Source organism: Bombina bombina, chromosome 7 (genome assembly GCF_027579735.1).
Source record: "Bombina bombina isolate aBomBom1 chromosome 7, aBomBom1.pri, whole genome shotgun sequence".
NCBI lineage: Eukaryota > Metazoa > Chordata > Amphibia > Anura > Bombinatoridae > Bombina > Bombina bombina.
The window spans coordinates 58,320,141-58,464,319 of record NC_069505.1 but is presented as its reverse complement, the minus strand read 5'-3'; the positions used below and the strand labels follow the sequence as shown (position 1 = coordinate 58,464,319).

General features: G+C 41.3%; 1 long non-coding RNA gene across 1 annotated transcript; it reads right to left on the bottom strand.

The window, feature by feature from the left end:
- Positions 1-36,019: 36,019 nt before the first annotated feature.
- On the bottom strand, positions 36,020-116,249 carry LOC128635751 (uncharacterized). Its single transcript, XR_008398576.1, has 2 exons — positions 116,189-116,249; positions 36,020-36,665 (listed from the first exon to the last, which is right to left on the bottom strand). It is a non-coding gene; the product is annotated as an uncharacterized LOC128635751 (long non-coding RNA).
- Positions 116,250-144,179: the final 27,930 nt, after the last annotated feature.

Below are 144,179 nucleotides of genomic sequence, written 5' to 3'. Positions count from 1 at the left end.
GCTGTAGAAAGAACACAATTAAGAAACACCACTTTGACTGCTTGGTTTAAATTAAACCAAGAAGATTTGTCAGCTCTTGCATATCTTTACACTGATATTCAGAGTAGGAGGAAGGTATATCCCAGCGCCAACCAAACCTTATATGCCTGAGACAGTGGTACCTAGCTACCACTAGGTGAAGACAGAAATGTGAAAGGTGTACTCAGGCGCCAACAATACTGAGGCTAAGGTTAAAAATGAGGATTTATTACATATAATCACAAAATATACATATACATATACATATAAAGCTGCATGGATCCACGCTAAAATGGTCTAAAAAATTATTATTATAAAACAATCTAAAAACAATCTAAAAACAATCTATCATAGATGTGAGGAACAGACTGTTAAGTGTGTCCCAATGCGGTACAATTGGTCCCTAAAAGTTACTGAGGGACTAAATTAAACTGGTGGTAGTTACATAGTGGATGTAAGTGACCTTGTGATGAATGTTAAATTGCAACAATTAAAACATAGCAAATCCTGGAGAATGTGGAAATAATAAAATAAAAAATATTGTGACAGTGTGTACGGTGCCCCTAAAAAGGGGGGGTGGGGTGCTGAAAACCTGAAAAGTTCAAAAAATGTTCCAAACAAATTCCAATGTGATTCCAAAAAAATATAAATACAAAACAATTCTGTGCTGTGTCTTAAATGTGTCCTAAATGGTTTACAGAGGTCCTGTTAATGTCCAAAAAATATAAAGTCCAAAAAATTAAAGTAGAAGTCAATTTTCTCTGTGCTTATCCGGTGTGGTATATCATTCAGTGCACACAAAAAAAATTATAATAAAATATAAAAATCCAACAGAAAAATAGCAAAAATTAGCAAAAGATAGCAATAAATAAAAATAATAATAACAGAAAAAAACCTGCGAAGAGAAGATGAGACACAATGTGTGAAACCTTTTCAGAAATATCCTCCTAATGAAATAGAGCTTACCAGGTCTACGCGTTTCGGCCTCTCTTAGGCCTTTATCAAGACTGAGTCTTGATAAAGGCCTAAGAGAGGCCGAAACGCGTAGACCTGGTAAGCTCTATTTCATTAGGAGGATATTTCTGAAAAGGTTTCACACATTGTGTCTCATCTTCTCTTCGCAGGTTTTTTTCTGTTATTATTATTTTTATTTATTGCTATCTTTTGCTAATTTTTGCTATTTTTCTGTTGGATTTTTATATTTTATTATAATTTTTTTTGTGTGCACTGAATGATATACCACACCGGATAAGCACAGAGAAAATTGACTTCTACTTTAATTTTTTGGACTTTATATTTTTTGGACATTAACAGGACCTCTGTAAACCATTTAGGACACATTTAAGACACAGCACAGAATTGTTTTGTATTTATATTTTTTTGGAATCACATTGGAATTTGTTTGGAACATTTTTTGAACTTTTCAGGTTTTCAGCACCCCACCCCCCCTTTTTAGGGGCACCGTACACACTGTCACAATATTTTTTATTTTATTATTTCCACATTCTCCAGGATTTGCTATGTTTTAATTGTTGCAATTTAACATTCATCACAAGGTCACTTACATCCACTATGTAACTACCACCAGTTTAATTTAGTCCCTCAGTAACTTTTAGGGACCAATTGTACCGCATTGGGACACACTTAACAGTCTGTTCCTCACATCTATGATAGATTGTTTTTAGATTGTTTTTAGATTGTTTTATAATAATAATTTTTTAGACCATTTTAGCGTGGATCCATGCAGCTTTATATGTATATGTATATGTATATTTTGTGATTATATGTAATAAATCCTCATTTTTAACCTTAGCCTCAGTATTGTTGGCGCCTGAGTACACCTTTCACATTTCTTTACACTGATATTCCTCAGCATTTTGTTTTTCATCACAAGACAACAAAATGGAAAAAAGAGTACAAGATCGAGCAAATAACCCCATTAGTCGCATGTACTCTGTAAGTTTAACTTCAGATGTTGAAAGATTTTGTTTACTATTATTTTTACTCAATATTAAAGGACGAACTTCTTTTGAAGATATCCGAACAGTTGATGGAGTTCAATTTTACACATTTAAAGAAGCAGCTCAAAAATGCAGTCTTTTTGAAGATGATTAATCATGGGACTTAACTCTGCATGAAGCTGCAAGTGAAATGATGCCTCGACTGTTTAGAGAGCTTTTTGCTCATATTTGTACTTTAGCATCTGCACCAAATGCTAAAGAGCTTTTTGAAAAGTACAAAGAAAAACTTTTTGAAGACTTTACAAGATACCCTGGTCACACACCAGAGTATCAAAATTGTTTAAATTAGGCACTTAGAGATATTCAGGATATCTTGATTTTTAATGGCAAAAAATGTCAGGATTTTGGTTTACCAAATAATCCAAAGAATTTACCAGAAAATCCCAGAGACCTCTATGATGCTGCTTTTGAAAGTTATACTGGAGTCCAAATGAAGGCATCTTTTAATGATCTTTAAAGACAAAGTTTTAAAGAAATCATTACTGCATCAGAAAATGATCCTTTACCACAAAGGTATTATTTCCTTGATGGTCCTGGTGCTAGTGGTAAAACCTACCTATACAAGACTTTGTTGAGGATATTTAGAGGAAACAGTGAGGTAGCATTGCCAGTTTCTTCAACAGGTATTGCGAAAAATTTACTTGAAGGTGGACGAACATACCACTCGCAGTTTAAGTTGCCAGTTCCTTTGTTGGATACTTAAACCTTTTCCATGAGGCAAACCTCTAATGATGCGCAAATGATTCGTACAGCAAAAATCTGCTATGTCTTCCAGTGATGCACTCAGATGCGTCAACAAACTGCTTCAAGAGCTGATGAATAACAACAAACCTTTTGGAGGAAAAACAATTCTGCCCGTAGGTGATTTCAGACAAACTCTTCCTGTTGTTGCACATGGAAGTAGATCAGCTATAGTTGAAGCCAGCATAAAATTCAATCCACTCTGGCATAAATTTAAGCTTTGGAAGCTGACAAATAATGTAAGATCTGTTGATTCTGAGTTTAGCTCTTGGCTTCTAAAGCTTGGAGATAATACTGACAAACGAGCATGGTTTTCATGAAGATATCTTTGAAATTCCATCTCAAATTATCTGCAAAGACTCCATTGTAAAGGAGATTTTTGGTGAACACTTAAAAGTAGACATGTGCGGTTCGTTTCGGATTTATTCTGAAATTCGGAAAATTCTGTAAATTCGGAGATTCGGATCGATTCAGATTTCCGAATTAAAATACTTCCGAATCTACCGAATGAATCCGAAATAGCTGCCGTATCTCCGAATAAATCCGAATTAGCTCGGTAAAATTCGGCATTTCCCCATAGGAAACAATGGGAGTTTCGGCTGAAAAAAAACCTAACACCGCAGCTCGATTGTTTCCTATGGGGAAACACTAAGTCTGCACCTAACACCCTAACATGTACCCCGAGTCTCTAAACACCCCTAATCTGACACTTATTAACCCCTAATCTGCCGCCCCCGCTATCGCTGACACCTGCATTATTTTATTAACCCCTAATCTGCCGACCGAATATCGCCGCCACCTACATTATAACTATTAACCCCTAATCTGCTGTCCCTAACACCGCCGACCCCTACATTATAGTTATTAACCTCTAATCTGCCCCCCCAACGTCGCCGCAATCTAACTACAAGTATTAACCCCTAATCTGCCAACCCGATATCGCCGCCGCCTACATTATAGCTATTAACCCCTAATCTGCTGTCCCTAACACCGCCGACCCCTACATTATAGTTATTAACCCCTAATCTGCCCCCCAACGTCGCCGCAATCTAACTACAAGTATTAACCCCTAATCTGCCGACCCAATATCGCCGCCGCCTACATTATAGCTATTAACCCCTAATCTGCTGTCCCTAACACCGCCGACCCCTACATTATAGTTATTAACCCCTAATCTGCCCCCCCAACGTCGCCGCAATCTAACTACAAGTATTAACCCCTAATCTGCCGACCGCAAATCGCCGCCACTATAATAAACGTATTAACCCCCAAACCGCCGCACTCCCGCCTCGCAAACAGTATAATACATTTTATTAACCCCTAATCTGCCCTCCCTAACATCGCCGCCACCTACCTACAATTATTAACCCCTAATCTCCTGCCCACAACGTCGCTGCTACTATAATAAGGTTATTAACCCCTAAACCTAAGTCTAACCCTAACACTAACACCCCATAACTTAAATATAATTTAAATAAAACTAAATAAATTTACTATAGTTAAATAAATGAATCCTATTTAAAACTAAATACTTACCTGTAAAATAAACCCTAAGATAGCTGCAATATAACTAATAGTTACATTGTAGCTATTTTAGCATTTATATTTATTTTACAGGCAACTTTGTATTTATTTTAACTAGGTACAATAGCTATTAAATAGTTATTGACTAATTAATAGCAACCTAGTTAAAATAATTACAAAATTACCTGTAAAATAAATCCTAACCTAAGTTACAATTAAACCTAACACTACACTATCATTAAATAAATTAACTACAAGTACCTACAATTATCTACAATTAAATAAACTAAAGTACAAAAAAACCCCCACTAAATTACAAAAAAAACCAAACACTAAATTACAAAAAATAAAAAAATATTACAAGAATTTTAAACTAATTACACCTAATCTAAGCCCCCTAATAAAATAACAAAGCCCCCCAAAATAAAAAAAAATGCCCTACCCTATACTAAATTACAAAAGTTAACTGCTCTATTACCTTACCATAAATAAACTAAACTAAAGTAAACTAAAGTACAAAAAAAACCCCACTAAATTACAAAAAATAAAAAAATATTACAAGAATTTTAAACTAATTACACCTAATCTAAGCCCCCTAATAAAATAACAAAGCCCCCCAAAATAAAAAAATGCCCTACCCTATACTAAATTACAAAAGTTAACAGCTCTATTACCTTACCAGCCCTTAAAAGGGCCTTTTGCGGGGCATTCCCCAAAGAAAACAGCTCTTTTGCCTGTAAAAAAAAACACAATACCCCCCCCCACATTACAACCCACCACCCACATACCCCTACTCTAACCCAAACCCCCCTTAAATAAACCTAACACTACCCCCGTGAAGATCTCCCTACCTTGAGTTGTGTTCACCCAGCCGGGCCGAAGTCTTCATCCGATGGGGCAGAAGAGGACATCCAGACCGGCAGAAGTCTTCATCCAAGCGGGGCAAGAATGTCTTCCATCCATCAGAAAAGTACCAAAAAACAAACAAACACTAAATTACCAAAAATAATAAAAAATTACAATAATTTTAAACTAATTACACCTAATCTAAGCCCCCTGCTAGCTATTAATATAGCTACAATATAACTAATAGTTACATTGTAGCTATTTTAGGATTTATATTTATTTTACAGGCAACTTTGTATTTATTTTAACTAGGTACAATAGTTATTAAATAGTTAATAACTATTTAATAACTACCTAGCTAAAATAAATACAAATTTACCTGTAAAATAAATCCTAACCTAAGTTACAATTACACCTAACACTACACTATCATTAAATTAATTAAATAAATGAATCCTATTTAAAACTAAATACTTACCTGTAAAATAAACCCTAATATAGCTACAATATAACTAATAGTTACATTGTAGCTATTTTAGGATTTATATTTATTTTACAGGCAACTTTGTATTTATTTTAACTAGGTACAATAGCTATTAAATAGATATGTACTGTTTAATAGCTACCTAGTTAAAATAATTACAAAATTACCTGTAAAATAAATCCTAACCTAAGTTACAATTAAACCTAACACTACACTATCATGAAATACATTAAATAAATTAACTACAAGTACCTACAATTAAATACAATGAAATAAACTAAACTAAAGTACAAAAAAACATGTGGGTGGTGGGTTGTAATGTGGCGGGGGGGTATTGTGTTTTTTTTACAGGCAAAAGAGCTGTTTTCTTTGGGGCATGCCCCCGCAAAAGGCCCTTTTAAGGGCTGGTAAGGTAATAGAGCTGTTAACTTTTGTAATTTAGTATAGGGTAGGGCATTTTTTTATTTTGGGGGGCTTTGTTATTTTATTAGGGGGCTTAGATTAGGTGTAATTAGTTTAAAATTCTTGTAATTTTTTTTATTTTATGTAATTTAGTGGGGGGGGGGTTTGTACTTTAGTTTAGTTTATTTAATTGTATTTAATTGTAGGTACTTGTAGTTAATTTATTTATTGATAGTGTAGTGTTAGGTTTAATTGTAACTTAGGTTAGGATTTATTTTACAGGTAATTTTGTAATTATTTTAACTAGGTAGCTATTAAATAGTCAATATCTATTTAATAGCTATTGAACCTAGTTAAAATAAATACAAAGTTGCCTGTAAACTAAATATAAATGCTAAAATAGCTACAATGTAACTATTAGTTATATTGCAGCTATATTAGGGTTTATTTTACAGGTAAGTCTTTAGTTTTATATAGGATTCATTTATTTAATTAATTTAATGATAGTGTAGTGTTAGGTGTAATTGTAACTTAGGTTATGATTTATTTTACAGGTAAATTTGTATTTATTTTAGCTAGGTAGTTATTAAATAGTTATTAACTATTTAATAACTATTGTACCTAGTTAAAATAAATACAAAGTTGCCTGTAAAATAAATATAAATCCTAAAATAGCTACAATGTAACTATTAGTTATATTGTAGCTATATTAATAGCTAGTAGGGGGCTTAGATTAGGTGTAATTAGCTTAAAATTATTGTAATATTTTATTATTTTTGGTAATTTAGTGTTTGTTTGTATTTTGGTACTTGTATGATGGATGGAAGACTTCTTCTTGCCCCGTTTGGATGAAGACTTCTGACGGTCTGGATGTACTCTTCTGCCCCATTGGATGAAGACTTCGGCCCGGCTGGGTGAACACGACTCAAGGTAGGGAGATCTTCAGGGGGGTAGTGTTAGGTTTATTTAAGGGGGGTTTGGGTTAGAGTAGGGGTATGTGGGTGGTGGGTTGTAATGTGGGGGGGTATTGTGTTTTTTTTTACAGGCAAAAGAGCTGTTTTCTTTGGGGCATGCCCCGCAAAAGGCCCTTTTAAGGGTTGGTAAGGTAATAGAGCTGTTAACTTTTGTAATTTAGTATAGGGTAGGGCATTTTTTTTTATTTTGGCGGGCTTTGTTATTTTATTAGGGGGCTTAGATTAGGTGTAATTAGTTTAAAATTCTTGTAATATTTTTTTATTTTTTGTAATTTAGTGTTTTTTTTTTTTTTGTAATTTAGTGGGTTTTTTTTTGTACTTTAGTTTATTTAATTGTAGATAATTGTAGGTACTTGTAGTTAATTTATTTAATGATAGTGTAGTGTTAGGTTTAATTGTAACTTAGGTTAGGATTTATTTTACAGGTAATTTTGTAATTATTTTAACTAGGTAGCTATTAATTAGTCAATAACTATTTAATAGCTATTGTACCTAGTTAAAATAAATACAAAGTTGCCTGTAAAATAAATATAAATGCTAAAATAGCTACAATGTAACTATTAGTTATATTGCAGCTATATTAGGGTTTATTTTACAGGTAAGTATTTAGTTTTAAATAGGATTCATTTATTTAATGATAGTGTAGTGTTAGGTGTAATTGTAACTTAGGTTAGGATTTATTTTACAGGTAAATTTGTATTTATTTTAGCTAGGTAGTTATTAAATAGTTTGCATAAATAAAAAGAGAGAAGCGCTCAACCTGGGAACGAACAATAGCATAATAGCTTGTTCTATGGCTAGTTACCACCCTAGAAGCAGCCTCTTTTTGCTCAATATGTGCCTTTCACAGAAAAGAACTTTCCTGTAGCATATCAGTCTGATCCTGACTTCACAGTACAGTCCAGCCCCGAAATACCAGGCAATCCCTCTCTGAACAAGAGAAACAGCAAAACCCCAGACGTACGTTTCGGCCTATTGTGGGCCTCGTCAGTGAGGTGCAGCCATATCCCTCTAGGCACACTGAGCAACGGGTCCACGTCTGGATTCCCGCATCACACTTAGGGAGACTTCCCTAAGTGTCATAATTTGCATAAATAAAAAGAGAGAAGCGCTCAACCTGGGAACGAACAATAGCATAATAGCTTGTTCTATGGCTAGTTACCACCCTAGAAGCAGCCTCTTTTTGCTCAATATGTGCCTTTCACAGAAAAGAACTTTCCTGTAGCATATCAGTCTGATCCTGACTTCACAGTACAGTCCAGCCCCGAAATACCAGGCAATCCCTCTCTGAACAAGAGAAACAGCAAAACCCCAGACGTACGTTTCGGCCTATTGTGGGCCTCGTCAGTGAGGTGCAGCCATATCCCTCTAGGCACACTGAGCAACGGGTCCACGTCTGGATTCCCGCATCACACTTAGGGAGACTTCCCTAAGTGTCATAATTTGCATAAATAAAAAGAGAGAAGCGCTCAACCTGGGAACGAACAATAGCATAATAGCTTGTTCTATGGCTAGTTACCACCCTAGAAGCAGCCTCTTTTTGCTCAATATGTGCCTTTCACAGAAAAGAACTTTCCTGTAGCATATCAGTCTGATCCTGACTTCACAGTACAGTCCAGCCCCGAAATACCAGGCAATCCCTCTCTGAACAAGAGAAACAGCAAAACCCCAGACGTACGTTTCGGCCTATTGTGGGCCTCGTCAGTGAGGTGCAGCCATATCCCTCTAGGCACACTGAGCAACGGGTCCACGTCTGGATTCCCGCATCACACTTAGGGAGACTTCCCTAAGTGTCATAATTTGCATAAATAAAAAGAGAGAAGCGCTCAACCTGGGAACGAACAATAGCATAATAGCTTGTTCTATGGCTAGTTACCACCCTAGAAGCAGCCTCTTTTTGCTCAATATGTGCCTTTCACAGAAAAGAACTTTCCTGTAGCATATCAGTCTGATCCTGACTTCACAGTACAGTCCAGCCCCGAAATACCAGGCAATCCCTCTCTGAACAAGAGAAACAGCAAAACCCCAGACGTACGTTTCGGCCTATTGTGGGCCTCGTCAGTGAGGTGCAGCCATATCCCTCTAGGCACACTGAGCAACGGGTCCACGTCTGGATTCCCGCATCACACTTAGGGAGACTTCCCTAAGTGTCATAATTTGCATAAATAAAAAGAGAGAAGCGCTCAACCTGGGAACGAACAATAGCATAATAGCTTGTTCTATGGCTAGTTACCACCCTAGAAGCAGCCTCTTTTTGCTCAATATGTGCCTTTCACAGAAAAGAACTTTCCTGTAGCATATCAGTCTGATCCTGACTTCACAGTACAGTCCAGCCCCGAAATACCAGGCAATCCCTCTCTGAACAAGAGAAACAGCAAAACCCCAGACGTACGTTTCGGCCTATTGTGGGCCTCGTCAGTGAGGTGCAGCCCATATCCCTATAGGCACACTGAGCAAACGGGTCCACGTCGTGGATTCCCGCCTCACACTTAGGGAGACTTCCACTAAGTGTCATATATTTGCATAAATAAAAAGAGAGAAGCGCTCAACCTGCGGGAACGAACAATAGCATAATAGCTTGTTCTATGGCTAGTTAACACCCCTAGAAGCAGCCCTCCTTTTTGCTCAATATGTGCCCTTTCACAGAAAAGAACTTTCCTGTAGCATATCAGTCTGATCCTGACTTTCACAGTACAGTCCAAGCCCCCGAAAATACCAGGCAAATCCCTCTCTGAACAAGGAGAAACAGCAAAACCCCAGACGTACGTTTCGGCCTATTGTGGGCCCTCGTCAGTGAGGTGCAGACATATCCCTCCTAGGCACACTGAGCAACGGGTCCACGTTCTGGATTCCCGCATCACACTTAGGGAGACTTCCCTAAGTGTCATAATTTGCATAAATAAAAAGAGGAGAAGCGCTCAACCTGGGAACGAACGAACAATAGCATAATAGCTTGTTCTATGGCTAGTTACCACCCTAGAAGCAGCCCTCTTTTTGCTCAATATGTGCACCTTTCACAGAAAAGAAACTTTCCTGTAGCATATCAGTCTGATCCTGACTTCACAGTTACAGTCCCAGCCCCGAAAATACCAGGCAATCCCTCTCTGAACAAGAGAAACAGCAAAACCCCAGACGTACGTTTCGGCCTATTGTGGGCCTCGTCAGTGAGGTGCAGCCATATCCCTCTAGGCCACACTGAGCAACGGGTCCACGTCTGGATTCCCGCATCACATTTAGGGAGACTTCCCTAAGTGTCATAATTTGCATAAATAAAAGAGAGAAGCGCTCAACCTGGGAACGAACAATAGCATAATAGCTTGTTCTATAGGCTAGTTACCACCCTAGAAGCAGCCTCTTTTTGCTCAATATGTGCCTTTCACAGAAAAGAACTTTCCTGTAGCATATCAGTCTGATCCTGACTTCACAGTACAGTCCAGCCCCGAAATACCAGGCAATCCCTCTCTGAACAAGAGAAACAGCAAAACCCCAGACGTACGTTTCGGCCTATTGTGGGCCTCGTCAGTGAGGTGCAGCCATATCCCTCTAGGCACACTGAGCAACGGGTCCACGTCTGGATTCCCGCATCACCACTTAGGGAGACTTCCCTAAGTGTCATATTTTGCCATAAATAAAAAGAGAGAAGCGCTCAACCTGGGAACGAAACAATAGCATAATAGCTTGTTCTATGGCTAGTTACCACCCTAGAAGCAGCCCTCTTTTTGCTCAATATGTGCCTTTCACAGAAAAGAACTTTCCTGTAGCATATCAGTCTGATCCTGACTTCACAGTACAGTCCAGCCCCGAAATACCAGGCAATCCCTCTCTGAACAAGAGAAACAGCCAAAACCCCAGACGTACGTTTCGGCCTATTGTGGGCCTCGTCAGTGAGGTGCAGCCATATCCCTCTAGGCACACTGAGGCAACGGGTCCACGTCTGGATTCCCGCATCACACTTAGGGAGACTTCCCCTAAGTGTCATAATTTGCATAAATAAAAAGAGAGAAGCGCTCAACCTGGGAACGAACAATAGCATAATAGCTTGTTCTATGGCTAGTTACCACCCTAGAAGCAGCCTCTTTTTGCTCAATATGTGCCTTTCACAGAAAAGAACTTTCCTGTAGCATATCAGTCTGATCCTGACTTCACAGTACAGTCCAGCCCCGAAATACCAGGCAATCCCTCTCTGAACAAGAGAAACAGCAAAACCCCAGACGTACGTTTCGGCCTATTGTGGGCCTCGTCAGTGAGGTGCAGCCATATCCCTCTAGGCACACTGAGCAACGGGTCCACGTCTCGGATTCCCGCATCACACTTAGGGAGACTTCCCTAAGTGTCATAATTTGCATAAATAAAAGAGAGAAGCGCTCAACCTGGGAACGAACAATAGCATAATAGCTTGTTCTATGGCTAGTTACCACCCTAGAAGCAGGCCTCTTTTTGCTCAATATGTGCCTTTCACAGAAAAGAACTTTCCTGTAGCATATCAGTCTGATCCTGACTTCACAGTACAGTCCAGCCCCCGAAATACCAGGCCAATCCCTCTCTGAACAAGAGAAACAGCAAAAACCCAGACGTACGTTTCGGCCTATTGTGGGCCTCGTCAGTGAGGTGCAGCCATATCCCTCTAGGCACACTGAGCAACGGGTCCACGTCTGGATTCCCCGCATCACACTTAGGGAGACTTCCCTAAGTGTCATAATTTGCATAAATAAAAGAGAGAAGCGCTCAACCTGGGAACGAACAATAGCATAATAGCTTGTTCTATGGCTAGTTACCACCCTAGAAGCAGCCTCTTTTTGCTCAATATGTGCCTTTCACAGAAAAGAACTTTCCTGTAGCATATCAGTCTGATCCTGACTTCACAGTACAGTCCAGCCCCGAAATACAGGCAATCCCTTTCTGAACAAGAGAAACAGCAAAACCCCAGACGCTACGTTTCGGCCTATGTGGGCCTCGTCAGTGAGGTGCAGCCATATCCCTCTAGGCACACTGAGCAACGGGTCCACGTCTGGATTCCCGCATCACACTTAGGGAGACTTCCTAAGTGTCATAATTTGCATAAAATAAAAAGAGAGAAGCGCTCAACCTGGGAACGAACAATAGCATAATAGCTTGTTCCTATGGCTAGTTACCACCTAGAAGCAGCTCTTTTTTGCTCAATATGTGCCTTTTCACAGAAAAGAACTTTCCTGTAGCATATCAGTCTGATCCTGACTTCACAGTACAGTCCAGCCCCCGAATACCAGGCCAATCCCTTCTGAAACAAGAGAAACAGCAAAACCCCCAGACGTACGTTTCGGCTATTGTGGGCCCTCGTCAGTAGAGTGCAGCCATATCCCTCTAGGCACACTGAGCAACGGGTCCACGTCTGGATTCCCGCCATCACACTTAGGGAGACTTCCCTAAGTGTCATAATTTGCATAAATAAAAAGAGAGAAGCGCTCAACCTCTGGGAACGAAACAATAGCATAAATAGCTTGTTCTATGGCTAGTTACCACCTAGAAGCAGCCTCTTTTTGCTCAATATGTGCCTTTCACAGAAAAGAACTTTCCTGTAGCATATCAGTACTGATCCTGACTTCCAGTACAGTCCAGCCCCCGAAATACCAGGCAATCCCTCTCTGAACAAGAGAAACAGCAAAACCACCAGACGTACGTTTCGGCCTATTGTGGGCCTCGTCAGTGAGGTGCAGCCATATCCCTCTAGGCACACTGAGCAACGGGTCCACGTCTGGATTCCCGCATCACACTTAGGGAGACTTCCTAAGTGTCATAATTTGCATAAATAAAAAGAGAGAAGCGCTCAACCTGGGAACGAACAATAGCATAATAGCTTGTTCTATGGCTAGTTACCACCCTAGAAGCAGCCTCTTTTTGCTCAATATGTGCCTTTCACAGAAAGAACTTTCCTGTAGCATATCAGTCTGATCCTGACTTCACAGTACAGTCCAGCCCCGAAATACCAGGCAATCCTCTCTGAACAAGAGAAACAGCAAAAACCCCAGACGTACGTTTCGGCCTATTGTGGGCCTCGTCAGTGAGGTGCAGCCCATATCCCTCTAGGCACACTGAGCAACGGGTCCACGTCTGGATTCCCGCATCACACTTAGGGAGACTTCCCTAAGTGTCATAATTTGCATAAATAAAAAGAGAGAAGCGCTCAAACCTGGGAACGAACAATAGCATATTAGCTTGTTCTATGGCTAGTTACCACCCTAGAAGCAGCCTCTTTTTGCCTCAATATGTGCCTTTCACAGAAAAGAACTTTCCTGTAGCATATCAGTCTGATCCTGACTTCACAGTACAGTCCAGCCCCGAAATACCAGGCAATCCCTCTCTGAACAAGAGAAACAGCAAAACCCCAGACGTACGTTTCGGCCTATTGTGGGCCTCGTCAGTGAGGTGCAGCCATATCCCTCTAGGCACACTGAGCAACGGGTCCACGTCTGGATTCCCGCATCACACTTAGGGAGACTTCCCTAAAGTGTCATAATTTGCATAAATAAAAAGAGAGAAGCGCTCAACCTGGGAACGAACAATAGCATATAGCTTGTTCTATGGCTAGTTACCACCCTAGAAGCAGCCTCTTTTTGCTCAATATGTGCCTTTCACAGAAAAGAACTTTCCTGTAGCATAATCAGTCTGATCCTGACTTCACAGTACAGTCCAGCCCCCGAAATACCAGGCCAATCCCTCTCTGAACAAGAGAAACAGCAAAACCCCAGACGTACGTTTCGGCCTATTGTGGGCCTCGTCAGTGAGGTGCAGCCATATCCCTCTAGGCACACTGAGCAACGGGTCCACGTCTGGATTCCCGCATCACATTTAGGGAGACTTCCCTAAGTGTCATAATTTGCATAAATAAAAAGAGAGAAGCGCTCAACCTGGGAACGAACAATAGCATAATAGCTTGTTCTATGGCTAGTTACCACCCTAGAAGCAGCCTCTTTTTGCTCAATATGTGCCTTTCACAGAAAGAACTTTCCTGTAGGCATATCAGTCTGATCCTGACTTCACAGTACAGTCCAGCCCCGAAATACCAGGCAATCCCTCTCTGAACAAGAGAAACAGCAAAACCCCAAGACGTACGTTTCGGCCATTGTGGGCCTCGTCAGTGAGGTGCAGCCATATCCCTCTAGGCACACTGAGCAACGGGTCCACGTCTGGATTCCCGCATCACACTTAGGGAGACTTCCCTAAGTGTCATAATTTGCATAAATAAAAAGAGAGAAGCGCTCAACCTGGGAACGAACAATAGCATAATAGCTTGTTCTATGGCTAGTTACCACCCTAGAAGCAGCCTCTTTTTGCTCAATATGTGCCTTTCACAGAAAAGAACTTTCCTGTAGCATATCAGTCTGATCCTGACTTCACAGTACAGTCCAGCCCCGAAATACCAGGCAATCCCTCTCTGAACAAGAGAAACAGCAAAACCCCAGACGTACGTTTCGGCCTATTGTGGGCCTCGTCAGTGAGGTGCAGCCATATCCCTCTAGGCACACTGAGCAACGGGTCCACGTCTGGATTCCCGCATCACACTTAGGGAGACTTCCCTAAGTGTCATAATTTGCATAAATAAAAAGAGAGAAGCGCTCAACCTGGGAACGAACAATAGCATAATAGCTTGTTCTATGGCTAGTTACCACCCTAGAAGCAGCCCTCTTTTTGCTCAATATGTGCCTTTCACAGAAAAGAACTTTCCTGTAGCATATCAGTCTGATCCTGACTTCACAGTACAGTCCAGCCCCGAAATACCAGGCAATCCCTCTCTGAACAAGAGAAACAGCAAAAACCCCAGACGTACGTTTCGGCCTATTGTGGGCCTCGTCAGTGAGGTGCAGCCATATCCCTCTAGGCACACTGAGCACCGGGTCCACGTCTGGATTCCCGCATCACACTTAGGGAGACTTCCCTAAGTGTCATAATTTGCATAAATAAAAAGAGAGAAGCGCTCAACCTGGGAACGAACAATAGCATAATAGCTTGTTCTATGGCTAGTTACCACCCTAGAAGCAGCCTCTTTTTGCTCAATATGTGCCTTTCACAGAAAAGAACTTTCCTGTAGCATATCAGTCTGATCCTGACTTCACAGTACAGTCCAGCCCCGAAATACCAGGCAATCCCTCTCTGAACAAGAGAAACAGCAAAACCCCAGACGTACGTTTCGGCCTATTGTGGGCCTCGTCAGTGAGGTGCAGCCATATCCCTCTAGGCACACTGAGCAACGGGTCCACGTCTGGATTCCCGCATCACACTTAGGGAGACTTCCCTAAGTGTCATAATTTGCATAAATAAAAAGAGAGAAGCGCTCAACCTGGGAACGAACAATAGCATAATAGCTTGTTCTATGGCTAGTTACCACCCTAGAAGCAGCCTCTTTTTGCTCAATATGTGCCTTTCACAGAAAAGAACTTTCCTGTAGCATATCAGTCTGATCCTGACTTCACAGTACAGTCCAGCCCCGAAATACCAGGCAATCCCTCTCTGAACAAGAGAAACAGCAAAACCCCAGACGTACGTTTCGGCCTATTGTGGGCCTCGTCAGTGAGGTGCAGCCATATCCCTCTAGGCACACTGAGCAACGGGTCCACGTCTGGATTCCCGCATCACACTTAGGGAGACTTCCCTAAGTGTCATAATTTGCATAAATAAAAAGAGAGAAGCGCTCAACCTGGGAACGAACAATAGCATAATAGCTTGTTCTATGGCTAGTTACCACCCTAGAAGCAGCCTCTTTTTGCTCAATATGTGCCTTTCACAGAAAAGAACTTTCCTGTAGCATATCAGTCTGATCCTGACTTCACAGTACAGTCCAGCCCCGAAATACCAGGCAATCCCTCTCTGAACAAGAGAAACAGCAAAACCCCAGACGTACGTTTCGGCCTATTGTGGGCCTCGTCAGTGAGGTGCAGCCATATCCCTCTAGGCACACTGAGCAACGGGTCCACGTCTGGATTCCCGCATCACACTTAGGGAGACTTCCCTAAGTGTCATAATTTGCATAAATAAAAGAGAGAAGCGCTCAACCTGGGAACGAACAATAGCATAATAGCTTGTTCTATGGCTAGTTACCACCCTAGAAGCAGCCTCTTTTTGCTCAATATGTGCCTTTCACAGAAAAGAACTTTCCTGTAGCATATCAGTCTGATCCTGACTTCACAGTACAGTCCAGCCCCGAAATACCAGGCAATCCCTCTCTGTTCAGAGGAGAATTGCCTGGTATTTCGGGGCTGGACTGACCTTACTTGGCGGGATCAGACTGATATACTTCAGGAAAGTTTTCTTCTGTGAAAAGCACACTGGTCTAAAAGAGGCTGCTTCCGGGTGGTAAATCGCCATAGAACAAGCCACTGAGCTGTTGTTCGTTCCTGGTAGAGCGCTTCTCTCTTTGTATGCAAATTATATGACCCTGGGGAAGTCTCCCTATGGGTGATGGGGGAAACCAGACGTGGACTCCTTGCCCAGTGTGCTTAGAGGAATGTGGCTGCACCTCACTGACGAGGCCCCATAGGAGGCCGAAACGATCGTCTGGGGTTGTCATGTTCCTTGTTCAGAGGAGAATTGCCTGGTATTTCGGGGCTGGACTGACCTTACTTGGCGGGATCAGACTGATATACTTCAGGAAAGTTTTCTTCTGTGAAAGCACACTGGTCTAAAAGAGGCTGCTTCCGGGTGGTAAATCGCCATAGAACAAGCCACTGAGCTGTTGTTCGTTCCTGGTAGAGCGCTTCTCTCTTTGTATGCAAATTATTATGACCCTGGGGAAGTCTCCCTATGGGTGATGGGGGAAACCAGACGTGGACTCCTTGCCCAGTGTGCTTAGAGGAATGTGGCTGCACCTCACTGACGAGGCCCATAGGAGGCCGAAACGATCGTCTGGGGTTGTCATGTTCCTTGTTCAGAGGAGAATTGCCTGGTATTTCGGGGCTGGACTGACCTTACTTGGCGGGATCAGACTGATATACTTCAGGAAAGTTTTCTTCTGTGAAAAGCACACTGGTCTAAAAGAGGCTGCTTCCGGGTGGTAAATCGCCATAGAACAAGCCACTGAGCTGTTGTTCGTTCCTGGTAGAGCGCTTCTCTCTTTGTATGCAAATTATTATGACCCTGGGGAAGTCTCCCTATGGGTGATGGGGGAAACCAGACGTGGACTCCTTGCCCAGTGTGCTTAGAGGAATGTGGCTGCACCTCACTGACGAGGCCCATAGGAGGCCGAAACGATCGTCTGGGGTTGTCATGTTCCTTGTTCAGAGGAGAATTGCCTGGTATTTCGGGGCTGGACTGACCTTACTTGGCGGGATCAGACTGATATACTTCAGGAAAGTTTTCTTCTGTGAAAAGCACACTGGTCTAAAAGAGGCTGCTTCCGGGTGGTAAATCGCCATAGAACAAGCCACTGAGCTGTTGTTCGTTCCTGGTAGAGCGCTTCTCTCTTTGTATGCAAGTTATTAAATAGTTATTAACTATTTAATAACTATTGTACCTAGTTAAAATAAATACAAAGTTGCCTGTAAAATAAATATAAATCCTAAAATAGCTACAATGTAACTATTAGTTATATTGCAGCTATCTTAGGGTTTATTTTACAGGTAAGTCTTTAGTTTTAAATAGGATTCATTTATTTAACTATAGTAAATTTATTTAGTTTTATTTAAATTATATTTAAGTTAGGGGGTGTTAGTGTTAGGGTTAGACTTAGGTTTAGGGGTTAATAACCTTATTATAGTAGCGGCGACGTTGTGGGCAGGAGATTAGGGGTTAATAATTGTAGGTAGGTGGCGGCGATGTTAGGGAGGGCAGATTAGGGGTTAATAAAATGTATTATAGTGTTTGCGAGGCGGGAGTGCGGCGGTTTAGGGGTTAATAGGTTTATTATAGTGGCGGCGATTTGCGGTCGGCAGATTAGGGGTTAATACTTGTAGTTAGATTGCGGCGACGTTGGGGGGGGGCAGATTAGGGGTTAATAACTATAATGTAGGGGTCGGCGGTGTTAGGGACAGCAGATTAGGGGTTAATAGCTATAATGTAGGCGGCGGCGATATCGGGTCGGCAGATTAGGGGTTAATACTTGGAGTTAGATCGCGGCGACGTTGGGGGGGGCAGATTAGGGGTTAATAACTATAATGCAGGGGTCGGCGGTGTTAGGGACAGCAGATTAGGGGTTAATAGCTATAATGTAGGCGGCGGCGATATCGGGTCGGCAGATTAGGGGTTAATACTTGTAGTTAGATTGCAGCGACGTTGGGGGGGGCAGATTAGGGGTTAATAACTATAATGTAGGGGTCGGCGGTGTTAGGGACAGCAGATTAAGGGTTAATAGCTATAATGTAGGCGGCGGCGATATCGGGTCGGCAGATTAGGGGTTAATACTTGTAGTTAGATTGCAGCGACGTTGGGGGGGGCAGATTAGGGGTTAATAACTATAATGTAGGGGTCGGCGGTGTTAGGTACAGCAGATTAAGGGTTAATAGCTATAATGTAGGCGGCAGCGAGATCGGGTCGGCAGATTAGGGGTTAATACTTGTAGTTAGATTGCAGCGACGTTGGGGGGGGGGCAGATTAGGGGTTAATAACTATAATGTAGGGGTTGGCGGGTGTTAGGGACAGCAGATTAGGGGTTAATAGCTATAATGTAGGCGGCGGCGATATCGGGTCGGCAGATTAGGGGTTAATACTTGTAGTTAGATTGCGGCGACGTTGGGGGGGGCAGATTAGGGGTTAATAACTATAATGTAGGGGTCGGCGATGTTAGGGACAGCAGATTAGGGGTTAATAGTTATAATGTAGGTTGCGGCGATATCCGATCGGCAGATTAGGGGTTAAATAATGTTATTATAGGGTTTGCGATGTCGGGGGGCCTCGGTTTAGTGGTTCATAGGTAGTTTATGGGTGTTAGTGACTTAGTGTACTAAAACATACCGAATTTCGGAACCGAATAGAACCGAATTCAGCCGAATCCGAATAAATCCGAAACAAATTTATTCGGATCCGAATAAATCCGAAACAAATTTATTCAAATTTTGCCGAATCCGATTCGACCCAAACCGAAATTCGAAAAGTCCGAATCGTTCCGAACCGAAAACGAACCAAATTTTTTAGCCGTGCACATGTCTACTTAAAAGATTCTGATGCTTTTAAGTTTGCCAAAATGGCAATTTTATGTCCAAAAAATAGTGATGTTGACAAGATCAATGAAGAAGTTCATAGTTTGTTACAATGTGAAACCTCTACTTATTTAAGCACTGATTCTATTTATGATGAATCACATGAAGACAGGAATAATTACCCAGTTGAGTTTTTAAATGAATTGGCTCCTTCTGGAATGCCAGTTCATAAACTCAATCTTAAAATTGGTATTATTATTATGCTTTTGCGTAACCTTAATACTAAGAGAGGTCTCTGTAATGGTTGTGAAAGCTTTGCGGCAACATTTAATTATCGCTCAAGTATTAACAGGTACCGTTGAAGGGCAAAATGTCTTTATTCCTCGAATAGACTTAGCCCCAAGTAATACAGAACTTCCTTTTATATTGCGAAGAAGACAATTTCCAGTTAAATTGGCATTCACTATGACTATTAGCAAGTCTCAAGGTCAAACTTTAGATACAGTTGGCATCTATTTGCCTGAACCTGTTTTCAGCCATGGTCAGCTATATGTAGCTTTCTTTCGAGTAAAAAGCTCTGCTGAAGTAAAAGTTAAAGTCAAAGATGGACGAGAACAAGGCTACTTATTAACAGGAAGTGATGCCTGTTTTACAAAAAATGTGGTCTACAAAGACATATACTCAAAGTAGACATAATTAGAAGAGCAGCAATTTTGGATATATTTAGGACAGCAGTCAGTCCAAATATGGTGTCGCTACACCTGTAGCTTAAATATATATATATATATAAAATAAGTGTGACCAAATAGGGTGTTGCTATACCTGTAGCTTATTATATAAGCTTATTATATATATAAAGTATTTTTGATATATTTAGGGCAGCAGTCCATAAAAATATGGTGTTGCTACTAGCTTAAATATTTATATAAAAGCAGACTTACCAAATAGGATGTTGCTGCATCTGTAGCTTAAAAAAGAAATAGATTGCCCTCTGGACAGGCTTATCGCATATTATATATATATATATATATATATATATATATATATATATATATATATATATATATATATATATATATATATATATATATATATATATATATATATATATATAATCGAGAAAGATACGGAGGGGACGCAAGTGCTATAAGAGCTTAAGCCTAAGCAAGGTAGGCAAAAAACTGTATAATACAGTAAATAGTGGTGCAGACCCTTTAAGAATTTATGTAGTGGAAAATTTAGGAGAAAAACCAGGACTGAAATCTTGGTATGTAAAGACAGGGAATTCAGCACTCTTTTAAATAAAGCTCAAAGAAGTTAAATTCCAAAAATATTGAATTTTTATTGTTCGTGATAAAGCAGTCCTCCACACCGGAAGAACACAGCCCCACATCAAATACTTAGCAACAAAATTCAGTGTGAAAAATACACATTTATAAGCCAAGTGTTAGGGGGATATATGATAGCCTTAAAACCTGACCGGTCAGGGGCACACACCAATTAGGCAAAAGGAACAGGTTATCAAAATTTAAAAGGCATTAGTGTTACTGGAGTTGTCTGAATAATATTAAAGCCAACTACACCCTGCTGCACACAGAGCCTCATATAGTACAATACTGAGGTATCAGGATCAGGAACCAGCCAACTATAGGCAGGAATAATAAAAACTTTTGCCTACGCTGGTGTCAGATTCTTAACAAGTGTTCAATGGACCTGATTCTACTTGTCATTGAGGAATGTACAAACATTTTGGCTACAGTCAGAGAAGAACTAACTATATTTAACAACCAGAAATTGCAAGTACTCATGGATGATCCTGACAATGCATGGATGGAAAAGATCGGCAAACAAGTAAATGAGTACAAGAAAGAACTCATGGCCTTTAAGAATCAGAAGATCACCACTGTGGACAATGACTATAAGGAGAAAAAAGTCTACTATTGGCTACATGGTAGCAATCAACAGAGAAACACACAAAGACCAAGACGACAGCGACAATACCGGTCCAGATTCTTAAACACAGTTGACAGCAGCTCAGGATCAGATAATGAGGCTAACTATGTGGAACAAGGAAATACAGATCAGGTACCATCTACTTCTAACTCACATTTTTTAGGGGTCACAACCAGATCAGCCAACACAAGAGGCCGAGGCCGCACCCGAGGAGGGGGAACTACTGTGGCAAGAAGACCACCCCTACCACCCAGGTAGAGAAACTGGATATTGTCATTAACATCAGTGACAGGACATTGACGGCTGATGAAAATAGCCTTCTCAACAAAGGCCTTACCTTCATCCCCACATTTAAACACAATGACTTTGATACGTACCTTGATATACAAAAATTCCAGAGGAATCTAAAACTTAAAGAACATTTCAAAGATCTAAATGCGGACACAGAGCGCAAGAGATTTAGAGCCAAAAGTAAATTTGAACCTAACACCTGTGGAACTAGTATCAAAACTTTTACTAGGCTAATTTCCAAGGATTCTGGACAATGTAACAATGAATTTCATCGTCCAAACTTAACCAAGACAGAGAGATTGGCAATAAAGACACTCTCCTCTGACCCTGATATTGTCATACGCCCGGCTGACAAGGGTGGGGCCATTGTCATTATGAATTATACGCAGTACCGGACAGAAATACTGAGGCAACTCAATGATGGAGTGACATACAAAAAACTCACCTGGAACCCCACTGAAGAATTCAAAATGGAGATTGATACAACACTGACAGAAGCATTACAACTTAAGTGGATTGATCAGGATGAATTTGACTTCCTCTGCACTATACATCCCATCCATCCGATACTTTATACCCTGCCAAAAATACACAAGGACCAAATAAACCCACCTGGAAGACCGATAGTCTCCGCAAGGGGCTCTCTGCTACAACCATTGGCTCAATATGTTGATGTAGTTCTACAACCTATCGTTAGATCCATGGACTCCTACATCAAAGACTCAGGTGAACTTATTAAGATACTTAACACTGTGGAGGGTATCACCCAGGATGATATCCTGGTAACTATGGATGTGAGAAGTTTGTACACGGTGATCCCTCATGCCGGGGGGTATAAATGCAATTGCAGCAGCATTGGACCAGTACCCATACATAGGACCACCCACAACCTTTATCCTAAATCTTCTTGAGAAATGTCTAAAATTGAACTATTTTCGCTTTGAAGATACTTTCTACCAGCAACTGACAGGGACAGCCATGGGATCTAATATGGCACCGTCGTATGCAAACCTTTACATGCAGCAATTTGAAAGAGACGTCATGGATGTGTTCAATCATGGAATGATAAGACACTATAGAAGGTACATTGATGATGTCTTCTTTGTGTGGCATGGACCAGTGGGACTCCTCACTGAATGGGTAACCGAACTCAATGCACTACCAAACCCAATCAAATTTGAGTTGAAATATGATCCAGAGAAGATAGATTTCCTTGATTTACGGATTTATAAGAAACATGATAGACTTTTCACAACCCTTTTCTCTAAACCTACTGACCGAAACTCATTGCTAGAAGCCACAAGCAATCACCCCCCACATACCCGGAAGGCAATAATTAAATCACAGCTGATACGGGTTGTACGAAACAACACGGAGACCACAAATAGAGATCTCCAACTGGACCAGATGGCTGAGAAATTCCAACAAAGGGGATATAAGGATAACCTGATTAAGAAGGTGAGAGAGGAAATTGAAACAAACATGGCACAAGACACTCCAGCAATCACTAGGAAAGAGACCCCAAGGATGGTCTTTACAACCACCTTTGACAGAGGAAAGAAACCATTGGCAGATTCAATTCGTAACAGGTGGAGATTCTGGGCACAGACCGGACACTACCCTTTGGGCATATGGATCCACCAATCATGGGCTATAGACGGGGTAGAAGTCTAAGGGACATACTTATGCAAACAGATCCTCAACATAGTTACACCAAGAAATGGCTTAGAACTAACAAAATGGGTTGTTACAGATGCAAGGGCTGCACAACTTGCAGCGGTATGATCCCATGCAAAAGTATTCAGACACCCCCATACTACCCAGAAATTCACTATAAAGCACTTCATCACCTGTACAACAAGCCATGTCGTATACCTACTGAGCTGTTGCTGTGGACGTTTTTATGTTGGCAAAACAACAGACAACGCACGCTTAAGAATGGCAAACCATCGCTCGGCGATAAGAACTGCTATCGACAAAGGGACCTCGGATCAACCGGTGGCAAGACATTTCGTGCAAGCAGGCCACAAGGTAACAGATTTACGCTTCATTTTAATTGACCACGTCCCCCCCCTCAGGCGTGGGGGTGACCGGGGCAGGACACTCTTGCAGATGGAGGCTAGATGGATCCATAGACTAGATACCATCTACCCCAGAGGATTAAACATGTCGAATGATTGGCACTGTTTCCTCTGATGCCTTGACTCACCATAGCTGTATATGTCCTTGTGCACAACAATGTATTCGTATTGACAGCATTTAGTGTATTATATATGCTGGTTAGGGTGCACTTGTACTATACATTTTTGATATGGTGACCCGTAGGCGCTGTGCATTTAGCATCTTGATATTGCCTTGATATATATTTTTTGATTTTTTGATATTTTCTGTCTTTTGCTATTCTCTGCAAATTTTGGCTCAACTGAAATGTCTACCTGTAGCGTGCCCTCTTTTGATTGTGTCTCTCTAACTCAACTTGATTGCCATATGTATACAGGGGGTCAATGATATCTGTATTGAGATCCTACTGTACGAGTGACCTTCTCGGGCACAAGTATGTTTTATACATGTTACATTTGGGAGGACCTGTAGGGGTATTAGACCATTGAACTATGGTATACCATTCGTCAAACTGTTACTATGGTGCCTATTCTAAATAGAATTACCCCGTAATAATATCTGTGGTGCATGATCTAACATTCATATAAATTACACCCTAGTGGCTCTTATGAGCATGTAAGACCCATGATGGCAGTACCCAACTACCCCCCTTTTTTCTCTACTTGGCCTGTGATGCAGGCTGGCTATTGATTTAATTTAATTTATTCACTAACGGTTTAATATTAATTTGGTTATTTTTAATTTTTTATATTTTTTATCTTTTAATTTCTAATGATTCACGTTTTAAGCAGTAAATCCGTGTTGCTCTAGGTTCGTCTTATCCTGAATCTGCCTGCCTCCCATTATCACGCACACAGCGGTTTTTTATAGCTCCCACCAAATGCTCTGATGTTTAGGCACACATATGATTATACATACTTATTCACAATAGACCATATTTAAGACCTATGTGACCATTTAATATAAGCCTGATATACTAGCTTTGATTTTCTTGGGGCTCACAAAGAAGCTCAGTTGAGATAGGTATAGTAGCAGCCCGGCATAACTCTAATCACAGGCTCCGCTGTCACTCCGTGACCTAGCTACGCCCATTGACTGACTGACAGGCTATGCTAATTAGCCATGCGGTCGTGCTCCAAGCTCACTCACGCTATACCGGGTTGAGCCGCGCCTGTTTCACTGATGCACTACAGACTCGGTACACAGACTTGCTACATAGGTAAATACACGCACCCATGTTTACATCTATCTTAGCTCCCAACACTAGGGTATAATACACCGGCTAAGACATCCTGCATACAACCCTGACACTGGGAACTACGGGCCTTTTTGTTATATTCAACTCGCATGGGACACAACACATTGCTCTGCGCGCCCAGGGGGCTTGACAATTTTGTATTTTTGTATATTTGTATCTGCCAGAATGTCAGATTAGTACTTATAGCTCACATACTTTTACATAGGATTGGTCATAGCAAGCCTTGGGATAAATATGGGGGACATTGAATTAGCAGTAACAGACCTCATATATATCTATATATATCTGATTGACTTTTTATTATTTGTTTATTTTTCATCTAGTTCAAATGCTAGAAGTTTAAATGCCTAATCTATGTTGCAATGTTTATATGATATGGCTTATGTGTATATTTCCTTAAGATTGAGTCCTGTAACTGGATACAGGGAGGTGGATATGTTTTTAAACAGTGCAACTGATAGATAGATTCCTCTTCTTGCATGATGTTTACTTTGATTATTTGATTATTTGATTAGTGTGTTTTCCATCATTGCTTGTCTAAATATACTTTAAGCTACTTAAACTGGATCAGTAACTAATTACAGTGATTCTATTGTAACTACTGAATATCTACTACTACTGATGATTGTACATATTAGTGTTCAACTATGAGGTTATGCAAAATACTTGCATATGCAGTTTGTTTTATTTTGTATTTTGATTGTGTTTTCTGGTGGTATGGTCATGGGGCCTTGTTTGTGTGTTACCATGGTGATGGATTTTTGGCGCAATTTTGATGTTTGTGATGGGTGGGGCTAGTGCTATATATTGCACACTTTGTTCACTTGCACTGTTGTCTGGTCTGAGGAAGGGGTCTGCGAACCCCGAAACGTTACCACAATAAAGATTTGAAGGTTTCTGAAACTAAATCCAGTGAGTGCAGTCCTTTATTGGATATAGACTATATATATATATATATATATATATATATATATATATATATATAATCGAGAAAGATACGGAGGGGACGCAAGTGCTATAAGAGCTTAAGCCTAAGCAAGGTAGGCAAAAAACTGTATAATACAGTAAATAGTGGTGCAGACCCTTTAAGAATTTATGTAGTGGAAAATTTAGGAGAAAAACCAGGACTGAAATCTTGGTATGTAAAGACAGGGAATTCAGCACTCTTTTAAATAAAGCTCAAAGAAGTTAAATTCCAAAAATATTGAATTTTTATTGTTCGTGATAAAGCAGTCCTCCACACCGGAAGAACACAGCCCCACATCAAATACTTAGCAACAAAATTCAGTGTGAAAAATACACATTTATAAGCCAAGTGTTAGGGGGATATATGATAGCCTTAAAACCTGACCGGTCAGGGGCACACACCAATTAGGCAAAAGGAACAGGTTATCAAAATTTAAAAGGCATTAGTGTTACTGGAGTTGTCTGAATAATATTAAAGCCAACTACACCCTGCTGCACACAGAGCCTCATATAGTACAATACTGAGGTATACCCTGGGCAGGTTAATAGAAGGGATCTAAGAGGCTTTAAATAACCACAGTAAAATAGTTATAGGGAAAAGATCGTAGGTTATCTTTCAAGGTATTATCAAACAGCAACAGATAAATAACATATATACATATGATTCGTATATGCAGAGTGTACACCTATTGTCTAACTACACCCGGCTAATGGATGCAAAAGGTGTGGTCATAAAGGCGGCCGATAAAGGTGGGAATTTGGTCCTGTGGGACGAAAAAATGTACACCCTCGAGGTGAAACGCCAGTTGCTAGATAAAAAGCAATATCAACTTCTCTCCTTTAACCCAACCTCCTCGAATCAGTTTGCACTTTTCAATATCCTTAAAAAGGCCAAGGATAACTGTGTCATAACCACATCTGAGTTTAAGTATCTCTATCCTCAATACCCTGTCATGCCGGTGTTCTATTGTATCCCTAAGATACATAAGAACTCTGCCAATCCACCGGGCCGGCCGATAATAGCAGGTATTGGTAGTCTTACAGAGAACCTCGGCAACTATATTGACCATTTTTTGCGACCTTTCCTCGTCACTATGCCCTCCTTTGTCCTAGACACAGCGGATTTTCTGAGGAAAATTGAAGGTCTGATAGTTCCGAAAGGAGCAATCCTGGTATGCCTTGATGTAGAGGGACTCTATTCATCCATCCCCCACGAAGTTGGCATTTCAGCATGTGAACACTTCCTCATGACGAGAGGTATAGGTATTCAAAAACACACAGACTTTGTGGTTGAACTGCTCACTTTTGTCCTTACGAACAATGTGTTCATGTTCAACAACAAAATCTATAAACAGCTACAAGGCACGGCCATGGGCGCTACATGTGCCCCTACCTATGCCTGCCTACATCTGGGCATATGGGAGATGGAGGAGGTATTTCAGAGCCCCCTGTTTGAGGAGAACATCCACATATGGTTGAGATATGTGGATGATGTCTTCCTCGTATGGGAGGGCTCTGAGAAAGACCTCAAGGAATTTGTTGGTGTTCTTAACGAGAACAGTAGAAACATCTCCCTGACTCTACAATATAGTAGAGAAGAAATTGCCTTTCTTGATGTAAAGGTAAAAGTGGAAAAAGGGACAGTGGTGACAGAGAACTTTCGCAAAAGCACAGCAACCAACAGTCTCTTGCTAGCTTCCAGTCACCACCCAAGCCATCTAAAAATAGGCATACCTAAAGGACAATTCCTTAGACTCCGCAGAAACTGCTCAACAAAAGAAAAATATCTTAAACATGCAGTTGACATGGAAAATAGATTCTTGGACAGGGGATACTCAAAAAGAGCTGTAAGAGGGGCTTTCAAGTATGCTATGCATACAGAAAGAGAAAGTCTATTTGTGCCTAAACAAAAAGACAGCGAATCTAAAATAAGACTGATTGCCGATTATAATTGCCATTGGAATTCATTGCGAGATATACTCGCCAAAAATTGGCATATTCTCACTAGCGACACAAGAGTGGCCCAAGAAGTAGGAGATACTCCTAGTATCACTGCTAGGAGGGCACCCAACTTGAAAGACAAACTTGTAAGGAGTCAATATGTGTCCAAAAATAAACAATCTGATTGGCTTACAAAACATAGGTCATCAGGAAATTACCCCTGTGGAAAATGTGTGGCATGTAGGTATATGCATAAAACAAAAGAGTTTAGTACAAATACGGGAAAAACATATAAACTCAAATATTTTGTAAATTGTGACACAGAAGGTGTCATATACCTACTTTCTTGCAGCTGCCCATGTTTTTACGTGGGAAAAACTAGGCGAGCTATAAAAGACCATATCACAGAACACAGGGACGATGTAAAAACCAAAAACCAAAAGAGCAATGTGGCCAAACATTTTGAACTAGTCCATGAGTGTAATCCTGATTCTCTTAGATTTGTGGGCATAGATAGAGGCATCATGAATGGAAGAGGTGGGGACAATGATAAGGTTCTTCTAAGGAAGGAATGCAGGTGGATCTCAATCCTGGAGACGCAAATCCCTTATGGGCTTAATGATAAGCTGGATATGGCCTGCTTCCTATGAACTACCCCTATGCATCTGTGTCTCTAGAACTGAAATCTATGAGGGGAAAATGATAAAAGTATTATACACATTACTTCTAAATATCTATCCAAGTGAGGATATTAGGCTTTGTTTTTAATTAATTATAGATAAGTTTATGAGCTGCTATATAAAAAAGTATATTCATCTCTACAAGGAGTAACAATAGGTCTTTGGCACTCTGTTATGTCATTCTTTCACCTTCCAGCAGAGGCGTTACCAACTTAGACTATAAAGTAGGACGTAAGAACTACAGCTGAATCACGCCCTGACGAAGCCCGGTCTGAATCCCAGACGAGCGGGTGAAACGCGCGTCGGCATTGGCTGAGCCGACCGAGTCACGTGACGCATGCCAGTTTTGCTATGCTGATGCCGGTTATGGCAAACCGTCTTTGGAGCGGACGTTTCCTGGATTAAATCAGCGAATGGAGCAATGAGCATTTGTGGCAAAACTACAAGTGGAATTTCTTGGCGATTTGGGAAAATTTCATAAAAAATAAGGTCGTATGAAACTTTATGTTGCCTACTCACAAGGAGTGAAGCATCCAGCTATCATACTGGTTTCCCTGTTGAGGGATTGTCTCACTTGTGATGTTTGGAACTTTTTGACAGCATTTGATTTATGTGCATACCGTACTTCACTAACATAAGCTGGCTGAGTAATATTCAGGAGTATATGCTTGGAGCTAACACGGAAAAACTTGCCTACTGCTTATGCTTACTAACTGCATGCTACTTGACCATTGCTTTAAGACTCTGCAAGTTATTTTAGCTTATGAATATGAATCATGCATAATTCCTAAACAACGCTTATCACCACTATTGGTTTTGATGAATCTATATAACATGACTGGCTATGTACATATCCAGGCCGTACACCCATGTCTACTTAGATCCCAATGTTAACCTGCCTAGCACTATACCTCTACTCAAAGAGGTGCTATGCGCAGCCGGGTGTAGTTAGACAATAGGTGTACACTCTGCATATACGAATCATATGTATATATGTTATTTATCTGTTGCTGTTTGATAATACCTTGAAAGATAACCTACGATCTTTTCCCTATAACTATTTTACTGTGGTTATTTAAAGCCTCTTAGATCCCTTCTATTAACCTGCCCAGGGTATACCTCAGTATTGTACTATATGAGGTTCTGTGTGCAGCAGGGTGTAGTTGGCTTTAATATTATTCAGACAACTCCAGTAACACTAATGCCTTTTAAATTTTGATAACCTGTTCCTTTTGCCTAATTGGTGTGTGCCCCTGACCGGTCAGGTTTTAAGGCTATCATATATCCCCCTAACACTTGGCTTATAAATGTGTATTTTTCACACTGAATTTTGTTGCTAAGTATTTGATGTGGGGCTGTGTTCTTCCGGTGTGGAGGACTGCTTTATCACGAACAATAAAAATTCAATATTTTTGGAATTTAACTTCTTTGAGCTTTATTTAAAAGAGTGCTGAATTCCCTGTCTTTACATACCAAGATTTCAGTCCTGGTTTTTCTCCTAAATTTTCCACTACATATATATATATCTATTGATCTGGGGTGTTTGGGTGCACTCTGTCCTTGTACTTTTTGTCGTATAACATTGACAAAGGCACAATGAGTTGCCGAAACGTTTGTTATTTTTTAAACTGATGTAATAAATTCTAGTTTTACTGCAAAGACCAGTGGGCTGCCTGCTTCTTGGAGAATATATATATATATATATATATATATATATATATACAGGTAACCCTCAGTTTACGCCGGGGTTAGGTTCCAGAAGGAATGGTTGTAAATCGAAACTGTTGTAAACTGAAACCCAGTTTATAATGTAAGTCAATGGGAAGTGAGGGAGTTAGGTTCCAGGCCCCTCTCAAAATTGTCATAAGTAACACCTAATACATTATTTTTAAAGCTTTTAAATGAAGACTTTAAATGCTAAACATCATTATAAACCTAATAAAATAGATTGTATCATCATCCAACTAAGTTTAATGAACAAAAACATTTACTAAACAGCACCTAATAAAATTATCACACAAACAGACTGTATCATCATCAATCTAAGTTTAATGAACAAAAACATTTGCTAAACAGCACCTAATAAAATTATCACACAAACAGACTGTATCATCATCAATCTAAGTTTAATGAACAAAAACATTTGCTAACAGCACCTAATAAAATTATCATACAAACACAGACTGTATCATTATCAATCTAAATTTAATGAACAAAAACATTTGCTAACAGCACCTAATAAAATTATCACACAAACACAGACTGTATCATCATCAATCTAAGTTTAAAGGGACAGTCAAGTCCAAAAAAAACTTTCATGATTCAGATAGGGCATGCAATTTTAAACAACTTTCCAATTGACTTTTATCATTAAATTTGCTTTGTTCCCATGGTGTTATTTTTGAAAAGCTAAGCCTAGCTAGGCTCAAACTGATTTCTAAAACGTTGAAAACCGCCCCTTAGCTCTGAGCATTTTGAAAGTTTTTTACAGTTAGACAGTACTAGTTCATGTGTGTGATATAGATAACATGGTGCTCACTCCCGTGGAGTTATTTAGGAGTCTGCACTGACTGACTAAACTGCATGTCTGTCAAAAGCACTGAGATAAGGGGGCAGTCTGCAGTGGCTTAGATGCAAGGTAATCACAGAGATAAAACATATTAATATAACAGTGTTGGTTATGCAAAACTGGGGAATAGGTAATAAAGGGATTATCTATCTTTTTAAACAATAACAATTCTGGTGTATACTGTACCTTTAATGAACCAAAACATTTGCTAAACAGCACCTAATAACATAATTACACAACAGGCTGTATCATCATCAAACTAAGTTTAATGAACAAAAACGTTTTTTTACTTGCCTTTGTCTGCAAACAGTTCTCTGCATTTGAGTCTGCAGCTAAGAGAAGTGGCTGCTAGATCTTGTTCCTTAGAAAGTTGATCCATTGATCACGTCTGGCTTGCTTGGCTTTGCATCTCTTTGCTGCAACACAAGCAGACAGCTCCACCTACTGGCTATTTTAATGAATGCACTGCTTCTTAATGCTTTTCAATAGCAGTCAATGCTTTTCAATAGCAGTCACTTGACAAAAAAAAAGGGCGTTATTCTGAAACGGCGCAAATTGAACCGTTGTAAACCGAGGGCCACCCGTGTGTGTATATATATATATATATATATATATATATATATATATATATATATAAGTAAGCTATCCAAATACCTCAGTGTTTGAAGGTATCCGGAAAGAAGCAGGCAACACAGGGAATTCAATCAAAGGAAAAAAGGCTTTATTCCAATCCTTGGAAAAACAGCAGGGCCTTAACCCATAACGTTTCGGTCTACACCTAGACCTTTATCAAATGTAGCCCATGTGTTTTTCCAAGGATTGGAATAAAGCCTTTTTTTTCCTTTGATTGAATTCCCTGTGTTGCCTGCTTCTTTCCGGATACCTTCAAACACTGAGGCTGAGTGTGTATTTGGATAGCTTACTTACATACAATACTCCTACTTGCAGTGCACCGGGTAGTTGCTACAGTAGTGTGTGCCACTTTTTCTGCATCTGTATATATATATATATATAAATATATAGAGTATATAGTTTTATATATATATATATATATATATATATATATATATATATATATATATATATATGTATATATATATATGTGTGTGTGTGTATATATATATATATATATATACTGTATATATATATATATATATATATATATATATATATATATATATATATATATATATATATATATATATATATATAAAACTATATACTCTATATATTTATATATATATATATACTATACAATCCAAAAGTTGAATTATTTTGGGACACACTACTATAACCCACTTTTAAGCTCCAAAATTCATCTAAATGATCCTCTGCAAAATTGCCAAGGGTTACTGAGAATTTTGAACTTAGTGTTTATCGATATTCTAAATCACGTATAAGTGATGCATCTTATCTGTATAAAGCTGACTAGGAAATATCACATGAACATCTCTTTGTTTAAAAAAAGGAAGATACGCCGCAACCACCGACTAAATTAGCTCCCCTAGAAACCCCCAACACTCCCCTATTTATTCTACTTCTTTCACCCCTCTTCCTACTCTCTCTTAATACCTCCCACCCCCACTTAGGGTTGCCACCTTTTGCCCAGAAGATTCCTGGACACTTTTTAAATGGGGGTGGAGAGGGCGTGGCTTCTCACGGCCTCAAATTCAATATGTAATCAAATTTTTATATATATATACAGTATATGTTATATACCTATATTATATATATAGGAAATTATAGATAGCTAACACATTTACATATATGCTGAACTGCAGATGCATATTTACTTGTAAATAAATGTTACCTCACTGCACACATACTTATGCAAATATATTTGCAAGTGGAGGCGCTTACCTATATTTCCTTCTATGGAAAGCTTCTTTTTTTTTTATTCTATTGGTCACATACTCAGAAGCAGCTGGCTTTTCGCTCCCAGGGTTATATACCTGTTAGATTCTTTGTGGAAAATTAATGGTGTGTGGGTTAAGCAGGAGTAGGAAGGCTGTATACCCTCTGACCTCAGGTAATGATGACCTCTAACCCCTGGTAGTAATGTCTACCCCTGGTGATAATATTAGCATGCCTTCAGTTTTATACGATGAGCAGTGCTAACACCAGGGTAACGAACAGTGGCAGCCTCAGACTGCCAGATAATGTGCTTGTCAACCCCAGGACCCCATACAATGAGTTACAGATACCCATATATGATGTAGTGTGTGTGTCTTTCTGTATCTATAAGTGTGTATGTGTGTGTATCTGCATGTATAAGTGTAAGCTGTTTAGTGTGTGTGTATCTGCATGTGTAAGTGTATACTATGTAGTGTGTGTGTGTGCGTATCTGCATGTATAAGTGTAAGCTATGTAGTGTGTGTATGTGTGTGTGTGTATCTGCATGTATAAGTGTATGCTATGTAGTGTGTGTGTCTGCATGTATAAATGTAAGCTATGAAGTGTGTGTATCTGCATGTATAAGTGTATACTATGTAGTGTGTGTGTATCTGCATGTGTAAGTGTATACTATGTAGTGTGTGTGTGTGCGTATCTGCATGTATAAGTGTAAGCTATGTAGTGTGTGTATGTATTTGCATGTATAAGTGTATGCTATGTAGTGTGTGTGTATCTGCATGTGTAAGTGTATACTATGTAGTGTGTGTGTGCGTATCTGCATGTATAAGTGTAAGCTATGTAGTGTGTGTGTGTGTGTATCTGTATGTATAAGTGTATGCTATGTAGTGTGTGTGTATCTGCATGTATAAGTGTATGCTATGTAGTGTGTGTTTCTGTATGTGTAAGTGTATGCTATGTAGTGTGTGTGTGCGTATTTGCATGTATAAGTGTATGCTATGTAGTTTGTGTGTGTATCTGTATGTATAAGTGTATGCTATGTAGTGTGTGTCTATCTGCCTGTATAAGTGTATGATATTTTGTGTGTGTGTATGTGCATATGTAAGTGTATGCTATGTAGTGTGTGTGTATCTGCATGTATAAGTGTATGCTATGTAGTGTGTGTGTATCTGTATGTGTAAGTGTATGCTATGTAGTATGTGTGTATCTGCATGTATAAGTGCATGCTATGTAGTGTGTGTGTATGTGCATGTATAAGTGTATGATATGTAGTGTGTATGTGTATCAGCATGTATAAGTGTATGCTACGTAGTGTGTGTATCTGCATATGTAAGTATATGCTATTTAGTGTGTGTATGTGCATGTGTAAGTGTATGGTATGTAGTGGATGTGTAAGTGTATGCTATGTAGTGTGCTACTGTGCATTTTTGCTAACTTTAAAGGCCAGAATCTAGAATATTAATGGGGAATGCAGAGAGCAGTTTTAAAGAATCTATTATTAAATGTCCAATTAAGATAAAAATAATTAGCACTGTCTCTGCAAATGTTAATTAAATACAGAGCTCACATAGATATACCAGTGGTTTAAGCTTGTGTTTGATTTGCTGCCTAAGAGTATTAAAAGATATGACTTAGTATTTTATTTATAATATTTTGGTCTTATGATTTTTTTAAGCCCCACCCCTGCTCCTGCCCACCACATTTCAAATTTGTGCTGTGGGGGGTGGGTTCAGTGCGCCTGAATTTATCAAAAAAATAGACATAACTTTGCGCAGGCGAGCTGGGGAGTAATAATGATAAATTTCGCCTGTCAGAAAAAGCATTCACTCCCTATTTACTCCCTATTTATAACAGTACATCCCTATAAATATTTATGCCGTCATGTTTTGATTATTAAAAGAGCGTTTTTTTAGGTAACTATTTAACTTATATATATTATATAACGTTTTTGTGCTGTGTTTTGCCATATGTTGATAATTTAAGATAAAAAAAATAAATATATCGATATATATACATAAAAGTGTTGGTACCCATATGCGCCAGTGGAAGCGCAAATTGCTGGCAATAACAGTCTCTTCTTGGCTCTGATCCTTTGAAAAATGAGTTAAAAGAATAAAAGTACTGCATCACAAGATGTAAAAGCATGTATTATAATGGTGTTCATCTCAGTCTGTATGGCAAAATATACAACACGCAATTGAAGCCGAAATTTCAGTTCCCTATTGCCGCAAAGCAATGATAAATAAGAAACTGGGCGTATTTGTAGGTCGGGCTGTTAAATTTCGCCTGCTACTAATGTATATTGTTGCACTCGGGATCGCGCCCGTGCGCCTAGCCGAATGCAAGCGGAGTGCGAAGAAGTTTCCTTCAGATTTGCGCAATTATAGGCACAGCGTGCTTTGATGCATATGACGATCAGTTCGTATACGCAATTTTGGACGGAATTATAGGAGAATGGCTTTGATACATCTAGCCCTTTATCTATGGGTTAAAATTGTGCTATAAATTGTTTTCAAGTTCAAGGCCAGTTCAACCTCTTCTTAGACAATGTGTGTCCCGGAACTACCCTCAAATGGCCCGGGCTAAGAGCTCCCCTGGCGCAGCAAGCAGCAGCAGTGAGCGCACCCCGGGCTAGCTCTTAGCCCGGGGTTACTAAAACACGGGGCAGGGTCTGGAAGAGAGAGACGGAGGAATGCTCAGTACACACGTATACTCTATGCTAAAAGGGGCGCGAGCAGTTGTGAGAACCATGTGTGTTTGTTTGGGGCTCCGGTTCTTGGAGGCTTGTTTTTTGCATGACATTTGACAAAAGTGTTGGACTATACCGAAACGTTATGTCGTTTTACTGATGACCTGAAATAAAAGTTACTTTTTACGAAGACCAGTGAGTGCCTTTTTGATGGGACTTTATATATATATATATATATATATATATAAATATTTTTTTTATTTTTATTTGTTAATAAAAATGAATTTTCCTTCCTACACTTCTCTGCTCATCACTGTCAAACATTCAGAGATATGGCCGCCAAGCTCCTTGCACACACTTTAGCCATCTTATGTACAAGTTGCAAGCCAATGACATCACATGTAAAGGCACCAGCAAATGGAAATTCAGGATTCAGGATAAGTGGGAGGGATTTAAAGCTCTGGTGTGTTGTGGTGTCTTTTGCCTCCTCCTAGTCATCAGGAGGGGAATTCAAACACATAATCACTTGTGGACTCTCACCATTTGATGAAAGAAAACAAAAGACTAAAAAAAAAACACAAAAAACTTTCACTTTATAGATTTTTTATTTAGTCTTGGAAGAGCAAAAAACAACCAGATGAAATCAACAGCCAAACCAATTGTGTATTTAACTGCTTTGGATGATAGGATTGGTCTTATGTTTTTACAACAGCATGCCACTCTGTGATATAATCACATTTTTCCCTATATTCCCAGATTCTGATCCCATGGCATTTAACTTCATTAACACTTCAAAACCTTCAACAACTTTACCAAAAACAACCTCTTTATTATCTTTCCATTCGTTCATACTAAAGCTGATACAGAATTCTGTACCATATTTGTTTTGTTGTTCCGGAGCCAAAGAGAGGATTCCAGCACCTGTATGTTTTAGGGTGAAATTCTCATTGTGGAAATGGTAAATCGGAAGAGGGTTTTTACCATGAAACTTAAAATGGCCGCCTTCACAGAAAAGACCTGAGATAATTTTCTTAAAACTTGTGCCCTGGTAACTGAAGCCTCTTGCACCATCACACAATTCAAGGAAATGTCCACAAGTTATAGGGACCACATCAACCCTCATCTCAAAGATAATACGGCCCAATTCTTTACCGTCTGCAGTGATGTCAAAGAAAGCCCTTGGGAGAGACATCTTGCCGTGTTAGCCACTTACTCTCCCAACTTGAGAATGCCTTCAAAAGAGTAAGAAGGTTGCAAATTATTTTTCAGAAATTCAGTTAAAGGGACATTAAAGGGACAGTCTAGCCAAAATTAAACTTCCATGATTCCAATAGGGCATGCAATTTTAAACAACTTTCCAATTTACTTTTATCATCAGATATGCTTTGCTCTCTTGGTATTCTTTGTGGAAAGCTAAACCTCGGAAGGGTCATATGCTGATTTATAAGCTGTTGAACTGCCTCTTATCTCAGTGCATTTTGACAGTTTTGGGCAGTTAAACACTGATAGTTCATGTGTGTCATATAGATAACTCACTTCAGTCAGCACTGATTGGCTAAAATGTAAGTCTGTCAAAAGAACTGAGATAAGGGGGCAGTCTGCAGAGGCTTAGATACAGGGTAATCACAGAGGTAAAAAGTATATTAATATAACTGTTGGTTATGCAAAACTGGGGAATGGGTAATAAAGGGATTATCTATCTTTTTAAACAATACATATTCTGGAGTAGACTGTTCCTTTAAACACTAAATAAATGCTAGATATAATTAAGTATTCAAAGAACAGATTAGTCTGAGAATAACATGTAGATTTATGTTTTAAAGTTTCATTAACTATTTAAATATTGACAAAATAGGTGTAAAGTTTAGTGTCTATAAAACAAATGGGAGCTGCCATGTTGTAACTTAGGTTGCCTTCTCTGCTGTGGCCAATTAGGGACAGTTATAAATAGGTCACTAGAGTGAGCAGCCAATGGCTGTGTGGTATATAACAGTGTTCTGCACTTCCATTTCTAACAGGAACTGAAAAGCTCACAATTTCAGAATGGGATTACAGAAAAAGTGGATAAAATAAATAATGAAAGTATATTGCAATTTTTTTTTATATATATATATACGATTTATCATTTTATATTACCATCTCAAAGTGTTTAATGTCCCTTTAATCTTACAGTCAGAAAAAAATTACCTTTTAAATGGACATTGGACACTAAATACATTTCATACACCTCCCTCTAATCATGGGTGCCACCATATTGGAACCTAGGTTACACTGCAGGTATCTGAAGGAGAGTTACTGCACAAGTGCAAACACATCAGCACTGAAATGTAGTGAAAGTTCGAGTTCAACATGGCCGCACCCATGACTAGAGGGAGGCAGGGAATATCCTCAATATTATGCTTCAGTCAACACCAGAATTTTTGTTGTTTTAAAAGATAGATAATCCCTTAATTACCAATTCCCCTGTTTTGCATAACCAAAACAGTTATAATTATACACGTTTTACCTCTGTAATTACCTTGTATCTAAGCCTCAGCAGACTGCCCCCTTATTTCAGTTCTTTTGACAGACTTGCATTTTAGCCAATCAGAGCTGTCCCCATGGTAAATTCACGAGCATAAGCTCAATGTTATCTATATGAAACACATGAACTAATGCCCTCTAGTGGTGAAAAACTATCAAAATATATTTAGATTAGAGGCGGCCTTCAAGGTCTAAGAAATTAGCATATGAACCTCCTAGGTTTAGCTTTCAACTAAGAATACCAAGAGAACAAAGCAACATTGGTGATAAAAGTAAATTGGAAAGTTGTTTAAAATTACATTCTCTATCTGAATCATGAAAGTTTATTTTGGACTAGACTGTCCCTTTAGTGTTTAATGTCCCTTTAAAGATGCATGCTGCATGTTTAAGTATTTTCTGTTTTAGTAATGATTAAAAGGGACATGAAAGCCAAAGAGACTTTTCAATTTACTTATATTAACACATTTGCTTTGTTCTATTGTTATCCTTTGTTGAAATGCATTCATATGTAGGCCCAGGAGCAGTAATGTGCAACTGGAAGCAAGCTGCTGATTGGTGGCTATGCACATGCCTCTTGTCACTGGCTCACCATGTGTACATTTAGGAGAGAGAAAAGTGAGATATCTTTTGACTTGACTAGATTTGTTAAAGGGACATGAAACTCAAAATGTTTATTTCATGATTTAGGTAGAACATACAATTTCATACAACTTTCCAGTTTACTTTCTCATTCTCTTTGTATCATTTGTTGAAGGAGCAGCAATGCACAACTGGTTGCTAACTGAACACATGGGCGAGCCAATGACAATCTGTATATATATATATATATATATATATATATATATATATATGCAGCCACCAATCAGCAGCAAGAACCTAGGTTCTTTGCTGCTCCTGGGCTTTCCTAGATAAAATTTTCAGAAAAGGATAACAAGAGAAGGAAGCAAATTAAATACTAGAAGTAAATTGGAAAGTTGTTTAAAACTATATGTTCTGTCTAAATCACAAATGTCTAATTATGACTTTACTGGCCCTTTAAGGGGCTACACATTGAGAGAGAAAGAGAAAGAAAGAGTGTCTGAAATGTAATGGGTAAAAATGTTATTTTATGTTATATTATTTTATACTTATGCTTATATTCACACACACATACATGTATTTTAGTATAAATATTTGTGGAGCACAAGATACTTTCCTCATTATAAAATCATTTCATATATATTTTTTTAGGATAGTAGAATATAGTCCATATCTTCCTGATACAGAGAATTAATCCTGATCTGTAAATGTAACCAAGCTATGAAACTTTATGTTGTTAGGTAGAATACACAGCACACTGTCTGAGGCCTAGATTTGGAGTTTTGCGTTAGAAGGGGTGCGTTAGCTACGCGTGCTTTTTTTTGGCCGCACCTTTTAAATACCGCTGGTATTTAGAGTTCACAGAATGGCTGGGTGTTCAGTGCGTTAGGCTCCAAAAAGGGAGCGTAGAGCATAATTTACCGCCACTCTCAATACCAGCGGTGCTTACGGACGCGGCCAGCTTCAAAAACGTGCTCGTGCACGATTCCCCCATAGGAAACAATGGGACAGTTTGAGCTGAAAAAAAACCTAACACCTTACACCTGCAAAAAAGCAGCGTTCAGCTCTTAACGCAGCCCCATTGTTTCCTATGGGGAAACACTTCCTAAGTCTGCACCTAACACCCTAACATGAACCCCGAGTCTAAACACCCCTAATCTGCCGCCCCCGCTATCGCTGACCCCTGCATTTTATTATTAACCCCTAATCTGCCCCCCCACAACGTCGCCGCCAGCTCCCTACAATTATTAACCCCTAATCTGCCGACCGGACCTCACCGCTACTATAATAAAGTTATTAACCCCTAATCCGCCTCACTCCCTCCTCAATAACCCTATAAGAAATAGTATTAACCCCTAATCTGCCCTCCCTAACATCGCCGACACCTAACTTCAATTATTAACCCCTAATCTGCCGACCGGACCTCGCCGCTACTCTAATAAATTTATTAACCCCTAAAGCTAAGTCTAACCATAACCCTAACACCCCCCTAAATTAAATATAATTTAAATCTAACGAAATAAATTAACTCTTATTAAATAAATTATTCCTATTTAAAGCTAAATACTTACCTGTAAAATAAATCCTAATATAGCTACAATATAAATTATAATTATATTGTAGCTATTTTAGGATTAATATTTATTTTACAGGCAACTTTGTATTTATTTTAACCAGGTACAATAGCTATTAAATAGTTAATAACTATTTAATAGCTACCTAGTTAAAATAATTACAAAATTACCTGTAAAATAAATCCTAACCTAAGTTACAATTAAACCTAACACTACACTAGCAATAAATTAATTAAATAAAATAACTACAATTTAATACAATTAAACCTAACACTACACTATCAATAAATTAATTAAATACAATACCTACAAATAAATACAATTAAATTAACTAAAGTACAAAAAATAAAAAAGAACTAAGTTACAAAAAATAAAAAAATATTTACAAACATTAGAAAAATATTACAACAATTTTAAATTAATTACACCTACTCTAAGCCCCCTAATAAAATAACAAAGCTCCCCAAAATAAAAAAATGCCCTACCCTATTCTAAAATTAAAATAGAAAAGCTCTTTTACCTTACCAGCCCTTAAAAGGGCCTTTTGCGGGGCATGCCCCAAAGAATTCAGCTCTTTTGCCTGGAAAAAAAACATACAATACCCCCCCCCAACATTACAACCCACCACCCACATACCCCTAATCTAACCCAAACCCCCCTTAAATAAACCTAACACTAAGCCCCTGAAGATCTTCCTACCTTATCTTCACCACACCGGGTATCAGCGATCGGTCCAGGCTCCAATGTCTTGATCCAAGCCCAAGCGGGGGGCTGAAGACATCCATCCTCCGGCTGAAGTCTTGATCCAAGCGGGCAGAAGAGGACATCCGGACCGGCAAACATCTTCATCCAGGCGGCATCTTCTATGTTCTTCCATCCGATGACGAGCGGCTGATCTTCAAGACCTCCAGCGTGGATCCATCCTCTTCTTCCGACGACTAGACGACGAATGAAGGTTCCTTTAAGGGACGTCATCCAAGATGGCGTCCCTCGAATTCCGATTGACTGATAGGATTCTATCAGCCAATCGGAATTAAGGTCGGAACAGCCAATAGAATGCAAGCTCAATCTGATTGGCTGATTGGATCAGCCTATCGGATTGAACTTGATTCTGATTGGCTGATTCCATCAGCCAATCAGAATTTTCCTACCTTAATTCCGATTGGCTGATAGAATCCTATCAGCCAATCGGAATTCGAGGGACGCCATCTTGGATGACGTCATTTAAAGGAACCTTCATTCGGACTTAGGACGTCGCAAGAAGAGGATGGATCCGCGCCGGAGGTCTTCAAGATGGAGCCGGTCATCATCGGATGGAAGAACATAGAAGATGCGGCTTGGATGAAGATGTTTGCCGGTCCGGATCGACTCTTCTGCCCGGATAGGATGAAGACTTCTGCCCGAAGATGGAATTCTTTAGCCGCCGCTTGGATCCAGACTTCAGCCGGAGGATGGACGTCACTCTTCAGCCGCCGCTTGGGCTTGGATGAAGATTTCGGAGGCTCTTCTGAACCGATCGGGACCCGGTGTGGTGAAGACAAGGTAGGGAGATCTTCAGGGGCTTAGTGTTAGGTTTATTTAAAGGGACACTGAACCCAAATTTTTTCTTTTGTGATTCAGATAGAGCATGCAATTTTAAGCAACTTTCTAATTTACTCCTACTAGCAATTTTTCTTTGTTCTCTTGCTATCTTTATTTGAAAAAGAAGGCATCTAAGTTTTTTGTTTGTTTCAGTACTCTGGACAGCACTTTTTTATTGGTGGATGAATTTATCCACCAATCAGCAAGGACAACCCAGGTTGTTCACCAAAAATGGGCCGGCATCTAAACTTACATTCTTGCAGTTCAAATAAAGATACCAAGAGAATGAAGAAAAATTGATAATAGGAGTAAATTAGAAAGTTGCTTAAAATGTCATGCTCTATCTGAATCACAAAAGAAAAAATTTGGGTACAGTGTCCCTTTAAGGGGGGTTTGGGTTAGATTAGGGGTATGTGGGTGGTGGGTTGTAATGTTGGGGGGGGGTATTGTATGTTTTTTTTTTTACAGGCAAAAGAGCTGAATTCTTTGGGACATGCCCCGCAAAGGGCCCTTTTAAGGGCTGGTAAGGTAAAATAGCTTTTTTATTTTAATTTTAGAATAGGGTAGGGCATTTTTTTATTTTGGGGGGCTTTGTTATTTTATTAGGGGGCTTAGAGTAGGTGTAATTAGTTTAAAATTTGTCAGCCGCTCTGGAATCAATCCGGGATGTAACCCAACTGCTAGCGTGAATTGAAAGCACACGCTAGCACACTGAGAAATATCCAGGACGTGACCCACTCAGGAAGCAGATTAGAAGATAACAAAAATGAATATTGTTCCAGAATGCAGGAAAGCCACAAAGGATAAAACGTCCCTTTAAGTAGTACAAAGAACAAAAAGGAAATGCTCTTACTTGAAGCTTCTGAAAAAGGTCCTCTTTAGCAGGTTTGTAAAACAAAGGAAAAGTTCTCTTTTGTAGCTTGTAAAAGTATAATGTCCCTTTAAGCAGGTTTATAACAAACAGAAAGGCAAAGTTCTCTTTTGCAGCTTGTAAAAGTAAATGTCCCTTTTAAGCAGGTGTATAACAAACAAAAAGGCAAAGTTCTCTTTTGCAGCTTGTAAAAGTAAATGTCCCTTTTAAGCAGGTGTATAACAAACAGAAAGGCAAAGTTCTCTTTTGCAGCTTGTAAAAGTAAATGTCCCTTTTAAGCAGGTGTATAACAAACAGAAAGGCAAAGTTCTCTTTTGCAGCTTGTAAAAGTAAAAATGTCCCTTTAAGCAGGTCTTGTTTATCAAAGAATAGTTTTAAAGGTAAAGGCAAAAGCAAGGTCAGGCAGGCAGAAGTCGGCATCCAAATATCAGCAAAAGGTATAGGCAAAAGACAAGGTCAGGCAAGCAGAAGTCGGCATCCAAGTATCAGCAAAAGGGAAAAAGCTACAGGCAAGGTCAGGCAGGCAGAAGTCAATGTCCAAATATCAGCAAGTAGGGATTAGGCAAGAGGCTTGGTCAGGCAGGCAGAAGTCGGTACACAGAAGAACAAAACTGATATGGTACTCACAATCCAGGGAAACAAACAAACGGGCCCAGATTCAGATCTCCCGCCGAGATTTAAAGGGCAGGAGCGTAACCGTCATCAGAGGTGTGTGAGAGAAAGCGTCATGTTGCTAAGCAACATGACGTCAGAGACACAGAGAAGTTCCGGGAGCCGCGGCGACACGGCGATGAACGGAAGCGATCATGACAAAATTGTTGTAATATTTTTCTAATGTTTGTAAATATTTTTTTATTTTTTGTAACTTAGTTCTTTTTTATTTTTTGTACTTTAGTTAGTTTATTTAATTGTATTTATTTGTAGGTATTGTATTTAACTAATGTATTGATAGTGTAGTGTTAGGTTTAATTGTAGATAATTGTAGGTATTTTATTTAAGTAATTTATTGATAGTGTAGTGTTAGGTTTAATTGTAACTTAGGTTAGGATTTATTTTCCAGGTAATTTTGTAATTATTTTAACTAGGTAGCTATTAAATAGTTCTTAACTATTTAATAGCTATTGTACCTGGTTAAAATAATTACAAAGTTGCCTGTAAAATAAATATTAATCCTAAAATACCTACAATATAATTATTCGTTATATTGTAGCTATATTAGGGTTTATTTTACAGGTAAGTATTTAGCTTTAAATAGGAATAATTTATTTAATGAGTTAATTTATTTCGTTAGATTTAAATTATATTTAACTTAGGGGGATCTTAGTGTTAGGGTTAGACTTAGCTTTAGGGGTTAATACATTTATTATAGTAGCGGTGAGGTCCGGTCGGCAGATTAGGGGTTAATACTTGAAGTTAGGTGTCGTGAGGTTAGGGAGGGCAGATTAGGGGTTAATACTCTTTATTATAGGGTTATTGAGGCGGGAGTGAGGCGGATTAGGGGTTAATAACTTTATTATAGTAGCGGCGAGGTCCGGTCGGCAGATTAGGGGTTAATAAGTGTAGGTAGGTGTCGTCGACGTTGATGGGGGCAGATTAGGGGTTAATAAATATAATATAGGGGTCGGCGGTGTTAGGGGCAGCAGATTAGGGGTACATAAGTATAACGTAGATGGCGGCTGTGTGGTCGGCAGATTTGGGGTTAAAAAAATTTAATCGAGTGGCGGCGATGTGGGGGGGCCTCGGTTTAGGGGTACATAGGTAGTTTATGTGTGTTAGTGTACTTTAGAGTACAGTAGTTAAGAGCTTTATGAACCGGCGTTAGCCCAAAAAGCTCTTAACTCCTGCAGGCCCATTTATCAAAGGGCTTGCGGACCTGATCCGACACTGCGGATCAGGTCCGCAAGACCTCGCTAAATGCGGAGAGCAATACGCTCTCCGCATTTAACATTGCACCAGCAGCTCACAAGAGCTGCTGGTGCAACGCCGCCCCCTGCTGACTCGCGGCCAATTGGCCGCCAGCAGGGAGCTGTCAATCAACCCGATCGTATTCGATCGGGTTGATGTCCGGCGATTCCTGTCCGCCTGTTCAGAGCAGGCGGACAGGGTTATGGAGCAGCGGTCTTTAGACCGCTGCTTCATAAGTTGTGTTTCTGGCGAGTCTGAAGACTCGCCAGAAACACGGCCCTTCAAGCTCCATACGGAGCTTGATAAATGGGCCTGCTGGTTTTTTTCTGCGGCTGGAGTTTTGTCGTTAGAGTTCTAAAGCTCACTTCAGTTAAGACTCTAAATACCGGTGTTAGAAAGATCCCATTGAAAAGATAGGATACGCAATTGGCGTAGGGGGATCTGCGGTATGGAAAAGTCGCGGCTGCAAAGTGAGCGTTAGACCCTTTAATAACTGACTCCAAATACCAGCGGGCGGTAAAAACCAGCGTTAGGAGCCTCTAATGCTGGTTTTGACGGCTACCGCCAAACTCTAAATCTAGGCGTGAGAAAATAATTTCCGCTAATCCTAGATGAGCCATATGCTAGTTAGTTACATAAATCCTATTATCGAGTAAGACTGACACCTAGAGGCCTAGTTATCAAGCTGTCAACCTCAAATACGCTGGAATTCCGCAGCGTATTTGTGGCGAGGCTGATTCGCCTTAGTTATCAAAGGCTAGAGACCGGCAAAAGTAGAATTTTGTGACGTAAACTTCGATCCGCCGGACTCAGTCCGACACAGATCGATTCTTACGTCACTCCAGATGTTCCGCACACAAGTGCGGCACAATCTGACTACTTTTGCTAGTTATCAAAAAACTAGCAGGTACGCTCGGCACTTTTATGGCCCAGCGCACCTGGTTTTCAAACCGCCACCCTGGAGGCGGCGGATCCCATAGGAATCAATGGGAGTCTGACCATAGCGAAAGTACAAGTTCGCTGCTGCCAGACATCCCATTGATTCCTATGGGAACTGTCTACACCTAACACCCTAACATGTACCCCGAGTCTAAACACCACTAATCTGTCCCCCCTACACCGCCGCAACTAAATAAAGTTATTACCCCCTAAACCGCCGCTCCCGGAGCCCACCGCAAGCTACTCTATACATATTAACCCCTAAACCGCCGCTCCCGGAGCCCACCGCAACTTATATTAAATTTATTAACCCCTAATCTGCCCCCTACACCGTCGCCACCTATAATACATTTATTAACCACTATCCTGCCCCCCACTACACCGCCGCCACTGTAATAAAATTATTAACCCCTAAACCTAAGTCTAACACTAACCCTAACACCCCCCTAACTTAAATATTAATTAAATAAATCTAAATAATATTTCTATTATGAACTAAATTAATCCTATATAAAACTAAATACTTACCTGTAAAATAAACCCTAAGATAGATACAATATAAATAATAATTATATTGTAGCTATCTTAGGATTTATTTTTATTTTACAGGCATCATTCAATTTATTTTAACTAGGTACAATAGCTATTAAATAGTTATTAACTATTTAATAGCTTACCTAGCTAAAATAAAGAGAAATTTACCTGTAAAATAAAAACTAACCTAAGTTACAATTACACCTAACACTACACTATACTTTAATAAATTATTCCTATTTAAAACTAAATACCTGTAAAATAAACCCTAAGATAGCTACAATGTAATTAATAATTACATTGTAGCTATTTTAGGAATTATATTTATTTTACAGGTAACTTTGTATTTATTTTAGCTAGTTAGAATAGTTATTAAATAGTTAGTAACTATTTAATAACTACCTATCTAAAAGAAATACAAAATCACCTGTAAAATAAATCCTAACCTAAGTTACAATTAAACCTAACACTACACTATCATTAAATAAATTAAATAAATTACCTACAAATAACTACAATTAAATACAATTACATAAACTAACTAAAGTACAAAAAATAAAAAAAGCTAAGTTACAAAAAATAAAAAAAATAGGTTACAAACATTTTAAAAATATTACAACAATTTTAAGCTACTTACACCTAATCTAAGCCCCCTAATAAAATAACAAACCCCCCAAAATAAAAAAATGCCCTACCCTATTCTAAATTAAAAAAGTTCAAAGCTCTTTTACCTTACCAGCCCTTAAAAGGGCCATTTGTGGGGCATGCCCCAAAGAATTCAGCTCTTTTGCCTGTAAAAGAAAAATACAACCCCCCCCAACATTAAAACCCACCACCCACATACCCCTAATCTAATCCAAACCCCCCTTAAAATAACCTAACACTAATCCCCTGAAGATCATCCTACCTTTAGTCGTCTTCACTCAGCCGAGCCACCAATGGAACTGAAGAGGAGATCCGGACCGGCAGAAGTGATCCTCCAAGCGGCGATGAAGAAATCTTCCATCCGATGAAGTGATCCTCCAAGCGGCGCTGAAAAAGTCTTCCATCCGGGCGATGTCATCTTCCAAGAGGCGCTGAAGAAGTCTTCTATCCGGGCGATGTCATCTTCCAAGCCGGGTCTTGAATCTTCATCCCACCGACGCGGAACATCCTTCTTTACCGACGGACTACCGATGAATGAAGGCTCCTTTAAGGGACGTTATCCAAGATGGCGTCCCTTCAATTCCGATTGGCTGATAGGATTCTATCAGCCAATCGGAATTAAGGTAGGAAAAATCTGATTGGCTGATTGAATCAGCCAATCAGATTCAAGTTCAATCCGATTGGCTGATCCAATCAGCCAATCAGATTGAGCTTGCATTCTATTGGCTGTTTCGATCAGCCAATAGAATGCGAGCTCAATCTTATTGGCTGATTGGATCAGCCAATCGGATTGAACTTGAATCTGATTGGCTGATTCAATCAGCCAATCAGATTTTTCCTACCTTAATTCCGATTGGCTGATAGAATCTTATCAGCCAATCGGAATTAAAGGGACGCCATCTTGGATGACGTCCCTTAAAGGAGCCTTCATTCGTCGGTAGTCCGTCGGTAAAGAAGGATGTTCCGCGTCGGCGGGATGAAGATTCAAAACCCGGCTTGGAAGATGACATCGCCCGGATAGAAGACTTCTTCAGCGCCTCTTGGAAGATGACATCGCCCGGATGGAAGACTTCTTCAGCGCCGCTTGGAGGATCACTTCATCGGATGGAAGATTTCTGCATCGCCGCTTGGAGGATCACTTCTGCCGTTCCGGGTCTCCTCTTCAGTTCCATCGGTGGCTCGGCTGAGTGAAGACGACTAAAGGTAGGATGATCTTCAGGGGATTAGTGTTAGGTTATTTTAAGGGGGGTTTGGGTTAGATTAGGGGTATGTGGGTGGTGGGTTTTAATGTTGGGGGGGTTGTATTTTTCTTTTACAGGCAAAAGAGCTGAATTCTTTGGGGCATGCCCCACAAATGGCCCTTTTAAGGGCTGGTAAGGTAAAAGTGCTTTGAACTTTTTAAATGTAGAATAGGGTAGGGCTTTTTTTTTATTTTGGGGGGGTTTGTTATTTTATTAGGGGGCTTAGATTAGGTGTAAGTAGCTTAAAATTGTTGTAATATTTTTAAAATGTTTGTAACCTATTTTTTTTATTTTTTGTAACTTAGCTTTTTTTATTTTTTGTACTTTAGTTAGTTTATGTAATTGTATTTAATTGTAGTTATTTGTAGGTAATTTATTTAATTTATTTAATGATAGTGTAGTGTTAGGTTTAATTGTAACTTAGGTTAGGATTTATTTTACAGGTAATTTTGTATTTATTTTAGCTAGGTAGTTATTAAATAGTTAATAACTATTTAATAACTATTCTAACTAGCTAAAATAAATACAAAGTTACCTGTAAAATAAAAATAAATCCTAAGATAGCTACAATATAATTATTATTTATATTGTAGCTATATTAGGGTTTATTTTAAAGGTAAGTATTTAGTTTTAAATAGGAATAATTTATTAAAGTATAGTGTAGTGTTAGGTGTAATTGTAACTTAGGTTAGTTTTTATTTTACAGGTACATTTCTCTTTATTTTAGCTAGGTAGCTATTAAATAGTTAATAACTATTTAATAGCTATTGTACCTAGTTAAAATAAATTGAAATTTGCCTGTAAAATAAAAATAAATCCTAAGATAGCTACAATATAATTATTATTTATATTGAAGCTATATTAGGGTTTATTTTAAAGGTAAGTATTTAGTTTTAAATAGGATTAATTTAGTTCATAATAGAAATATTATTTAGATTTATTTAATTAATATTTAAGTTAGGGGGGTGTTAGGGTTAGTGTTAGACTTAGGTTTAGGGGTTAATAAATTTATTACAGTGGCGGCGGTGTAGTGGGGGGCAGGATAGGGGTTAATAAATTTATTATAGGTGGCGACGGTGTAGGGGGGGCAGATTAGGGGTTAATAGATATAATGTAGGTGGCAGCGGTGTCCAGGAGCGGCGGTTTAGGGGTTAATACATTTATCAGAGTTGCGGCAGGGTCTAGGAGCGGCGGTTTATGGGTTAATACATTTATCAGAGTTGCGGCAGGGTCTAGGAGCGGCGGTTTAGGGGTTAATAACTTTATTGAGTTGCGGGGGGCTCCGGGGGCGCCGGTATAGGGGGTAGAACAGTGTAGTTAGTGTGAGTGCTTAGTGACAGGCTAGCAATAAAGCTGGGAAAAAGCCGAAGAGCAGCGAGATCGGATGAGTGATAACTCTCACAGTCCGCTGCTCATCGCCCCACGGCTTTTTGACAGCTTTATTTGATAACTTAGGCGAAATTTTTCAGGTCCGCGGCGGCGATGTGAGGCGAGCTTAGGCGGGCGTATTGGGCCGGCGAAGGCAGGAAAGTTGACACGTTGATAACTACCCCCCTAGTGGAAGAATAGTGGTGAAACAACTTTTTTTTTTTTTTTTTTTTTATAATTGTTTTTATTAGAAGATCAATTCAAGGCATACAAATGAGAAGTGTCAGTACAAAGAAAACAGATAATACACAGTAATATAACTTCAATAGTATATAGCACAGATATATTAGAAAGTGTGCACATCACATGCTAATATGACAAGTAGTACATTTTGTCTTTACGTGAGTTGCCTATCTAATTGGATACCTGCAGACTGACTTATGAGGCCACTCTTGGACCTCTCAGCAAAATAAAAATTGTGAAGTTATGTCAGGTATTCCTTAACAGTAAAGGACCACTCATGGGTCCCCAATGTTGAACTTCTTTTGTTTTTGTTTTTATTAAATATATACATGTGGCTCCCCTGGTGTATAATAGGAATATAAATTGGGTGAAACAAGGGAAGGGGAGTTATGGGATAATAGGAATATTACTATTTATACCAAAACTTACATACTGTTTGTAGTCCAATTAAAGATAGAAAATAATCTCCCTGTAGTAAAATGGATCAGTCACTCTTGGGCTGTAGGGATATTAAACAGAGGGATTTAGGGATTCTAAAGAAAACTGGGGATGGCTTACATTAATGTTATTTAGTTAGTAGGCCCAGATAGCCATTATAAGCAGTTAAAAGAGGATGCGAGTATAGAGCACTAAGTACTATCACACGCCGTGAAAAAATATGGTGCACATGGAACGGACACATTTACTATTAGTTGTGGGATTTGTATGTTACAGCTGAGATTTTAATAAACGTGCATAGAGTCATCCACAGATGGGAGATAAGTGGTATGGCCCTTTGCTAGGACACAGACCGCTGAGCTAAGTAACAATGTTGAATGCAGGTGTAGAATAAGTACTCTCACTAGTAGCCAACATGTGCAATCTCTGAGAATATCTAAGTTAAGGGAGGAGGTTTAAAATATTAGGCTATAACCTGGCTAGAACATTACTAAAATTAGGGATGAACAAGTTTATAGCTATGATACATCATACATAATATAAATTGGTAGGTCAGTATACATAAACAGATATAAATATAAATACATTTTATCCTTTGATGAAAGATAGCCTGTGCTGTATAGCTCCTTTCTAACATGGGAAGACTATAACAAACCAACCTAAAGTTATAGGCATATAAGAGACTATAGGCAAACTTGAGGTGAGAAAAACACATAAACTAATCACCTAACATGGAACAAAGAGCGGCCTGAACATGAGGTCTGCTAAAGTTGGAGTCCGTTCTGTCGGCAATCAGCCTCCAGGGCCCCTAGCCGAAGGCCGTTTGCAAATGATGGTGCAGGGGGGAAACCTCCCCGGGTCCCATATGGCTCTCCACATAATTAGAAGAAAGAAGGCTAGTAGCTCAGTCGGCAGAATGGGTCTCGGGTGTCCATGAAAAAGAATGCCTCCAGCTTGAGACAAAGTTCCGGTGGAGAAGGCATTTGCGTTTGAAGCGGGCATCGGATCAAGTGGCCCAGCAATCAGATCCCTGCTCCTATACCAACTTCGGCCATGCGATTCTAGGAAGTGCTGCTCAGTACCGGGGTCGGTCTCTGCAGAGGTGGAGATCGCAATATCCCCGGTTTCCTCAGATCCAGCAGCTGCAATATTACAGAGGCCTCCAGATATTCCGGTCCTGGGTAAGGATGGAGGTGTAACGGACCGCGCTGTCACTTTGAATATCAGGTTCTGCCCCGACTCCTTCCAAGCATACACATGCACTTACACTGTGTGCAGAATTATTAGGCAAATGAGTATTTTTACCACATCATCCTCTTTATGCATGTTGTCTTACTCCAAGCTGTATCGGCTCGAAAGCCTGCTACCAATTAAGCATATTAGGTGATGTGCATCTCTGTAATGAGAAGGGGTGTGGTCTAATGACATCAACACCCTATATCAGGTGTGCATAATTATTAGGCAACTTCCTTTCCTTTGGCAAAATGGGTCAAAAGAAGGACTTGACAGGCTCAGAAAAGTCAAAAATAGTGAGATATCTTGCAGAGGGATGCAGCACTCTTAAAATTGCAAAGCTTCTGAAGCGTGATCATCGAACAATCAAGCGTTTCATTCAAAATAGTCAACAGGGTCGCAAGAAGCGTGTGGAAAAACCAAGGCGCAAAATAACTGCCCATGAACTGAGAAAAGTCAAGCGTGCAGCTGCCAAGATGACACTTGCCACCAGTTTGGCCATATTTCAGAGCTGCAACATCACTGGAGTGCCCAAAAGCACAAGGTGTGCAATACTCAGAGACATGGCCAAGGTAAGAAAGGCTGAAAGACGACCACCACTGAACAAGACACACAAGCTGAAACATCAAGACTGGGCCAAGAAATATCTCAAGACTGATTTTTCTAAGGTTTTATGGACTGATGAAATGAGAGTGAGTCTTGATGGGCCAGATGGATGGGCCCGTGGCTGGATTGGTAAAGGGCAGAGAGCTCCAGTCCGACTCAGACGCCAGCAAGGTGGAGGTGGAGTACTGGTTTGGGCTGGTATCATCAAAGATGAGCTTGTGGGGCCTTTTCGGGTTGAGGATGGAGTCAAGCTCAACTCCCAGTCCTACTGCCAGTTTCTGGAAGACACCTTCTTCAAGCAGTGGTACAGGAAGAAGTCTGCATCCTTCAAGAAAAACATGATTTTCATGCTGGACAATGCTCCATCACACGCGTCCAAGTACTCCACAGCGTGGCTGGCAAGAAAGGGTATAAAAGAAGAAAATTTAATGACATGGCCTCCTTGTTCACCTGATCTGAACCCCATTGAGAACCTGTGGTCCATCATCAAATGTGAGATTTACAAGGAGGGAAAACAGTACACCTCTCTGAACAGTGTCTGGGAGGCTGTGGTTGCTGCTGCACGCAATGTTGATGGTGAACAGATCAAAACACTGACAGAATCCATGGATGGCAGGCTTTTGAGTGTCCTTGCAAAGAAAGGTGGCTATATTGTCACTGATTTGTTTTTGTTTTGTTTTTGAATGTCAGAAATGTATATTTGTGAATGTTGAGATGTTATATTGGTTTCACTGGTAAAAATAAATAATTGAAATGGGTATATATTTGTTTTTTGTTAAGTTGCCTAATAATTATGCACAGTAATAGTCACCTGCACACACAGATATCCCCCTAAAATAGCTATAACTAAAAACAAACTAAAAACTACTTCCAAAACTATTCAGCTTTGATATTAATGAGTTTTTGGGTTCATTGAGAACATGGTTGTTGTTCAATAATAAAATTAATCCTCAAAAATACAACTTGCCTAATAATTCTGCACTCCCTGTATGTTTAAATCGTTTAGCTGCTGTAGCATCTGAGGCTGTTCCAGAATACGTGCACGGTGCTGTGCAGCTTCTATTATCAAACAGAGCTCCTTTTCTAGTGTTATAAAATGATCATCGAGCATTTCTAAAACTTCAGTCTCCCATTTGTCAAGGGATTCCATTTTGCGCTGCCGACAGCAGGGTTTCTGTTCAGATATCAATAGGTATTAGTTTCAAAGATCAGGTTAGTCTGCCGTCTGGGGATTATGAGCTGCAAAAGTTGTCAGTGTCTCTGCACTGCTTTACCCGGCGTACAAGATACCGGGGGGGGGGGGGTGTTGAGTGCCTCTCACGTAGGAGTCTGCCTTAGGCCTCAACGCTCCGGATCGGTCACCAAGGGTGAAAGTCCCAATAATGTGGTATCATTCGGTTCAGCTTGATAAGTGGGTCTTAATTATCAGGTTGAGGAAGATGGATAGTCCTCTTAGACATCAACAACAGGCATATCATTTATGTCTCACTCAGAGCAACCGATATTGCAACCATTGAAGGTGCTGCCCAGAGACACGCCGAAACAACTTTTTTTTATTATGTGAAATAACGCCTAAATCAATCACAGCTATGTGAAGTATGTGGCTGACATTTATTTACCAGTGCTAGACAATGCTCAGATTAATACACTCTATTCATTTATAATCTCTGTGCCTTGGTTAGACTATGGTTTCCATAGTTTAAGCTGCTTCTGATGACTATGCATTCACAGATGGCTCTGAACCTCAGCAATCAGGTGCAGCTAGAATTTAAAAATGATAACGCTTACTATACATATTATTAGATATACCATTTGGCTATCACAGAACTGTGACACATTTTATATAAATTATTTTCCCACCCACAGAACACTCACAACTTCACTTCTGCCTGCCATTTTCCCACCCACAGAACACTCACAACTCCACTTCTGCCTGCCATTTTCCTACTTACAGAACCCTCACAACTTCACTTCTGCCTGCCATTTTCCTACTTACAGAACCCTCACAACTTAACTTCTGCCTGCCATTTTCCTACTTACAGAACCCTCACAACTTCACTTCTGCCTGCCATTTTCCTACTTACAGAACACTCACAACTCCACTTCTGCCTGCCATTTTCCCACCCACAGAACACTCACAACTTCACTTCTGCCTGCCATTTTTCCACCCACAGAACCCTTACAACATCAATCTGCCTGCCATTTTCCCACCCACAGAACACTCACAACGTCACTTCTGCCTGCCATTTCCTACTTACAGAACACTCACAACTTCACTACTGCCTGCCATTTTCCTACTTACAGAACCCGTACAACTTCACTTCTGCCTGCCATTTTCCTACTTACAGAACCCTCACAACTTCACTTCTGCCTGCCATTTTCCTACTTACAAAACACTCACAACTTCACTTCTGCCTTCCATTTTCCCACCCACAGAACACTCACAACGTCACTTCTGCCTGACGTTTTCCTACTTAGAGAACACTCACAACTCCACTACTGTATGCCATTTTCCCACCCACAGAACCCTTACAACATCACTACCACCTGCCATTTTCCCACCCACAGAACACTTACAACTTCAATCTGCCTGCCATTTTCCCACCCACAGAACACTCACAACTTCACTTCTGCCTTCCATTTTCCCACCCACAGAACACTCACAACTTTACTTCTGCCTGCCATTTTCCTACTTACAGAACACTCACAAATGGCATGCATAAGTGAAGTTGTGAGGGTACTGTAAGTAGGAAAATGGCAGGCAGAAGTGAAGTTGTGAGGGTTCTGTAAGTAGGAAAATGGCAGGCATAAGTGAAGTTGTGAGGGTTCTGTAAGTAGGAAAATGGCAGGCAGAAGTGAAGTTGTGAGGGTTCTGTAAGTAGGAAAATGGCAGACAGAAGTGAAGTTGTGAGGGTTCTGTAAGTAGGAAAATGGCAGGCAGAAGTGGAGTTGTGAGGGTTCTGTAAGTAGGAAAATGGCAGGCAGAAGTGAAGTTGTGAGGGTTCTGTAAGTAGGAAAATGGCAGGCAGAAGTGAAGTTGTGAGTGTGCTGTAAGTAGGAAAATGGCAAGCAGAAGTGAAGTTGTGAGTGGGCTCTAAGTAGGAAAATGGCAGGTAGAAGTGAAGTTGTGAGTGTTCTGTAAGTAGGAAAATGGCAGGCAGAAGTGAAGTTGTGAGGGTTCTGTAAGTCGGAAAATGTCAAGGAAAAGTGAAGTTGTGAGTGTTCTGTAAGTAAGAAAATGTCAAGGAAAAGTGAAGTTGTGAGGGTTCTGTAAGTAGGAAAATGGAAGGCAGAAGTGAAGTTGTGAGGGTTCTGTAAGTCGGAAAATGTCAAGGAAAAGTGAAGTTGTGAGTGTTCTGTAAGTAGGAAAATGGCAGGCAGAAGTGAAGTTGTGAGTGTTCTGTGGGTGGGATAATGGAAGGCAGAAGTGAAGTTGTGAGTGTTCTGTGGGTGGGAAAATGGCAGGCGGTAGTGAAGTTGTGAGTGTTCTGTGGGTTGGAAAATGGCAGGCAGAATTAAAGTTATGGGTGTTCTGTAAGTAGGAAAATGGCTGGCAGAAGTGAAGTTGTGAGTGTTCTGTAAGTAGGAAAATGGCTGGCAGAAGTGAAGTTGTGAGTGTTCTGTAAGTAGGAAAATGGCAGGCAGAAGTGAAGTTGTGAGTGTGCTGTAAGTAGGAAAATGGCTGGCAGAAGTGAAGTTGTGAGTGTTCTGTAAGTAGGAAAATGGCAGGCAGAAGTGAAGTTGTGAGTGTGCTGTAAGTAGGAAAATGGCTGGCAGAAGTGAAGTTGTGAGTGTTCTGTAAGTAGGAAAATGGCAGGCAGAAGTGGAGATGTGAGGGTTCTATAAGTAGGAAAATGGCAGGCATAAGTGAAGTTGTGAGTGTGCTATAAGTAGGAAAATGGCAGGCAGAAGTGAAGTTCTGAGTGTTCTGTAAGTAGGAAAATGGCTGGCAGAAGTGAAGTTGTGAGTGTTCTGTAAGTAGGAAAATGGCAGGCAGAAGTGAAGTTGTAAGGGTTCTGTAAGTAGGAAAATGACAGGCAGAAGTGAAGTTGTGAGGGTTCTGTAAGTAGGAAAATGGCAGGCAGAAGTGGAGATGTGAGGGTTCTATAAGTAGGAAAATGGCAGGCATCAGTGAAGTTGTGAGTGTGCTATAAGTAGGAAAATGGCAGGCAGAAGTGAAGTTCTGAGTGTTCTGTAAGTAGGAAAATGGCAGGCAGAAGTGAAGTTGTGAGTGGGCTGTAAGTAGGAAAATGGCAGGCAGAAGTGAAGTTGTGAGTGTGCTGTAAGTAAGAAAATGTCAAGGAAAAGTGAAGTTGTGAGGGTTCTGTAAGTAGGAAAATGGCAGGCAGAAGTGGAGTTGTGAGTGTTCTGTGGGTGGGAAAATGGCAGGCAGAAGTGAATTTGTGAGTGTTCTGTGGGTGGGAAAATGGCAGGCAGAAGTGAAAATGTGAGTGTTCTGTGGGTTGGAAATGGCAGATAGAAGTGAAGTTGTGAGGGTTCTGTAAGTAGGAAAATGGCAGGCAGAAGTTAAGTTGTGAGGGTTCTGTAAGTAGGAAAATGGCAGGCAGAAGTGGAGTTGTGAGTGTTCTGTGGGTGGGAAAATGGCAGGCAGAAGTGAAGTTGTGAGTGTTCTGTGGGTGGGAAAATGGCAGGCGGTAGTGATGTTGTGAGTGTTCTGTGGGTGGGAAAATGGGATGCAGTAGTGGAGTTGTGAGTGTTCTGTAAGTAGGAAAATGGCAGGCAGAAGTAAAGTTGTGAGTGTTCTGTGGGTGGCAAAATGGAAGGCAGAAGTGAAGTTGTGAGTGTTCTGTGGGTGGGAAAATGGCATGTAGAAGTGAAGTTGTGAGTGTTCTGTGGGTGGGAAAATGGCAGGCAGATTGAAGTTGTAAGTGTTCTGTGGGTGGGAAAATGGCAGGTGGTAGTGATGTTGTAAGGGTTCTGTGGGTGGGAAAATGGCATGCAGTAGTGGAGTTGTGAGTGTTCTGTAAGTAGGAAAACGTCAGGCAGAAGTGACGTGAGTGTTCTGTGAGTGGGAAAATGGAAGGCAGAAGTGAAGTTGTGAGTGTTCTGTGGGTGGGAAAATGGCAGGCAGAAGTGAAAATGTGAGTGTTCTGTGGGTTGGAAATGGCAGATAGAAGTGAAGTTGTGAGGGTTCTGTAAGTAGGAAAATGGCAGGCAGAAGTTAAGTTGTGAGGGTTCTGTAAGTAGGAAAATGGCAGGCAGAAGTGGAGTTGTGAGTGTTCTGTGGGTGGGAAAATGGCAGGCAGAAGTGAAGTTGTGAGTGTTCTGTGGGTGGGAAAATGGCAGGCGGTAGTGATGTTGTGAGTGTTCTGTGGGTGGGAAAATGGCATGCAGTAGTGGAGTTGTGAGTGTTGTGTAAGTAGGAAAATGGCAGGCAGAAGTAAAGTTGTGAGTGTTCTGTGGGTGGGAAAATGGAAGGCAGAAGTGAAGTTGTGAGTGTTCTGTGGGTGGGAAAATGGCATGTAGAAGTGAAGTTGTGAGTGTTCTGTGGGTGGGAAAATGGCAGGCAGATTGAAGTTGTAAGTGTTCTGTGGGTGGGAAAATGGCAGGTGGTAGTGATGTTGTAAGGGTTCTGTGGGTGGGAAAATGGCATGCAGTAGTGGAGTTGTGAGTGTTCTGTAAGTAGGAAAACGTCAGGCAGAAGTGACGTGAGTGTTCTGTGAGTGGGAAAATGGAAGGCAGAAGTGAAGTTGTGAGTGTTCTGTGGGTGGGAAAATGGCAGGCGGTAGTGGAGTTGTGAGTGTTTTGTAAGTAGGAAAATGGCAGGCAGAAGTGAAGTTGTGAGTGTTCTGTGGGTGGGAAAATGGAAGGCAGAAGTGAAGTTGTGAGTGTTCTGTGAGTGGGAAAATGGCAGGCAGTAGTGAAGTTGTGAGTGTTCTGTAAGTAGAAAAATGGCAGGCAGAACTGAAGTTGTGAGTGTTCTGTAAGTAGGAAAACATCAGGCAGAAGTGGAGTTTTGAGGGTTCTGTAAGTAGGAAAACGTCAGGCAGAAGTGAAGTTGTAAGGGTTCTGTAAGTAGGAAAATGGCAGGCAGAAGTGGAGTTGTGAGGGTTCTGTAAGTAGGAAAATGGCAGGCAGAAGTGAAGTTGTAAGTGTTCTGTGGGTGGGAAAATGGCAGGCAGTAGTGAAGTTGTGAGTGTTCTGTGGGTTGGAAAATGGCAGTCAGAAGTGGAGTTGTGAGGGTTCTGTAAGTAGGAAAATGGCAGGCAGAATTAAAGTTATGGGTGTTCTGTAAGTAGGAAAACGTCAGGCAGAAGTGAAGTTGTGAGTGTTCTGTGGGTGGGAAAATGGCAGACAGAAGTGAAGTTGTGATTGTTCTGTGGGTGGGAAAATGGAAGGCAGAAGTGAATTTGTGAGTGTTCTGTGGGTGGGAAAATGGCAGGCAGTAGTGAAGTTGTGAGTGTTCTGTGGGTTAGAAAATGGCAGGCAGAATTAAAGTTATGGATATTCTGTAAGTAGGAAAACGTCAGGCAGAAGTGAAGTTGTGAGGGTTCTGTAAGTAGGAAAATGGCAGGGAAAAGTGAAGTTGTAAGGGTTCTGTAAGTAGGAAATGGCAGGCAGAAGTAAAGTTGTGAGTGTTCTGTGGGTGGGAAAATGGCAGGCAGAAGTGAAGTTGTGAGTGTTCTGTGGGTGGGAAAATGGCAGGCAGTAGTGAAGTTGTGAGTGTTCTGTAAGTAGGAAAATGTCAGGCAGAAGTGAAGTTGTGAGTGTTCTGTGGGTGGGAAAATGGAAGGCAGAAGTGAAGTTGTGAGTGTTCTGTGGGTGGGTAAATGGCAGGCGGTAGTGATGTTGTGAGTGTTCTGTGGGTGGAAAAATGGCATGCAGTAGTGGAGTTTTGAGTGTTCTGTAAGTAGGAAAGTGGCAGGCAGAATTAAAGTTATGGGTGTTTTGTAAGTAGGAAAACGTCAGGCAGAAGTGAAATTGTGAGGGTTCTGTAAGTAGGAAATGGCAGGCAGAAGTGAAGTTGTGAGTGTTCTGTGGGTGGGAAAATGGCAGGCAGAAGTGAAGTTGTGAGTGTTCTGTAAGTAGGAAAACATCAGGCAGAAGTGGAGTTGTGAGTGTTCTGTAAGTAGGAAAATGGCAGGCAGAAGTGAAGTTGTGAGGGTTCTGTAAGTAGGAAAATGTCAGGCAGAAGTGGAGTTGTGAGTGTTCTGTAAGTAGGAAAATGTCAGGCAGAAGTGAAGTTTTGAGGGTTCTGTAAGTAGGAAAATGGCAGTCAGAAGTGAAGTTGTGAGGGTCCTGTAAGTAGGAAAATGGCAGACAGAAGTGAAGTTGTAAGGGTTCTGTAAGTAGGAAAATGGCAGGCAGAAATGAAGTTGTGAGTGTTCTGTGGTTTGGAAAATGGCAGGCAGAAGTGAAGTTGTGAGGGTCCTGTAAGTAGGAAACTGCAAGGCAGAAGTGAAGTTGTGAGGGTTCTGTAAGTAGGAAAATGTCAGGCAGAAGTGGAGTTGTGAGTGTTCTGTAAGTAGGAAAATGGCAGGCAGAAGTGAAGTTGTGAGGGTTCTGTAAGTAGGAAAATGGCAGGCAGAAGTGGAGTTGTGAGGGTTCTGTAAGTAGGAAAACGTCAGGCAGAAGTGAAGTTGTGAGGGTTCTGTAAGTAGAAAAGCGTCAGGCAGAAGTGAAATTGTGAGGGTTCTGTAAGTAGGAAAATGGCAGTCAGAAGTGAAGTTGTGAGGGTTCTGTAAGTAGGAAAATGGCAGGCAGAAGTGAAGTTGTGAGGGTTCTGTAAGTAGGAAAATGGCAGGCAGAAGTGAAGTTGTGAGGGTTCTGTAGGTAGGAAAATGGCAGGCAGAAGTGAAGTTGTGAGGGTTCTGTAAGTAGGAAAATGGCAGGCAGAAGTGAAGTTGTGAGGGTTCTGTAAGTAGGAAAATGGCAGGCAGAAGTGAAGCTGTGAGTGTTCTGTGATTTGGAAAATGGCAGGCAGAAGTGAAGTTGTGAGGGTTCTGTAAGTAGGAAAATGGCAGGCAGAAGTGAAGTTGTGAGAATTCTGTAAGTAGGAAAATAGCAGGCAGAAGTGGAGATTTAAGGGTTCTGTAAGTAGGAAAATGGCAAGCAGAAGTGGAGTTGTGAGGGTTTTGTAAGTAGGAAAATGGCAAGCAGAAGTAGAGTTGTGAGGGTTTTGTAAGTAGGAAAATGGCAGGCAAAAATGAAGTTGTGAGTGTTCTGTGGTTTGGAAAATGGCAGGCAGAAGTGAAGTTGTGAAAGTTCTGTAAGTAGGAAAATGGCAAGCAGAAGTGAAGTTGTGAGAATTCTGTAAGTAGGAAGATGGCAGGCAGAAGTGAAGTTGTGAGGGTTCTGTAAGTAGGAAAATGGCAGGCAGAAATGAAGTTGTGAGTGTTCTGTGGTTTGGAAAATGGCAGGCAGAAGTGAAGTTGTGAGGGTTCTGTAAGTAGGAAAATGGCAGGCAGAAGTGAAGTTGTGAGAATTCTGTAAGTAGGAAAATGGCAGGCAGAAGTGGAGTTTTAAGGGTTCTGTAAGTAGAAAAATGGCAAGCAGAAGTGGAGTTGTGAGGGTTCTGTAAGTAGGAAAATGGCAGGCAGAAATGAAGTTGTGAGTGTTCTGTGGTTTGGAAAATGGCAGGCAGAAGTGAAGTTGTGAAAGTTCTGTAAGTAGGAAAATGGCAGGCAGAAGTGAAGTTCTGAGAATTCTGTAAGTAGGAAAATGTCAGGCAGAAGTGGAGTTGTGAGTGTTCTGTAAGTAGGAAAACATCAGGCAGAAGTGGAGTTTTAAGGGTTCTGTAAGTAGGAAAATTGCAAGCAGAAGTGGAGTTGTGAGGGTTCTGTAAGTAGGAAAATGGCAGGCAGAAGTGGAGTTGTGAGGGTTCTATAAGAAGGAAAATGGCAGACAGAAGTGAAGTTGTGAGGGTTCTGTAAGTAGAAAAATGGCAGGCAGAAGTGAACTTGTGAGAGTTCTGTGAGTAGGAAAATGGCAGGCAGACGTGAAGTTGTAAGGGTTCCGTAAGTAGAAAAATGGCAGGCGAAGTGGAGTTGTGAGGGTTCTATAAGTAGGAATATGGCAGGCAGAAGTGAAGTTGTGAGGGTTCTGTACGTAGGAAAATGGCAAGCAGAAGTGAAGTTGTGAGTGTTCTGTACATAGGAAAATGGCAAGCAGAAGTGAAGTTGTGAGTGTTCTGTGGGTGGGAAAATGGCAGGCAGAAGTGAAGTTGTAAGTGTTCTGTGGGTGGGAAAATGGCAGGCAGAAGTGAAGTTGTAAGTGTTCTGTGGGTGGGAAAATGGCAGGCAGAAGTGAAGTTGTGAGTGTGCTGTGGATGGGAAAATGGCAGGCAGTAGTGAAGTTGTGAGTGTTCTGTGGGTTGGAAAATGGCAGGCAGAAGTGTAGTTGTGAGGGTTCTATAATTAGGAAAATGGCAGGCAGAAGTGATGCTGTGAGTGTTTTGTAAGTAGGAAAATGACAGGCAGAAGTGAAGTTGTGAGTGTTCTGTGGGTGGGAAAATGGCAGGCAGAAGTGAAGTTGTGAGGGTTCTATAAGTAGGAAAATGGCAGGCAGAAGTGATGCTGTGAGTGTTTTGTAAGTAGGAAAATGACAGGCAGAAGTGAAGTTGTGAGTGTTCTGTGGGTGGGAAAATGGCAGGCAGAAGTGGAGTTGTGAGTGTTCTTTAGGCGGGAACATGGCAGGCAGAAGTGAAGTTGTGAGTGTTCTGTGGGTGGGAAATGGCAGGCAGTAGTGAAGTTGTGAATGTGCTGTGGGTGGGAAAATGGCAGTCAGAAGTGAAGTTGTGAGTGTTCTGTGGGTGGGAAAATGGCAGGCAGAAGTGAAGTTGTGATTGTTCTGTGGGTGGGAAAATGGCAGGCAGTAGTGAAGTTGTGAGTGTTCTATGGGTGGGAAAATGGCAGGCAGAAGTGGAGTTGTGAGGGTTCTGTAAGTAGGAAAACGTCAGGCAGAAGTGGAGTTGTGAGGGTTCTGTAAGTAGGAAAACGTCAGGCAGAAGTGGAGTTTTGAGGGTTCTGTAAGTAGGAAAATGGCAGGCAGACGTGGAGTTGTGAGGGTTCTATAAGTAGGGAAATGGCAGGCAGAAGTGAAGTTGTAAGGGTTCTGTAAGTAGAAAAATGGCAGGCAGAACTGAAGTTGTGAGGGTTCTGTAAGTAGGAAAACGTCAGGCAGAAGTGGAGTTGTGAGTGTTCTGTAAGTAGGAAAATGGCAGGCAGAAGTGAAGTTGTGAGGGTTTTGTAAGTAGGAAAATGGCAGGCAGAAGTGAAGTTGTGAGGGTTTTGTAAGTAGGAAAATGGCAAGCAGAAGTGTAGTTGTGAGGGTTCTGTAAGTAGGAAAATGGCAGGCAGAAGTGAAGTTGTGAGTGTTCTGTGGGTGGGAAAATGGCAGGCAGAAGTGAAGTTGTGAGTGTTCTGTGGGTGGGAAAATGGCAGGCAGAAGTGAAGTTGTGAGTGTTCTGTGGGTGGGAAAATGGCAGGCAGTAGTGAAGTTGTGAGTGTTCTGTAAGTAGGAAAATGGCAGGCGGATGTGGAGTTGTGAGGGTTCTGTAAGTAGGAAAACGGCAGGCAGACGTGGAGTTGTGAGGGTTCTATAAGTAGGAAAATGGCAGGCAGAAGTAAAGTTGTGAGGGTTCTGTAGGTAGGAAAATGGCAGGCGGATGTGGAGTTGTGAGGGTTCTGTAAGTAGGAAAACGTCAGGCAGAAGTGGAGTTTTGAGGGTTCTGTAAGTAGGAAAATGGCAGTCAGAAGTGAAGTTGTGAGGGTTCTGTAAGTAGGAAAATGGCAGGCAGAAGTGAAGTTTTGAGTGTTCTGTAGGTAGGAAAATGGCAGGCAGAAGTGAAGTTGTGAGGGTTCTGTAAGTAGGAAAATGGCAGGCAGAAGTGAAGTTGTGAAAGTTCTGTAAGTAGGAAAATGGCAGGCAGAAGTGAAGTTGTGAGAATTCTGTAAGTAGGAAGATGGCAGGCAGAAGTGAAGTTGTGAGGGTTCTGTAAGTAGGAAAATGGCAGGCAGAAATGAAGTTGTGAGTGTTCTGTGGTTTGGAAAATGGCAGGCAGAAGTGAAGTTGTGAGGGTTCTGTAAGTAGGAAAATGGCAGGCAGAAGTGAAGTTGTGAGGGTTCTGTAAGTAGGAAAATGGCAGGCAGAAGTGGAGTTTTAAGGGTTCTGTAAGTAGGAAAATGGCAAGCAGAAGTGGAGTTGTGAGGGTTCTGTAAGTAGGAAAATGGCAGGCAGAAATGAAGTTGTGAGTGTTCTGTGGTTTGGAAAATGGCAGGCAGAAGTGAAGTTGTGAAAGTTCTGTAAGTAGGAAAATGGCAGGCAGAAGTGAAGTTCTGAGAATTCTGTAAGTAGGAAAATGGCAGGCAGAAGTGAAGTTGTGAGGGTTCTGTAAGTAGGAAAACATCAGGCAGAAGTGGAGTTTTAAGGGTTCTGTAAGTAGGAAAATTGCAAGCAGAAGTGGAGTTGTGAGGGTTCTGTAAGTAGGAAAATGGCAGGCAGAAGTGGAGTTGTGAGGGTTCTATAAGTAGAAAAATGGCAGGCAGAAGTGAACTTGTGAGAGTTCTGTGAGTAGGAAAATGGCAGGCAGACGTGAAGTTGTAAGGGTTCTGTAAGTAGAAAAATGGCAGGCGAAGTGGAGTTGTGATGGTTCTATAAGTAGGAATATGGCAGGCAGAAGTGAAGTTGTGAGGGTTCTGTACGTAGGAAAATGGCAAGCAGAAGTGAAGTTGTGAGTGTTCTGTACGTAGGAAAATGGCAAGCAGAAGTGAAGTTGTGAGTGTTCTGTGGGTGGGAAAATGGCAGGCAGAAGTGAAGTTGTAAGTGTTCTGTGGGTGGGAAAAAGGCAGGCAGTAGTGAAGTTGTGAGTGTTCTGTGGATGGGAAAATGGCAGGCAGTAGTGAAGTTGTGAGTGTTCTGTGGGTTGGAAAATGGCAGGCGAAGTGGAGTTGTGAGGGTTCTATAAGTAGGAATATGGCAGGCAGAAGTGAAGTTGTGAGGGTTCTGTACGTAGGAAAATGGCAAGCAGAAGTGAAGTTGTGAGTGTTCTGTACGTAGGAAAATGGCAAGCAGAAGTGAAGTTGTGAGTGTTCTGTACGTAGGAAAATGGCAAGCAGAAGTGAAGTTGTGAGTGTTCTGTACGTAGGAAAATGGCAAGCAGAAGTGAAGTCGTGAGTGTTCTGTGGGTGGGAAAATGGCAGGCAGAAGTGAAGTTGTGAGTGTTCTGTGGGTGGGAAAATGGCAGGCAGTAGTGAAGTTGTGAGTGTTCTGTGGATGGGAAAATGGCATGTAGAAGTGAAGTTGTGAGTGTTCTGTGGGTGGGAAAATGGCAGGCAGATTGAAGTTGTAAGTGTTCTGTGGGTGGGAAAATGGCAGGTGGTAGTGATGTTGTAAGGGTTCTGTGGGTGGGAAAATGGCATGCAGTAGTGGAGTTGTGAGTGTTCTGTAAGTAGGAAAACGTCAGGCAGAAGTGACGTGAGTGTTCTGTGAGTGGGAAAATGGAAGGCAGAAGTGAAGTTGTGAGTGTTCTGTGGGTGGGAAAATGGCAGGCGGTAGTGGAGTTGTGAGTGTTTTGTAAGTAGGAAAATGGCAGGCAGAAGTGAAGTTGTGAGTGTTCTGTGGGTGGGAAAATGGAAGGCAGAAGTGAAGTTGTGAGTGTTCTGTGAGTGGGAAAATGGCAGGCAGTAGTGAAGTTGTGAGTGTTCTGTAAGTAGAAAAATGGCAGGCAGAACTGAAGTTGTGAGTGTTCTGTAAGTAGGAAAACATCAGGCAGAAGTGGAGTTTTGAGGGTTCTGTAAGTAGGAAAACGTCAGGCAGAAGTGAAGTTGTGAGGGTTCTGTAAGTAGGAAAATGGCAGGCAGAAGTGGAGTTGTGAGGGTTCTGTAAGTAGGAAAATGGCAGGCAGAAGTGAAGTTGTAAGTGTTCTGTGGGTGGGAAAATGGCAGGCAGTAGTGAAGTTGTGAGTGTTCTGTGGGTTGGAAAATGGCAGTCAGAAGTGGAGTTGTGAGGGTTCTGTAAGTAGGAAAATGGCAGGCAGAATTAAAGTTATGGGTGTTCTGTAAGTAGGAAAACGTCAGGCAGAAGTGAAGTTGTGAGTGTTCTGTGGGTGGGAAAATGGCAGACAGAAGTGAAGTTGTGATTGTTCTGTGGGTGGGAAAATGGAAGGCAGAAGTGAATTTGTGAGTGTTCTGTGGGTGGGAAAATGGCAGGCAGTAGTGAAGTTGTGAGTGTTCTGTGGGTTAGAAAATGGCAGGCAGAATTAAAGTTATGGATATTCTGTAAGTAGGAAAACGTCAGGCAGAAGTGAAGTTGTGAGGGTTCTGTAAGTAGGAAAATGGCAGGGAAAAGTGAAGTTGTAAGGGTTCTGTAAGTAGGAAATGGCAGGCAGAAGTAAAGTTGTGAGTGTTCTGTGGGTGGGAAAATGGCAGGCAGAAGTGAAGTTGTGAGTGTTCTGTGGGTGGGAAAATGGCAGGCAGTAGTGAAGTTGTGAGTGTTCTGTAAGTAGGAAAATGTCAGGCAGAAGTGAAGTTGTGAGTGTTCTGTGGGTGGGAAAATGGAAGGCAGAAGTGAAGTTGTGAGTGTTCTGTGGGTGGGTAAATGGCAGGCGGTAGTGATGTTGTGAGTGTTCTGTGGGTGTAAAAATGGCATGCAGTAGTGGAGTTTTGAGTGTTCTGTAAGTAGGAAAGTGGCAGGCAGAATTAAAGTTATGGGTGTTTTGTAAGTAGGAAAACGTCAGGCAGAAGTGAAATTGTGAGGGTTCTGTAAGTAGGAAATGGCAGGCAGAAGTGAAGTTGTGAGTGTTCTGTGGGTGGGAAAATGGCAGGCAGAAGTGAAGTTGTGAGTGTTCTGTAAGTAGGAAAACATCAGGCAGAAGTGGAGTTGTGAGTGTTCTGTAAGTAGGAAAATGGCAGGCAGAAGTGAAGTTGTGAGGGTTCTGTAAGTAGGAAAATGTCAGGCAGAAGTGGAGTTGTGAGTGTTCTGTAAGTAGGAAAATGTCAGGCAGAAGTGAAGTTTTGAGGGTTCTGTAAGTAGGAAAATGGCAGTCAGAAGTGAAGTTGTGAGGGTCCTGTAAGTAGGAAAATGGCAGACAGAAGTGAAGTTGTAAGGGTTCTGTAAGTAGGAAAATGGCAGGCAGAAATGAAGTTGTGAGTGTTCTGTGGTTTGGAAAATGGCAGGCAGAAGTGAAGTTGTGAGGGTCCTGTAAGTAGGAAACTGCAAGGCAGAAGTGAAGTTGTGAGGGTTCTGTAAGTAGGAAAATGTCAGGCAGAAGTGGAGTTGTGAGTGTTCTGTAAGTAGGAAAATGGCAGGCAGAAGTGAAGTTGTAAGGGTTCTGTAAGTAGGAAAATGGCATGCAGAAGTGGAGTTGTGAGGGTTCTGTAAGTAGGAAAACGTCAGGCAGAAGTGAAGTTGTGAGGGTTCTGTAAGTAGAAAAGCGTCAGGCAGAAGTGAAATTGTGAGGGTTCTGTAAGTAGGAAAATGGCAGGCAGAAGTGAAGTTGTGAGGGTTCTGTAAGTAGGAAAATGGCAGGCAGAAGTGAAGTTGTGAGGGTTCTGTAAGTAGGAAAATGGCAGGCAGAAGTGAAGTTGTGAGGGTTCTGTAAGTAGGAAAATGGCAGGCAGAAGTGAAGTTGTGAGGGTTCTGTAAGTAGGAAAATGGCAGGCAGAAGTGAAGTTGTGAGGGTTCTGTAAGTAGGAAAATGGCAGGCAGAAGTGAAGTTGTGAGTGTTCTGTGAGTAGGAAAATGGCAGGCAGAAGTGAAGTTGTGAGGGTTCTGTAAGTAGGAAAATGGCAGGCAGAAGTGAAGTTGTGAGAATTCTGTAAGTAGGAAAATAGCAGGCAGAAGTGGAGATTTAAGGGTTCTGTAAGTAGGAAAATGGCAAGCAGAAGTAGAGTTGTGAGGGTTTTGTAAGTAGGAAAATGGCAGGCAAAAATGAAGTTGTGAGTGTTCTGTGGTTTGGAAAATGGCAGGCAGAAGTGAAGTTGTGAAAGTTCTGTAAGTAGGAAAATGGCAAGCAGAAGTGAAGTTGTGAGAATTCTGTAAGTAGGAAGATGGCAGGCAGAAGTGAAGTTGTGAGGGTTCTGTAAGTAGGAAAATGGCAGGCAGAAATGAAGTTGTGAGTGTTCTGTGGTTTGGAAAATGGCAGGCAGAAGTGAAGTTGTGAGGGTTCTGTAAGTAGGAAAATGGCAGGCAGAAGTGAAGTTGTGAGAATTCTGTAAGTAGGAAAATGGCAGGCAGAAGTGGAGTTTTAAGGGTTCTGTAAGTAGGAAAATGGCAGGCAGAAGTGGAGTTGTGAGGGTTCTGTAAGTAGGAAAATGGCAGGCAGAAATGAAGTTGTGAGTGTTCTGTGGTTTGGAAAATGGCAGGCAGAAGTGAAGTTGTGAAAGTTCTGTAAGTAGGAAAATGGCAGGCAGAAGTGAAGTTCTGAGAATTCTGTAAGTAGGAAAATGTCAGGCAGAAGTGGAGTTGTGAGTGTTCTGTAAGTAGGAAAACATCAGGCAGAAGTGGAGTTTTAAGGGTTCTGTAAGTAGGAAAATTGCAAGCAGAAGTGGAGTTGTGAGGGTTCTGTAAGTAGGAAAATGGCAGGCAGAAGTGGAGTTGTGAGGGTTCTATAAGTAGGAAAATGGCAGGCAGAAGTGAAGTTGTGAGGGTTCTGTAAGTAGGAAAATGGCAGGCAGAAGTGAACTTGTGAGAGTTCTGTGAGTAGGAAAATGGCAGGCAGACGTGAAGTTGTAAGGGTTCCGTAAGTAGAAAAATGGCAGGCGAAGTGGAGTTGTGAGGGTTCTATAAGTAGGAATATGGCAGGCAGAAGTGAAGTTGTGAGGGTTCTGTACGTAGGAAAATGGCAAGCAGAAATGAAGTTGTGAGTGTTCTGTACATAGGAAAATGGCAAGCAGAAGTGAAGTTGTGAGTGTTCTGTGGGTGGGAAAATGGCAGGCAGAAGTGAAGTTGTAAGTGTTCTGTGGGTGGGAAAATGGCAGGCAGAAGTGAAGTTGTAAGTGTTCTGTGGGTGGGAAAATGGCAGGCAGAAGTGAAGTTGTGAGTGTGCTGTGGATGGGAAAATGGCAGGCAGTAGTGAAGTTGTGAGTGTTCTGTGGGTTGGAAAATGGCAGGCAGAAGTGTAGTTGTGAGGGTTCTATAATTAGGAAAATGGCAGGCAGAAGTGATGCTGTGAGTGTTTTGTAAGTAGGAAAATGACAGGCAGAAGTGAAGTTGTGAGTGTTCTGTGGGTGGGAAAATGGCAGGCAGAAGTGAAGTTGTGAGGGTTCTATAAGTAGGAAAATGGCAGGCAGAAATGAAGTTGTGAGTGTTCTGTGGTTTGGAAAATGGCAGGCAGAAGTGAAGTTGTGAAAGTTCTGTAAGTAGGAAAATGGCAGGCAGAAGTGAAGTTCTGAGAATTCTGTAAGTAGGAAAATGGCAGGCAGAAGTGAAGTTGTGAGGGTTCTGTAAGTAGGAAAACATCAGGCAGAAGTGGAGTTTTAAGGGTTCTGTAAGTAGGAAAATTGCAAGCAGAAGTGGAGTTGTGAGGGTTCTGTAAGTAGGAAAATGGCAGGCAGAAGTGGAGTTGTGAGGGTTCTATAAGTAGAAAAATGGCAGGCAGAAGTGAACTTGTGAGAGTTCTGTGAGTAGGAAAATGGCAGGCAGACGTGAAGTTGTAAGGGTTCTGTAAGTAGAAAAATGGCAGGCGAAGTGGAGTTGTGATGGTTCTATAAGTAGGAATATGGCAGGCAGAAGTGAAGTTGTGAGGGTTCTGTACGTAGGAAAATGGCAAGCAGAAGTGAAGTTGTGAGTGTTCTGTACGTAGGAAAATGGCAAGCAGAAGTGAAGTTGTGAGTGTTCTGTGGGTGGGAAAATGGCAGGCAGAAGTGAAGTTGTAAGTGTTCTGTGGGTGGGAAAAAGGCAGGCAGTAGTGAAGTTGTGAGTGTTCTGTGGATGGGAAAATGGCAGGCAGTAGTGAAGTTGTGAGTGTTCTGTGGGTTGGAAAATGGCAGGCGAAGTGGAGTTGTGAGGGTTCTATAAGTAGGAATATGGCAGGCAGAAGTGAAGTTGTGAGGGTTCTGTACGTAGGAAAATGGCAAGCAGAAGTGAAGTTGTGAGTGTTCTGTACGTAGGAAAATGGCAAGCAGAAGTGAAGTTGTGAGTGTTCTGTACGTAGGAAAATGGCAAGCAGAAGTGAAGTTGTGAGTGTTCTGTACGTAGGAAAATGGCAAGCAGAAGTGAAGTCGTGAGTGTTCTGTGGGTGGGAAAATGGCAGGCAGAAGTGAAGTTGTAAGTGTTCTGTGGGTGGGAAAATGGCAGGCAGTAGTGAAGTTGTGAGTGTTCTGTGGATGGGAAAATGGCATGTAGAAGTGAAGTTGTGAGTGTTCTGTGGGTGGGAAAATGGCAGGCAGATTGAAGTTGTAAGTGTTCTGTGGGTGGGAAAATGGCAGGTGGTAGTGATGTTGTAAGGGTTCTGTGGGTGGGAAAATGGCATGCAGTAGTGGAGTTGTGAGTGTTCTGTAAGTAGGAAAACGTCAGGCAGAAGTGACGTGAGTGTTCTGTGAGTGGGAAAATGGAAGGCAGAAGTGAAGTTGTGAGTGTTCTGTGGGTGGGAAAATGGCAGGCGGTAGTGGAGTTGTGAGTGTTTTGTAAGTAGGAAAATGGCAGGCAGAAGTGAAGTTGTGAGTGTTCTGTGGGTGGGAAAATGGAAGGCAGAAGTGAAGTTGTGAGTGTTCTGTGAGTGGGAAAATGGCAGGCAGTAGTGAAGTTGTGAGTGTTCTGTAAGTAGAAAAATGGCAGGCAGAACTGAAGTTGTGAGTGTTCTGTAAGTAGGAAAACATCAGGCAGAAGTGGAGTTTTGAGGGTTCTGTAAGTAGGAAAACGTCAGGCAGAAGTGAAGTTGTAAGGGTTCTGTAAGTAGGAAAATGGCAGGCAGAAGTGGAGTTGTGAGGGTTCTGTAAGTAGGAAAATGGCAGGCAGAAGTGAAGTTGTGAGTGTTCTGTGGGTGGGAAAATGGCAGGCAGTAGTGAAGTTGTGAGTGTTCTGTGGGTTGGAAAATGGCAGTCAGAAGTGGAGTTGTGAGGGTTCTGTAAGTAGGAAAATGGCAGGCAGAATTAAAGTTATGGGTGTTCTGTAAGTAGGAAAACGTCAGGCAGAAGTGAAGTTGTGAGTGTTCTGTGGGTGGGAAAATGGCAGACAGAAGTGAAGTTGTGATTGTTCTGTGGGTGGGAAAATGGAAGGCAGAAGTGAATTTGTGAGTGTTCTGTGGGTGGGAAAATGGCAGGCAGTAGTGAAGTTGTGAGTGTTCTGTGGGTTAGAAAATGGCAGGCAGAATTAAAGTTATGGATATTCTGTAAGTAGGAAAACGTCAGGCAGAAGTGAAGTTGTGAGGGTTCTGTAAGTAGGAAAATGGCAGGGAAAAGTGAAGTTGTAAGGGTTCTGTAAGTAGGAAATGGCAGGCAGAAGTAAAGTTGTGAGTGTTCTGTGGGTGGGAAAATGGCAGGCAGAAGTGAAGTTGTGAGTGTTCTGTGGGTGGGAAAATGGCAGGCAGTAGTGAAGTTGTGAGTGTTCTGTAAGTAGGAAAATGTCAGGCAGAAGTGAAGTTGTGAGTGTTCTGTGGGTGGGAAAATGGAAGGCAGAAGTGAAGTTGTGAGTGTTCTGTGGGTGGGTAAATGGCAGGCGGTAGTGATGTTGTGAGTGTTCTGTGGGTGGAAAAATGGCATGCAGTAGTGGAGTTTTGAGTGTTCTGTAAGTAGGAAAGTGGCAGGCAGAATTAAAGTTATGGGTGTTTTGTAAGTAGGAAAACGTCAGTCAGAAGTGAAATTGTGAGGGTTCTGTAAGTAGGAAATGGCAGGCAGAAGTGAAGTTGTGAGTGTTCTGTGGGTGGGAAAATGGCAGGCAGAAGTGAAGTTGTGAGTGTTCTGTAAGTAGGAAAACATCAGGCAGAAGTGGAGTTGTGAGTGTTCTGTAAGTAGGAAAATGGCAGGCAGAAGTGAAGTTGTGAGGGTTCTGTAAGTAGGAAAATGTCAGGCAGAAGTGGAGTTGTGAGTGTTCTGTAAGTAGGAAAATGTCAGGCAGAAGTGAAGTTTTGAGGGTTCTGTAAGTAGGAAAATGGCAGTCAGAAGTGAAGTTGTGAGGGTCCTGTAAGTAGGAAAATGGCAGACAGAAGTGAAGTTGTAAGGGTTCTGTAAGTAGGAAAATGGCAGGCAGAAATGAAGTTGTGAGTGTTCTGTGGTTTGGAAAATGGCAGGCAGAAGTGAAGTTGTGAGGGTCCTGTAAGTAGGAAACTGCAAGGCAGAAGTGAAGTTGTGAGGGTTCTGTAAGTAGGAAAATGTCAGGCAGAATTGGAGTTGTGAGTGTTCTGTAAGTAGGAAAATGGCAGGCAGAAGTGAAGTTGTAAGGGTTCTGTAAGTAGGAAAATGGCATGCAGAAGTGGAGTTGTGAGGGTTCTGTAAGTAGGAAAACGTCAGGCAGAAGTGAAGTTGTGAGGGTTCTGTAAGTAGAAAAGCGTCAGGCAGAAGTGAAATTGTGAGGGTTCTGTAAGTAGGAAAATGGCAGTCAGAAGTGAAGTTGTGAGGGTTCTGTAAGTAGGAAAATGGCAGGCAGAAGTGAAGTTGTGAGGGTTCTGTAAGTAGGAAAATGGCAGGCAGAAGTGAAGTTGTGAGGGTTCTGTAAGTAGGAAAATGGCAGGCAGAAGTGAAGTTGTGAGGGTTCTGTAAGTAGGAAAATGGCAGGCAGAAGTGAAGTTGTGAGGGTTCTGTAAGTAGGAAAATGGCAGGCAGAAGTGAAGTTGTGAGTGTTCTGTGATTTGGAAAATGGCAGGCAGAAGTGAAGTTGTGAGGGTTCTGTAAGTAGGAAAATGGCAGGCAGAAGTGAAGTTGTGAGAATTCTGTAAGTAGGAAAATAGCAGGCAGAAGTGGAGATTTAAGGGTTCTGTAAGTAGGAAAATGGCAAGCAGAAGTAGAGTTGTGAGGGTTTTGTAAGTAGGAAAATGGCAGGCAAAAATGAAGTTGTGAGTGTTCTGTGGTTTGGAAAATGGCAGGCAGAAGTGAAGTTGTGAAAGTTCTGTAAGTAGGAAAATGGCAAGCAGAAGTGAAGTTGTGAGAATTCTGTAAGTAGGAAGATGGCAGGCAGAAGTGAAGTTGTGAGGGTTCTGTAAGTAGGAAAATGGCAGGCAGAAATGAAGTTGTGAGTGTTCTGTGGTTTGGAAAATGGCAGGCAGAAGTGAAGTTGTGAGGGTTCTGTAAGTAGGAAAATGGCAGGCAGAAGTGAAGTTGTGAGAATTCTGTAAGTAGGAAAATGGCAGGCAGAAGTGGAGTTTTAAGGGTTCTGTAAGTAGGAAAATGGCAAGCAGAAGTGGAGTTGTGAGGGTTCTGTAAGTAGGAAAATGGCAGGCAGAAATGAAGTTGTGAGTGTTCTGTGGTTTGGAAAATGGCAGGCAGAAGTGAAGTTGTGAAAGTTCTGTAAGTAGGAAAATGGCAGGCAGAAGTGAAGTTCTGAGAATTCTGTAAGTAGGAAAATGTCAGGCAGAAGTGGAGTTGTGAGTGTTCTGTAAGTAGGAAAACATCAGGCAGAAGTGGAGTTTTAAGGGTTCTGTAAGTAGGAAAATTGCAAGCAGAAGTGGAGTTGTGAGGGTTCTGTAAGTAGGAAAATGGCAGGCAGAAGTGGAGTTGTGAGGGTTCTGTAAGTAGGAAAATGGCAGGCAGAAGTGAAGTTGTGAGGGTTCTGTAAGTAGAAAAATGGCAGGCAGAAGTGAACTTGTGAGAGTTCTGTGAGTAGGAAAATGGCAGGCAGACGTGAAGTTGTAAGGGTTCCGTAAGTAGAAAAATGGCAGGCGAAGTGGAGTTGTGAGGGTTCTATAAGTAGGAATATGGCAGGCAGAAGTGAAGTTGTGAGGGTTCTGTACGTAGGAAAATGGCAAGCAGAAATGAAGTTGTGAGTGTTCTGTACATAGGAAAATGGCAAGCAGAAGTGAAGTTGTGAGTGTTCTGTGGGTGGGAAAATGGCAGGCAGAAGTGAAGTTGTAAGTGTTCTGTGGGTGGGAAAATGGCAGGCAGAAGTGAAGTTGTAAGTGTTCTGTGGGTGGGAAAATGGCAGGCAGAAGTGAAGTTGTGAGTGTGCTGTGGATGGGAAAATGGCAGGCAGTAGTGAAGTTGTGAGTGTTCTGTGGGTTGGAAAATGGCAGGCAGAAGTGTAGTTGTGAGGGTTCTATAATTAGGAAAATGGCAGGCAGAAGTGATGCTGTGAGTGTTTTGTAAGTAGGAAAATGACAGGCAGAAGTGAAGTTGTGAGTGTTCTGTGGGTGGGAAAATGGCAGGCAGAAGTGAAGTTGTGAGGGTTCTATAAGTAGGAAAATGGCAGGCAGAAATGAAGTTGTGAGTGTTCTGTGGTTTGGAAAATGGCAGGCAGAAGTGAAGTTGTGAAAGTTCTGTAAGTAGGAAAATGGCAGGCAGAAGTGAAGTTCTGAGAATTCTGTAAGTAGGAAAATGGCAGGCAGAAGTGAAGTTGTGAGGGTTCTGTAAGTAGGAAAACATCAGGCAGAAGTGGAGTTTTAAGGGTTCTGTAAGTAGGAAAATTGCAAGCAGAAGTGGAGTTGTGAGGGTTCTGTAAGTAGGAAAATGGCAGGCAGAAGTGGAGTTGTGAGGGTTCTATAAGTAGAAAAATGGCAGGCAGAAGTGAACTTGTGAGAGTTCTGTGAGTAGGAAAATGGCAGGCAGACGTGAAGTTGTAAGGGTTCTGTAAGTAGAAAAATGGCAGGCGAAGTGGAGTTGTGATGGTTCTATAAGTAGGAATATGGCAGGCAGAAGTGAAGTTGTGAGGGTTCTGTACGTAGGAAAATGGCAAGCAGAAGTGAAGTTGTGAGTGTTCTGTACGTAGGAAAATGGCAAGCAGAAGTGAAGTTGTGAGTGTTCTGTGGGTGGGAAAATGGCAGGCAGAAGTGAAGTTGTAAGTGTTCTGTGGGTGGGAAAAAGGCAGGCAGTAGTGAAGTTGTGAGTGTTCTGTGGATGGGAAAATGGCAGGCAGTAGTGAAGTTGTGAGTGTTCTGTGGGTTGGAAAATGGCAGGCGAAGTGGAGTTGTGAGGGTTCTATAAGTAGGAATATGGCAGGCAGAAGTGAAGTTGTGAGGGTTCTGTACGTAGGAAAATGGCAAGCAGAAGTGAAGTTGTGAGTGTTCTGTACGTAGGAAAATGGCAAGCAGAAGTGAAGTTGTGAGTGTTCTGTACGTAGGAAAATGGCAAGCAGAAGTGAAGTTGTGAGTGTTCTGTACGTAGGAAAATGGCAAGCAGAAGTGAAGTCGTGAGTGTTCTGTGGGTGGGAAAATGGCAGGCAGAAGTGAAGTTGTAAGTGTTCTGTGGGTGGGAAAATGGCAGGCAGTAGTGAAGTTGTGAGTGTTCTGTGGATGGGAAAATGGCATGTAGAAGTGAAGTTGTGAGTGTTCTGTGGGTGGGAAAATGGCAGGCAGATTGAAGTTGTAAGTGTTCTGTGGGTGGGAAAATGGCAGGTGGTAGTGATGTTGTAAGGGTTCTGTGGGTGGGAAAATGGCATGCAGTAGTGGAGTTGTGAGTGTTCTGTAAGTAGGAAAACGTCAGGCAGAAGTGACGTGAGTGTTCTGTGAGTGGGAAAATGGAAGGCAGAAGTGAAGTTGTGAGTGTTCTGTGGGTGGGAAAATGGCAGGCGGTAGTGGAGTTGTGAGTGTTTTGTAAGTAGGAAAATGGCAGGCAGAAGTGAAGTTGTGAGTGTTCTGTGGGTGGGAAAATGGAAGGCAGAAGTGAAGTTGTGAGTGTTCTGTGAGTGGGAAAATGGCAGTCAGTAGTGAAGTTGTGAGTGTTCTGTAAGTAGAAAAATGGCAGGCAGAACTGAAGTTGTGAGTGTTCTGTAAGTAGGAAAACATCAGGCAGAAGTGGAGTTTTGAGGGTTCTGTAAGTAGGAAAACGTCAGGCAGAAGTGAAGTTGTAAGGGTTCTGTAAGTAGGAAAATGGCAGGCAGAAGTGGAGTTGTGAGGGTTCTGTAAGTAGGAAAATGGCAGGCAGAAGTGAAGTTGTAAGTGTTCTGTGGGTGGGAAAATGGCAGGCAGTAGTGAAGTTGTGAGTGTTCTGTGGGTTGGAAAATGGCAGTCAGAAGTGGAGTTGTGAGGGTTCTGTAAGTAGGAAAATGGCAGGCAGAATTAAAGTTATGGGTGTTCTGTAAGTAGGAAAACGTCAGGCAGAAGTGAAGTTGTGAGTGTTCTGTGGGTGGGAAAATGGCAGACAGAAGTGAAGTTGTGATTGTTCTGTGGGTGGGAAAATGGAAGGCAGAAGTGAATTTGTGAGTGTTCTGTGGGTGGGAAAATGGCAGGCAGTAGTGAAGTTGTGAGTGTTCTGTGGGTTAGAAAATGGCAGGCAGAATTAAAGTTATGGATATTCTGTAAGTAGGAAAACGTCAGGCAGAAGTGAAGTTGTGAGGGTTCTGTAAGTAGGAAAATGGCAGGGAAAAGTGAAGTTGTAAGGGTTCTGTAAGTAGGAAATGGCAGGCAGAAGTAAAGTTGTGAGTGTTCTGTGGGTGGGAAAATGGCAGGCAGAAGTGAAGTTGTGAGTGTTCTGTGGGTGGGAAAATGGCAGGCAGTAGTGAAGTTGTGAGTGTTCTGTAAGTAGGAAAATGTCAGGCAGAAGTGAAGTTGTGAGTGTTCTGTGGGTGGGAAAATGGAAGGCAGAAGTGAAGTTGTGAGTGTTCTGTGGGTGGGTAAATGGCAGGCGGTAGTGATGTTGTGAGTGTTCTGTGGGTGGAAAAATGGCATGCAGTAGTGGAGTTTTGAGTGTTCTGTAAGTAGGAAAGTGGCAGGCAGAATTAAAGTTATGGGTGTTTTGTAAGTAGGAAAACGTCAGGCAGAAGTGAAATTGTGAGGGTTCTGTAAGTAGGAAATGGCAGGCAGAAGTGAAGTTGTGAGTGTTCTGTGGGTGGGAAAATGGCAGGCAGAAGTGAAGTTGTGAGTGTTCTGTAAGTAGGAAAACATCAGGCAGAAGTGGAGTTGTGAGTGTTCTGTAAGTAGGAAAATGGCAGGCAGAAGTGAAGTTGTGAGGGTTCTGTAAGTAGGAAAATGTCAGGCAGAAGTGGAGTTGTGAGTGTTCTGTAAGTAGGAAAATGTCAGGCAGAAGTGAAGTTTTGAGGGTTCTGTAAGTAGGAAAATGGCAGTCAGAAGTGAAGTTGTGAGGGTCCTGTAAGTAGGAAAATGGCAGACAGAAGTGAAGTTGTAAGGGTTCTGTAAGTAGGAAAATGGCAGGCAGAAATGAAGTTGTGAGTGTTCTGTGGTTTGGAAAATGGCAGGCAGAAGTGAAGTTGTGAGGGTCCTGTAAGTAGGAAAATGTCAGGCAGAATTGGAGTTGTGAGTGTTCTGTAAGTAGGAAAATGGCAGGCAGAAGTGAAGTTGTAAGGGTTCTGTAAGTAGGAAAATGGCATGCAGAAGTGGAGTTGTGAGGGTTCTGTAAGTAGGAAAACGTCAGGCAGAAGTGAAGTTGTGAGGGTTCTGTAAGTAGAAAAGCGTCAGGCAGAAGTGAAATTGTGAGGGTTCTGTAAGTAGGAAAATGGCAGTCAGAAGTGAAGTTGTGAGGGTTCTGTAAGTAGGAAAATGGCAGGCAGAAGTGAAGTTGTGAGGGTTCTGTAAGTAGGAAAATGGCAGGCAGAAGTGAAGTTGTGAGGGTTCTGTAAGTAGGAAAATGGCAGGCAGAAGTGAAGTTGTGAGGGTTCTGTAAGTAGGAAAATGGCAGGCAGAAGTGAAGTTGTGAGGGTTCTGTAAGTAGGAAAATGGCAGGCAGAAGTGAAGTTGTGAGTGTTCTGTGATTTGGAAAATGGCAGGCAGAAGTGAAGTTGTGAGGGTTCTGTAAGTAGGAAAATGGCAGGCAGAAGTGAAGTTGTGAGAATTCTGTAAGTAGGAAAATAGCAGGCAGAAGTGGAGATTTAAGGGTTCTGTAAGTAGGAAAATGGCAAGCAGAAGTAGAGTTGTGAGGGTTTTGTAAGTAGGAAAATGGCAGGCAAAAATGAAGTTGTGAGTGTTCTGTGGTTTGGAAAATGGCAGGCAGAAGTGAAGTTGTGAAAGTTCTGTAAGTAGGAATATGGCAAGCAGAAGTGAAGTTGTGAGAATTCTGTAAGTAGGAAGATGGCAGGCAGAAGTGAAGTTGTGAGGGTTCTGTAAGTAGGAAAATGGCAGGCAGAAATGAAGTTGTGAGTGTTCTGTGGTTTGGAAAATGGCAGGCAGAAGTGAAGTTGTGAGGGTTCTGTAAGTAGGAAAATGGCAGGCAGAAGTGAAGTTGTGAGAATTCTGTAAGTAGGAAAATGGCAGGCAGAAGTGGAGTTTTAAGGGTTCTGTAAGTAGGAAAATGGCAAGCAGAAGTGGAGTTGTGAGGGTTCTGTAAGTAGGAAAATGGCAGGCAGAAATGAAGTTGTGAGTGTTCTGTGGTTTGGAAAATGGCAGGCAGAAGTGAAGTTGTGAAAGTTCTGTAAGTAGGAAAATGGCAGGCAGAAGTGAAGTTCTGAGAATTCTGTAAGTAGGAAAATGTCAGGCAGAAGTGGAGTTGTGAGTGTTCTGTAAGTAGGAAAACATCAGGCAGAAGTGGAGTTTTAAGGGTTCTGTAAGTAGGAAAATTGCAAGCAGAAGTGGAGTTGTGAGGGTTCTGTAAGTAGGAAAATGGCAGGCAGAAGTGGAGTTGTGAGGGTTCTATAAGAAGGAAAATGGCAGGCAGAAGTGAAGTTGTGAGGGTTCTGTAAGTAGAAAAATGGCAGGCAGAAGTGAACTTGTGAGAGTTCTGTGAGTAGGAAAATGGCAGGCAGACGTGAAGTTGTAAGGGTTCCGTAAGTAGAAAAATGGCAGGCGAAGTGGAGTTGTGAGGGTTCTATAAGTAAGTGTTCTGTGGGTGGGAAAATGGCAGGCAGAAGTGAAGTTGTGAGTGTGCTGTGGATGGGAAAATGGCAGGCAGTAGTGAAGTTGTGAGTGTTCTGTGGGTTGGAAAATGGCAGGCAGAAGTGTAGTTGTGAGGGTTCTATAATTAGGAAAATGGCAGGCAGAAGTGATGCTGTGAGTGTTTTGTAAGTAGGAAAATGACAGGCAGAAGTGAAGTTGTGAGTGTTCTGTGGGTGGGAAAATGGCAGGCAGAAGTGAAGTTGTGAGGGTTCTATAAGTAGGAAAATGGCAGGCAGAAGTGATGCTGTGAGTGTTTTGTAAGTAGGAAAATGACAGGCAGAAGTGAAGTTGTGAGTGTTCTGTGGGTGGGAAAATGGCAGGCAGAAGTGGAGTTGTGAGTGTTCTTTAGGCGGGAACATGGCAGGCAGAAGTGAAGTTGTGAGTGTTCTGTGGGTGGGAAATGGCAGGCAGTAGTGAAGTTGTGAATGTGCTGTGGGTGGGAAAATGGCAGTCAGAAGTGAAGTTGTGAGTGTTCTGTGGGTGGGAAAATGGCAGGCAGAAGTGAAGTTGTGAGTGTTCTGTGGGTGGGAAAATGGCAGGCAGTAGTGAAGTTGTGAGTGTTCTATGGGTGGGAAAATGGCAGGCAGAAGTGGAGTTGTGAGGGTTCTGTAAGTAGGAAAACGTCAGGCAGAAGTGGAGTTGTGAGGGTTCTGTAAGTAGGAAAACGTCAGGCAGAAGTGGAGTTTTGAGGGTTCTGTAAGTAGGAAAATGGCAGGCAGACGTGGAGTTGTGAGGGTTCTATAAGTAGGGAAATGGCAGGCAGAAGTGAAGTTGTAAGGGTTCTGTAAGTAGAAAAATGGCAGGCAGAACTGAAGTTGTGAGGGTTCTGTAAGTAGGAAAACGTCAGGCAGAAGTGGAGTTGTGAGTGTTCTGTAAGTAGGAAAATGGCAGGCAGAAGTGAAGTTGTGAGGGTTTTGTAAGTAGGAAAATGGCAGGCCGAAGTGAAGTTGTGAGGGTTTTGTAAGTAGGAAAATGGCAAGCAGAAGTGTAGTTGTGAGGGTTCTGTAAGTAGGAAAATGGCAGGCAGAAGTGAAGTTGTGAGTGTTCTGTGGGTGGGAAAATGGCAGGCAGAAGTGAAGTTGTGAGTGTTCTGTGGGTGGGAAAATGGCAGGCAGAAGTGAAGTTGTGAGTGTTCTGTGGGTGGGAAAATGGCAGGCAGTAGTGAAGTTGTGAGTGTTCTGTAAGTAGGAAAATGGCAGGCGGATGTGGAGTTGTGAGGGTTCTGTAAGTAGGAAAACGGCAGGCAGACGTGGAGTTGTGAGGGTTCTATAAGTAGGAAAATGGCAGGCAGAAGTAAAGTTGTGAGGGTTCTGTAGGTAGGAAAATGGCAGGCGGATGTGGAGTTGTGAGGGTTCTGTAAGTAGGAAAACGTCAGGCAGAAGTGGAGTTTTGAGGGTTCTGTAAGTAGGAAAATGGCAGTCAGAAGTGAAGTTGTGAGGGTTCTGTAAGTAGGAAAATGGCAGGCAGAAGTGAAGTTGTGAGGGTTCTGTAGGTAGGAAAATGGCAGGCAGAAGTGAAGTTGTGAGGGTTCTGTAAGTAGGAAAATGGCAGGCAGAAGTGAAGTTGTGAAAGTTCTGTAAGTAGGAAAATGGCAGGCAGAAGTGAAGTTGTGAGAATTCTGTAAGTAGGAAGATGGCAGGCAGAAGTGAAGTTGTGAGGGTTCTGTAAGTAGGAAAATGGCAGGCAGAAATGAAGTTGTGAGTGTTCTGTGGTTTGGAAAATGGCAGGCAGAAGTGAAGTTGTGAGGGTTCTGTAAGTAGGAAAATGGCAGGCAGAAGTGAAGTTGTGAGGGTTCTGTAAGTAGGAAAATGGCAGGCAGAAGTGGAGTTTTAAGGGTTCTGTAAGTAGGAAAATGGCAAGCAGAAGTGGAGTTGTGAGGGTTCTGTAAGTAGGAAAATGGCAGGCAGAAATGAAGTTGTGAGTGTTCTGTGGTTTGGAAAATGGCAGGCAGAAGTGAAGTTGTGAAAGTTCTGTAAGTAGGAAAATGGCAGGCAGAAGTGAAGTTCTGAGAATTCTGTAAGTAGGAAAATGGCAGGCAGAAGTGAAGTTGTGAGGGTTCTGTAAGTAGGAAAACATCAGGCAGAAGTGGAGTTTTAAGGGTTCTGTAAGTAGGAAAATTGCAAGCAGAAGTGGAGTTGTGAGGGTTCTGTAAGTAGGAAAATGGCAGGCAGAAGTGGAGTTGTGAGGGTTCTATAAGTAGAAAAATGGCAGGCAGAAGTGAACTTGTGAGAGTTCTGTGAGTAGGAAAATGGCAGGCAGACGTGAAGTTGTAAGGGTTCTGTAAGTAGAAAAATGGCAGGCGAAGTGGAGTTGTGATGGTTCTATAAGTAGGAATATGGCAGGCAGAAGTGAAGTTGTGAGGGTTCTGTACGTAGGAAAATGGCAAGCAGAAGTGAAGTTGTGAGTGTTCTGTACGTAGGAAAATGGCAAGCAGAAGTGAAGTTGTGAGTGTTCTGTGGGTGGGAAAATGGCAGGCAGAAGTGAAGTTGTAAGTGTTCTGTGGGTGGGAAAAAGGCAGGCAGTAGTGAAGTTGTGAGTGTTCTGTGGATGGGAAAATGGCAGGCAGTAGTGAAGTTGTGAGTGTTCTGTGGGTTGGAAAATGGCAGGCGAAGTGGAGTTGTGAGGGTTCTATAAGTAGGAATATGGCAGGCAGAAGTGAAGTTGTGAGGGTTCTGTACGTAGGAAAATGGCAAGCAGAAGTGAAGTTGTGAGTGTTCTGTACGTAGGAAAATGGCAAGCAGAAGTGAAGTTGTGAGTGTTCTGTACGTAGGAAAATGGCAAGCAGAAGTGAAGTTGTGAGTGTTCTGTACGTAGGAAAATGGCAAGCAGAAGTGAAGTCGTGAGTGTTCTGTGGGTGGGAAAATGGCAGGCAGAAGTGAAGTTGTAAGTGTTCTGTGGGTGGGAAAATGGCAGGCAGTAGTGAAGTTGTGAGTGTTCTGTGGATGGGAAAATGGCAGGCAGTAGTGAAGTTGTGAGTGTTCTGTGGGTTGGAAAATGGCAGGCAGAAGTGTAGTTGTGAGGGTTCTATAAGTAGGAAAATGGCAGGCAGAAGTGATGCTGTGAGTGTTTTGTAAGTAGGAAAATGACAGGCAGAAGTGAAGTTGTGAGTGTTCTGTGGGTGGGAACATGGCAGGCAGAAGTGAAGTTGTGAGTGTTCTGTCGTTGGAAATGGCAGGCAGTAGTGAAGTTGTGAATGTGCTGTGGGTGGGAAAATGGCAGTCAGAAGTGAAGTTGTGAGGGTTCTGTAAGTAGGAAAATGGCAGGCAGAAGTGAAGTTGTGAGGGTTCTGTACGTAGGAAAATGGCAAGCAGAAGTGAAGTTGTGAGTGTTCTGTGGGTGGGAACATGGCAGGCAGAAGTGAAGTTGTGAGTGTTCTGTCGTTGGAAATGGCAGGCAGTAGTGAAGTTGTGAATGTGCTGTGGGTGGGAAAATGGCAGTCAGAAGTGAAGTTGTGAGGGTTCTGTAAGTAGGAAAATGGCAGGCAGAAGTGAAGTTGTGAGGGTTCTGTACGTAGGAAAATGGCAAGCAGAAGTGAAGTTGTGAGTGTTCTGTGGGTGGGAAAATGGCAGGCAGAAGTGAAGTTGTGAGTGTTCTGTGGGTGGGAAAATGGCAGGCAGTAGTGAAGTTGTGAGTGTTCTGTGGGTGGGAAAATGGCAGGCAGAAGTGAAGTTGTGAGGGTTCTGTAAGTAGGAAAACGTCAGGCAGAAGTGGAGTTGTGAGGGTTCTGTAAGTAGGAAAACGTCAGGCAGAAGTGGAGTTTTGAGGGTTCTGTAAGTAGGAAAATGGCAGGCAGACGTGGAGTTGTGAGGGTTCTATAAGTAGGGAAATGGCAGGCAGAAGTGAAGTTGTGAGTGTTCTGTAAGTAGGAAAACGTCAGGCAGAACTGAAGTTGTGAGGGTTCTGCAAGTAGGAAAACGTCAGGCAGAAGTGGAGTTGTGAGGGTTCTGTAAGTAGGAAAATGGCAGGCAGAAGTGAAGTTGTGAGGGTTCTGTAAGTAGGAAAATGGCAAGCAGAAGTGTAGTTGTGAGGGTTCTGTAAGTAGGAAAATGGCAGGCAGAAGTGAAGTTGTGAGTGTTCTGTGGGTGGGAAAATGGCAGGCAGAAGTGAAGTTGTGAGTGTTCTGTGGGTGGGAAAATGGCAGGCAGAAGTGAAGTTGTGAGTGTTCTGTGGGTGGGAAAATGGCAGGCAGAAGTGAAGTTGTGAGTGTTCTGTGGGTGGGAAAATGGCAGGCAGTAGTGAAGTTGTGAGTGTTCTGTAAGTAGGAAAATGGCAGGCGGATGTGGAGTTGTGAGGGTTCTGTAAGTAGGAAAATGGCAGGCAGAAGTGGAGTTTTAAGGGTTCTGTAAGTAGGAAAATGGCAAGCAGAAGTGGAGTTGTGAGGTTTCTGTAAGTAGGAAAATGGCAGGCAGAAATGAAGTTGTGAGTGTTCTGTGGTTTGGAAAATGGCAGGCAGAAGTGAAGTTGTGAAAGTTCTGTAAGTAGGAAAATGGCAGGCAGAAGTGAAGTTCTGAGAATTCTGTAAGTAGGAAAATGGCAGGCAGAAGTGAAGTTGTGAGGGTTCTGTAAGTAGGAAAACATCAGGCAGAAGTGGAGTTTTAAGGGTTCTGTAAGTAGGAAAATTGCAAGCAGAAGTGGAGTTGTGAGGGTTCTATAAGTAGGGAAATGGCAGGCAGAAGTGAAGTTGTAAGGGTTCTGTAAGTAGAAAAATGGCAGGCAGAACTGAAGTTGTGAGGGTTCTGTAAGTAGGAAAACGTCAGGCAGAAGTGGAGTTGTGAGGGTTCTGTAAGTAGGAAAATGGCAGGCAGAAGTGAAGTTGTGAGGGTTCTGTAAGTAGGAAAATGGCAAGCAGAAGTGTAGTTGTGAGGGTTCTGTAAGTAGGAAAATGGCAGGCAGAAGTGAAGTTGTGAGTGTTCTGTGGGTGGGAAAATGGCAGGCAGAAGTGAAGTTGTGAGTTTTCTGTGGGTGGGAAAATGGCAGGCAGAAGTGAAGTTGTGAGTGTTCTGTGGGTGGGAAAATGGCAGGCAGAAGTGAAGTTGTGAGTGTTCTGTGGGTGGGAAAATGGCAGGCAGTAGTGAAGTTGTGAGTGTTCTGTAAGTAGGAAAATGGCAGGCGGATGTGGAGTTGTGAGGGTTCTGTAAGTAGGAAAACGTCAGGCAGAAGTGGAGTTTTGAGGGTTCTGTAAGTAGGAAAATGGCAGGCAGACGTGGAGTTGTGAGGGTTCTATAAGTAGGAAAATGGCAGGCAGAAGTAAAGTTGTGAGGGTTCTGTAAGTAGGAAAATGGCAGGCAGAAGTGTAGTTGTGAGGGTTCTGTAAGTAGGAAAATGGCAGGCAGAAGTGAAGTTGTGAGTGTTCTGTGGGTGGGAAAATGGCAGGCAGAAGTGAAGTTGTGAGTGTTCTGTGGGTGGGAAAATGGCAGGCAGAAGAGAAGTTGTGAGTGTTCTGTGGGTGGGAAAATGGCAGGCAGTAGTGAAGTTGTGAGTGTTCTGTAAGTAGGAAAATGGCAGGCAGATGGGGAGTTGGTAGGGTTCTGTAAGTAGGAGAACGGCAGGCAGAAGTAGGAGTTTTGAGGGTTCTGTAAGTAGGAAAACGGCAGGCAGACGTGGAGTTGTGAGTGTTCTATAAGTAGGAAAATGGCAGGCAGAACTGAAGTTGTGAGGGTTCTGTAAGTAGGAAAACGTCAGGCAGAAGTGGAGTTGTGAGGGTTCTGTACGTAGGAAAATGGCAGGCAGAAGTGAAGTTGTGAGTGTTCTGTTCGTAGGAAAATGGCAAGCAGAAGTGAAGTTGTAAGTGTTCTGTGCGTGGGAAAATGGCAGGCAATAGTGAAGTTGTGAGTGTTCTGTGGGTGGGAAAATGGCAGGCAGCAGTAAAGTTGTGAGTGTTCTGTGGGTTGGAAAATGGCAGGCAGAAGTGAAGTTTTGAGGGTTCTGTAAGTAGAAAAATGGCAGGCAGAAGTGTAGTTGTGAGGGTTTTATAAGTAGGAAAATGGCAGGCAGAAGTGAAGTTGTAAGGGTTTAGGAAAACGTCAGGCAGAAGTGGAGTTATGAGGGTTCTGTAAGTAGGAAAATGGCAGGCAGAAGTGAAGTTGTGAGGATTCTGTAAGTAGGAAACTGGCAGGCAGAAGTGAAGTTGTGAGTGTTCTGTGGTTTGGAAAATGGTAGGCCGAAGTGATGTTGTAAGTGTTTTGTAAGTAGGAAAATGGCAGGCAGAAGTGAAGTTGTGAATGTTCTGTGGGTGGGAAAATGGCAGGCAGAAGTGGAGTTGTAAGTGTTCTTTGGGTGGGAAAATGGCAGACAGAAGTGAAGTTGTGAGTGTTCTGTGGGTGGGAAAATGGCAGGCAGTAGTGAAGTTGTGAGTGTTCTGTGGGTGGGAAAATGGCAGGCAGTAGTGAAGTTGTGAGTGTTCTGTAAGTAGGAAAATGGCAGGCAGAAGTGAAGTTGTGAGGGTTCTGTAAGTAGGAAAATGGAATGCAGAAGTGAAGTTGTGAAGGTTCTGTAAGTAGGAAAACATCAGGCAGAAGTGAAGTTGTGAGGGTTCTGTAAGTAGGAAAACATCAGGCAGAAGTGAAGTTGTGAGGGTTCTGTAAGTAGGAAAATGGCAGGCAGAAGTGGAGTTGTGAGGGTTCTGTAAGTAGGAAAATGGCAGGCAGAAGTGAAGTTGTAAGGGTTCTGTAAGTAGGAAAATGGCAGGCAGAAGTGAAGTTGTGAGGGTTCTGTAAGTAGGAAAATGGCAGGCAGAAGTGGAGTTGTGAGGGTTCTGTAAGTAGGAAAATGGCAGGCAGAAGTGAAGTTGTAAGGGTTCTATAAGTAGGAAAATGGCAGGCAGAAGTGAAGTTGTGAGTGTTCTGTGGGTCGGAAAATGGCAGGCAGAAGTGAAGTTGTAAGGGTTTAGGAAAACGTCAGGCAGAAGTGGAGTTATGAGGGTTCTGTAAGTAGGAAAATGGCAGGCAGAAGTGAAGTTGTGAGGATTCTGTAAGTATGAAACTGGCAGGCAGAAGTGAAGTTGTGAGTGTTCTGTGGTTTGGAAAATGGTAGGCCGAAGTGACGTTGTGAGTGTTTTGTAAGTAGGAAAATGGCAGGCAGAAGTGAAGTTGTGAATGTTCTGTGGGTGGGAAAATGGCAGGCAGAAGTGGAGTTGTAAGTGTTCTTTGGGTGGGAAAATGGCAGACAGAAGTGAAGTTGTGAGTGTTCTGTGGGTGGGAAAATGGCAGGCAGTAGTGAAGTTGTGAGTGTTCTGTGGGTGGGAAAATGGCAGACAGTAGTGAAGTTGTGAGTGTTCTGTAAGTAGGAAAATGGCAGGCAGAAGTGAAGTTGTGAGGGTTCTGTAAGTAGGAAAATGGAATGCAGAAGTGAAGTTGTGAAGGTTCTGTAAGTAGGAAAACATCAGGCAGAAGTGAAGTTGTGAGGGTTCTGTAAGTAGGAAAACATCAGGCAGAAGTGAAGTTGTGAGGGTTCTGTAAGTAGGAAAATGGCAGGCAGAAGTGAAGTTGTAAGGGTTTTGTAAGTAGGAAAATGGCAGGCAGAAGTGAAGTTGTAAGCGTTCTATAAGTAGGAAAATGGCAGGCAGAAGTGAAGTTGTAAGGGTTCTGTAAGTAGGAAAATGGCAGGCAGAAGTGAAGTTGTAAGGGTTCTGTAAGTAGGAAAATGGCAGGCAGAAGTGAAGTTGTAAGGGTTCTATAAGTAGGAAAATGGCAGGCAGAAGTGAAGTTGTAAGGGTTCTATAAGTAGGAAAATGGCAGGCAGAAGTGAAGTTGTAAGGGTTCTGTAAGTAGGAAAATGGCAGGCAGAAGTGAAGTTGTGAGGGTTCTGTAAGTAGGAAAATGGCAGGCATAAGTGGAGTTGTGAGGGTTCTGTAAGTAGGAAAATGGCAGGCAGAAGTGAAGTTGTAAGGGTTCTATAAGTAGGAAAATGGCAGGCAGAAGTGAAGTTGTGAGTGTTCTGTGGGTCGGAAAATGGCAGGCAGAAGTGAAGTTGTACGGGTTCTGTAAGTAGGAAAATGGCAGGCAAAGGTGAAGTTGTGAGGGTTCTGTAAGTAGGAAAATGGCAGGCAGAAGTGAAGTTTTGAGGGTTCTGTAAGTCGGAAAATGGCAGGCAGAAGTGGAGTTATGAGGGTTCTGTAAGTAGGAAAATGGCAGGCAGAAGTGAAGTTGTGAGTGTTCTGTGGGTGGGAAAATGGCAGGCAGAAGTGAAGTTGTACGGGTTCTGTAAGTAGGAAAATGGCAGGCAGAAATGAAGTTGTGAGGGTTCTGTAAGTAGGAAAATGGCAGGCAGAAGTGAAGTTGTGAGTGTTCTGTAAGTACGAAAATGGCAGGCAGAAGTGGAGTTGTGAGGGTTCTGTAAGTAGGAAAATGGCAGGCAGAAGTGGAGTTGTGAGGGTTCTGTAAGTAGGAAAATGGCAGGCAGAAGTGGAGTTGTGAGGGTTCTGTAAGTAGGAAAATGGCAGGCAGAAGTGGAGTTGTGAGGGTTCTGTAAGTAGGAAAATGGCAGGCAGAAGTGGAGTTGTGAGGGTTCTGTAAGTAGGAAAATGGCAGGCAGAAGTGGAGTTGTGAGGGTTCTGTAAGTAGGAAAATGGCAGGCAGAAGTGAAGTTGTGAGTGTGCTATAAGTAGGAAAATGTTGTGAGGTTCTGTGGGTTGGAAAATGTACAAGATGCAAGCCAATTATATCACATGTGAAGGCACCAGCAAATGGAAATTCAGGATTCAGGATAAGTGGGAGGCATTTAAAGCTCTGGTGTGTTGTGGTGTCTTTTGCCTCCTCCTAGTGGTCAGGATCGGAATTCACACACATGATAACTCCCACCATTTGATGAAAGAAAACAAAAGACAAGAAAAAAAACACAACAAACTTTCATTTTATAGATTTTTTATTTAGTTTTAGAAGAGCAAAGAACAACCAGATGAAATCAACAGTCAAACCAATTGTGTATTTAACTGTTTTGGATGATAGGATTGTTCTCATGTTTTCACCTCAGCATGCCACTCTGTGATATAATCACATTTTTCTTTATATTCCCCAATTTTGATCCAATCACACTTAACTTCATTAATACTACATTGCCTTCAACAACTTTATCAAAAACAACCTCATCTATTTTTCCATTTGTTCATGTTAAAGCTGATACAGAATTCCATACCATGTTTGTTCTGTGGTTCCGGAACCAAAGAGAGGATTCCAGCATTTGTATGTTCTAGGGTGAAATTCTCATTGTGGAAATTGTAAATCGGAAGAGGGTTTTTATCATGAAAATGGCCGCCTTCACAGAAAAGACCTGAGATAATTTTCTTAAAACTTGTGCCCTGGTAACTGAAGCCTCTTGCACCATCACACAATTCAAGGAAATGTCCACAAGTTATAGGGACCACATTAGTCCTCATCTCAAGGATAATACGGCCCAATTCTTCACCATCTGCAGTGATGTCAAAGAAAGCCCTTGTGAGAGACATCTTGCTGCCTTTTTTTGTATGGTTAGCCACTTCCTTTTTAATTACTCTCCCATCCTAAGTATGCCTTTAAAAGAGTAAGCAGATCTGAGTTATAAGGTGGAAAATTATTTTTCAGAAATTCAGTTAAAGGGACATTAAACACTAAATAAATGCTAGATACAAAGAAAAGATTAGCCTGAGAATAAGCATGGCCGCTTGAATTGAGAGCTCCCTGATCTGGCAACTTTCCACGGCAGATTCCGGCAGTATAGAAGCCGTTGTAAGAGTGCCATGTAATGGGATCAGAGCTGGACCCTCTCTACACAGGCCCGATGTATCCTGCATGACCGCCCTGTAGACAACGAAACATGAGCGGCGATCACCCTGCCGCACCACGCGGGAATGGAAGATACTGGCAGGCGCTGGAAAAAAATCAACAATCTCAAAGCGCCATGGTCTATCCAGCTAAGACAGTACCCCCAGTAAGCACCATTAACACCCACTAGACAACGTGGGTAGTCAGCAATGGCCGCGATGCTCGTTCCTCACAGTGCCGACCACAAAGTATCACCGCTACAGAGAAACAACGATAAAGGTACAGCAAGAAACCTAAAAACTGACCTTTGTAAAGGAATCTTCCAACACCTTTTCCACCACCGAAAGTGCTGGTAAGCCTACAGCAGTCATTTTTACACTTCCATCCACAGAAGTCCCGCTTTACTGCCTCAGTGACAAGCTACATAAGGGCATATACCTGCTAACCACTAGCTACAAAGGACACGATTCCTAAGCTATTAGGCTCTACACTACTACGACCATAGGCCCACCTAAGCCTGCAAGCCTTACTGAATAGGCCGCACCCTGCAGCAACGCACTTCCCTATTTCAGTTTGCGCTCCTAACTTGAACAACAATTCCCCAACAGAATTAAAAATATAATCTCAATACTGACACTCAAGGAGATCCGTACATAAAGGTAACAATTACAAAACAAACAGAAGCGCTAAAAATCCTCTTATTAGTATGAGAGAAAAGGAAATCAATCTGCTGTTAATAACAGTGACACACACAGATACATTGTAACAGTCTTACTTTGATATTTTCAGTCAGTCAATATAATATATTGTGTCCAATATGGGATAATTTATAGATGTTTCCTTAAGCGTTTATAAAACACACTCAAATCCAGCAGCCTTAAAAGATGCAGCTCTCAGGGGGTTGGCTGTTTGTTCCACAGCCAGCAAAGTATCCAGTACAGCAAAATCTAAAGCACAAGAGAAAATACCACAGGATAGTGTGAGATCCGATTGCAAATTTATTAGACACACATAATAGAACTGCTCACAGGAGTTCCAATTTAAAACGGCATATCACAAATAGATGATCGTGATAATAATTTGAAGGGGGTTCCAGCATTCTGACTGTGGCACAATCTGTGAATCAAGCCGGAGTGTGACGTCACCACCCGGTCTCCTTCGCCACGCTGTCACGAACACACCTCCTCTTCAAACTGTCACTCAAAGTCCAAGAATTCAGCGCCTCAACGCATTTCTCTGCCTCCTCTGGCGGCTTTCTCAATAGTCTTACATAAGCCTTACATAAAGGTACTTACTGGAAAGGTCCAGCACTTACTAAGCAATCCTTGTCTATCTACAGTTAACTAAACAGCCTAACCCGACTTATTATATCTGAAGGGCTGCCTGTCGGACTCATCTCCTTTGTTAGCTGGATTTAATCCATTTGAACACCCCCCTGCCAAAGGCCTCCCCAACCCTACTGGTAAACTAAACATAAACAACTTCTTCAAAATTGTGGAAACCTCCACAACAGAGAGCTCAATGACACAAGATCAGGAAACTGAGGCTCCAAATATAATCACTCCATTCCCTGCACACCAAGAAAATGACCCGCTTATTAAAGTAGACCTTGAAAATCTACCTACTAAAGCCGATTTCACCTCATTTCTAACACACGTGGGGAAACTAATTAAAGATGGCTACACACTGAGATTCAGAAGGATATATCAGACCTAGGGGACAGAATTATGTACCTTGAAGAAGACGCTGAACAAGTCAACAAAAAGTTAGACTCCCAAAATCACACCCTCAAGACACAAGACACGATAATACATCAGATGCACTTACATCTTGAAGATTTGCACAACTGAGGAAGGCAAAATAATGCTAGAATCCGAGGGGTTCCAGAAGCAATAGCACCAAATCAACTTGTCCCATACCTGCAGAGACTATTCCATTCTCTCCTACAAACTGCAGAACCTCCAAACCTACCTCTGGAAAGAGCTAATAGGGCTCTAAGACCTATGCTCCATGAGAGCAAGCCACCAAAAGACATCATCCTAAAATTCCAGATCTTTAATGATAAAAAAAAGATCATGGAGGCCTCAAGAAAAACAGGAAATATCATATTTGAAAGTAATAACATCCATATCTACTCTGACTTGAGCCCCATCACCCTGAACAAATGGAAAGAAGCACAATTCCTGACTACTCATCTACAAAATCTCAAGATCTCATACAGATGGGGTTCCCATTCGGCATTAATGTTTTAAAAGGCACGCAAGTGATCACCTACAGAACACCGGACGACCTGGACTTATTCTGCAGACAGCTCGGCATCTCACAGCCACAGAAAAAGAACCAAGGCAGCACCAAACTTTCCCTCCTCAGATGTGGACCCTTTATTAGAGGGAACAAAAGTTACACGGACTTACTATGCTGCCGGTCAACGTCCCGGCAGAGGTATGTTGATTTACACTTTTACTCTTTCCAGCCTTTGTTAGTCATGTTATTTAGCTATTAAAGCTTTGATTAGTCACCTTCTATACAAGACTGATTGGATAGTTAATCTACTGCATATTATCAATCTTATACTTATCTTATCAACTGGAAACCGCCTTCTAGTGTGGTATAAGTTTTTCCAGTACCCCACTAGGTAGCCCCCTCTCCTTTAGAGTAGTTACTTATTGTAGCTAGCTATCTATAGTGTTAGAATTCTACCACTATGCACAATCTTGTTCAACTTGTTTTTATGATTGTTTTTTTACTTGTTGTTTCATTGTTACTATTTACAGGTTCACACCTTAGAAATATTTTATTTACTGCTAAGTATCAGTAAAAATTTACTATATTATACCTACCTGACACAGTCGCTCAAAGAGTTCACACCGCTCATACAATACCCCACATCAACTGAAACCCATTGGCCCAATTCCCCCCATGCACCACCAACCTCCATAATTGATCATTCCACATCCCTACTGCCTTATAAATTTTCATGACCCCACAGACACTTAAAATAATGACTCAAAATGCAAAGGGCCTAAACTCCTCCACAAAGCGTTCAGTCTCGCTTAACTGGTTTCATAAACAAAAAAGTGAAATTGTCTTCCTGAAAGAGACACACTTTCTCAGAGACTCGGAACCCAAACTCACCTCTACACACTACCCGGTGGGCTTCTTTAATTCACACACATCAAGCAAAAAAAATGGGGTGGGCATCCTATTTCATAAATCAATCCCCTTCTAGGTGCTTCAGCAATATACTGACTCAGACAGCCGATTCCTAATCTTGGTTGGACTCCTATATAACAAGCTAATTACATTAGCAAACATATATGCCCAAAATACAGGTCAGACACGCTTTTTAAAACGTTTCATCAGGGAGCTGCTGGGTTTAACAAAGGGCATTACAATACTAGCTGGTGACTTCAACATCGCTCTAAACCCCATACTTGATTGCTTACAAGCAGGAATCTCACATCCCTTGAGTTCCCTAAAAACTATAACCCAATGGCTTCGATCTGCTACCCTCATAGATATATGGAGACTTTATCACCCATCACAAAAAACATACACCTTTTTCTCCAACCCTCGTCACACCTACACCAGACTTGACCACATATGTGTAGATCAAATAGGACTCACTTTGACCCGTGTTTTGAACATCGAACCCACACCATGGTCAGATCACTCCTTGGTATCTCTGACTATGGAATGGCCAGAAAGACCGAAAACATATTTTAACTGGAAACTAAATAACACCCTCCTACTCCAACCAGCAATAGTAAAATGCAACTAACCTTACAGGACTCTTTTCTCAATAACAAAACCCCACAATCCTCCCCATTCATGATATGGGAAGCCCACAAGGCAGTCATTAGGGGGGAATTCATTAAGCAAAAAGCTATTTTAACTAAGTCCTATAATATAGAATAAACCCGCATATTGAATGTACTTCACAACGCAGAACATGCCCATATGCAAAACCCCACCAACACCAGCTACGCCGAAGCACTTAGAGTAGCCAAGCAATAATTGAACAACCTCTTAAACAAGGAAGCGCATAGAAAAGCCTTTTACTTTAAAAAAACTTTATTTTGTAGAGGGAAATAGAGCTGTTACCCTTTTAGCTAGATCTCTAAATAAGAAGACCCTCGCAAACTTTATTCAGTCAATTAAAACACAAGATGGTGTCGAAACCTCAGACTGTAGAAGCATAGCTAACACATTCAGCTCATACTAAAACACACTATATAATACCCACAATGAACACTCTTCTGACATGGCCCTATTAGACCGATACCTAGAAGATTCACATTTTCCAGCATTACCTAAAGATATAGCAGATTCCCTAGATGACCTTATAACAACCCAAGAAATACTAATGGCTATAAAAGAGATCCCTCCACATAAAAGCCCAGGACCTTACGGCTTGACAAACATTTATTGCAAACAATTTAAACAGACCCTGATCCCCCACCTAGGCAATGACGGGCACTTCTCCACACACTTACTAGAAGCCCATATCTCAGTAATACCCAAGCCAGGGAAAACCCCGGCAGACCCGGGTAGCTATCGCTCAATCTCACTACTTAAAGGGACAGTATACTGTAAAATAGTTTTTCCCTTAATGTGTTTACAATTGCTTTTTTTACCAACTGAAGAGTAAAAAAATGTATGAAAATTTGCTTTTTAAGGTTTATTTGTGTATATTAAAGCTTTGATTTTGTGTTTTGAAGCCACAACCTAATAAAATGGGTTGAGCTTGTAGGTATAATCAGATCTCATTATTGTATCACATTGTGTACATATACCTGTTTCTTTATCTTATATCTGTCCATAAAACAATCACCAGTACTTGGAGAGAACAATGGAAAATCAGCATTTTATTACCTTATCTCTGCTATATTCCACTGGGAGTGTAATTTCTTCTGCTGGCTGTGTTTACACAGCTTATCTATAGCTTGGACCTGCGGCCACAAACTTTCAGAATAGGTGGGGATACCACAGGCTAAATCAACTATTTCAAAATGCCAATGTAAGGGTAAAGGAGCTACTTGTAAACAATTTAATACACTCCAGCAGGTAAATTGGATCATTGGAAACAAATTAAAGGGGAGAACATTTTTGAGTAAACTGTCCCTTTAATAGCGATATAAAAATGTACGCGAAAGTCTTAGCTAGAAGAATTAACTCAGAACTTTCCTCCCTTATACACGTAGACCAAGCAGGTTTTGTCCCACTCAGAGAGGCCAGAGACAGCACTATCAGAGTTATGGACCTGATGCAATATGCAACAACACAAGACATTCCATCCGTCCTGGTCTCTTCCTACTCAGAGAAGGCCTTTGACCGGTTAAACTGGACCTTTCTCAAAAAAACACTTTACAACTTTGGATTTTGAGAAACCATGATAAAGAGAATTTTCCATGTATACACTAAACTATCAGCCAGAGTCAGAGTCAACAGAGTATTATCCCATAGCTTCCAAATCTCGAACGGTACCAGACAGGAATGCCCCCTTTCTCCAGTCTTATTCATACTGACCATGAAAGCCCTAGACACACACATAATACATAACCCAACTATTAAAGGGATTGTAGTGGGCCCAAATAAATACAAAGTCGCTATGTTCGCAAACAATGTCCTAATCACATTAGCCTCTCCATCAACCTCCTTACCAGCACTGATAACAGAATTTGAAACCTTCGGTAAACTCTCAAATGTTCTAATTAACCAACAGAAGTCAGAGATAATGAATGTCTCTCTATCACAGAAAGAATTTACTTCCCTTAAAACAATCTGTCCATACAAACCCCAAACATCCTACCTGAAATACTTGGGAGTACTATTGTCCCCATGAATATTACAGCTATTTGACTTAAACTCTAAACCTATCTTACACACAATACAACAAACCCTTATCATGTGGCAAGATAAACCACTTTCATGGTGGGGCAGAATCCAAGCAACTAAAATGACAATCTTGCCAAGAATTCTATACAAACCATCCCAATAACCCTCCCTAGGACATATACTTAGCAGCTCCAACAATGTCTCAACTTTTATCTGGGGACTTATACGCCCTAGAATCAATATAGCTACCATGTATAGATCAACAAAAGAAGGAGGCCTAAGAGTCCCTAAGATTAAAGCATACTATAAGTCAATAGTACTCCAACGCATACACGATTGGCACACAAAAGCAGAAGCAAAATCCTGGGTTTTATTTTACTCTCAGTTCCTGAGATCACCTTCCCCTGGCTCCCTATGCTGGACCCTAAAAAGCAACAAGCCCTAACTTTGCAAAAAATCACCTCTATACAGACACATATTTAACACATGGGGCCATCTGATAACACAGACCACCGGAATCTCCACAAAAACCTCCCCATTGACACTGATTTCTCCAAACATGGAGTTTATAGGGGGATATGAACCAACAAGCAAGATAGGCAAAATTCTAGAGACCCCTGAATTTGTCCCTTTTTTCTCCCTTGTAGATCAAGGGAAATTGAAACCATGAAATAGACTACAGAGTGTTTTAAACAGAGCTTTACTTTGTGGCTCAAGTATTCTCAGATTCATCATTTTTTGAATAACACAAACCTCAAACCTGATTTAACCGGGTCACTCACACATTTGAAAAAATCTGCACCACACCTGCCCCACCCAAGGGCTCTCTCCAAGCGATTATTTGATTCCACAACCTCTACACCAGTTCCCACACATGTCACACAATGGCACAAATAACTCCATAACACATTGGATGTCCAAGATTGGAAACAAAACTATATTAACACCCACAGATCTACCACATCAACGCGTATCAACTTAATCTACCACATTAACGCGCATCAACTTAATTTTAAAATACTCCTTAGATGGTACCTGATCCCAGTCAGATTAAACAAAATTTACCCTTCGTCCTCTCCAATGTGTTGTAGAGGATGCAATATGAAAGGCGCCATGTTACACATGTGGTGGGAATGCTCTAAAATAACCCCCCTCTGGGGCAAACTAGAACACCTATTTAAATCACTGCTGGGCACAGACTTCGCACTAACACCAGAAATAGCCTTATTGAACTAGAGCCCTCCTAGCAGGTGTAAAATCCATAACACTTTATAACAAATGGGATTAAATAACACTAGATTATTTATAGCTTTGCACTGGAAGTCCCTACAACTTTCCACCCAAGCACTATGGATAAAAAAAATGAATGACATTCTATCCCTAGAACTATATGTTTTTTACAGAACAAACAGGCTTTCTTTATACGCAGACATTAACTTGCCTGCCTTAACCTCTGACCGAAACACACCTCCCCTCAATCACCCACCTACCGACTGAAGACCCCCATAACATAAACTTTAATACGGTTATTAACTCAGTTCAGACGTACTGGTACCCCCACTGTAGATAAATGAACCTGTAATTTGTTTGTTTATTGGTTTAATTTTTTCATTGTTTTATTTTTTCAACTGTTTAAACCACGTTTGCAATGACTTGTTTGATCCATATATGCAATTACCCATAAAATGTTTAGTGATTGAATAATGGTTGCAGAACTGACATCTACAAACTACTGTAATCAACCCTGCAATGTTCCACTGTGACATGTCTTATACTTTGTATATAGAAAACTTCAATAAAAATAATCTTTAAAAAAAAAAATAAGCGTAAAGTTTTGGAGTCTATAAAACAATGGGAGCTGCCATGTTGTAACTTAGGTTACCTTCTCTGCTGTGGCCAATTAGGGACAGATATAAATAGGTCACTTGAGTGTTTCGCCAATGGCTGTGTGGAATATAAGTGTTCTGCACTTCCATTTCTAACAGGAACTGAAAAGCGCACAATTTCAAAATGGAATTACAGGAAAAAAGGACAAAATAAATGAGTTTTTTTCTATATATATATATATATATATATATATATATATATATATATATATATATATATATATATATATATATATATATATATATATATATATATATATACGATTTATCATTTTATATTACCATCTCAAACTGTTTAATATTCCTTTAATCTTTCAGTCAGAAAAAACAGCCATTAAAGGTACAATGAGAGATAGAGAGAGAAATTCCATGGGTAAAAATGTTAATATATAACTACAGTTGTTTTTTTAATTTTTTATTATATTATTTTATAATTCTGTTATATTCACACACACAAACGCACGTATGTATTTTAGTATAAATATTTGTAGAGAGCAAGATACTTTTCTCATTATAAAATAATTTAATTTATCTTTTTTAGGATAGTACAATATAGTCCATCTCTTCCTGATACAGATAATTAATTCTGATCTGTAAATGTAGCCAAGATATCAAACTTTATACTGTTAAGTAGAATACACAGCACACTGTCTAAGAAAATAATTCCAGCTGTTAATTCTAGATAAACCATATACATACATTAGTAGTTAAAATGATACTAAACCCAATTTTTTTCTTTCATGATTCAGAGCATGCAATTTTAAGCAACTTTCTAATTTACTCCTTTTATACATTTTTCTTCATTCTCTTGGTATCTTTATTTGAAAAAGCAGAAATGGAAGCTTTGGAGCTGGTCTATTTTTGGGTTAGCACCTTGGATAGGGCTTGCTGATTGGTGGCTACATTTATCCAACCAATCAGCAAGAGCAACCCAGGTGCTGAACCTAAAATGGGCTGGCTCCAAAGCTTTCATTCCTGCTTTTTCAAATAAAGAGACCAAGAGAACGAAGAAAAATTGATAATAGGAATAAATTAGAAAGTTGCTTAAAATGGCATGCTCTATTCGAATTATGAAAGAAAAAAAAATTGGGTTTAATATCCCTTTATATTGTAATAGTTTACTTTTATCTATATTCCTATTATAGAGTAAGAGTGACACCTAGTGGAAGAATAGTGGGGAAACAACTTTTTTTTATTATGTGTAAATTAGTGTGAAATTAATCCTAAATCAATCATAGCTATGTGAAGTATATGGCTGACATTTCTTGACCAGTGCCTTACAATGCTCAGATTAATACTCTATTCATTTATAATCTCTGTGCCTTGGTTAGACTATGGTTTCCATAGTATAAGCTGCTTCTGATGACTATGCCGTCATAGATGGCTCTGAACCTCAGCAATCTGGTGCAGCTAGAATTTACAAATGATAACACTTACGATACATACTTCATGTATTAGATACACCATTTGGAAATCACAGAACTGTGACACATTTTATATAAATTATGTCTGTACCTTGCAATGCTTGCCCAGTGTATTCTGAGACTGAAGCCTAGTCTGAGACTTTTGAGCAGAGCAGTGAGTTTTGTGTGGGTAGGAAAATGTCAGGCAGAAGCAGAGTATTGAGTGTTCTATGGGTAGGAAAAGGGCAGGCAGAAGAAGAATCGTGTGCATTCTGTGGGTGTGAAAATGGCAGGCAGTAGAGGAGTTGTGAGTGTTCTGTGGGTGTGAAAATGGCAGGTAGTAGAGGAGTTGTGAGTGTTCTGTGGGTGGGAAAATGGCAGGCAGTAGAGGAGTTGTGAGTGTTCTGTGGGTGGGAAAAGGACAGGCAGTAGAGGAGTTGTGAGTGTTCTGTGGGTGGGAAAAGGGCAGGCAGTAGAGGAGTTGTGAGTGTTCTGTGGGTGGGAAAAGGACAGGCAGTAGAGGAGTTGTGAGTGTTCTGTGGGTGGGAAAATGGCAGGCAGTAGAGGAGTTGTGAGTGTTCTGCGGGTGGGAAAAGGACAGGCAGTAGAGGAGTTGTGAGTGTTCTGTGGGTGGGAAAAGGGCAGGCAGTAGAGGAGTTGTGAGTGTTCTGTGGGTGGGAAAATGGCAGGCAGTAGAGGAGTTGTGAGTGTTCTGTGGGTGGGAAAATGGCAGGCAGTAGAGGAGTTGTGAGTGTTCTGTGGGTGGGAAAATGGCAGGCAGTAGAGGATTTGTGAGTGTTCTGCGGGTGGGAAAAGGACAGGCAGTAGAGGAGTTGTGAGTGTTCTGTGGGTGGGAAAATGGCAGGCAGTAGAAGAGTTGTGATTTTTCTGTGGGTGGGTAAAGGGCAGGCAGTAGAGGAGTTGTGAGTGTTCTGTGGGTGGGAAAATGGCAGGCAGTAGAGGATTTGTGGGTGTTCTGCGGGTGGGAAATGGACAGGCAGTAGAGGAGTTGTGAGTGTTCTGTGGGTGGGAAAATGGCAGGCAGTAGAAGAGTTGTGATTTTTCTGTGGGTTGGGGAAAGGGCAGGGAGTAGAGGAGTTGTGAGTGTTCTGTGCGTGGGAAAATGGCAGGCAGTAGAGGAGTTGTGATTTTTCTGTGGGTGGGGAAAGGGCAGGCAGTAGAGGAGTTGTGAGTGTTCTGTGGGTAGGAAAAGGGCAGGCAATAGAGAAGTTGTGAGTGTTCTGTGGGTGGGGAAAGGGCAGGCAGTAGAGGAGTTGTGAGTGTTCTGTGGGTGGGAAAATGGCAGGCAGTAGAGGATTTGTGAGTGTTCTGCGGGTGGGAAAAGGACAGGCAGTAGAGGAGTTGTGAGTGTTCTGTGGGTGGGAAAATGGCAGGCAGTAGAAGAGTTGTGATTTTTCTGTGGGTGGGTAAAGGGCAGGCAGTAGAGGAGTTGTGAGTGTTCTGTGGGTGGGAAAATGGCAGGCAGTAGAGGATTTGTGAGTGTTCTGCGGGTGGGAAATGGACAGGCAGTAGAGGAGTTGTGAGTGTTCTGTGGGTGGGAAAATGGCAGGCAGTAGAAGAGTTGTGATTTTTCTGTGGGTTGGGGAAAGGGCAGGGAGTAGAGGAGTTGTGAGTGTTCTGTGGGTTGGGAAAGGGCAGGCAGTAGATGTCATCACTGCACGTCTCTTCTCCTCTGAAGCCGGTTAGGATCTCCTGTGGCGTGAATCCTGCACCTATGTAAGTTCACTTTCTACCTATCACTGCCCAAGCATAGCTGTTACTGTGTGTGCTCCTGTGTGCTATTATCTGTTTGTGCTTTATTGATATAACGTTACTGAACTCTGCCTGTCTGACTACTCTGCTTGCTTAACCCCTAAAGTTCTGGATTGTCATACTGTTGTTGAACTCTGCCTGTCTGACCACTCTGCCTGCTTAACCCTTGAACTATAGGATTGCTATACTGTTACCGAACTCTGCCTGCTTGACCATTCTATTCGTTTATCCCTGAACTGTTATATCACTGGATTTCTTTGTTGCTGATTCCTGCCTGTTTCCAGTCCTTCTATTGCTTTATCCTTGAACTGTCATAACGCTGGATTTCCCTCCTGTGGCCGCCAAAGACTTCCCTGCCTACTGTGAGTACCTCTTACCTCATTTTGCAAACTTTCTCTGCTCTGGGTTATTCCCTATCATTTCAGCTTCACACAGGGATAAGAAGACTACTTGCCAAGTTTGGTCTGATAGTGGAATATCACACGAGCATTACAGTAGAGGAGTTGTGAGTGTTCTGTGGGTGGGAAAAGGGTGGGAAAAGGGCAGGCAGATGTGAAGTCAAGAGTGTTTTTTTTTGGGTAGGAAAACAGCAGGCGGAAGCAGAATTGTGAGTGTTCATTGGGTGGGAAAATGGAAGGCAAAACTGGAGTCATACGTTTTCCATATGTAGGAAAAGAGCAGGCACAAGCAGAATCGTATGTGTTCTGAGGATGGGAAAACGGCAGGCAGAAGCACAGTGAGTGTTCTGTGGGTAGGAAAACGGCAGGCAGAAACAGAGTTGTGAGTGTTCTGTGGGAAGGAAAATGGCAGGCAGGAGCATAGTGAGTGTTTTGTGGGCAGGGTTGGGCTAAAAGTAAGGGCATTCAAGAGTCCTTGGGTGTAGTAAAGGGTTGTCCGTGGTTTCAGTTGGGAAAGCAGGATATTTATATTGTATGGGAGAACTAAAGCTCACAAACACTGGTAATCCCACATTTGCAGGACAAATGAAAGTTCTAGGGTTAGAGTTCAAGATTGTTTGCATATTGGAGCAACTTGTAGCATTTTACAATATTGGCTGAACACCTCCATTATATAAAGTTATATTTCTAATAACCTTTTCATTGTGATCAATCCAACATTTCCTGCAGACTTTCCAGTACAGGTAGGTGAAGGGTATTATGGGCAGTGGCCACTAGTTGCGTTTAGGGGCAGGGCTGTCATTGGTGGAATTGGAGCAGTCCCTAGAAAATTTAGATTTTTCCCTGACTGGGTGTGCATGTGGGAGTGACAGCGGGCAGAGCTCCTAACCCATAACGATCCTGCAAGATCCAGGATGGTTGTGAGATCTGTAAGATTGGGATGGTTGTGAGATCTGTAGGATTATGATGTTTGTTAGATCTGTAGGATTAGAATGCCTGGGAGATCTATAGGATTAGGATGGTTGTGATATCTGTAAGATTATGATGTTTGTTAGATCTGTAGGATAAGGATGGTTAGGAGATCTGTAGGATTATGATGGTTGGAAGATCTGTAGGATTAGGACGGTTAGGAGATCTGTAGGATTATGATGGTTGGAAGATCTGTAGGATTAGGACGGTTAGGAGATCTGTAGGATTAGGATGGTTGTTAGATCTTTAGGATTAGGATAGTTGTGAGATCTGTAGGATTATGATGGTTGGAAGATCTGTAGGATTAGGACGGTTAGGAGATCTGTAGGATTAGGATGGTTGTTAGATCTGTAGGATTAGGATGGTTGTTTTATAGGCATTTGTATATTATGCCTTTAGATACAGATTATATGGTAATGTCATCTTATTCTTAAATTGAAATGGATCACTTAGTTGGATTTACACTTGCTATGGTTATCACCTTCTAGGTGCAGCCATAGGCACTGTGAGGTTGCCATGGTAATAGGTCATTCTCTCTCACTTTTATTTATTTTTACAGTTTAAAAGAATGAGAAACGAGATGGAAACAAAGAGTAAGATAAAGAAAAAGAAAGAATGAGAGAGTTAAAGAACAAACCAATGAAATTTAAACAAATATCCGCTTCAGCAGCTGACCTTCTCAACAGAGGGCCCTGGTGCAAAAAATGTTTTGAGCCCCCCAAAGGTAACTCAGTAGTAACAAATATTAATAATATACAGTCATGGTAAAAATATTGGCACCCCTGCATTTCTGTCAGATAATGCACCACTTCATCCAGAAAATGTTTAGGCATTCTCATGTTTATTTCTTTTGTTTGTATTGATTGGTATGACACAAAAAAGTGGAGAAAAAAAGTGAAATCTAACACATTCCACGCAAAAATCTAAAAATGGACTGGACAGAATTATTGGCACCTCAAAATTGTAAGAAATAATTGCATTGCAAGCTTGTGATGCTCCTTTAATTTGTAATTAAACTCACCTGTATCAATTAACAGATGCTGACAATATAGAAATCACCCCAGCAACCAGTTAAAATGTTGAAAAATGTACTCAACCTTTCTGTTGTGTGTCTGTTGTGTGTCTGTTGTGTGTCTGTTGTGTGTCTGTGTGTGTCTGTTGTGTGTCTGTTGTGTGTCTGTGTGTGTCTGTTGTGTGTCTGTTGTGTGTCTGTTGTGTGTCTGTTGTGTGTCTGTTGTGTGTCTGGTGTGTGTCTGTTGTGTGTCTGTTGTGTGTCTGTGTGTGTCTGTGTGTGTCTGTTGTGTGTCTGTGTGTGTCTGTTGTGTGTCTGTTGTGTGTCTGTGTGTGTCTGTGTGTGTCTGTTGTGTGTCTGTGTGTGTCTGTTGTGTGTCTGTGTGTGTCTGTTGTGTGTCTGTTGTGTGTCTGTGTGTGTCTGTTGTGTGTCTGTTGTGTGTCTGTGTGTGTGTCTGTTGTGTGTCTGTGTGTGTCTGTGTGTGTCTGTTGTGTGTCTGTGTGTGTCTGTTGTGTGTCTGTGTGTGTCTGGTGTGTGTCTGTTGTGTGTCTGTGTGTGTCTGTTGTGTGTCTGTGTGTGTCTGTGTGTGTCTGTTGTGTGTCTGTGTGTGTCTGTTGTGTGTCTGTGTGTGTCTGTGTGTGTCTGTTGTGTGTCTGTGTGTGTCTGGTGTGTGTCTGTGTGTGTCTGTTGTGTGTCTGTTGTGTGTCTGTGTGTGTCTGGTGTGTGTCTGTTGTGTGTCTGTGTGTGTCTGTTGTGTGTCTGTGTGTGTCTGTGTGTGTCTGTTGTGTGTCTGTGTGTGTCTGTTGTGTGTCTGTTGTGTGTCTGTTGTGTGTCTGTGTGTGTCTGTTGTGTGTCTGTTGTGTGTCTGTTGTGGGTCGGTTGTGTGCCACACTGAGCATGGAGAAGAGAAAGAGCAGCAAACAATTGTCTGAGGATTTGAGAACAAAAAGTGTGAAAAAAGAATGGACAATCTCAAGGTTACAAGTCCATCTCCAGAGATCTTAAAGGGACAAACCCAAAATTTTTCTTTCATGATTCAGATAGAGAATACAATTTTAAACAACTTTCTAATTTACTTCTATTATCTAATTTGTTTCATTCTTTTGGTATCATTTGTTGAAGGAGCAGCAATGTGCTACTGGTTTCTAACTGAACACATGGGTGAGCCAATGACAGTTGGTATATATATATATATATGCAACCACCAATCAGCATCTAGAACCTAGGTTCTTTGCTGCTCCTGAACTTGCCAAAAGAAACCTTTCAGCAAAGTATAACAAGAGAAGGAAGTAAATTAAATAATAAAGTAAATAGGAAAGTTGTTTAAAATTGTATGCTCTATCTGAATCATTAAAGAACAATTTTGAATTTCATGTCCCTTTAATGTTCCTGTGTCCACTGTGCGCAACATTGTGAAGAAGTTTACAGCCCATGGCACTGTAGCTAATCTCCCTGGATGTGGATGAAAGAGAAAAATTGATCAAAGATTGCAACAAAGGATTGTTCGAATGGTGGATAAAGAACCTCTATTAACTTCCAGCTGACCTTCAGGCGCAGGGTACAAATGTGTCAGCTCGCACTATACGTGGCCATCTGAATTAAAAGGCACCCTATGGTAGGAGACTCCTGAGGACCCCACTGCTGACACAGAAACATAAAAAAACAGATTGGAGTTTGCCAAAACTTACCTGAGGAAGACAAAATCCCTTTGGGAGAAGGTGCTGTGGACAAACGAAACAATATTATAGCTTTTTTAGTAAAGCCCCTTATTCTACTGTTTTCAGAAATAGAAATGAGGCTTTTAAGGAAAAGAATACAGTCCCTACAGTCAAACATGGTGGAGGTTCACTGATGTTTTGGGGTTGCTTTGCTGCTTCAGGTACTGGATGTCTTGACTGTGTGCATGGCATTATGAAATCTGAAGACTACCAAAGAATTCTGTGGTGCAATGTAGGGCCCAGTGTCAGAAAGTTGGGTCTCCGTCAGAGGTCATGGGTTTTACAGCAGGACAACGACCCAAAGCACACGTCAAAAAGCACCCAGAAATGGTTTAAGACAAAGCGCTGGAGAGTACTGAACTGGCCAGCAATGAGTCCAGGAGGCCTATCTATCAAGCCGTCAACTTTCTTGCATTCAACGGCACCAATACGCTCGCCTAACATCGCGGCCGCAGACCTGAATACGATCTCCATATTTATAAAAAAAAGCCGGCAAAAAGCTGCGCACCAAGTACGGGGTGATGGGCAGCGGACTGTTGTTAACTAACAGTCATCAATCTCGCTGCTATTCGGCTTTTTACCAACTTTATTTATACCCTGTCACTAAACACCGCCACTATACTAAAATGTTTAACCCCTATCCCGCTGCTCCCGGAACACCACCGCAACTAAATAAAAGTATTAACCCCTATCCCGCTGCTCCCCGACCCCACCGCAACTAAATAAAAGTATTAACCCCTATCCCGCCACTCCCCGACCCCACCACAACTAAATAAAAGTATTTACCCCTATCCCGCTGCTTCCCGACCCCACCGCAACTAAATAAAAGTATTAACTCCTATCCTGCCACTCCCCGACCCCACCACAACTAAATAAAAATATTAACCCCTATCCCGCCGCTCCTGGACCCCATCGTAACTAAATAAAAGTATTTACCCCTGGCCTCCCACATCACTACCACTAACTAAACCTATTAACCCCTAAACCGCCAGCCCCCTACATCGCCATAAACTAAATTAAGCTATTAACCCCTTAACCTAACAACCCGCTAACTTTACATTAAAATTACAACATCCCTATCTTATAATAAATTTAAACTTACTTTTAGAATTAAAATAAACTATATTAAACTATTAATTAACCTACCCTATTATCCTACAATTTAATTAAACTATATTAAACTATTAACTAACCTACCCTAACTATTATACTAAAAATACATTAAACTACCAATTAAATTAACTATATTACATATTTAAAAACCTAACCCTACTCAAATTATTTAAATCTACAATTAAAAATTTCTAAATTACAAAAAAAAATAAACATTAAGTTAAAAAATAAAAAACACTAAGGACGCGATCAAATACGGCGCAGGTTTCGGCGCAAGCGTGGGAACCTACGCCGTCCGTAATTTCACCTCGCACATCGGGGTATTACATAAACCCCGCCGGCAGTTCATAAAGTGCCGTAAGTCTGATAAACTAGCGATGTCCAGAAATGAGCGTATATACAAATTTCTGGAGTCGCTAGTGAATTACAGCACTTTAGAAACTGCTGGCGCCTAAGAAAAGTAAAGAAAATAACAAATCTCCCGTAAAAGTCTAACACACCTCCCAAAAATAAGCCTGACACGTAAAACCCCTATATCCACAATCACCCCCTCTCATTACTAATATTAAATGTATTAACCCCTAGACCGACAACCCCCCACAACGCAATATGCCTATTTAAACTATTAACCCCTATATCCGCCATCAAACCCACACCGCAAGTAATAACTAAATTATTAACCCCTAAATCCGCCAACCCCAACATTGCAAACTACCTATTAAAACTATTAACCCCTAATCCACCATTAACCCACAACGCAATAAGCCTAATCAAGTATTAACCCCTAAACCGCCATAGCCCACAACGCAATAAACCTAACCACTAACCTAACCTAACCCCCCCTAACCTAACCCCCCCTAAATAAACTAAAATTAGCTAATTTACAAAATACTAAAGTTACCATTAAATAAAAAAAAAATTACACTACTTCTAAAATACAAATAAACTAAGTATAAATTAAAGGGACATTAAACACTTTGAGATGGTAATATAAAATGATAAATTGTATATATAAAACAACTCTGCAATATACTTTCATTATATATTTTGTCCTCTTTGCCTGTAATTCCATTCTGAAATTGTGAGCTTTTCAGTTCCTGTTAGAAATTGAAGTGCAGAACACTGTTAAATCCAGCACAACCATTGGCTGCACACTCTAGTGACCTATTTATAACTGTCTCTAATTGGCCACAGCAGAGAAGGTAACACAAGTTACAACATGGCAGCTCCCAGTATTTTATAGACACTAAAACTTTACACTTATTTTGTCACTTTTTAAACAACTAATGAAACTTTAAAAAATACATCTACATGTTAGTCATGGACTAATCTTTTCTTTAAATGCATCATTCTATCTAGCATGTATTTAGTGATTAATGTCCCTTTAAAGGGGCAGTCTAATCAAAATTCAGTAGTAGACTGTCCCTTTAAGCAAGAATTACAGAAAATAAAAAAATCTAAGATTACAGAAAATAAAAAATAAAATTACAAAATTTTAAATAAATTACTCCTAATCCCTATGAAAATAAAAAAGCCCCTACAAAATAAAAACACCCCCTAATCTAATCAACTACCAGTAGCCCTTAAAAGGACTTTTTGCAGGGCATTGCCCCAAGATAATCAGCTCTTTTGCACAAAAAATACACAAAGCCCCCCCCTACCAGTAAGTTGAAGACCGGCGACGCTGGAACTGAAGACCGGCGATTCTGGAACTGAAGACCGGTGACCGCGGAGCCATGGAGCATGGAGGATCCTCTTCATACGATCTCCCCCGTACACTGAATAGGAATTCAAGGTACGCGATAAAAAATGGCGTCCCTTGAATTCCTATTGGCTGATTTGAGCCTTCAAATTCAAATCAGCCAATTGAATGAGAGCTACTGAAATCCTATTGGCTGTTCAAATCAGCCAATAGAATTTCAGTCGCTCTTATCCTATTGGCTGATTTGAACAGCCAAAAGGATTTCAGTAGCTCTCATCCGATTGGCTGATTTGAATTTGAAGGCTCAAATCAGCCAATAGGAATTCAAGGGACGCCATTTTTAATCTCGTACCTTGAATTCCTATTCAGTGTACGGTGGAGATCGTATGAAGAGGATCCTCCACGCTCCATGGCTCCGCGGTCGCCGGTCTTCAGTTCCAGAGTCGCCGGTCTTCAGTTCCAGGGTCGACGGTCTTCAATTCCGCCCTCCGCTCCGCGCCGGCTGGTTCCTGGAAGAAAGAAGAGGTCGCCGCTTGGAAGAAAACTTCACCGCCTGGAACAGGACCTTCTCCGCTGAACTTCAGGACAGGTGAGGACCACTTGGGGGTTAGACTTAGGGTTTAAGGGGTTTTTGGGTGGATTTATTTTATTTAGATAGGATGGGCAGCAAAAGTGCTGAATGCCCTTTTCAGGGCAATGGGTAGTTTAGCATTTTTAGTGTTAGTATTTTTTTGGGGGGGTTTACTGGTAGGGGGGGCTGTGTGTATTTTTTGTGCAAAAGAGCTGATTATCTTGGGGCAATGCCCTGCAAAAAGTCATTTTAAGGGCTACTGGTAGTTGATTAGATTAGGGGGCTTTTTTATTTTCATAGGGATTAGGTGTAATTTATTTAAAATTTTGTAAATTTATTTTTTATTTTCTGTAATCTTAGATTTTTTTATTTTCTGTAATTCTTGCTTAAAGGGACAGTCTACTCCTGAATTTTGATTAGACTGCCCCTTTAATTTATACTTAATTTATTTGTATTTTAGAAGTAGTGTAATTTTTTTATATATTTAATGGTAACTTTAGTATTTTGGAAATTAGCTCATTTTAGTTTATTTAGGGGGTTTAGGTTAGGGGGGGTTAGGTTAGGGGGGTTAGGTTAGGGGTTAGGTTTATTGCGTTGTGGGCTATGGCGGTTTAGGGGTTAATACTTGATTAGGTTTATTGCGTTGTGGGCTATGGCGGTTTAGGGGTTAATAGACTTTATTAGTTATTGCGTTGGGGGATTGCGGTTGACAGGTAGATAGACATTGCGCATGCGTTAGGTGTTAGTTTATTTTTGCAGGCATTTTCGGGAGTTACGGTGCTCCCATACTCAACGCAAGGCCTGCTACAGCTGCCTTTTATGGCAAGGTAAAAATGGAGTAAGATTTCTCCATTTTCGCCACGTAAGTCCTTGCGCTGGATATTGGATACCGATTTACGACGCGGCCCAATGTTAGCCTATGGGAGTAATAATTGCGAGCGGCGGGTGAAATATACGCGCGTAACTTGTATGCTACGCCGTATATGTAATACCAAAATCGTGTAAAATCTGGTGGCGGAGGATTTTGCGGGCAATGCTGCATATGTAATGGAGGCCTAAGGCCTAGATTACGAGTTTTGCGGTAAGCTAAAAAGCAGCGTTAACAGGTGCTAATGCTGCTTTTTTACTACCGCTGGTATTACGAGTCTTGCAGGTTTAGGAGCACACTTTTTTGGCCTTACCGCAAAACGACTTACGTAAACTTTGTAAAGTCTTTTTTCTATGGGACTTTCATAGCGCTGGTATTACGAGTCTGTCCTGGGAGGCCAAAAAGTGAGCAGTACATCCTATCCCGTCAAGATTTCTAACGCATTTGAAAGTCAGTAGTTATGAGTTTTATGTACAACGCGGTAAAATAAAACTCATAACTAAAGTGCTAAAAAGTACACTAACACCCATAAACTACCTATTAACCCCTAAACCGAGGCCCTCCCGCATCGCAAACACTATAATAAAATTATTAACCCCTAATCTGCCGCTCCGGACATCGTCGCCACTACAATAAACATATTAACCCCTAAACCACTGCACTCCCGCCTCACAAACACTAGTTAAATATTATTAACCCCTAATATGCCGCCCCCAACGTCGCCGCTACTATACTAAATGTATTAACCCCTAAATCTAAGTCTAACCCTAACCCTAACACCTACTAACTTAAATATAATTTAAATAAATGTAAATAAAATGACTATCATTAACTAAATAATTCCTGTTAAATTAAGTTAATTTATTTAATTAAAGTGTAGTGTTAGGTGTTATTGTAACTTAGGTTAGGTTTCATTTTACAGGTAGAAGAATAAAGATAGATGTGGGATAAGCGCTCTAAAGATAGAGCTAACCAACAGATAATTTAGATTATACAATGAAATAACTGGAGAAACAAAATGTTACTAAGAACAAAGTATTTTTATATATAATAAATTTATATAGCGGTTTAGGCAAATATCGTGTTAACACATACACAATTTACTAAGGATGCCGGCATCTAAAAACAATAATAAAATATCATAAATGTATTAAAAAATGCATTAAAAACAAAGGTAATCGGCCGATACTAGAATTCTAAATAATATAAGATAGACAGTAGAAATATATCTATCTATAAACTTGTTAAGGCAGATAACTTTGTCACAATAATCTTAACTCTATGTATATTACCAGTACTTAGATTAGACAGTTAGTATGTCAAGGCACAGTACATGAAGAAAGCGTCTAATTTGTTAGCCGTTAGGAGTGACTGTGGGTGATGAGACGTGAAATTGAACGTCACGTCACCTGACTAGTAGTTTTCCTCCAATCCCTGGATTCAATGGTTATTTGAAAACATATATTTCTTTGAAAAAATATATATGTATATATATGTCCCAGTTGAGGAATATACAATTGTATCAAAGTGTGATTAGATTATAGCAGTTAGTAACAATACTTGCAAGTGTCCGATATCCAATAATCTTTTCCAAATTGTAGCGAGTTGTTGTATCCACGGCTTTAGATTATGTGAAATGTTGATCTGTTCTTTTTCATCCGTTCTTTTTCATCCGTTTTTTATCTGTTTTTTCAGTGAAGCTCCTAAGCACTTAGTTGTTATCCGTACTGTAGTTTTGATTAAGGCTATGATGGGAGCGAGATGGAACAAGAGGGCACACAGGAATTACTCATACATCCATCTCAGTGTTTTAGTCAAGGGGATGGAAATGAACCTGATTATAGTGCTAGTGAAACAGTTCAGCATATGAATAGCTTTAGGTTAGGTTTAAGTAGTTACACACAGGAATTATTCATATGTCTTCTCTCTATATATATCATAGAGATAGAGATGAACCTGTGAGTTGTAACACTGTGGATAATAAAAGTATCAGAGAACAAAAGTAAGCAAATCTACGCGTTTCGGCAGTGTTAGCTGCCTTTATCAAGATCTTGTGTGCCCTCTTGTTCCATCTCGCTCCCATCATAGCCTTAATCAAAACTACAGTACGGATAACAACTAAGTGCTTAGGAGCTTCACTGAAAAAACAGATAAAAAACGGATGAAAAAGAACGGATGAAAAAGAACAGATCAACATTTCACATAATCTAAAGCCGTGGATACAACAACTCGCTACAATTTGGAAAAGATTATTGGATATCGGACACTTGCAAGTATTGTTACTAACTGCTATAATCTAATCACACTTTGATACAATTGTATATTCCTCAACTGGGACATATATATACATATATATTTTTTCAAAGAAATATATGTTTTCAAATAACCATTGAATCCAGGGATTGGAGGAAAACTACTAGTCAGGTGACGTGACGTTCAATTTCACGTCTCATCACCCACAGTCACTCCTAACGGCTAACAAATTAGACGCTTTCTTCATGTACTGTGCCTTGACATACTAACTGTCTAATCTAAGTACTGGTAATATACATAGAGTTAAGATTATTGTGACAAAGTTATCTGCCTTAACAAGTTTATAGATAGATATATTTCTACTGTCTATCTTATATTATTTAGAATTCTAGTATCGGCCGATTACCTTTGTTTTTAATGCATTTTTTAATACATTTATGATATTTTATTATTGTTTTTAGATGCCGGCATCCTTAGTAAATTGTGTATGTGTTAACACGATATTTGCCTAAACCGCTATATAAATTTATTATATATAAAAATACTTTGTTCTTAGTAACATTTTGTTTCTCCAGTTATTTCATTGTATAATCTAAATTATCTGTTGGTTAGCTCTATCTTTAGAGCGCTTATCCCACATCTATCTTTATTCTTCTACCAACAGTCCGAAATTTGAGATTTTTCAGACAACACAAGGGATTTAAGCATTAACCATTTGACTAGCACTCACACCACCCTTCTTTTTCTTGCTGTTCATTTTACAGGTACTTTTGTATTTATTTTAGCTAGGTAGTTAGTAAATAGTTAAAACTATTTAATAACTATTCTACCTAGTTAAAATAAATACAAACTTGCCTGTAAAATAAAAATAAACCTAAGCTAGCTACAATGTAACTATTAGTTATATTGTAGCTAGCTTAGGGTTTATTTTACAGGTAAGTATTTAGTTTTAAATAGGAATTATTTAGTTAATGGTAGGAATTTTATTTAGATTTATTTAAATTATATTTAAGTTAGGGGGTGTTAGGGTTAGACTTAGGTTTAGGGGTTAATACATTTAGTATAGTGGCGGCGACGATGGGGGCGGCAGTTAGGTGTAAACATAAATTTTATTTCCCGACAGGAATCAATGGGGCTGCGTTACTCAGTTTTACGCTGCTTTTTTGCAGGTGTTAGGCTTTTTTTCAGCCGGCTCTCCCCGTTGATTCCTATGGGGAAATCATGCACGAGCACGTTACACCAGCTCACCGCTGACTTAAGCAGCGCTGGTATTGAAGTAAGATTTGGAGCAAAATTTTGCTCTACGCTCACTTTTTGTCTTTAAACGCTAGGATTGTAAAAACTCGTAATACCAGCATTGCATGTAAGTGAGCAGTGAGAGAAAACTGCTCATTAGCACCGCACCCCTGTTACAGCAAAACTCGTAATCTAGCCGTAAGTTACAAAAAATAAAAAACCACAGTATCAAAAATAAAAAAGAATTACACCTAATCTAATAGCCCTATCAAAATTAAAAAGCCCCCCCAAATTAAAAAACCCTAGTCTACAATAAACTGCCAATAGCCTTTAAAAGGGCCTTTTGCGGGGCATTGCCTCAAAGAAATCAGCTCTTTTACCTGTAAAAAAAATACAAACACCCCCCAAACAGTAAAACCCACCACCCACACAACCAAACCCCCCAAATAAAAACCCTATCTAAAAAACCTAAGCTCCCCATTGCCCTGAAAAAGGCATTTGTATGGGCATTTAGCTCTTTTACTGCCCAGACCCTACTCTAAAATTTAAACCCACCCAAAAAAAACTTAAAAAAAGAAGTCTTCATCTGGGCGGCCTCTTCCATCTTCATCCAGCCCGCGAAGTCTTCATCCATGCGGCCTCTTCTATCTTCATGCATCCAGCGAGGAGCGGGTCCATCCTCAAGACATCTGACGAGGAGCTCCTCTTCAATACGGTCTCCGCCGTAAACTGGATCTTGAATGCAAGTGACTGATTGGAACAGCCAATAGGATGAGAGCTGCTCAAATCCTATTGGCTGATTGGAACAGCCAATAGGATTTTAGCGGCTCTAATTCTATTGGCTGATTGGAACCTAGGAATAGGGGTAAACCCCTAATAGGAATGCAAGGGACACCATCTTGGATGACGTCACTTGCATTCAAGATCTAGTTTACGGCAGAGACCGTATTGAAGAGGAGCTCCTCGTCGGATGTCTTCAGGATGGACCTGCTCCGTGCCAGATGAAGATGGAAGAGGCTGCCCGGATGAAGACTTCTTGCCGGCTGGATGGATCCTTCAAGCAGAACTTCAAAAATTTTAAGTGGATCGTCGGGGTTAGTGTTAGTTTTTTTAAGAGTGTTTTGGGTGGGTTTTATTTTTAGAGTAGGGTGTGGGCAGTAAAAAGAGCTAAATACCCTTTTAAGGGCAATGCCCATACAAATGCCCTTTTGAGGGCAATGTGGAGCTTAGGTTGTGTGGGTGGTGGCTTTTACTGTTGGGGGTTGTTTGTATTTCTTTTACAGGTAAAAGAGCTGATTTCTTTGGGGCAATGCCCCACAAAAGGCCCTTTTAAGGGCCATTGGTAGTTTATTGTAGGCTAGAGTTTTTTTTTATTTTGATAGGGCTATTAGATTAGGTGTAATTCTTTTTTATTTTTGATACTGTGGTTTTTTATTTTTTGTAACTTAGTGTTTTTTATTTTTTGTAACTTAGTGTTTATGTTTTTATAATTTAGACATTTTTAATTGTAGATTTAAATAATTTGAGTAGGGTTAGGTTTTTAAATATGTAATATAGTTAATTTAATTAGTAGTTTATTGTATTTTTAGTATAACAGTTAGGGTAGGTTAGTTAATAGTTTAATATAGTTTAATTTAATTGTAGGATAATAGTTAGGATAGGTTAATTAATAGTTTAATATAGTTTAATGTAATTTTAGTATAATAGTTAGGATAGGTTAATTAATAGTTTAATATAGTTTCTTTTAATTCTACAGGTAAGATAGGGATGTTGTAATTTTAATGTAAAGTTAACGGGAGGCCAGGGGTTTAGGGGTTAATACTTTTATTTAGTTGCGGTGGGGTCAGGGAGCGGCGGAATAGGGGTTAATACTTTTATTTAGTTGCGGTGGGGTCAGGGAGCGGCGGAATAGGGGTTAATACTTTTATTTAGTTGCAGTGGGGTCCATGAGCGGGCAGGATAGGGGTTAATACTTTTATTTAGTTGCGGTGGGGTCGGGGAGCGGCGGAATAGGTGTTAATACTTTTATTTAGTTGTGGTGGGGTCGGGGAGCGGCGGGATAGGGGTTAATACTTTTATTTAGTTGCGGTGGGGTCGGGGAGTGGCGGGATAGGGGTTAATACTTTTATTTAGTTGTGGTGGGGTCCAGGAGCGGCGGAATAGGGGTTAATACTTTTATTTAGTTGTGGTGGGGTCCAGGAGCGGCGGGATAGGGGTTAATACTTTTATTTAGTTGTGGTGGGTTCCAGGAGCAGTGGGATAGGGGTTAATACTTTTATTTAGTTGCGGTGGGGTCAGGGAGTGGCGGAATAGGTGTTAATACTTTTATTTAGTTGCGGTGGGGTCGGGGAGTGGCGGGATAGGGGTTAATACTTTTATTTAGTTGCGGTGGGGTCCAGGAGCGGCGGGATAGGGGTTAATACTTTTATTTAGTTGCAGTGGGGTCCATGAGCGGTAGGATAGGGGTTAATACTTTTATTTAGTTGCGGTGGGTCCAGGAGCGGCGGGATAGGGGTTAATACTTTTATTTAGTTGCGGTGGGGTCCAGGAGAGGGCGGGATAGGGGTTAATACATTTATTTAGTTGCGGTGGGGTCGGGGAGCGACGGGATAGGGGTTAATACTTTTATTTAGTTGCAGTGGGGTCCAGGAGCGGGCGGGATAGGGGTTAATACATTTATTTAGTTGCGGTGGGGTCGGGGAGCAGCGGGATAGGGGTTAATACATTTATTTAGTTGCGATGGGGTCGGGGAGCAGCGGGATAGGGGTTAATACATTTATTTAGTTGCGGTGGGGTCGGGGAGCGGCGGGATAGGGGTTAATAACTTTATTTAGTGGCAGCGATGTCGGGCGGCAGATTAGTGGTGTTTAGACTCAGGATTTATGTTAGGGTGTTAGGTGTAAACGTTACTGGTTTTCTACCATAGAAATCAATGGGATATCGGGCAGCATCGAACATGAGCTTTCGCTGCTTTCAGACTCCCATTGATTCCTATGGCATCCACGGTCTCCAGAGTGGCGGATTGAAAACAAGGTATGCTGGGCCAGAATAGCCACAAGCGTACCTGTTAACTATTTGATAACTTTGAAAAAGTGTAAAATAGTGCGGAATGTGTATTCGGAACATCTGTAATGACGTAAGCAACGATCTGTGTCGGATTGAGACGGGGGGGGTCGTATATTACGTCACAGATTTAAAACTTTTCCGGTCTGTAGGCTTTGATAACTAGGTTGAATCAAGCTCGCCACAATTACACTGCGGAATTCCAGCGTATTTCAAGTTGAAGGCTTGATAAATATCCCCCCTTATCTCAATCTCATAGATCACCTGTGGAGAGATCTCAAAACAGCAATTGAGTAAAGGAACCCTTCCAATCTGAGAGACCTGGAGCAGTTGGAGAAAGAAGAGTGGTCCAAAACTCCAGTAGAGAGGTGTAAGGAGCTCATTGATGGTTACAGGAAGCGATTGATTTCAGTTATTTTTTCCAAGGGTTGTGCTAACAAATATTAAATTGAGGGTGCACATAATTTTGTCCAGTCCATTTTTGGAGTTTTGCGTGGAATGTGCCAGATTTGGCTTTTTTTTCTTCACTTTTCTTCACTTTTTTCTTGACATTTTGTGTCATATCAATACAAACTAAATAAATAAACATGAGAATGCCTAAACATTTGTAACTGCAACAATTTTCTGGGCGAAGTGATGCATTATCTGACAGAAATGCAAGGGTGCAAATATCTTTGGCCATGACTGTATTTGGCGATGTGTATTTATTTTGAGGATAGATACACATTCTGCACAGACCTATGTATAGACTGGACGATATGGGACCCTAAGCACTTGTGGTCTAGTGCCGCTGTACCAATGGTAGCTCCGCCCCTGATCAGCTTCTGGCAAACAAGTAGGTCAGCAACAAGACTAGGTTTATTAAACAACTTGGTGAGCAAGTGATTTTCTCAGCAGGGCTATCAGTAGAGTCAATAGGCTTCACATTTTAGTGAATCACTGCTTTGAATTACTAATGAATCTATTCAATTAAAGGGACATAAAACAGATAGAGCATGCCATTGTATCAACTTAATTTGTTTCCTTCTCTTGCTGTCCTCTGTTGAAAAGCATACCTAGGTAGGCTCAGGATCAGCAATGCACTGCTAGGAGCTAGCTGCTGATTGGTGGCTGGTCATATATTACAGTTATCATTGGCTTAAAAATGAACAGATAAGGGGAGCTTATTTTTGTACAATGTTCAGTACGTGAGGTGTGGTGAAGAAAAAAAAAAAATATATATATTAAAAAAACAATGTAAAAATGAAGTGATACTAACACATATAAATAGGTATTTAAATATGTGGGTGATAAAATATAAGATTGAAGAAAGAGTCAAAATTGCGTGTTATATGGGTTATAATTGTTTTGCTCTCTGAAGATAAATATCCGATAGACCATCTAAACCGCGTTTTGTTAAGGGTTAGAAATGTTCCTCAAAAGATGCAACAAATGTTAAAATGAAACATTTGATGGATACAATATAGTTAGAAATATAACTTTATTACATACAATAAAAAACGGTTGAGCTCAAGAAATAAAAAATATGGGTTATTAAAATATGATAAAGTTAATCACACTGCAGTGGATAAAAAATGGATAAAATATATTATTTAATAAGAGTTTGGTACATGGCAATTTTAGTAAGCTGTTCTCCTTAGATTCCTATCAGGAGAACAGCTTACTGAAATTGCTATGTACCAAACTCTTATTAAATAATATATTTTATCCATTTTTTATCCACTGCAGTGTGATTAACTTTATCATATTTTAATAACCCATATTTTTTATTTCTTGAGCTCAACCGTTTTTTATTGTATGTAATAAAGTTATATTTCTAACTATATTGTATCCATCATATGTTTCACTTTAACACTTGTTGCATCTTTTGAGGAACATTTCTAACCCTTGGGCCATAATACCCAAATGTTTAAACACTTGAAAGTGATGCAGTATAGCTGTAAAAAGCTGACTAGAAAATATCACCTGAACATCTCTATGTAAAAAAGAAAGATATTTTACCTCAACAGTTCCTCAGTAGCCACCTCCCATTGTAAAGGATTTCTAAACAGCATTTTAGTGTGTCTGTCCTAGGACAGCTGAAAGGATGAGCCTCGTGAACTCTCATATTATTTCACCAATCAGGTAAAGGAAGTTTACTATGAAATCTCATGAGAGTTAAGTCAAATCTCATGAGATCACAGTAAAAGATTTCATGACCTCAGCACTGCTGATGCTGATTGGCTGCAGTTCATTTCTTAATTTTTTATTTTTTTTTACCTGCAGCTGGGAGCAGTTGAGTATAACTTTTTACACAGAACTTACTCTGCTGAGCTGAGGAGATTGTGAGGTAAAATATCTTCCTTTTTTACATAGAGATGCTCAGGTGATATTTTCCTGTCAGCTTTTTACAGTTATACTGCATCAGTTTCAAGTGATTAAGCATATGAGTATTATGTCCCTTTAACAAAACGCGGTTTAGATGGTCTATCCCACTTTAATCGGATATTTATCTTCAGAGAGCAAAACAATTATAACCCATATAACACGCAATTTTGACTCTTTCTTCAATCTTATATTTTATCACCCACATATTTAAATACCTATTTATATGTGTTAGTATCACTTCATTTTTACATTCGTTTTTTAATATATATAATATATATTTTTTTTCTTCACCACACCTCACGTACTGAACATTGTACAAAAATAAGCTCCCCTTATCTGTTCTTTTTTTTGTGTCAAATTTGACAATTGTTTGGATGAACAATTGTCGTTTTTAGGGTCTGAGCATTATTTCAACTATTAACCTATTATTTTGGTGCACTCACTCTATACTTGTTTTTATCAGTTATCATTGGCTTACCTGATGAGTTCAGCTAGCTCACAGTAGTAATTCACTGCTCTTTCAAACAAGGATACCAAAAGAATAAAGCAAATCTGATAGAAGTAAATTAGAAAGTTGCTCTATCTGAATCACAAAAGGAATATTTTGGGTTTCATGTCTCTAAGTTCTAAACCCACCCCAAGCAACCAAAGGTTAAATCAGAAGCAGTGGGAGAAGCGGAGAGATATAAAACTGGACTTACCGCCTTTATCAGTTCTTGTTTCTGTGTACAGACTGTATGATGCTGACTGATCTCATCAAAGGCTACTATGGGACAGAAAGTCTGCAAGTTTGGGTACCCAGTTATAAAGGATGTGCACATGCGTGCTGGGGATTTAACGTTTACTCAAGGTTGTCAGGGCTTGTGTGAGCTCTGTAATGGCAGACACATGTCACAATCATTACTAGATGCTTAAACAAAGCACAGGCATTGCCTGCTAGGCACCTGATGCTTAAGCAATGTTTGAATAGCTAAAAATGTAGTAGTGATATTCAGCAAAACATTCATCTTTGTTTGAGTCATATGTGATTTTTTTAACCCCTTAACGGCACATTAAACTTGAGATTTTTTATTGAGATGGTAATAAAAAATGATAAATTGTGTGTGTGTATATATATATATATATATATATATATATATATATATACACCCCTCACATTTTTGTAAATATTTTATTATATCTTTTTATGTGACAACACTGAAGAAATTATACTTTGCTACAATGTAAACTAGTGAGTATACAGCCTGTATAACAGTGTAAATTTGCTGCCCCCTCAAAATAACTCAACACACAGCCACTAATGTCTAAACCGTTGGCAACAAAAGTGAGTACACCCCTAAGTGGAAATGTCCAAATTGGGCCCAAAGTGTCAATATTTTGTGTGGCCATCATTATTTTCCAGCACTGCCTTAACCCTCTTGGCATGGAGTTCACTAGAGCTTCACAGGTTGCCACTGGAGTCATCTTCCACTCCTCCATTACGACATTGCAGAGCTGGTGGATGTTAGAGACCTTGCGCTCCCCCACCTTCCGTTTGAGAATGCCCCACAGATGCTCAATAGGGTTTAGGTCTGGAGACATGCTTGGCCAGTCCATCACCTTTACCCTCAGCTTCTTTAGCAAAGCAGTGGTCGTCTTGGAGGTGTGTTTGGAGTAATCATGTTGGAATACTGCCCTGCAGCCCAGACTCCAAAGGGAGGGGATCATGCTCTGCTTCAGTATGTCAAAGTACATGTTGGCATTCATGGTTCCCTCAACGAACTGTAGCTCCCCAGTGCCGGCAGCACTCGTGCAGGCCCAGACCATGACACTCCCACCACCATACTTTACTGTAGGCAAGACACACTTGTCTTTGTACTCCTCACCTGATTGTCACCACACACGCTTGACACCATCTGAGCCAAATAAGTTTATCTTGGTCTCAATCGGACCACAGGACATGGTTTCAGTAATCCATGTTCTTAGTCTGCTTGTCTTCAGCAAACTGTTTGCAGGCTTTCTTGTGCATCATCTTTAGAAGAGGCCTCCTTCTGGGATGACAGCCATGCAGGCCAATTTAATGCAGTGTGCGGCATATGGTCTGAGCAATGCTGGCAGAGCTTATAGAGCTATTTCCCAAAGACAACCTCTGGATATGACGCTGAGCACGTGCACTCAACTTCTTTGATCGACCATGGCAAGGCCTTTTCTGAGTGGAACCTGTCCTGTGAAACCGTGGTATGGTCTTGCCCACCATGCTGCAGCTCAGTTTAAGGATCTTGACAATCTTCTTATAGCCTAGGCCATCTTTACAGGGAGTGCAGAATTATTAGGCAAATGAGTATTTTGACCACATCATCCTCTTTATGCATGTTGTCTTACTCCAAGCTGTATAGGCTTGAAAGCCTACTACCAATTAAGCATATTAGGTGATGTGCATCTCTGTAATGAGAAGGGGTGTGGTCTAATGACATCAACACCCTATATCAGGTGTGCATAATTATTAGGCAACTTCCTTTCCTTTGGCAAAATGGGTCAAAAGAAAGACTTGACAGGCTCAGAAAAGTCAAAAATAGTGAGATATCTTGCAGAGGGATGCAGCACTCTTAAAATTGCAAAGCTTCCGAAGCGTGATAATCGAACAATCAAGCGTTTCATTCAAAATAGTCAACAGGGTCGCAAGAAGCGTGTGGAAAAACCAAGGCGCAAAATAACTGCCCATGAACTGAGAAAAGTCAAGCGTGCAGCTGCCAAGATGCCACTTGCCACCAGTTTGGCCATATTTCAGAGCTGCAACATCACTGGAGTGCCCAAAAGCACAAGGTGTGCAATACTCAGAGACATGGCCAAGGTAAGAAAGGCTGAAAGACGTCCACCACTGAACAAGACACACAAGCTGAAACGTCAAGACTGGGCCAAGAAATATCTCAAGACTGATTTTTCTAAGGTTTTATGGACTGATGAAATGAGAGTGAGTCTTGATGGGCCAGATGGATGGGCCCGTGGCTGGATTGGTAAAGGGCAGAGAGCTCCAGTCCGACTCAGACGCCAGCAAGGTGGAGGTGGAGTACTGGTTTGGGCTGGTATCATCAAAGATGAGCTTGTGGGGCCTTTTCGGGTTGAGGATGGAGTCAAGCTCAACTCCCAGTCCTACTGCCAGTTTCTGGAAGACACCTTCTTCAAGCAGTGGTACAGGAAGAAGTCTGCATCCTTCAAGAAAAACATGATTTTCATGCAGGACAATGCTCCATCACACGCGTCCAAGTACTCCACAGCGTGGCTGGCAAGAAAGGGTATAAAAGAAGAAAATCTAATGACATGGCCTCCTTGTTCACCTGATTTGAACCCCATTGAGAACCTGTGGTCCATCATCAGATGTGAGATTTACAAGGAGGGAAAACAGTACACCTCTCTGAACAGTGTCTGGGAGGCTGTGGTTGCTGCTGCACGCAATGTTGATGGTGAACAGATCAAAACACTGACAGAATCCATGGATGGCAGGCTTTTGAGTGTCCTTGCAAAGAAAGGTGGCTATATTGGTCACTGATTTGTTTTTGTTTTGTTTTTGAATGTCAGAAATGTATATTTGTGAATGTTGAGATGTTATATTGGTTTCACTGGTAAAAATAAATAATTGAAATGGGTATATATTTGTTTTTTGTTAAGTTGCCTAATAATTATGCACAGTAATAGTCACCTGCACACACAGATATCCCCCTAAAATAGCTATAAACAAAAACAAACTAAAAACTACTTCCAAAACTATTCAGCTTTGATATTAATGATTTTTTTGGGTTCATTGAGAACATGGTTGTTGTTCAATAATAAAATTAATACTCAAAAATACAACTTGCCTAATAATTCTGCACTCCCTGTATATAGAGCAACAATTCTTTTTTCAGATCCTCAGATGCCACTTGCCACCAGTTTGGCCATATTTCAGAGCTGCAACATCACTGGAGTGCCCAAAAGCACAAGGTGTGCAATACTCAGAGACATGGCCAAGGTAAGAAAGGCTGAAAGACGACCACCACTGAACAAGACACACAAGCTGAAACGTCAAGACTGGGCCAAGAAATATCTCAAGACTGATTTTTCTAAGGTTTTATGGACTGATGAAATGAGAGTGAGTCTTGATGGGCCAGATGGATGGGCCCGTGGCTGGATTGGTAAAGGGCAGAGAGCTCCAGTCCGACTCAGACGCCAGCAAGGTGGAGGTGGAGTACTGGTTTGGGCTGGTATCATCAAAGATGAGCTTGTGGGGCCTTTTCGGGTTGAGGATGGAGTCAAGCTCAACTCCCAGTCCTACTGCCAGTTTCTGGAAGACACCTTCTTCAAGCAGTGGTACAGGAAGAAGTCTGCATCCTTCAAGAAAAACATGATTTTCATGCAGGACAATGCTCAATCACACGCGTCCAAGTACTCCACAACATGGCTGGCAAGAAAGGATATAAAAGAAGAAAATCTAATGACATGGCCTCCTTGTTCACCTGATCTGAACCCCATTGAGAACCTGTGGTCCATCATCAAATGTAAGATTTACAAGGAGGGAAAACAGTACACCTCTCTGAACAGTGTCTGGGAGGCTGTGGTTGCTGCTGCACGCAATGTTGATGGTGAACAGATCAAAACACTGACAGAATCCATGGATGGCAGGCTTTTGAGTGTCCTTGCAAAGAAAGGTGGCTATATTGGTCACTGATTTGTTTTTGTTTTGTTTTTGAATGTCAGAAATGTATATTTGTGAATGTTGAGATGTTATATTGGTTTCACTGGTAAAAATAAATAATTGAAATGGGTATATATTTGTTTTTTGTTAAGTTGCCTAATAATTATGCACAGTAATAGTCACCTGCACACACAGATATCCCCCTAAAATAGCTATAACTAAAAACAAACTAAAAACTACTTCCAAAACTATTCAGCTTTGATATTAATGAGTTTTTTGGGTTCATTGAGAACATGGTTGTTGTTCAATAATAAAATTAATCCTCAAAAATACAACTTGCCTAATAATTCTGCACTCCCTGTATATAGAGCAACAATTCTTTTTTCAGATCCTCAGATGCCACTTGCCACCAGTTTGGCCATATTTCAGAGCTGCAACATCACTGGAGTGCCCAAAAGCACAAGGTGTGCAATACTCAGAGACACGGCCAAGGTAAGAAAGGCTGAAAGACGACCACCACTGAACAAGACACACAAGCTGAAACGTCAAGACTGGGCCAAGAAATATCTCAAGACTGATTTTTCTAAGGTTTTATGGACTGATGAAATGAGAGTGAGTCTTGATGGGCCAGATGGATGGGCCCGTGGCTGGATTGGTAAAGGGCAGAGGGCTCCAGTCCGACTCAGACGCCAGCAAGGTGGAGGTGGAGTACTGGTTTGGGCTGGTATCATCAAAGATGAGCTTGTGGGGCCTTTTCGGGTTGAGGATGGAGTCAAGCTCAACTCCCAGTCCTACTGCCAGTTTCTGGAAGACACCTTCTTCAAGCAGTGGTACAGGAAGAAGTCTGCATCCTTCAAGAAAAACATGATTTTCATGCAGGACAATGCTCAATCACACGCGTCCAAGTACTCCACAGCATGGCTGGCAAGAAAGGATATAAAAGAAGAAAATCTAATGACATGGCCTCCTTGTTCACCTGATCTGAACCCCATTGAGAACCTGTGGTCCATCATCAAATGAAAGATTTACAAGGAGGGAAAACAGTACACCTCTCTGAACAGTGTCTGGGAGGCTGTGGTTGCTGCTGCACGCAATGTTGATGGTGAACAGATCAAAACACTGACAGAATCCATGGATGGCAGGCTTTTGAGTGTCCTTGCAAAGAAAGGTGGCTATATTGGTCACTGATTTGTTTTTGTTTTGTTTTTGAATGTCAGAAATGTATATTTGTGAATGTTGAGATGTTATATTGGTTTCACTGGTAAAAATAAATAATTGAAATGGGTATATATTTGTTTTTTGTTAAGTTGCCTAATAATTATGCACAGTAATAGTCACCTGTACACACAGATATCCCCCTAAAATAGCTATAACTAAAAACAAACTAAAAACTACTTCCAAAACTATTCAGCTTTGATATTAATGAGTTTTTTGGGTTCATTGAGAACATGGTTGTTGTTCAATAATAAAATTAATCCTCAAAAATACAACTTGCCTAATAATTCTGCACTCCCTGTAATGCTATAAAATTGCATTGGAATGTGAGAGGCAATAATTCATAGGAACAGACCCCTGTTCCACAAAGTTGCTCAACCTAGACTTTATTTATAAAAGACTTTAGGGAATACATGGAAGCAAAAAAGGCTTTATTTATTAAGGCTTGACAAATAAATATGCTTTTCACTTGTTGACAGTTAAAACACAGCTCTAAACTTTATGCACCAGGAGGACAAATAAACGCTTTTATAACCTTGCAAAACCATAGTTCATCAGAAAAATAAATCCTGCATCGCCGCTCCATTACACAGATAAGGAGGCGGAGCATGTGACCGGGCTTTAGACACAAAGCTGAAAATGGCCCTGCTCTGGTCTTCAGCAAAAAGGGATGCAGAGTCACGTGTTCACTAAGGAAAAGAGGCGCGCAAAACATCAAACAAAGCGCTCTTCCTTTCACCTCACCTCTAACACGCAAAAACTGCTGAAAGAAGCTGCACAACAAAGCGCACAGTACACTTGAGCCCATTATGGCTAAATACAGCTTACATCGGCACCGCTTTCAGAGAGCGGAAGATAAAGGGAGGAAGCCGTTACTGTACCACTTCTTATGCAAAGTACACCTAGAGGAAACAAAGAGCATATCAGGCTAAAGCAAATTAGGTCCAACGTACCAATATAGATTCAAAGGTATATTAACCCCTTAAACAAGTAAATATACAGTCTCTGTCACATACATACCCTGCCCTTAACAATATCCTTAATAAAGATCTAATGTGTACCAAAATACTGCAGATAATCTGATAAAGTGCCCAGTCTCCCCTAGAAGACAAAAAGCATTTACCTGTATCTAGCCGTCTGGCAGGACGACAGCGTACCTGGTATGAGAGGACGCCACTCCTCACAGAGACTTGTAGAAAGAGAAAGAATCAGAGTAAACCTATTCTGGCTTTCTATACTTGGGCAGCAAGAATGTTAGGAAAACGCAGCGAAGCCCACTTCACAAGTTCCTAACTGCTTAAAAGCCACAACTGCCCTACTGAAGAGACTAACGTGGAGAACGGCTAGACCCAATCTTGAGAAGAAGATTGATCAGAGTAAACCTACTCTGGCCTCAAAATAATAAAATCTTTATTGAAGAGAAATAAATTCAATTTTCTGCAGACACCAAAACTTCACCTTCTCCTTGCACCGAAGACAAAGAGAATGACAGGGTTTGTGGGAAGGGAAGTGATACTTAACAGTTTGACTGTGGTCAGGGGGAAACTACAGGGGGTCGCAATTGCGACTGGTTGCAGAGGTCGCAATTGCGACTGGGCCCACAAGGGTGGGGGAACCAGCAAATTACAGACCTTGTTACTACAGCATGGGGGGAGGGGGTAAACAGTGTCACTATACAGTACCTCTATATACAGTATGGGGGGGGGGGGCTGGACTATGTCACAGACTACTGTGGTCACTTTATAAAGTACTGGGCCAGCCATCTCACCGGCAGATTACAGACTGTGTCACTGACTCACTATATACAGTACTGGTGGGTTTAACAGTGTCACTATATACAGTAATAGGGGGTCAGACCATCTCACAGACTGTGGGCACAGGGTACCTCCTTTTGCAGACGTAATCTGATTAACATTTTTTTTCTGTGTTAAATGTTCATTTTTTTTTTTTTTATCAAATTCACTTTTTGGGGGGTGAGGGGGGGGGGGCCTTCTTAGATTCTTGCACCTGGGCCCTGTGGTTTCTAGTTACGCCTCTTCCTGCTGGCCAGGAGTGATATTGCCAATAGTAATTGATGATGTTGTGGACTCACCATATCTTAGGAAAGAAAGTATAGTTTTGCTTATTTTTAAATAACATTGCCCCAAAGTTTAGGAGAATACTGATGTTTACATACTTCAGCTTGTTCCTTTTGTGTAAAGAGTCTTTTCATATGCAAAGGAAGAAAGGGGTGAGTGTCTGTTTTTCCCACTTGCAGTGGGTGCTTTTTAACAGCGCTAAACTGGGAGCTTCGAAGTAAGTTTTTAAACGGTTTTATACTGGATTTTTAGATCAGTATCTGTTCATATTATTCTTTATAGTAGTGTCTATTACATGCAGTTATATGAAAATGAGTGTATACTGTCCCTTTAAGGGAAAAACTATTTTACAGTTAAATGTCCCTTTAACATCTCTTCTTTTACTGTTTTTCAATCTTTAAAGTGACACTGAACCCAAATTTTTTCTTTCGCAATTCAGATACAGCATGCAATTTTAAGCAACTTTCTAATTTACTTCCATTATCAAATTTTCTTCATTCTCTTGGTATCTTTATTTGAAAAGCAAGAATGTAAGTTTAGATGCCGGCCCATTTTTAGTGAACAACTTGGGTTGTTCTTGCTGATTGGTGGATAAATTCACCCATCAATAAACAAAGTGCTGTTCAGAGTGCTGACCCACAAATTGGCTGGCTCCTTAGCATAGATTCCTTCTTTTTCAAATAAAGATAGCAAGAGAACGAACAAAAATTGATAATAGGAGTAAATTAGAAAGTTGCTTAAAATTGCTGCTTTATCTGAATCACGAAAGAAAAAATTTGGGTTCAGTGTCCCTTTAACTGCTTTGACTGTCGGCTGCAACTACAATCCATGTGACAAGCTACCCCAAAACTTATGTCTCTGCAACCTCAACCTGTAGACTGTAAGCTCTCCGGAGCATGTATCTGTCATTGTATATCCTTACCTTTTTACCCAGTACTACAGAATTGTGTGGGGCTATAGAAATACAAATAAATACATTTAATTAATAAAGATGATAATAATAACGAGAAAAAGGTGAGTACAGCCACACAGTAAAGAGGCACCAAAGGGCTGTAAAATCAAAAAACAACTTTATTTATACAGAATTTATAAAGTACATAGTCATAGCCATCCTGACTAGTTTTGTGCCACAACAGGCATTTAATCATAGGATACCACACACTGCGCAGATTCCCCTATTTAAAGGGAAAACAGCAGCCTGCAATCAAGCAATAATTATAAACATTCTATGTAATATATACACAAACAGTATAAATGTCAAAATACTATAGTAAAAGGAAAAAACAAGACAGAAAATTAGACAATTGTGATATGATGTTAGTCAATTCATTCAAAAGGTAATAATAATAGTATGAATAGTACCATATTAACCCCTTCATGACCAGAGCGCTTTTCCATTTGTTGACCGTTTTGGACCAGGGCTATTTTTGCATTTCTGCGGTGTTTGTGTTTAGCTGTAATTTTTCTATTACTCATTTACTTTACTCTCTCCAGAGAGGGGGGGAGGAAGGGGGGAGAGAGAGGGGGGAGAGAGAAAGAGGGGGGGGGAGAGAGAGGGGGGGGGAAAGAGAGAGAGAGGGGGGGTTGAGAGAGAGAGGGGGGAGAGAGAGAGGGGGGGAGAGAGTGGGGAGAGAGAGAGAGTGGGGAGAGAGAGAGGGGGGGAGAGAGAGAGGGGGGAGAGAGAGAGAGGGGGGAGAGAGAAGGGGGGAGAGAGAGGGGGGAGAGAGAGAGAGAGGGGTGAGAGAAAGAGAGAGGGGGAGAGAGAGGGGGAGGAGAGAGGGGGGGAGAGAGGGGGGAGAGACAGAGAGGGTGGGGGAGAGAGAGAGAGGGTGGGGGAGAGAGAGGGGGGAGAGAGAGAGAGGGGGGAGAGAGAGATAGAGGGGGAGAGAGAGAGGGGGGGGGAGAGAGAGAGGGGGGAGGGGAGAGAGAGAGGGGGGAGGGGGGAGAGAGAGGGGGGAGGGGGGAGAGAGAGAGGGGGGGAGAGAGAGGGGGGAGAGAGAGATAGAGGGTGGAAGAGAGAGAGGGAGGGGGGAGAGAGAGAGGGGGGAGAGAGAGAGAGAGGGGGAGAGAGAGAGAGAGAGGGAGAGAGAGAGGGGGAGAGAGAGGGGGGGGAGGGAGAGAGAGGGGGGGGAGGGAGAGAGAGAGGGGGAGAGAGAGAGGGGGGGAGAGAGAGAGGGGGAGAGAGAGAGAGCAAAAGAGGGGGAGAGAGAGAGAGCAAAAGAGAGGGGGGAGAGAGCGCACAAAAGAGGGGGGAGAGAGAGCACAAAAGAAAGGGGGAGAGAGCGCAAAAGAGAGGAGGAGAGAGAGTGCAAAAAATAGGGGGGAGAGAGAGAGAGCGCAAAAGAGGGGGGAGAGAGAGAGCGCAAAAGAGAGGGGGAGAGAGAGAGCGCAAAAGTTAGGGGGTAGAGAGAGAGCTCAAAAGAGATGGGGAGAGAGAGAGCAAAAGAAAGGGGGAGAGAGAGCGCAAAAGAGAGGGGGAGAGAGAGAGCAAAAGAAAGGGGGAGAGAGAGCGCAAAAGAGAGGGGGAGAGAGCGCAAAAGAGAGGGGGGAGAGAGAGCTCAAAAGAGAGGTGGGAGAGAGAGCTCAAAAGAGAGGGGGAGAGAGAGAGAGCAAAAGAGAGGGGGGAGAGAGAGAGCTCAAAAGAGAGGGGGAGAGAGAGCGCAAAAGAGAGGGGGAGAGAGCGAGCGTAAAAGAGAGGGGGGAGAGAGAGCGCAAAAGAAAGGGGGGGGGGGAGAGAGAGCAAAAGAGAGGGTGAGGGAGAGAGAGCAAGGGGTGGGACCGCTGTACTGCAAAAAATGGCCCGTGTGAACGGGCTTTAGGACTAGTATCTTATAATTTACTATAAAAAATTTTATAAAATATGATGAAAAAAACATACATTTTCTAACTTAACTGACCCCCAAAATCTGTTACACATCTACAACCACCAAAAAAACTCCTATGCTAAATAGTTTCTAAATTTTGTCCTGAGTTTAGAAATACCCAATATTTACATGTTCTTTGCTTTTTTTGCAAGTTATAGGGCAATAATTACAAGTAGCACTTTGCTATTTCCAAACCATTTTTTTGTTCAAAATTAGCGCTAGTTACATTGGAACACTGATATCTGTCAGAAATCCCTGAATAACCCTTCACATGTATATATTTTTTTTTAGTAGACAACCCAAAGTATTGATCTAGGCCCATTTTGGTATATTTCATGCCACCATTTCACAAATGCGATCAAATAAAACAAATTGTTCACTTTTTCACAAACTTTTTCACAAACTTTAGGTTTCTCACTGAAATTATTTACAGACAGCTTGTGCAATTATGGCACAAATGCTTGTAAATACTTCTCTGGGATCCCCTTTGTTCAGAAATTGCAGACATATATGGCTTTGGCATTTTTTTTTAGTAATTAGAAGGTCGCTAAATGCCTCTGCGCATCACACGTGTATTATGCCCAGCAGTGAAGGGGTTAATTAGGGAGCGTGTAGGGTTCATTTTAGCTTTAGTGTAGTAGGCAACCCCAAGTAGGCCCATTTTAGTATATTTCATGCCACCATTTCACCGCCAAATGCGATCAAATAAAAATCGTTCACTTTTTCACAAACTTTAGGTTTCTCAGTAAAATGATTTACAAACAACTTGTGCAATTATGGCACAAATGGTTGTAAATGCTTCTCTGGGATCCCCTTTGTTCAGAAATAGCATACATAGATGGCTTTGGCATTGTTTTTTGGTAATTAGAAGGCCGCAAAATGCTGCGCACCACACTTTTATTATGCCCAGCAGTGAAGGGGTTAATTAGGGAGTTTGTAGGGTTAATTTAACTTTAGTGTAGAGATCAGCCTCCCACCTGACACATTCCACCCCTGATCCCTCCCAAACAGCTATATTCCCTCCCCCACCTCACCCACAATTGTCCCTGCCATCTTAATATTGGCAGAAAGTCTGCCAGTACTAAAATAAAAGGCTTTTTTAAAAGAATATATATTTATTCAGCTGTGATGGATCCCCCCTTTATCCCCCAATCTCCCTGATCTCCCCCAAACAGCTCTCTAACAATCCCCTCGCTACCTATTTTCCACCATCTGCCAGTACCCTGTTTGCCAACCAAAAAAAAGGTTATTTTTTATTAAATAATCATTTTTCTGTAGTGTAGCTGCCTCCCCTCAATAACCCCCTCCTTCGATCTTTATTTTTTCCCCCTCCCTCCTTCCCATTCAGATACATTGGTGGTAGAGGTTGCTGCGCGCGTGCGCGCCGCCCCCCCCCCCCGCACACTCCCACTAACCGGCGTGCACATTGCACATACAGGAACCAGATGCCGGGTAGTGATGGGCCGCCCACCCGCCTCCCTGCTAAGGCTCCCACCCACCAAGGATCGTCACTATCGCTACCGATGCAGAGAGGGCCGCAGAGTGGCTCTCTCTGCATCAGTGTGTAAAAAAATGGTATTGCAGGTTGCCTCAATATCGAGGCATCACTGCAATATCATAAAAGTGGCTGGAAGCGATCAGGATCGTTTCCCACCGCTTAAAACCCCAGAGGACGTGCCAGGAACGTCCTTGGTCACAAAGGGTATTTTTTGTAGGATGTTCCTGGCACGTCCTCGGTCGCGAAAGGGGTTAAAGGAACACAGTTTAAACAGATCGATTTTCAATATGGAACACAAAAAGAGCTTTTTTGATAATATCTTTACCATGGGTGATAACCCTAGTGGAACTAATAACAACATTAAAGGTCTTTTTTCACAAATGGAAAAAACAGAATTTATGCTTACCTGATAAATTACTTTCTCTTGCGGTGTATCCAGTCCACGGATTCATCCTTACTTGTGGGATATTCTCATTCCCTACAGGAAGTGGCAAAGAGAACACACAGCAGAGCTGTCCATATAGCTCCCCCTCTGGCTCCGCCCCCCAGTCATTCGACCGACGGTTAGGAGAAAAAGGAGAAACCATAGGGTGCAGTGGTGACTGTAGTTTAAACAATAAATTTTAACCTGACTTAATTGCCAGGGCGGGCCGTGGACTGGATACACCGCAAGAGAAAGTAATTTATCAGGTAAGCATAAATTCTGTTTTCTCTTGCAAGGTGTATCCAGTCCACGGATTCATCCTTACTTGTGGGATACCAATACCAAAGCTTTAGGACACGGATGAAGGGAGGGAACAAGACAGGTAACCTAAACGGAAGGCACCACTGCTTGCAAAACCTTTCTCCCAAAAATAGCCTCCGAAGAAGCAAAAGTATCAAATTTGTAAAATTTGGCAAAAGTATGCAGTGAAGACCAAGTCGCTGCCTTACAAATCTGTTCAACAGAAGCCTCATTCTTGAAGGCCCAAGTGGAAGCCACAGCTCTGGTGGAATGAGCTGTAATTCGTTCAGGAGGCTGCTGCCCAGCAGTCTCATAAGCCAATCGGATGATGCTTTTCAACCAGAAGGAAAGAGAGGTAGCCGTCGCTTTTTGACCTCTCCTCTTACCAGAATAGACAACAAACAAAGATGATGTTTGTCTAAAATCCTTAGAGGCTTGTAAATAGAATTTCAAAGCACGAACCACATCAAGATTGTGTAAAAGCCGTTCCTTCTTAGAAGCTGGATTAGGACACAAGGAAGGAACAATGATCTCCTGGTTAATGTTCTTATTAGAAACAACTTTAGGAAGAAAACCAGGTTTGGTACGCAAAACTACCTTATCTGCATGGAACACCAGATAGGGTGAATTACACTGCAAAGCAGACAATTCTGAAACTCTTCGAGCAGAAGATATAGCTACCAAAAACAAAACTTTCCAAGATAGTATCTTAATATCTATGGAATGTAAAGGTTCAAACGGAACCCCTTGAAGAACTGAAAGAACTAAATTTAGACTCCATGGAGGAGTCACAGGTTTATAGACAGGCTTGATTCTGACTAATGCCTGTACAAACGCTTGAACATCTGGTACTTCTGCCAGACGCTTGTGTAAAAGGATCAACAGAGCGGATATCTGCCCCTTTAAGGAACTAGCTGATAACCTCCAATCCTTCTTGGAGAAAAGACAATATTCTTGGAATCCTAATTTTACTCCACGAGTAACCCTTGGATTCACACCAACAAAGATATTTCCGCCATATCTTATGGTAAATTTTCCTGGTGACAGGTTTTCTAGCTTGTATCAGAGTATCTATGACTGATTCAGAGAACCCACGCTTGGATAGAATTAAGCGTTCAATCTCCAAGCAGTCAGCTGCAGAGAAACTAGATTTGGATGCTTGAATGGACCCTGTATTAGAAGATCCTGCCTCATTGGCAGTGTCCATGGTGGAACAGATGACATGTCCACTAGGTCTGCATACCAAGTCCTGCGTGGCCACGCAGGCGCTATCAGAATTACCGAGGCCTTCTCCTGTTTGATTCTGGCTACCAGCCGAGGGAGAAGGGGAAACGGTGGAAAGACATAGGCCAGATTGAAGGACCATGGCGCTACTAGAACATCTATCAATGCCGCCTTGGGATCCCTGGACCTGGATCGTAAAGAGGAAGTTTGGTGTTCTGACGGGACGCCATCAGATCCAACTCTGGAATGCCCCAAAGCTGAGACAGCTGAGCAAATACCTCCGGGTGGAGTTCCCACTCCCCCGGGTGAAAAGTCTGATGACTTAGGAAATCCGCTTCCCAGTTGTCTACTCCTGGGATGTGAATTGCAGATAGGTGGCAAGAGTGATCCTCCGCCCACCTGATTATCTTGGTTACTTCCTTCATCGCTAAGGAACTCTTTGTTCCTCCCTGATGATTGATGTATGCTACAGTCGTGATGTTGTCTGACTGAAATCTGATGAATTTGGCTGAGGCCATGCCTGGAGCGTATTGAATATCGCTCTCAGTTCCAAAATGTTTATCGGGAGAAGAGACTCTTCCCGAGACCATAGGCCCTGAGCTTTCAGGGAGCCCCAGCCTAACAGACTGGCGTCGGTCGTTACGATGATCCACTCCGGTCTGCGGAAGCACATTCCCTGAGACAGGTGATCCTGAGACAACCACCAGAGAAGAGAATCTCTGGTTTTCTGATCCAGTTGGATTTGAGGAGACAAATCTGCATAATCCCCATTCCACTGTTTGAGCATGCACAATTGCAGTGGCCTGAGATGAATTAGAGCAAAAGGGACTACATCCATTGCTGCTACCATTAATCCGATTACCTCCATGCACTGAGCTACAGATGGCCGAGGAATGGAATGAAGAGCTCGGCAAGTGCTTAAAAGCTTTAACCTTCTGACCTCCGTCAGAAATATTTTCATTTCTACCGAGTCTATTAATGTTCCCAGGAAGGGAACCCTTGTGAGTGGAGACAGAGAACTTTTTTCGGTATTCACCTTCCACCCGTGAGACCTTAGAAAGGCCAGAACAATATGCGTATGAGCCTTGGCTCTGGGAAAAGACGACGCCTGTATTAGGATGTCGTCCAGATAGGGTGCTACTGCAATGCCCCGCGGTCTTAGTACCGCTAGAAGGGACCCCAGCACCTTTGTGAAAATTCTTGGAGCAGTGGCCAACCCGAAGGGAAGGGCAACAAACTGGTAATGCTTGTCCAGAAAAGTGAACCTTGAGGAACTGATGGTGATCTTTGTGGATAGGAATATGAAGGTACGCATCCTTTAGATCCACGGTAGTCATATATTGACCTTCCTGGATCATCGGTAAGATTGTCCGAATGGTCTCCATCTTGAAGGATGGAACTCTGAGGAATTTGTTTAGAATTTTTAGATCCAGGATTGGTCTGAAAGTTCCTTCCTTTTTGGGAACCACAAACAGGTTTGAGTAAAAACTCAGTCCTTGTTCTGTAATTGGGACTGGATATATCACTCCCATCTTGAGTAGATCTTCTACACATCGTAAGAACGCTTCTTTCTTTGTCTGGTCTGTAGACAGACGAGAAATGTGGAACCTTCCCCTTGGAGGAGAGTCCCTGAATTCTAGAAGATATCCCTGAGCAACTATCTCTAATGCCCAGGGTTCGGGAACATCTCTTGCCCAGGCCTGAGCAAAAAGAGAGAGTCTGCCCCCTACCAGATCCGGTCCCGGATCGGGGGCTACCCCTTCATGCTGTCTTAGTAGCAGCTGCAGGCTTCTTGGCCTGTTTACCCTTGTTCCAGCCCTGCAAAGGCTTCCAGGTTGCCTTGGGCTGTGGAGAGTTACCCTCTTGCTTTGCAGTCGCAGAGGTTGAAGCAGGACCGCTCCTGAAGTTGCGAAAGGAACGAAAATTAGCCTTGTTTTTAGCCTTAAAAGGCCTATCTTGCGGGAGGGCATGGCCCTTTCCCCCAGTGATATCCGAAATAATTTCTTTCAACTCGGGTCCGAAAAGGGTCTTTCCCTTGAAAGGAATATTCAGTAACTTTGTCTTAGATGACACATCAGCCGATCATGATTTAAGCCAAAGCGCTCTGCGCGCCATGATGGCAAAACCAGAGTTTTTCTCTGCTAACTTAGCTAATTGCAAAGCGGCATCTGTGATAAAAGAATTAGCCAGCTTTAGAGCCTTAATTCTATCCATAATTTCGTCATATGAGGTATCCGTCTGGAGCGACTCCTCCAGCGCCTCAAACCAGAAAGCCGCTGCAGTAGTTACAGGAATAATGCAGGCAATAGGTTGGAGAAGGAAACCTTATTGAACAAATATTTTCTTTAGTAAACCTTCTAATTTTTTATCCATAGTATCTTTGAACGCACAACTGTCTTCAATTGGTATGGTTGTGCGCTTGGCAAGTGTTGAAACTGCCCCCTCTACCTTAGGGACCGTCTGCCATGCGTCCCGCCTGGGATCAGTAATGGGGAACATTTTCTTAAAGATAGGGGGGGGAACAAAGGGTACACCTGGTCTCTCCCACTCCCTATCTAAAATATCCGCCACCCTCTTCGGGATCGGAAACGCATCAGTGTATACCGGGACTTCTAGATATTTGTCCATTTTACACAATTTCTCTGGGACCACCATGGGGTCACAATCATCCAGCGTAGCTAATACCTCCTTAAGCAGCACGCGGAGGTGTTCCAGCTTAAATTTAAACGCTAAGGAATCTGATTCTGCCCGCTTAGAAACCTTTCCAGTGTCAGAAATTTCTCCCTCGGACAGCACATCCCTCACCGACACTTCAGAGTGTTGTGAGGGTACAACAGATAAACCCTCCAAAGCATCTGATTGCTCATACTCTGTTCTTAAAACCGAGCTATCACGCTTTTTAGGAAAAACTGGCAGTTTGGATAAAATTTCCGCAAGGGAATTATCCATGACTGCTGCTAATTGTTGTAATGTAATAGGGGCCAATGCGCTAGAGGTACTAGGCATCGCTTGCACGGGCGTAACTGGTGTCGACACATGGGGAGAGGAAGGTGGGCTATCCTCATTACCTTCTGTTAAAGAATAATCTTGGGCTACATTTTTAAGTGAAACATCGTGATCTTTAAAATGCATAGATACATTAGCACACTTAAAACACAAATGTAAAGGGGGTTCCACCATGGCAACTAAACACATAGAACAACGTCTATCTGTAGGCTCAGACATGTTAAACAGACTTAGCCAGCAAAAAACGGTACTGTGCCTTTAAATAATAAAAAGCGCACACTTTTTTACTAAATCTGAAAAATTATCCAATCTTTCTGAAATTTTTACCACACTATCTTAATGCTTTGGAATGATTGCACAGTAAATTTCAAGTCAATTAACCCCTTAATGCCCGAACTGGAGCAACCTAAAGCTGACAACCGGTTAGCAAACTACAGCACCGTGCCACAGCAATCTGCTGTGGCCCTACCTTGCCCCTGGGGATTAATTTGATGAAAATAAGCCTCTATGAAGTCCTTCAGTAGTCTTTGGACCCTCCATGTGAAGCTGCATGAAGCTGTCTGCAATATGAACTGCGCAACTGAGGCACGAAATTTAGGCCCCCTCCTTCTCCACTTCGGAGTTGTGGGGCCTTCAAAACCCTAAATAGGTGTCTAAAATTCTGCCATGTGGAATAAAACCCCATAAAATACTAATAAAACTTGTATAATGATTATTTTTTCACAATAAAATAATCGATTGCCCTTTAACAGTGTCTACCAGTCTTTGAGCCCTGTTAATTAAGCCTTCCTTCTATACTGAGTCTCAGAATATGGCTTACCTTTCCCACATGGGGATTCTTGTCAGTCTTCTAGCATTACTAAGTCTTGACTAGAAAAAGATGACTGAACATACCTTGTAGCAGTTAAGCCTGCAAACTGTTCCCCCCAACTGAAGTTTTCTTGTACTCCTCAGTCCTGTGTGGGAACAGCAGTGGATTTTAGTTACAACATGCTAAAATCATTTTCCTCTCAGCAGAATTCTTCTTCACTTTCTGCTAGAGAGTAAATAGTACAAACCGGCACTATTTAAAAATAACAAACTTTTGATTGAAGATATAAAAACTACAAAACTAACACCACATTCACTTTACCCTCCCGTGGAGATGCTACTTGTTAGATCGGCAAAGAGAATGACTGGGGGGCGGAGCCAGAGGGGGAGCTATATGGACAGCTCTGCTGAGTGTTCTCTTTGCCACTTCCTGTAGGGAATGAGAATATCCCACAAGTAAGGATGAATCCGTGGACTGGATACACCTTGCAAGAGAAATTACTGTTGAATGACTTAAGATTAATGTGGGATGTTTCCTTATTTGATCGTTACATCCTTGCAAGGAGAGTCCCACAAGGTCTAAGGATCAGGAAATATCCTTCTTTTGATTTAGAAGTAACAGCATTAACAGAGGAATGAAGCACTTACCTGTTCACTTAAACTAATGGACATAGCAAATAGAAGCAAAAATATAAAGAGAGAAAAATTGAAGGAAAGTATTTCAAGTATAAAAAGTGAGCTAAAAACCTTTAAATCTGATCTTAAGTAGAAGGATTTTAAAGCTTCTTTGAAAGCCAAAGTGGAAAAAAAAAGAGGATGGTGATTTAGCCACTCGCAAGGGTAACAAATTTAGCAGAGACCTTGATGACTATGCTAATAACAAAGTGTATAATTGGTCCAGACTTCAAGGAAGACCTAAAAGACACTATTTTAAGTCTGGCAACAGAAACAATAATCAGAAAAAATACATTTAAAAAAGCCAAGATGGCGACAAGAAAGGAGAATCTGTGGACAGTGTCCCTAAATCTATACTCAAGAAGAAATCTGATCGAAAAGTTGCATTTTCTTCAACTGAGAACTCTGACCAGGATTCTAATGTCTCAAATGGCAGCATTGCTTCTCTGCCATGTTCAGTATCTCTTTCTTTTTCTTCCTCTTCTTCTCTTCTATCTTCTTCCTCTTGCTCATCTATGTCATTTCAGGTCTTGGATGATAGAGATTCAGAAGGTGCTGTGAGGATAGTTGACCCAAGGAAAAGAATCAATGTGTTGTCCCTTTAGAAAAAGGACTAGGAGAGCTGGGAAAAGAAATAAGAAAGTCCACAAGGAGGCACAAGGATCAAAAGAGACATTAAATGTTCTTAACTTGTCAGATTTTGATTTAACTGATTATCATATTTCATTGCTAACCAAAGGTTTAGGTTTTGCACCTACAAATACATTTTCAGCATTTAGAACACTTTTAGATGTTAATAAATTTGTTAGAAAGTTGACCCTGAAACTGTTTTTTTCAGCTCAGGATCAGGCAGGTATTCATTATGTTGATCAGCAGACAGCCCAAAGAGGCCCTAATGTTGAAGTATTACACTTGCAGCCTGAAGTATATTTAAACTTTGGGGATAATATAGCTTTGGAACAGTTACAAAATCTAGAGGATGAATTTGGTCCCAATGACTTTGATATCCCCTTGCCAATTAAACGCGCTTCTGATTTTTACCCCATTCAGTTTAGGGGTTCTGCTTTGAATTTGTATCAGAAGCGTATTGAAAAGGAAATATTGCTGTTGGAGGAAAAAACTAAACTTCAGAAATATACTTACAATTTAACATGTAGGGAAAGAGTAGCATTAAAGACACTTGAGAATAACAAAGAGATCGTTATTAGATCTACAGACAAGGGTGGGAATGTGGTTGTCCTGAAAAAAAGTTGATTATGTTAATGAAAGCTTGAGACAACTTTTTGATACAAATACTTAAAGAAAGTTACACACTAATCCCACCCTTGCATTTAGAGCTAAATAATGTAAGATTTTGGAGCAGGCAATTTCTTTGGGTTTGTTGGACAGGGTACAAGTTGAATCATTAGTTCCTGACAATCCTCGTATACCTATTTTTCACTATTTACCCAAAACTCACAAAAGTTTAATAAACCCTCCTGGTCGTCCCATAATTTCTGCGATTGGGTCATTATTTGAGCCCACCTCTGAGTGGACTGATTCAATCCTCCAATCTCTTATACAAAACCTTAAAAGCTATTTAAGAGATTCGAGTCATGTAAAGGTGGTTTCTAATGGGAAGGTAACTTTAAATGGATAGTTGTCAAAGCAGCTTCTCTTTGTTCCTGCATACCAAACTTCGTTAAGTATTTCTTAGATACCCATACCAGGTTTACAAGTAAAAGTAAGATCTTTTTGTGTGAAATAGTTTATTTTCTGTGGAAGCATAACTTTTCTATGTTTAACAGGGAATTCTACATACAGATTTGCGGAACTGCTATGGGGACGAAATTCGCTCCCTCTTTCGCAAATCTATATGCATAGTAATGTATATGCGTTTTATAGATGATTTAATTTTCATTGTTAAAAGAACCCTTTGATTTTGTAAACTTTCTACATTATTTGAATAGTAATGATCTCAATTTGAGATTTGTTGGTGACCCGTCAAGCAATTCTGTTAAGTTTTTGGACTTGGACCTTTCTGATGATGTCAAGAGTGGTACTATTTTTAGTGATACATTTCGTAAACCCACAGCTGGGAATATGATCTTGCACGCCAAGTCGTGTCATCCACCACATCTGATACGGTCTATTCCCAAAGGCCAGTTTATGAGACTATGAAGAAATACAAACTCTGACAAATTGTTTGATAAAGAAGTCAGGGCTCTAATTGAACGGCTTAAAGCCAGAGGGTATGATAAAAGGCAGTTAGAAAATACTTTTGACAAGTTTAAAAGACAAAAACAAATTGATTTGATTTCAACTTCCAAAAGAGTGAATACAATCATGCAGGATAAAGTTGTTTTTTCAACAGAGCACTCTAGTCAGTTTCATGAGGTGTGTTCCATATTGAGGAAGAATTTAAACATTCTGAAAGATAATAGTGCCTTGGCCAATGTTGTTAAGTGCAAGTTTGTTCCCAGGAAACCAATGACTTTATCTACTAAACTAGCCCCTAGTTTGGTATGTACAGGGGTTATTGACAATAGCGAGGGGATTAAAAGGAAAGGTACATACAAATGTGGAAACGGTACGTGCATTACACGTGGGGTTTTGCAAGTTGGTAATGGTTTTAAAAGCAGTCACCAATGAGGAATTTGTACGTACGTTTTATGCAAATTGTAGTTCATTTGTAGTCTCTCTTTTAAAATGCAAAGTTTGTTCCCTTCAATACGTAGGTCAGACCTCCAGAGAGTGAGTAAGATAACACATTAGGGATACCAAGGAATTTGTAAAAGAGTCAGCAGTGGCCAGGCATCATAACTTATTTCACATGACTAATGTCATCAACATGAAGGTGAATGTAATTGACAGAGTGACGCTTCCACCTAGAGGTGGAGACAGATATAACTTGTTACAGAAGCAAGAACTATATTGGATCTATAGGTTGAGGACCATGACTCCTTTGGGACTTAACAGAGAGTGGGATATGAGTTATTTTATAGAATAGCCTTGTTTATACTTGCATGTATGTCTATGTATGTGTTTTTACATGTACAGTGGAAATAAAAAGTCTACACACCCCTGTTAAAATGTCAGGTTTCTGTGATGTAAAAAAAAATGAGACAAAGAACTTTTTCCACCTTTAATGTGACCTATAAACTGTACAACTCAATTGAAAAACAAACTGAAATATTTTATGTAAAGGAAAATAAAAAATAAAAAACTAAAATATTATGGTTGCATAAGTGTGAACACCCTTAAACTAATACTTTATTGAAGCACCTTTTGATTTTATTACAGCACTCAGTATTTTTGGGTATGAGTTTTTCAGCACAGCACATCTTGACTTGGCAAGATTTGCCCACTCTTCTTTGCAAAAACACTCTAAATCTGTCAGAATGCGAGGGCATCTCCTGTGCACAGCCCTCTTCAGATCACCCCACAGATTTTGAATTGGATTCAGGTCTGGGCTCTGGCTGGGCCACCCCAAAACTTTAATCTTCTTCTGGTGAAGCCATTCCTTTGTTGATTTGGATGTATGCTTTGGGTTGTTGTCATGCTAAAAGATGAAGTTCCTCTTCATATTCAGCTTTCAAGCAGAAGCCTGAAGGTTTTGTGCCAATATTGTCTGGTATTTGGAACTGTTCATTATTCCCTCTACCTTGACTAAGACCCCAGTTCCAGCTGAAGAAAAACAGCCCCAAAGCATGATGCTGACACCACCATGCTTCACTCTGGGTATGGTGTTCTTTTGGTGATATGCAGTGTTGTTTTTGCGCCAAACATATCTTTTGGAATTATGGCCAAAAAGTTCAACTTTGGTTTCATCAGACCAGAACACCTTTTGCAACACGCTTTTGGGAAACTTCAGATGTGTTTTTGCAAAATTTAGCCGGGCTTGGATGTTTTTTTTTTGTAAGAAAAGGCTTCCGTCTTGCCACTCTACCCCATAGCCCAGACATATGAAGAATATGCGCGATTGTTGTCACATGTACCACACAGCCAGTACTTGCCAGATACTCCTGCAGCGCCTTTAATGTTGCTGTAGGCCTCTTGGCAGCCTCCCAGACCAGTTTTCTTCTCGTCTTTTCATCAATTTTGAAGGGACATCCAGTTCTTGGTAATGTCACTGTTGCACCATATTTTCTTCACTTGATGATGACTGTCTTCACTGTGTTCCATGTTATATCTAATGCCTTGGAAATTCTTTTGTACCCTTCTCCTGACTGATACCTTTTAACAATGAGATCCCTCTGATGCTTTAGAAGCTCTCTGCGGACCATGGCTTTTGCTGTAGGATGCCACTAACAAAATGTCAGGAAAGACCTACTAGAACAGCTGAACTTTATTTGGGGTTAATCAGATGCACTTTAAATGATGACAGGTGTGTACTGACTCCTATTTAACATGATTTTGAATGTGATTGCTTAATTCTGAACACAGCTACATCCCCAGTTATAAAAGGGTGTTTACAACCATATTTTATTTTCCTTCTACTAGATACGATGAGTCCACGGATTCATCCTTTACTTGTGGGATATTATCCTCCTGCTAACAGGAAGTGGCAAAGAGCACCACAGCAGAGCTGTCTATATAGCCCCTCCCTTGACTCCACCCCCCAGTCATTCTCTTTGACTATACTAAGTAATAGGAAGGTTAAAGTGAAAGAGGTGATAAAATGATAGTTTTTATTTTCTTCAAGCAAGACTTTTTTTATTTTAAATGGTACCGGTGAGTGCTATTTTTTCCCAGGCAGCAGATGGATGAAGATTTCTGCCTGGAGACTGATGATCTTAGCAGTTGTTACTAAGATCCAGAGAAGTTCCCACAGAGTACTTAAGAAACTTCAGTGTGAGGAACGTTTTTCTTGCTACAAGCATTGAGGTATGTTCAGTCATTTTGTTCTGGAGAGACTGTGTTATTTCAGAACTGGCTGACAGTATTCCCATAAGGGAAGGGGTAAGCAGTAATCCTACATGTGAAATAGAAGGGTATTACTGGGACCTGTATGTTTTGCGCTGAAAAAATGGTTGACACTGATGACATGATGTTTGTTGGGCAAACGATTTTATGTTTGGAAGGCAATTAAGGGTTTTTTGTGTAAAGCAAACATTTTTATTTTTTATGGCAATGGAGGGTGCACATGGCTTTCTTTTAGACCTGAGTATATGGAAACCCACATGGCTAGGTTCTAGAGTGCTTTATAGCAGTTTTTGCAAGGCAGTGAGACATCGATGTAGATGGGCGGGGCCTAATTTCGCACCTCAGTTGCACAGTTGAATTCCCCATGCAAGCAGCAAGCTCCAGCGGGCCTCAAAGGAAAGATTTGGCCTAATCGAAGTGTTAGAGTGATTTTACAGACCCCTGAGGGCAGGTAGGCACCACAGCAGAGCTGTGGCGAGGTGCAGGGGGTTAATTGGTTAATTTCATAATGTTTTTTTGAACAACGTTTTTGTCCATTAAGGGTTAAGCATTCCTTTTCTTGTGGTGCAATCTTAGCTGGCAAGATTAGACATATATATACTAAAATTGGGATAATTATATAATTTTAGAGCAGTTTTGGAAAAATTGTACTCTTTTTTTTCTCTTAAAGGCACAGTACCGTTTTTCAGATTGTTATTTTTTTCACTAAATAAAGTGTTTTCAAGCCTGTTTTAACATGTCTGACATTGAGGAAAGCCAATGTTCCATGTGTTTAGAAGCCATTGTGGAACCCCCACTTAAAAGGTGTCCCTCATGTACTGAAAGGGCCTTACATTGCAAAGAACATATTTTAGCTGATAAAAGTATGTCTCAGGATGATTCTCAGTCAGGAGAGAATCAGGTTATGCCATCTACTTCTCCCCAAGTGTTACAACCTTTAACGCCCGCCCAAGCGACGCCTAGTACTTCTAGTGCGTGTAATTCTTTCACCCTGCAAGATATGGCTGCAGTTATACACAAGAAACAAATGTACACAATATGCTAGAATGTTACCAAACAATATCTATGTACAAAAAGTAAAAATACTCCCCTCTGTGTATACCGCTACTGTCTATCAGTCTCTCCCAAAATGAGAATGTTTGAATTGTGATTGTATGTAGTATAGAGGCGCAGGTGTTTTTCAGTGTTCCGGAATTGCTCTGAAAAAGTTCAGAGTCCAGCTTCCTCTTATCAGTTAATCTGTGTGATGTGTGAAGATTGTCAAATCCAATGTAGCTGTAGATACAGAATAACGTACTCAAAAATACGGTGTAATACTGATATAAAGTGTGCAGTATACTTACTCCGATAAAATCGGAATCCGGCTCCTTGTGCAGCGCTCCCGCTGATATAGTAGAGAAAATCCAAAAGGCAGCAAACAAAATTTGTATAAAATACAAATTTATTTAAAAGTGTCACTATGGACAGATAGATAAAAGCTCATAATCAAAAAGCTCTACGCGTTTCAACAATATCACGTCTTTCTCAAGAGCAGTAAAATACAGAGGTATTATCTAAACTGCAAGGTTTACAGGGTAAGCGCAGCAGGTCAGGTATTAGAGTAAATGCTGAGCCCTCTGATGCTTTATTGGCCATCTCCGATGTACCCTCACAGTGTTCTGATTTGGGGGTGGGGGAATTGTTGTCTGAGGGAGAGCTTTCTGATTCAGGAAAGATGTTCCCTCAAACAGACTCAGATGTGACAGCCTTTAAGTTTAAGCTTGAACACCTCCGCTTGTTACTCAGGGAGGTTTTAGCGACGCTGGATGATTGTGACCCTATTGTCATCCCACCAGAGAAATTGTATAAAATGGATAAATATCTAGAGGTCCCTACTTACACTAATGTTTTTCCAGTCCCTAGAAGAATTTCGGACATTGTTACTAAGAAATGGGATAGACCAGGCATTCCGTTCTCTCCCCCTCCTACTTTTAAGAAAATGTTTCCCATATCTGACACCATTCGGGATTCTTGGCAGACGGTCCCTAAAGTGGAGGGAGCTATTTCTACCCTGGCTAAGCGTACAACTATACCTATTGAGGACAGTTGTGCTTTTAAAGATCCTATGGATAAATAATTAGAGGGTCTTCTAAAGAAATTGTTTATTAATCAGGGTTTTCTTCTACAACCTATAGTGTGCATTGTTCCAGTAACTACTGCAGCAGCTTTTTGTTTTGAGGCTCTAGAGGAGTCTCTTAAGGTTGAGACCCCATTAGATGATATTTGGTATAGAATTAAGGCTCTCAAGCTAGCTAATTCTTTTATTACAGATGCCGCTTTCCAAATGGCTACATTAGCGGCAAAGAATGCAGGCTTTGCCATTTTAGCGTGTAGAGCGTTATGGCTTAAGTCTTGGTCAGCTGATGTGTCATCTAAATCCAAGCTTTTAGCTATTCCCTTTAAGGGTAAGACCCTATTCGGGCTTGAACTAAAGGAGATCATTTCCGACATTACTGGAGGTAAAGGTCATGCCCTTCCTCAGGACAAGACGGTTAAAATGAGGACCAAACAGAATAATTTTCATTCTTTTGGAAACTTTAAAGGTGGTCCCTCTACTTCCTCCTCCGCCACCAAGCAGGAGGGGAACTTTGCACAATCCAAGTCAGTCTGGAGACCTAACCAGACCTGGAATAAAGGTAAACAGGCCAAGAAGCCCGCCGCTGCAGCCAAGACAGCATGAAGGGGCAGCCCCCGATCCGGGACCGGATCTAGTAGGGGGCAGACTTTCTCTCTTCGCTCAGGCTTGGGCAAGAGACGTTCAGGATTCCTGGGCATTCGAAATTGTGACCCAGGGGTATCGACTAGAATTCAAGGATTCTCTCCCAAGAGGGAGATTTCATCTTTCACGTTTGTCTGTAGACCAGACAAAAAGAGAAGCATTCTTACGCTGTGTAGAAGACCTATATATCATGGGTGTAATCTGCCCAGTTCCAAAATTAGAACAAGGGCAGGGGTTTTACTCAAATCTGTTCGTGTTTCCTAAAAAAGAGGGAACCTTCAGACCAATTTTAGATCTCAAAACTCTAAACAAATTTCTCAGAGTCCCATCGTTCAAGATGGAGACCATATGAACAATTTTACCAATGATCCAGGAGGGTCAATATATGACCACCGTGGATTTGAAGGATGCGTATCTTCACATTCCTATCCACAAAGATCATCACCAGTTCCTCAGGTTCGCCTTCCTGGATAAACATTACCAGTTTGAAGCCCTTCCTTTTGGGTTGGCCACAGCTCCCAGAATCTTCACAAAGGTGCTAGGGTCCCTTCTGGCGGTTCTAAGGCCGCGGGGCATAGCAGTGGTGCCCTATCTGGACGATATCTTGATTCAGGCGTCAACTTACCATCTATCCAAATCTCACACGGACATCGTTTTGGCTTTTCTAAGAACTCACGGGTGGAAGGTGAACATAAAAAAAGAGAGTTCACTAGTTCCTCGGACAAGAGTTCCATTCCTAGGAACTCTGATAGACTCGGTAGACATGAAAAATTTTCTGACGGAGGTCAGAAAATCAAAGATCTTAACTACTTGCCAAGCACTTCATTCCATTCCTCGGCCATCAGTGGCGCAGTGTATGGAGGTCATTGGGTTAATGGTAGCAGCAATGGTTCCGTTTGCTCGCTTGCATCTCAGACCACTGCAGCTGTGCATGCTTAGACAGTGGAATGGGGATTATGCGTATTTATCTCCTCTGATAAATCTGGATCTAGAGACCAGAGACTCTCTTTATTGGTGGTTGTCACAGGATCATCTGTCCCAGGGAATGTGCTTCCGTAGGCCAGCATGGGTCATAGTGACGACGGACGCCAGCCTCTTGGCCTGGGGTGCAGTCTGGAATTCCCTGAAGGCTCAGGGTGTTTGGACTCAGAAGGAGTCCCTACTACCAATAAATATTCTGGAACTGAGAGCAATATTCAACGCGCTTCAAGCGTGGCCTCAGCTGGCTTCGGCCAAATTCATAAGATTCCAGTTGGACAATATCACAACTGTAGCATATATCAATCATCAAGGGGGAACAAAGAGTTCTCTAGCGATGATAGAGGTTTCCAAAATAATTCGATGGGCAGAGACTCACTCTTGCCATCTATCAGCAATATATATCCCAGGAGTGGAGAACTGGGAAGCAGATTTTCTGAGGAGTCAGACTTTTCATCCTGGGGAGTGGAAGCTCCATCCGGAGGTGTTTGCGGCATTGATCCATCAATGAGGCACACCGGAATTGGATCTGATGGCATCTCGTCAGAATGTCAAACTTCCTTGTTACGGGTCCAGATCAAGGGATCCTCAAGCAGTACTGATAGATGCTCTAGCAGTACCTTGGTCGTTCAACCTGGCTTATGTGTTTCCTCCTTTTCCTCTCCTACCTCGTCTGATTGCAAAAATCAAACAGGAGAGGGCTTCGGTAATCTTGATAGCGCCTGCGTGGCCACGCAGGACTTGGTATGCAGATCTGGTGGAAATGTCATCTCTGCCACTGAGACAGGACCTTCTCATTCAAGGTCCGTTCCAACATCCAAATCTGATTTCTCTGCAACTGTCTGCATGGAGATTGAACACTTAATTTTATCTAAGCGGGGATTCTCTGAGTCGGTCATTGATACCTTGATTCAGGCTCGAAAGCCTGTCACTAAGAAAATTTACCATAAGATATGGCGTAAATATCTTTATTGGTGCGAATCCAAGGGCTACTCATGGAGTAAGATCAGGATTCCTAGTATTTTGTCCTTTCTCCAAGAAGGATTAGAGAAGGGATTATCAGCTAGTTCCTTAAAGGGACAGATTTCTGCTTTGTCAATCTTACTACACAAGCGTCTGGCAGATGTCCTAGACGTTCAGTCGTTTTGTCAGGCTTTAGTTAGAATCAAGCCTGTGTTTAAACCTGTTGCTCCGCCATGGAGTTTGAATTTAGTTCTAAATGTTCTTCAAGGGGTTCCGTTTGAACCCATGCATTTCATAGATATTAAACTTCTATCTTGGAAAGTTCTGTTTTTAGTTGCTATCTCTT